Here is a 144,179-nt window from a genome sequence, read left to right on the forward strand (position 1 = left end):
AGTGATATCACCTCGGCACACCATTCCATGCTGTGGTTTTATAAAGTCCCATTCACAATAAATGGACAAAGAAATTCCCCACAGCTTATAAAATGTGTGATTAAGTGGGCAACTGATTTGTTTTCACCTGAACAAATTAATTATGAGAGATGTGTACTGTTTGTTCAGGAAGGAAACCCGAGTTGGAAACATTACTGCAAAGAGTTTATGATAGTTAAGCGTGAATTGTAGTGGAATATGTGTTACAGTGGGAATTTAATGCGTTCTCTGGGACGTTTCTTGTTGCGAAAAATATGTAAACCGAAACACGATTTCCCATAGGAATGTATTGAAAACCAATTAATCCGTTTTGGAGGTCAGAAAAAAAGTAAAAATGAGCTGGCATGGAAACCAACCTACAATGCAGAACACACAATAAAAGGCATGCAAACAGTGGCGTACACACAACCCATGGGGCCCCGGTGCGAAAACTGATCCGTGGGCCCCCCCCGCGCGCGCGCTTACTCTTTGCGGGCTGGGGCCGCAACACATGGCGGCGGGCACCTGGTCGCAGGGCTGCGACCCCTGCGACCACGGTATGTACACCAGTGCATGCATAAACACATACACTTAAAGGACCACTACATACACCCAGATCACATCAGCCAGGTCTCTCTAGTTTTAACCCTGCAGCTGAAAACATAGCAGTTTCAAAGAAACTGCTATGTTTCACTGAGGGTTAATCCAGCCTCTAGTGGCTGTCTCATTGACAGCCGCTAGAGGATTTTCTGCGATTCTCACTGTGAAAATCACAGTGAGAAGACGCTGAACGCCCATAGGAAAGCATTGAGTAATGCTTTCCTATGGGCGGTTTGAATGCGTGCGTGGCTCTTGCCACGCATGCGCATTCGGAGCTGAGAGGCGGATCGGGGCGGAGAGATCCCCAGCGCCAAGGGAGTCCGGCGCTGGAGAAAGGTAAGTGCTTAAGACACACACGCACACATTAACTGACAGACATACATACACACTCAGTGACAAACATACATACACACTCACTAACAGACGCACACAGACACACTCTAACACTAACATGCACACTCTAACACACACACTAACACTAACACACACACTCTAACACTAACACACACACACTCTAACACACGCTCACACACACACTCTAACACTAACACACACACACATACACTCTAACACTAACACACACTAGCACACACTCACTAACATACACTCATTCACACACACACACACACACACACACACACACACACACACTCACTAACTAACATACACTAACACACACTCACACTAAGATACACTCACACTAACACACACTCACTAACATACACACTAACATACACTCACACTAACACACACTCACTAACATACACTTACACACACACACACACTAACACACACTCACTAACATACACACACACACACACACACTCACACTAACATACACTCACACACACACACACACACACACTCACACTAACATACACTCACACACACACACACATGTATTTTTTTTTATTATTTAATCCCCCCAGCCTCCTTACCTGTGGGAGAGCTGAGGGGATTCCCTGGGGTCCAGTGGTGTCACCCGGCTGGCTGGTCCTGCGGGCGCGCGAGGGAGCACTGTCCCCTGCGTGCTCCCTCTTCAGCTCCCTCGCGCGCCGCGTACTGATACTGGAGCTGGAAGATGACGTCATCTTCCGGCTCCGGTATCAGTGCGGTGCGCGAGGGAGCTGAAGAGGGAGCACTCAGGGGACAGTGCTCCCTCGCGCGCCCGCAGGACCAGCCAGCCGGGTGACAGCAGGGCCAGCCTCGGGGGGGCCTGAGGTGGCCGGCTCTCGGGCCCCCCAGGAGAAGAGGCTGGCCCAGTGGCTACATACCGGGTCGCAGGGGCGGCCGGGCCCCCTGGTGGGCCGGGCCCGGTCGCAGCCGCGACCCCTGCGACCCTGGTATGTACGCCACTGCATGCAAACGATGAAGCTCAGCTCCCTACCTTTCCACAGCTTGAGAAATGCACCAACAAGTCCCAAAACAACTGCAAACAATTTCCAGAATGGCTCCAAAACTCCATGCAAAAGCCACTCCAACACCTCCACACTCTACGCCACGTACTACCCACAGGCTCCAGCATGCAGGAGGCAGTGCTATAAACCTTCCAGGTGCAATGCATCCTGGGGAAATTTGCTTTGTATTGCGAAAAAAAATTGTAAACCAAGGCATTATTTTCAATGGATTTTCATATGTAAACCGAAAATTATGTTAACCGAGTGGTTTGTAAACCGAGGTCACACTGTATATTTAAATATTCAGAAGCGCAAAAAGAAATGGTTTACATTTGTCATATTGGGAGTTCCCTAAGTGTACATCGATAGAGTATAAAACCCTTCCAGACGTAAAATATAAAACACAAAAAATGCTGCTACATTTATAAAACACACACACACAAAAGAGACATAAAGAAAATGCCTCAATGAATATGTAACGCTATAGTGATAGGCATACAGATATGTGCTGCTAATGCAATAGTCTTCTTTTCAATTTTTAGATGTTCAGCCTCCTTAAATAACATTTTTCAAAAAAGGGTTTTACTCACCTTGTTTCCAGCGCCGAGTCTCACTCTGTGCAGCCACTGCGCCGTGATATCATTCTGCAGTATTCTTCCTCTAAATCTTCTTGTCCAATCCAATGCTTCTCATAGAAGCATTGGGAATGAGAAGCACTTGTGAAGCAAGCACCATGCTCCTCCAATCAAATGCTTCTCATAGGGAATCACTGAATCCCTATGTTAAGCATTAGAGAAAGTTTAACGCCAAACATCACAAAACCGAGTCTGACCCAGTTGTGGTACCCTCTAGTGCAGTGGCTTCCAAACCAGTCCTCAAGGAACGCCTACCAGTCCACAATTTAGGAATTACCCAGTTGTGTCTAAGGTGTTTTCAGAAAACATCTAAACGCACCTTAGACACAACTGGGTAATCCCTAAATCCTGGACTAGTAGGCGTTCCTTGAGGATTGGTTTGGAAACCACTGATTTAGTGGCTGTTACGTGGACAACCACTAGAGCCGCGCTTTACCCTGCAACGAATCTTCATTGCCGTATCTCCAAAAAGGCAATACTTTACATTTCATGACTAAAATAACGAGGCCATGTACCCACACCACTTCATTAAGATGAAGTGATCTGGTGCCTATAGTGTTCCTTTAATAACAACAAAAACATTTGTTTTAGAATCGGTATATTCAATATTAAAATATTATTTATAAGATATTAATACAAACACAGAGATGGCTAATATACACTGCTCAAAAAATAAAGGGAACATTTGAGCAACACAATGTAACTCCAAGTCAATCACACTTCTGTGAAATCAAACTGTCCACTTAGGAAGCAACACTGAGTGACAATCAATTTCACATGCTGTTGTGCAAATGGGATAGACAACAGGTGGAAATTATAGGCAATTAGCAAGACACCCTCAATAAAGGAGTGGTTCTGCATGTGGTGACCACAGACCACTTCTCAGTTCCTATGCTTACTGGCTGATGTTTTGGTCACTTTTGAATGCTGGCGGTGCTTTCACTCTAGTGGTAGAATGAGACGGAGTCTACAACCCACACAAGTGGCTCAGGTAGTGCAGCTCATCCAGGATGGCACATCAATGCGAGCTGTGGCAAGAAGGTTTGCTGTGTCTGTCAGCGTAGTGTCCAGAGCATGGAGGCGCTACCAGGAGACAGGCCAGTACATCAGGAGACTTGGAGGAGGCCGTAGGAGGGCAACAACCCAGCAGCAGGACCGCTACCTCCGCCTTTGTGCAAGGAGGAACAGGAGGAGCACTGCCAGAGCCCTGCAAAATGACCTCCAGCAGGCCACAAATGTGCATGTGTCTGCTCAAACGGTCAGAAACAGACTCCATGAGGGTGGTATGAGGGACCGACGTCCACAGATGGGGGTTGTGCTTAAAGCCCAACACCATGCAGGACGTTTGGCATTTGCCAGAGAACACCGAGATTGGCAAATTTGCCACTGGCGCCCTGTGCTCTTCACAGATGAAAGCAGGTTCACACTGAGCACATGTGACAGACAAGACAGAGTCTGGAGATGCCGTGGAGAACGTTCTGCTGCCTGCAATATCCTCCAGCATGACCGGTTTGGCAGTGGGTCAGTAATGGTGTGGGGTGGCATTTCTTTGGGGGGCTGCACAGCCCTCCATGTGCTCGCCAGAGGTAGCCTGACTGCCATTAGGTACCGAGATGAGATCCTCAGACCCCTTGTGAGACCATATGCTGGTGCAGTTGGCCCTGGGTTCCTCCTAATGCAAGACAATGCTAGACCTCATGTGGCTGGAGTGTGTCAGCAGTTCCTGCAAGACGAAGGCATTGATGCTATGGACTGGCCGGCCCGTTCCCCAGACCTGAATCCAATTGAGCACATCTGGGACATCATGTCTCGCTCCATCCACCAACGTCACATTGCACCACAGACTGTCCATTAGTTGGCAGATGTTTTAGTCCAGGTCTGGGAGGAGATCCCTCAGGAGACCATCCGCCACTTCATCAGGAGAATGCACAGGCATTGTACGGAGGTCATACAGGCACGTGGAGGCAACACACACTACTGAGTCTCATTTTGACTTGTTTTAAGGACATTACATCAAAGTCGGATCAGCCTGTAGTGTGTTTTTCCACTTTAATTTAGAGTGTGACTCCAAACCCAGACCTCAATGGGTGGAAAAATTTGATTTCCATTTTTTTTGTGTGTGTGATTTTGTTGTCAGCACATTCAACTATGTAAAGAACAAAGTATTCCAGAAGAATATTTAATTCATTCAGATCTAGGATGTGTTATTTTTGTGTTCCCTTTATTTTTTTGAGCAGTGTATATATATATTATCTTTACTAAAGCCCGAGGTGTAATCTTTATATCAAATAATGTTAATACAAAACATGAAACAAGTTAGATTGATTGAAGGGCATTCCACATACCATAACAACCGATTCTCTTTACATTGTTTATGTTTCAAGTGTCCCTGTACTACAGCTATACTTACTTCCTCTCATTCACATATGCCATAGGGGGACGATGTATTCGTGCCATTGCCATAAATGCACTTTTATGGATTTCACCAACAGGCAGGGACGTTGTTAAATGGCAATTAAGAGTTTGGGGACTTTGGACAAATTGCTGATCACCTACAATGTGTTTGAAACTGATTGCACAAGTATTTTATTTACCTGTTGTTGGTTATTACTTATTACTTCTAGGGAGGGTCTGTGCTCTAGTAAATCTCTTTCTATCACTATACCTTTAAGCATAAAGGAGTATATATTATCTGCATATTTATGGAAACTGATTAAATAACACAAATGATGGGTACCTACAATAACAAATATAATATTTTGTATATTCTCACTATATTTTTAGGCTGCAATATGTAAGATAGATCACCCTATAGAACCAAATTAGAGAATGTCCTAAGCTGAAAGCATAATTTATTGGTTTACAGTGAATAATTTATTGTGATTTATTACAAATCCTAGCTAAAATATATTTGATTTTTTTTTTTTTTTAATCTAGATCGCCACAGGTATTAAACTCAGAATAGAATGTTAGTAATGATTTTTTTGACATCAGAATGTTTTTTTTTCTTACAGCAGTAATCATTCAGACATCATAAATAGACAAATTGTTAATGGAATAGAAGTATTTTTCATATTATTATTGTAGCGAGTTTGATCATTCATACACGTTACCTGTTGTTATGTAATCTTCAGTATGTTCTTAGCTGTGTATCGGTTTTTTTTCTCCAGTTCAGGCAATATGCTACCAATACACCAGTGTCTATCTATAATGCAACTACAATATGACGGGTTAGTACCGTAAGATCGAGCATTAACCTGGAAAAAACTGTGAAGAGTCAAGGAAACCAGAATGGAAAATAGTCAAAAATTTAACCAATAAGAAAACTATAAATCAGACAACTAACCATTCAAAGTAGAAGTGAAACAGCTAGTTAGTATAAACTATATAGGACATGGTAGATCTAAAGCAGGGGTTCCCAACCCAGTCCTCAAGTACCCCCTACTAGTACAGGATTTAGGGATTACCCTGTTGAGTCTAAAGTGTTTTTTTGCTTTTGTTTTCCAAAAACACCTTGGACACAATTGAGTAATCCTTAAATCCTGGACTGTTAGGGGGTACTTGAGGACTGGGTTGGGAACCACTGGTCTATAGTATAATTTCATAGATAAACATTTTGTCTCTTTTGTAAAAGTAGCTTTTAAGGGGCCTGGAGCAGCCAGATTGCTGATAATAAAGTATTTTGGTTTGATACCCAAAATCTGTCAGATGCAGCGTTAAAAAGGACTTGTCATTCACAAAACATGTACATATGCTGCTGCCTGTTCACAGAATACTCTTGCGACCTTTTTTTTGCTCTCCGTAAGTTTAAAGGGTAATCCTTAGGGCGCACCAGCCCTGGGGGGCGCAACATCAGGCTGACCGGAAGGAGGGAAGCGCACTGCGCTCCCCTCCAGCCGGTTACTATTTGTAGCGTGGCCGAGCGCAGCCCAGAGATTCCTGCCCGCGGAGCCCAGCCTCGGCCCGCCCACCTCCTACACTGGTGTCTGCCGACTGCCGCAGGCTGTGTGGAGGGGGCGGGGATATGAATGACATCATATCCCTGCTCCTTGTGTACCACACAGCGCAGCTGGCTCCCAGTAATGGGCCTGGGCTGCAGGACGGGACTCCAGAGAGCATGCACCCCAGGGATCAGATTGAACTGATGTAAGTATGTAATTATGCATGTATGTCTGTCTCTGTATGTATGTCTGTCTCTGTATGTATGTCTGTCTCTGTATATCTGTCTCTGTATGTATGTATGCCTGTATGTCTCTGTATGTACATATGTATGTGTATGTATGCCTGTATATATGTATGTGTCTGTATGGCGGTATGTCTCTGTATGCATATATGTATGTATGCCTGCATGTTTCTGTATGCCTGTATGTCTCTGTATGTATGTATGTATGTATGTGCCTGTATGTCTTTGTATGTATGTTTTTGTATGTCTTTGTATGTATGATTCTGTATGCCTGTATGTATGTATGTGTCAGTATGACGGTATGCCTCTGTATGTATGTATGTACCACTGCCCATAATGGGTGCTATGCATGACAGCCCCATCCAACCACCAATAGAATTTGTTCTAATCAAGTTTTTTTGATTGACAGGCAATTCAGCCAATGCAAGCTTTTTTACCACAGGTGATCAATATAAGAAATTTGAAAAAGAAAGCCCCATCCAACCACCAATAGAATTCGTTCTAATCAAGTTTTTTAATTGATTGACAGGCAATTCAGCCAATGTAAGCTTTTTTACTACAGGTGATCAGTATAAGAAATTTGAAAGAGACTCTGACCTTATGATTGGATAATCACACTTCCTGTGACCCCAAAGGGAGGATCCGAATTAACTTTAGAACACTTATAAAGTGGAAGATTCCTGAGGCTACTTCACAGCTACTGAGGAAGCTCATACAAGAGTGAAACGCGTTTAGCTGGAGTTTTGGACTTTTATACTTGGACTTTCTACCTTTTAGCTTATATGCTTTTGAGAAGTCTTAATATTGTTTTTATTATTTTTTATCTCTACAATAAATCGATATTTTTTTTATATCAGTCCATATAGTCCTTTCTAGCCTCCAGGAACATTATGTGGGGAATGCTATCCCAATAAATTAGCATATTGCCAACAAACCTCAGAGCCAGGAATTCAAGGCTCTGTCTAAGGTGAGCATAACATTTACTATCTCACTATTTTGTATACACTATCTGGACAATACCACCTATGAGGTTCTCTCTCTCTGCTTGTTCCATATCTTCGGGAGAACATCGTTTGGGATAAAGGGGTGTGTTGCTGCCTCAAGAGCAAAAAGGAGTCACTTACGGAGCCAATAGCTTATAGGCTCCAACCCACGTGAGTGGTTTCAACCAATTGCTACTATTATTCATTTTTGATTTTTGTAAACCATCTGCACTATATTCTCTCTTTTTGTTGTTTTACTTTGTATGTACATTTGGACACATTGTATCACTATGTTGGAGGGGTGAGTATACCCCCTCATTATTTATATTAATATTCATTATAGCGCTCCACTTGCTGGTATATTGTTTATACCTTTTTATTCTTATATTTTGCACTTTATTGTGGATTAAGGTATTCCACTTTTTGTGTTGAGCTGCTTTTATTCAGGCACTTTAGTATATCACTCACTATCTCAGTAAGGGATAGTTATTGTTTTCTCTGTGTGTTTCATACCGAATACCTTTGTGTGTACACTATTTTGCCTACCTGCACTATGTCACTTTTTGAACAAAGAAAAAAACACCACTGCAAAAACATAGATGAATTGTTTGGTGGGGAAGAGAATTTTTTCAACCAAATTGACCAAGTTGAGGAGAGATCCATCTCAGATTGCCAGAGAAATTTGGAGAGACTCTTGAGTAAGGAAATACGAATTAAATGGGAAATAGCTACCCTAGAAAAATACATCAGAGATAAAATAACTCCGAGAGGTCTGAGGCTCTCCAAGTTTCCCTCCTTTGATCAAGATGACAAAACATTTATGGATGAATGGGCAGTGATGTTAGATTCTTTTCCATTCACAATGATGAGAACTTTAATTAAGCGAAGAGAGTATAATTTGGAAAAACTTGATGCAGAAATTAATAAGGAACAACATTTTTTATTAAATCACACTAATTCTGAGAAATATAGGAAAATCACCGACAATCTACAACACACCCTAGAAAAAGTAGAAAAAGATACGATCCAAATTAAAAAGAAAAAATACACACGTGATAGGACTGATTACAATAAGAATGAAGCTTACACATATGGAAACAGAAAACAGCCCATATACAGACAAGGCGATAGAAATAAAGCACAACATTCAGTCAAACACTATCAAAATAACATCCGAAACAGGTACCATGAATCCAATTTCCAAAATGGGCCTAGAAATAGAACAAAACACAGGACAACCAATGACACTAATGAATGGAACCGTCCTAAGGTTTCAAGCACGAGAACAAGAGAACCACATGTGTCGAGGCCATATATCCAAGATATTATCAGAACCCCAATAAGAACAGAAAGAAGGGCAAGATCTGACGAGTTTTTAACGGCCCAAAGTAAAATCCGAAAAAGTACAAGAAGGTTGTCACATATACCTATCTCCAATAGATTCGAGACCTTAGCCAGAACCCCTCAGGAAGGGGATTTTTGGAACCTGAGGAACAGAGTCAAACACAAACCCCAATACCAACAGAGATCACCACAGAAGAGACGGAGAAGTATAGAGGAAGGGGAGTTAGAGGAGGAGCGAACCTTCAGAGGAGAAAAAAGAGACAGACGAAACCAGGAAATATGAAAGATAGAGAAAAACAAGCAGGGATTTTCAACCTAACGCCATATGTCTTGAATTCTCCTCAAATCAAATTGTTACAGAAGGGTTTGAAATTCGCACCAACTAAAAAGCTAAATAAATTCGAGACATATGTTGATTTAAATAAATTTAAGAGGACATTATGTCTAAAGAAATTTTTCCACAAGAACCCCATTTTAACTAATTCCGAAGATCCACAACATGATGTCTATAAACATACTAACTTGAAAGAAAAATCAAAGTTCTATCCCAAAAACTTAATATCAGGTGAAATGGTAACATTTGAAAAATTAGTGATGAGAGATATAAATAAAATTAAAGAACCCAATAAACATCAACAGAACCTCACCAGGAAAGAGTGTATGGCCCTGAAGAAATTCCAGAAAGATAATTCAATAATTATAAAACCAGCCGATAAGGGGGGAGGTGTAGTTTTAATGACATTAGATGACTATAATAAGGAATCATACAAATTACTGGAGGACACCAATACCTATATAAAACTAGGAGCAGACCCCACAAAGAATCTCAAGGACAAATTCCATAATTACCTAAATGAAGGACTTACAAATGGGATCTTGAACCAAAAAGAGTTTAATTACTTAAAAATTGATTTCCCAAGAATTCCAGTACTATACCACCTCCCCAAAATCCACAAGAATCCGACTCAACCCCCAGGGAGGCCTATAGTCTCAGGCATTGGTTCTGTGTCCTGTAGACTATCGGAGTATATAGACCAATGCTTGCAACCAATTGTTCAAGGAATACCCAGCTATCTGAAGGATACTGGGGATATATTAAGACACATAGAAGAATTGGTGTGGAACGAAAACTATTTTCTGACCACTGCTGATGTGAGCTCCCTTTACACCAATATTGCACATGATAGGGGCTGTATGGCCACCAGGTTCTTTTTAGAGCAATCAGGTAATTTCCCCCCTGACCATATAGATTTTATCATGCAAGGGATTCTTTTAATTTTAACCAGCAATTACTTCTGGTACGATGGACATTTTTATTTACAGGCCTGTGGAACGGCGATGGGAACGAGGTTCGCGCCCAGCTATGCCAATCTTTTTATGGCATATTGGGAGCTCCAGTTTATCCATCATGGGGCAGGCTGGGCGACGGGCCTCGTTACCTATCGCCGTTACATAGATGACCTGTTTTTTATCTGGGAAGGCACAGAAGAATCACTAACCAACTTCCTTAATACATTGAACAATAATGATTGGGGCATAGCCCTCACTACGGATTTTAACAAAACGAGAGTGAACTTTTTAGATCTTGACATTTTTATTGAAGATAATAAAATCAAAACTAGCACTCATTTTAAAAAAGTAGATGTAAATAGTTTTATTCACACCACGAGCTGTCATTTTACACCTTGGCTTATGGGAATCCCCAAATCCCAATTTATCCAGATAAAAAGAAACTGCACTGAGGAGACTAAATTTATTGAACAGTCGCATAAATTAGAAGGTAAAATGTTGGAAAAAGGATATAAACAAGATGATCTAACCAAAGATCTTAATCAAGTAATGGCAATTAAGAGAGAAACCCTATTAACAGGTAAAGGGATTAATGAGAATAAAGAAAGATTTAATGATAATGACAACATACCTATTTTCTGTAATTACAGTCATGGTAACCGTCATTTTAAAAAAATTATTAATAGACACTGGTCAATCCTAAAGGAAGACCCAGTCCTGTCCACCATTCTACCAGACAAACCCAAGGTGATCTTTAGAGGGGCACCTAACATGAAAAAATTACTAGTAAGGAACCACATTAGAAAACCATGCAGCATAAAGCCAATTGATACTAGGAAAGGTTTCTTTGGTTGTGGAATATGTTTGGCGTGCAGGAACACTGGAAGCAAAAAAAGACATGTAGGGAAATTCAAAAGTACTAAAGAAAATGAAGAGTTCAACATAAACAATCTCATCACTTGCCATTCAACCAATGTAGTGTACCTATTGGAATGTCCATGCGGCCTCAAGTATGTGGGCCGCACAAAACGTAATTTACATATTAGGATAGAAGAGCATATAAGGAACATTAAGAAGGGATATGAAGGACACAGTGTATCCAATCATTTCAAGATTACACACAACAGCAATCCTCAGGGGCTCATATTTATGGGCATACACAAAACTTTAGGGAATTGGAGAGGCGGTGATTTTAACAAAATTTTAGCTCAAAATGAAATGAGGTGGATTTTTAGCCTTGAGACTTTACAACCCAAAGGTCTAAATATAGATTTTGAACTCTGTCATTTCCTTTAATTATCTTTAACATACATTTAACACTATCATATTATATCTGCACTAACTGAAAATTTATACCATTTGGTTTTATGTCCTTTTAAAAAATGAAGTCTTGAATTCCAATGGGAGGAGTTTGTTTTGATTGCACTCTCTCATTCAGTAAGTTTTTAATCGACCCCCATTTTGGTAATCCCTTTTATTTTATGTTATATTTGAGGGATACCTCTCTGTTATTGTACCCATCTATTTATTTTACTTTGTTAATATTCATTCCGTTTTTTTTTTTGTTTTTTTTTTATTAACAATGACATTTGGGAAGATGTTGGAGGGCGGAAGTGATGTCACTTCCGCCAACCACTGCCCATGATGTTTTTTTTTTTTTTTTTTTTTTTTTTTTTTATTAACAATGACATTTGGGAAGATGTTGGAGGGCGGAAGTGATGTCACTTCCGCCAACCACTGCCCATAATGGGTGCTATGCATGACAGCCCCATCCAACCACCAATAGAATTTGTTCTAATCAAGTTTTTTTGATTGACAGGCAATTCAGCCAATGCAAGCTTTTTTACCACAGGTGATCAATATAAGAAATTTGAAAAAGAAAGCCCCATCCAACCACCAATAGAATTCGTTCTAATCAAGTTTTTTAATTGATTGACAGGCAATTCAGCCAATGTAAGCTTTTTTACTACAGGTGATCAGTATAAGAAATTTGAAAGAGACTCTGACCTTATGATTGGATAATCACACTTCCTGTGACCCCAAAGGGAGGATCCGAATTAACTTTAGAACACTTATAAAGTGGAAGATTCCTGAGGCTACTTCACAGCTACTGAGGAAGCTCATACAAGAGTGAAACGCGTTTAGCTGGAGTTTTGGACTTTTATACTTGGACTTTCTACCTTTTAGCTTATATGCTTTTGAGAAGTCTTAATATTGTTTTTATTATTTTTTATCTCTACAATAAATCGATATTTTTTTTATATCAGTCCATATAGTCCTTTCTAGCCTCCAGGAACATTATGTGGGGAATGCTATCCCAATAAATTAGCATATTGCCAACAAACCTCAGAGCCAGGAATTCAAGGCTCTGTCTAAGGTGAGCATAACAATTACTATCTCACTATTTTGTATACACTATCTGGACAATACCACCTATGAGGTTCTCTCTCTCTGCTTGTTCCATATCTTCGGGAGAACATCGTTTGGGATAAAGGGGTGTGTTGCTGCCTCAAGAGCAAAAAGGAGTCACTTACGGAGCCAATAGCTTATAGGCTCCAACCCACGTGAGTGGTTTCAACCAATTGCTACTATTATTCATTTTTGATTTTTGTAAACCATCTGCACTATATTCTCTCTTTTTGTTGTTTTACTTTGTATGTACATTTGGACACATTGTATCACTATGTTGGAGGGGTGAGTATACCCCCTCATTATTTATATTAATATTCATTATAGCGCTCCACTTGCTGGTATATTGTTTATACCTTTTTATTCTTATATTTTGCACTTTATTGTGGATTAAGGTATTCCACTTTTTGTGTTGAGCTGCTTTTATTCAGGCACTTTAGTATATCACTCACTATCTCAGTAAGGGATAGTTATTGTTTTCTCTGTGCCTCTGTATGTATGCCTGTCTTTATATGCCTTCAAGTCTCTGTATGCATGTATGTCTTTGCCTGTATGTCTGCATGTCTCTGACTGTATGTCTCTGTATGATGATTTCTGTGTTTGTATGACAGTGTACCTGTATGACTTTGACTGTGTGACTGAAAAATTATGGCTGTGGCTTGGGAGGAAATACACACAGGTGAAGATGCATTTTTTAAATTTATTTTTTAAAGGAAGGTAAGAGCGCCAAAATGCATCTTCGCCTGTGTAACTAAAAATCCTAGCACCGGTCCTGGCTATGCATCACTGATGATGCCAAACAAGGCTGAAACGATTGTCTGGGGTTGCTGTGTCTCTCTTGCAGAGGGAACTTGCTGGCATTTCAGATCTGGACTGCCCGTATGGGTGGGACCAGTCGGATATGTTTCAGAGATGTTCTCTCTGTAATGGCACAAGATGAGCAAAAACCAGCTTGAGATCTGAGCGGGGACCCACCGAAGGGCATGCTATTTCAGTTGCTGCCAGTTCTCAGTATTCTCTTGCAACCCATTTTTTTGCTCTCCATAATATATTAATCTAATTCCATTTTAAACCAAAAAGAAAACATTTTACTTAAAGTTCACTGTAATGTAATTAAGTCCCGCCATTATTATAAATTAAATCCCACTAAATGTGTTGATGTATATTTTAGGCAGTATGATTGTATGATATATGCATTAGGCAGTATGAGTGTGTGGATGTGTGTATTCGGCTGTGTGTGTGTCTGCTTTAACTTAATGTCTACCCAGTGCATCTCCTTCCCTAAATGTATCCTCATTGCAATTCCGAGTTTAGTGAAAAAAACTCTGAGGGAATGTAGCTCCATCCATGAGGGGGGGCAAAATGGATTGTTGCCTAGGGCGGCAAGAATCCTTGTACCGGCCCTGCGTCTAGCATCATTTCATGGACTCAAACTCCATAAAACTGCAGGAAGCGCCTCTAGTGGCTATCTGTTAGACAGCCACTAGAGGCAGTCTTAGCACTGCAATGTAAACATTTCTCTAAAACTGTAATATTTTACAGTGCAGGGCTGAGGGGGTCAGGGACACTGCACCCAGACCACTGCCATGAGATGAAGTGGTGTGGGTGCCTACAGTATCCCTTTAAGGCAAACTCCACTACCATAAAAATGAAGCAGACCTTGCCCTATACATTAAGCTCCACCCTTTGTAAAGATTGCCAGGTGTAAGAAAAATACGTAAGACAATGATAAATTAAGAAAAGAACAGATCCTGAAATAGGAAGAGAAGAGGAAACAAGTGGACCATTGGGGACATGGTGCGTACGCATGATGAGTGCAGCATCGACGTCCAATCAAATGCTTCTGATACGAGCTGAATTTGGTCACATGACCAACATGACCAACTTCCTTTGGCTGTTGCAGAAGAAGCGACTCTAGTGGCTGTCAAGAAGACAGCCACTAGAGGTGTGTTTAACCCTGCAATAATAAGACTGCCGTTTTAACAAGGCAGGATCACTGCACCCTGAACATTTCACTGTTGAGATTAAGTGGTCTGGGTGTATTTAGCGGTCAACTTTACAGAACGACAAATAAAGTAAATTTAACGAGTCATAAGACCTCCAGAAATAACAGAAATTAAAAGTATTGTATCCATCTCATTGACTATCTAAGTGGATCAAGTATCCGTTTAACAGTCATGAATGTTTTAGTTATATAGGCACCAATAAATAACAAAGAAAACTTAAAAAAAACAAACAAACAGTTTTTGCCAATTTTGTCAAAGATTGAATTGTAGTCACAGTTACTGTCTTCTTCTGAACAAAAAAAAAAAAAAATTCCGGTAAATATACTGCGGTATTGGTAACTAAGAAAGTATGATGGAAATGAGGAAGAAGAAATACAAAACCATATAAAGAAGCGTAACTGCATTCTACTGTATTCTAAAATTGGTATTTATTCTATGCTTATATAACGTGTCTTATTTCCTGAGGGAGATGTTAAAATACTTGATGTCACCCAATTTGACTATTTTATAACTACATATGACTTTATTAACCAGAGGCTGATAAGTATTTCTTATAATACATAATGCACATTCCAATATTTTACAGCCCCACTGGTCAATCGTAAATTTATCTCCGTGACCCATTCTTACATTGTAATATAAAAAATACTAAAATATATTATTCATTTTAGAACTTGCATTATATTCTTTCAATAGTTAAAGAAATCTCTGATCCATTGGAGAAAAGCCACAATGCCACAGAAAGGTGCCATCTTTTGGGTCGCTGCCAGGTACCAGGCCTTGACGATTAGAATATTTCATCCTCAACCAAAGGGGACAAACTAAAATAGCAGAAGGTCCTCATTTTCTGTCTCGACTCAAGAGTTGTGAACCACGGATGTAGACTTTTGATAATATCAATGATTTATTTTTATTTATTTATTTTTATTTTGGTGTGAAAATTAGTCTCTCATTTTTTTTTTTTTAATTAAAAGGAAAAATTGGGATTTTTATATTTTTGGCGTTCATAATACAGTTGTTTCGATTATTTCCTGATCACAGACAAAAATAATGACAATTTATATTCACCTTTGGAGTTGTATTGTTGACACTGTGTCTGTTTTTTGTGTTTATATATGTTATGTTATAATTCTGGTATTAATTTTGTATTTATCTCAGGGATTGTGAGCTGTGTACAGCCTGCAGTCATATATCAGGATCATTACAAACCATACTGGGAATATAATGCATTAAAGCCCTCACTGTCCCCATATTACTGTCTGTCTATTACAGTAAGCAGTACAGCAGGATAGATGAGTGCTGAGTGCTTCCCGTTACTGAGTGTGAGTGAGGCTGATCACTCAGAGCTTGCTATCCTACTAACTGCATATATAACACCCACTTTCTCATGGGTTCACACGTGAATCTTATGCAATGAGCGGGCCCCCGCCCTCCACCAATCAGCAGCCGCCTGGCTGAGACGGACAGGAGATTAAGCCAAACACATGGCGCACGAGGCTGCGGGGCGGAGCTAGGCGCGCAGCGAGCCAATCGGCGGGCCGCTGGAGAGGAGCTTTTCGCACGGCTTAGAATGGGAGCACGGAGTGGGCGGGGCCTGGGGTTTCTCTCACGTTGGAGTGTGGATGTAGGTGAGTCAGAGCGGAGGCTGCCTGGACATTCCTCGCCAATCACAGCCTGGAACTCGCCACGGCGACAGCGGGCGACTCGCAGCTACAGCAGGTACCGGCAGTGTCCTCTAATACTGTGTCTGTGCCCTATCATCGTCCCATGGTACCCACAGCCTCTATAGACAGTCACACTGAGCTGTGAATAGAGTAGGAACAACCTCAGCGCAGGAGTTATAAAGCTCAGCTGTTATCATATATAGCACCATACAGGGTAATATTAATAATAATGTTACTGGGGTTCCTATAGCTGTTATATAGCACAACAGAGGGTAATAAAATATAATAATAATATATGTTACTGGGGTTCATATAGCTGTTATATAGCACCACACAGGGTAATAAAATATAATAATAATAATAATAATAATAATAATATCTATTACTGGGGTTCATATAGCTGTTATATAGCACCACACAGGGTAATAAAATATAATAATAATAATATCTATTACTGGGGTTCATATAGCTGTTATATAGCACCACACAGGGTAATAAAATATAATAATAATAATATCTATTACTGGGGTTCATATAGCTGTTATATAGCACCACACAGGGTAATAAAATATAATAATAATAATATCTATTACTGGGGTTCATATAGCTGTTATATAGCACCACACAGGGTAATAAAATATAATAATAATAATATCTATTACTGGGGTTCATATAGCTGTTATATAGCACCACACAGGGTAATAAAATATAATAATAATAATATCTATTACTGGGGTTCATATAGCTGTTATATAGCACCACACAGGGTAATAAAATATAATAATAATAATAATATCTATTACTGGGGTTCATATAGCTGGTATATAGCACCACACAGGGTAATACAATATAATAATAATAATAATATCTGTTACTGGGGTTCATATAGCTGTTATATAGCACCACACAGGGTAATAAAATATAATACTAATAATAATATGTTACTGGAGTTTATATAGCACCACACAGGGTAATAAAATATAATACTAATCTATCTGTTACTGGGGTTCATATCCTGTCATATTGTACCCATATCACACATGGTAACAGTCTGTATCTATAGATGTAATTGAATTTCATTTAGCTCACACAGTGTATTAATATTACATGTTCTGCACGACTGTTTCAAACTGTTTGATATTACCAGTGTCAGTCATTATATTATTATTATTTTTATTATTATTATTTATTATATTTTACATTTGTTTGATACTGTTAGAATGGTAACTTGAGTGTCAGGAGTGTAATAATATTGAACCTGAAACTTGCATTTACTCCAAGTAGAATATTTCTCATTCTAATATTAATACTACTTTTCTAATAAAACATTTTATTCCTATCAAACCGTATCACAATTCATTATGCTGTTTGTTTCTAAACATGTTCTGTGCGGAAAAAAATGAAAGAAAGCCCCTATATAAAAGGGGGCTCTTGGTGTGTCCTGAGGATGTCTCACAGGGGGCAACCCTTAGAAAAGTTGAAGAACAGATATTGGTGTGAACAAGGGACAGGAGGTCCCAGGAGCACTTAGAAGAACCCTCAGAGTTTTGTTTGGTCTTGATTTAAAAACACATTTTATTATAATTTTATAGAATACAAAACCATAAACGAAAAAATACCTAATCACTCCACATCTTGATCCCAGAGGAGAGCTAACAAGCTCAGCAGACCTAATGGGCTCAATGACAGACATAAAAGGGTGAGTAGCAGTCAGAAAAAAAAACATGAGCCTATCTGTAAGGAGTATATACTCTGCATAATATGGGACACTTTCCAAAGTGTGGATACTGAATACTCTGAAAATACTCTGTGCAGACTGCTTGCAGCTCACTGCCAGGGATTTCACTGCTTAATATTGGGCTTGTATAGTGTCTGTAGCACCAAGTGCAAACTGGTTGCAGTCTCAATGTTACTCTTTCAGCCTGGCTCTTTACAGACAAACATATGGTGATATTGTAGCAATTTTTCAGAGTATTCAGTATCCACACTTTGGAAAGTGTCCCATATTATTCCGAGTATATACTCCTTACAGATAGGCTCATGTTTTTTTTTCTGACTGCTACTCACCCTTTTATGTCTGTCATTGAGCTAATCCCTTTAACCCATTGATTGCATATCCCCATTAGGTCTGCTGAGCTTGTTAGCTCTCCTCAGGGATCTATCTAGAGATGGAGTGATTAGGTATTTTTTCGTTTATTGTTTTGTATCCTATAAATCATAATAAAATGTGTTTTTAAATCAAGACCAAACAAAACTCTGAGGGCTCTTCTAAGTGCTCCTGGGACCTCCTGTCCCTGGTTTACACCAATATCTGTTCTTAAACATGTTCTGTGTCTAGAAATTCAATAATATTATATCAGGATGTTATTTACCTATGGTAGAATATTACTGTTTACTGCAGCAGCATATTATTATTATTATTCCTGTGCTTTATTTTCAAAGTTTTTCATATCATCTTCGTCAAGCAGTGTAATTGTATTAAAAGTGTATTTTATTCTTCAGTCTAAACATGTCAAGCAGTGTAATATTACTACAGTTGCACTCTTGGTAGCTAGGGCAGTTATTAAAGGAACACTATAGTCACCTAAATTACTTCAGCTAAATAAAGCAGTTTTAGTGTATAGATCAGGGATAGGCAACCTTTGGCACTCCAGATGTTGTGGACTACATCTCCCATGACGCTCTTACACCCATAATGCTGGAAAAGCATCCTGGGAGGTGTAGTACAAAACATCTGCAGTGCCGAAGGTTGCCTATGCCTGGTATAGATCATTCCCCACCATTTTTTCTGCTCAATTCACTGTCATTTAGGAGTTAAATCACTTTGTTTCTGTTTATGCAGCCCTAGCCACACCTCCCCTGGCCATGATTGACAGAACCTGCATGAAAAAAAACTGGTTTCACTTTCAAACAGATGTAATTTACCTTAAAAAATTGTATCTCGATCTCTAAATTGAACTTTAATCACATACAGGAGGCTCTTGCAGGGTCTAGCAAGCTATTAACATAGCAGGGGATAAGAACATCTTAATTAAACAGATCTTGCAATAAAGAAAGCCTAAATAGGGCTCTCTTTACAGGAAGTGTTTATGGAAGGCTGTGCAAGTCACATGCAGAGAGGTGTGACTAGGGTTCATAAACAAAGGGATTTAACCCTTTCAGGACCGCTGACGGTTCAGGACCGTCAGCGGTAAAACGTGCGTTTGGACCGCTGACGGTCCTGAACCGTCATAACGGTCTGGGGCTACTTACCTGATCGCCGTCGGTCCCACGGCGGCGATCAGTGCTCCACCCGGTCCAGGGGGGTTGCCTGTCTGCCCGGGCAGTCCCCCCTCGGCAGATCAGGACCCCACGGCCATGTGATCACTCGATCACATGACCGCAATAGGGGTCTTTGTATCTGCCTGCAGGGGGACTGTCTGTGCTGACAGGCAGTCTCCCTGCAAGTAAAAAATCATAAAATAAAGTAAAAAAAAAACAATCAGTGTAAAAAAAATTATAATATGTGTATATATATATATATATGATATATATACATGTATTATATCTATATATAATATATGTATATGTATCATATATATAATGTCATAAGTGTATTTTTATATTTATATATACGTATATTAATATAAAAATACACTTATATTTAAATTACACACGAATATATACAATATATATAATTGCTATATATATGGTATATATATATTATTATAAAATACAAATATGTTAATAAAAATAAATAACAAAAAAAAATAATTTTTAATAATTATAAAAAAATATTTATATATGCAATTTTATTCTAACAGTATTTTGATATATATATATATATATATATATATATATATATATATTTATATCAAAATATACTTAGAATGTAATGATATATATATCTATGTATAAATAAATAAATAAAAACAATACGAAATATACATATGTCCATATACATAATTACATAAATAATTTCATAAATATACACGTAGACGTCAAATATATAAATATGTATATATATTAAAATTCTACATGTGTATTTATGTAATATTTTTACCTAATTAAGTAATTTTAATGATTGCAATTTGAGGGACCTGCCTGCCATCCCAGGCCGAAAGTCCAGATAATTTAATTTGCTAGCACTGTGTTTAACCCTGTAACTTTCTATGACACCCTAAAACCTGTACATGGGGGTACTGTTTTTCTCGGGAGACTTCGCTGAACACAAATATTAGTGTTTCAAAACAGTAAAACATATCACAGCGATGATATTGTCAGTGAAAGTGAAGTTTTTTGCATTTTTCACACACAAACAGCACTTTCACTGAGGATATTATTGCTGTGATACATTTTACTGTTCTGATACACTAATATTTGTGTTCAGCGAAGTCTCCTGAGTATAACAGTACCCCACATGTAGAGGTTTTATAGTGTTTGTGAAAGTTACAGGGTCAAATATAAGGCTTGATTTTACTTTTTTTTTTATTGAAATTTGTCGGATTGGTTAGGTTGCCTTTGAGAGCGTATGGTAGCCAAGGAATGAGAATTAGCCCCATGATGGCATACCATTTGCAAAAGAAGACAACCCAAGGTATTGCAAATGGGGTATGTTCAGCCTTTTTTAGTAGCCACTTAGTCACAAACACCGGCCAAAGTTAGCGTTTCTTGCATTTTTAACACACAAACAAATATAAATGCTAACTTTGGCCAGTGTTTGTGACTAAGTGGCTACTAAAAAAAACTGGACATACCCAATTTTGAATACCCTGGGTTGTCTACTTTAAAAAAATATGTACATGTTAGGTGTGTTTCGGGGATTTATGACAGATAACGGTGTTACAAGGTTACTATTGATACATTTAAAATATATATATATTGAAACAGCAATTTCCTACTTGTATTTATAGGCCTATAACTTGCAAAAAAAAGCAATAAAGCATGTAAACACTGGGTGTTTTTAAACTCGGGACAAAATTTTGAATCTATTTAGCAGTTTTTTTCATTAGCTTTTGTAGATAAGTAAGAGATTTTTCAAGTAAAAGTCCAAAAACATGTTTTTTTTTTAATTTTTCACCATATTTTATTATTTTTTTTAAATACAATATTGGACATAATACAAATAATGGTATGTAAAGAATGCCCCTTTTGTCCTGAAAAAAACAATATATAACTTGTATGGGAACCGTAAATGAGAGAGCGGAAAATTACAGCTAAACACAAACACCACAAAAGTGTTAAAACTGCTCTGGTCCTTAACGTACAAACATCGCAAAAACAGGCCGGTCCTGAAGGGGTTAACTCCTAAATGGCAGAGGATTGAGCAGTGAGGCTGCAGGGGCATGTTCTATACACCAAAACTGCTTCATTAAGCCAAAGTTGTTCAGGTGACTATAGTGTCCCTTTAACTGTCCAAGTGATCTAGAAACATAGAATGTGACGGCAGATAAGAACCATTCGGCCCGTCTAGTCTGCCCAGTTTCCTAAATACTTTCCTTAGTCCCTGGCCTTATCTTATAGTTAGGATAGCCTTATGCACATCCCACGCATGCTTAAACTCCCTCACTGTGTTAACGTCTACCACTTCAGTCGGAAGGCTATTCCATGCATCCACTACCCTCTCAGTAAAGTAATACTTCCTGATATTATTTTTAAACCTTTGCCCCTCTAATTTAATACTGTCCTCTTGTTGTGGTAGTTTTTTCTTCTTTTAAATATAGTCTCCTCCTTTAATGTGTTGATTCCCTTTATGTATTTAAATGGATCTCTTATATCCCCCTGTCTCGTCTTTCCCCCAATCTATACATGTTAAGTACCATTAACCTTTCCTTGTAAGTCTTATCCTGCAATCCATGAACCAGTTTAGTAGCCCTTCTCTGAACTCTCTCTAAAGTATCAATATCCTTCTGAAGATACGGTCTCCAGTACTGCGTACAATACTCTAAGTGAGGTCTCACTAGTGTTCTGTACAATGGCATGAGCACTTCCCTCTTTCTACTGCTAATACCTCTCCCTATACAACTAAGCTTTCTGCTAGCATTTCCTGCTGCTCTATTACATTGTCTGCCTACCTTTAAGTCATCAGAAATAATCACCCCTAAATCCCTTTCCTCAGATGTTGAGATTAGGACTCTATCAAATATTCTGTACTCTGCCCTTGGGTTTTTACGTCCAAGATGCATTATCTTTCACTTATCCACAATAAATGTCAGTTGTCACAACTTTGACCATTTTTCTAGTTTACCTAAACTATTTGCCATTTAGCTTTTCCCTCCTGGAACATCAACCCTGTTACATATCTTAGTATCATCAGCAAAAAGACATACCTTACCATCGAGACCTTCTGCAATATAACTAATAAAAATATTAAAGAGAATGGGTACATATCCAAGAATATCCAGAATCCAAGTACATATCCCTGAGGTTCCCCACTGGTGACAAGCCCAAGTTTCGAATATACGTCATTGACTACAACCCTCTGTTCTGTCCCTCAGCCACTGCCTTACCGATTCAACAATATTGAAATCCAAACTTAAAGATTGCAGTTTATTGATAAGCCTTCTCTGTGCAACAGTGTCAAAAGCCTCACTGAAATCTAGGTAAGCAATGTCTACTGCACCACCCTGATCTCTAATTTTAGTTCCCCAATCAAAAAAATCAATAACATTAGTTTGGCATGATCTCCCTGAAGTAAACCCATGTTGTCTCTGATCTTGAAATCCATGTGTTTTTAGATGTTCAACAATCCTATCCTTTAACATGGTTACCATTACTTTCCCCACTACTGAAGTAAGGCTTACTGGCCTATAGTTGCCCGACTCCTCCCTGCTTTCTTGTGAATGGGCACAACATTTGCTAACTTCCAATCTTCTGGGACTACTCCTGTTAATGATTGGTTAAATAAATCTGTTAATGGTTTTGCTAGTACACCACTAAGCTCTTTTAATAACTTTGGGTGTATTCCATCAGGTCCCATTAACTTATTTGTCTTTACTTTTGACAGCAGAAATAGAACCTATTCCTCTGTAAACTCACATGTAACAAATTAATCATTTGTCCTTTTTCCTTACTGAGGTCCCTCTCCTTAATTTTCATCTGTAAATACTGAACAACTATATTAATTGAGGCAGTCAGCTGTTTTACTACTCTTTTCTTTATGTATCTAAAAAATGTGTTGTCCCCCCCCCCCCCCTTTTTTTTTTTTACTGATTGTGCTATTTTCTCCCTCTGTGTGTGATTTGGAAGCTCTTGTAACTGGCTTAGCCTCTTTCTGTCTAATCTTATTGATCTGTCTAGCTTCCTCACTCTGTTTTTTATTTTATTTTATTTTTTATTTTTTTTACTATTTTGGCCACATCTGCGGAGTACCACAGTGGTTTCTTGAATTTCTTGCTTTTACTGACAAGCCTAATGCAATTTTCTGTTGCCTTCAGCAGTGCAACTTTTAAATAATCCCATTTCTCTTGAACTTCATTTAAACTACTCCAGTCTGATAATGACTCCTTTACACGTATTCTAATTTTAGAAAAGTCTGTTTTTCTAAAGTCTAAAACTTTTGTTTTTGTGTGGTGTGACTCAGTCACTGTTCTTATATTAAACCAGACTGACTGATGATCACTGGATCCTAAACTTTCACCTGCAGTAATATCTGATACCAAATCTCCATTTGTTAACACTAAATCTAGTATGGCCTCTTTACGAGTTAGCTCCTCAACCACTTGTTTTAGAGACAATCCCGGGAGGGAGTTTAGAATATGTGTGCTCCTGGCACAAGCAGCTATTTTGGTTTTCCAGTTCACATAAGGAAGATTAAAGTCACCCATGATGATAACTTCATTGTCATTTTAGCGATTTCCTCAACTAGTAGATTATCTAACTCTTCTATGTGTCCTGGGGCCCTATAAATCACACCTACACGAGCCACTGTGTGATTACCAAATTATAAGGGTTAGATTTTATGCTATCCTTCACATACACGGCCACCCCTTCCCCTTTCTTGCCTTCCCTTTCTTTTCTATATAAAGAGTACCCTGGTATTGCTATGTCCCAGTCAATTGGATTGATGTTTAACCATTTTGCTCCCCCTTACCCCTCCTAGTTTAAAGGCATCCTAGCAAAATCTCTGAACTGCTCACTGAGAACATTTTGTTACCTTTTGAGAAAGATGCAAACCATCTTTTTTTTTTTTTTGTCAATCTTTCTTTTATTGAGGCAGGAGTTAAATGGGGTACAGAATAAAGAGGAGGGGATGCACAGCTTTGTACAGAGTGGGATTGCATTAACACAGTAGTACATCTCCTTCTAAAGACAGCCTCATTTTATATTTTATATTATGCAAACTTTTCAATAGGTTAGTAGCACGCATAGAGATACAGTTATCTTGTTAAACATAGCATATAACGGGGTAGGTTCTCGCTTGTATAGATAGGTAAACCTAATAGGTACATGTTAATATTAGGAGAGACAACATATAACGGTGTAGTTTCTCGCTTGTATAGATAGGTAAACATTGCATTATTCGTCTTGGCGTTTGCCAAATAGGCACTTGTTAATATTAGGAAAGACAATATATAACGGTGTAGGTTCTTGGTTGTATAGATAGTTAAACATAGCATTATTCGTCTTGGCGTTTGCCAAATAGGTACCTGTTAATATTAGAAAAGGCAATAAATGACGGTGTAGGTGCTCGCTAGTATAGATAGTTAAACCTAGCATTATTCGTCTTGGCGTTTGCTAAAGAGGTACATGTTAAAGACAATATATAACGGTGTAGGTTCTCGCTTGTATAGGTAGTTAAACATAGCGTTATTCGTCTTGGCGTTTGCTAAATAGGTGCATGTTAAACAAACTTACAGTGACATCCTGATATCAAAAAGTACAATGAGGTTGAAAGCAAGAACTGTCTATGTGGCTAATCTAGTACATATTGCTTTGGATGCTGGAGCAACAAACAATCATGTGTAGAGCAAAAGAAAATTAAAGAACACATTAACTGCAACTCGCAAGGAATTAAGGGACATAGTTACACTCGTCATAAATGGAGTCAGCGAGCAGAAAAATAATGGCATAAGAAAAAAGAAAAAAACATAAAAGCAGGACACATAAAAGATTTTAAATTAGGTTCGTTACGTTTTAAATTAGGTTCGCTGGAAACTGTCTGAAAGTGAAGAGGCCAAAACATTATACAGCGGGCCTGTCCCTGTCATAGTCACCAGTCAGCCGATTCCCAAGTTCGGAAAAAGCCAGCAGAGTGCTGTTGGGCTGTCGTAACCAGTTCCCTGCGAGGGGAGGCTGCATGAGCCGTCGTGCCAGAGTCCAGCAAAGGTGAGCCGGGAGCTCGTCACCCGTGGGGTGCATCTTTGGTCTGGGCCTTGTGATCTGCTCGCTGCATTCGGTGCTGGACGTGTACCAAAGGTGGCTGTTTGCCGGGGGTAGGGTGGGTCCTCCCTCCAGCCCCAGGCCGGTATGAAGGCCGACATCTTTGTGCCACGGGCCCGTTCTCTTCCAAGGACCGGGTCCTTCCCATAACGGGAGTGACGGAGGGATGCGAGGGTTTGTCGCCGTCTGTGGCGGCCGTCTCTCCGTCCGTGTGGGCGATGTCGTCGGGTCAAACCCTTGGTGGTCTTCGGCCCAGGTGGGCCGCTAGTGAGAGGTGCAGGCTTGTTTCGATGCTGTAGGCCCGAGGGGGTCCTCTGTTTCCTCCGGCTCTTGCCGTCCCGCTTCTGGACTCGAGGTTGGAGTGGCTTAGGAAAGAATAGGGTTTCCAGTTTTATCCAGAACCGTTTAATGCGCTTATTCAGCCGCTGTAGTGTACGGTCCACGGAGCAAAGGACTGGGGCACATAGCTCTCGTGCCTCCCCATCATGCCACGTGTCAGGCGCCATTTTCGCTTCGGCCCTCTCCATGTGGCTGTGCTCCGTTCTGGGACTATGTGCCGATATCTTGTTGCTTGAGTTAGGCTGTCGAGCGTAGACCGGGATGACCCCCACCGGTCCAAAGGGGGGGGGGGTAGGCGTGTGTCTATTCTCGTGGGGTACCTGGAAGCAGGGAGGTCGGCCGTCCCTCCCCAGCTCCGGTATAGTAGGCCGCAGTGGCGCTCTCACGGTTTCCCGTGCCCGATCCGCTTTGCAGAGTCTCAGGGTGTCTCGCTGGGTCCCCTCTGGGCTCTGTGTTGCCCGTCAGTGGGGTCAAAAGCTGATTTAGCCCGTTTAAAGGTGGTTTGTTGGCCTTTTCAGCGGGAGCTCACAGCATGCACGTCCACTCTCCTTGAGAGCCAGGCTCCGCCCCCCCCGCAAACCATCTTTTTTGTACAGTTTATTTCCATTCCAAACAGAGCTACCATGAGAAATCAAGCCTAATCCTTGCTCCTGACACCATTCACCGAGCTACAAGTTAAAGTCCCTAATACAGCTCCACCTCTTATGATAGAATCCTCCAACAACAACTGCTTTCTAATAGGCCTCATCATAGTCTCCAAGCCTGTCTCCACAACACCACTACACTCTGTGCCTGAGCCGGTCTCCATAACACCACTACACTCTCATGATTTACATAAATAAAATATATAATATGATTGTATCTGTACTTCATATAATTCTGATAAGATGGTCACTTCAATTATACAAAGATAATTATAAACCTGGGTTGACAATGGTAGGTCCCCACCTGTTGTTAAAGGCTATTATCCATGATCATTGTTTTTCATATGTTCCCTTTAACCCTTTTAATACAGGTGTAGGCAACAATGTGCCTGTTAATATTATAACATGTTTTATTAGTGCTGACAATAAGCTGCTATGGTGAGGGGAAAAAAGTATAATTTTAATGGTAGGTATGAGGTTTGCGCAGATAAATCGCAGAATCAATGAAGTTGTTGCCATTGATAGTGACATCATAGGTCCTAGGGAGATGTCAAGGTACCTGAATAGTACTATATCCTTATTGACACCTAGCCTTTCTTGGGTAGGGCGGAAGGCGGGCCTGTGAGGGTCAGTATTGTCGAGAGCCCCCTGGGATTGAAGGAGATACATAATTGTGGTGTGCATTACACAAGCATAATATTGTGTTGTGGTTAATTACAGGTGGTCATGCATCGTTAAGTATAAAACAAGTAGAAGGAGGAGCATTGGTGTGCCCTTGTTCATTCGTCTGTAGACCCGGGACTGGAGGAGGTGGCTCAGTGCAATCTATGCTTACGTAGTGTGGCCTCTGACTTTTGAAAGCGGGTTGTGAACCTCGTGGGGGGAAAACTGGGGGAAACGGAAACTCTCAGCCTGGTGTGTCGGTTGGTGGCATGTCCTATAGTGATTTTGTTACTGTGGGTTTACCCCTCTTACTGTCCTGGCTGGGTTGTGTGAGAAAGCGCATCCAAGGGCCCCATGTTTTTTCGTACTTGTCATATGTATGTGTAAGGGAGGAATGCACCTCTTCTAGGAGACGGACGGTCTCCACCTTATTGATCTATTCTCTGATCGTGGGGGCTTCTGTTTTTTTTTCCAGTTTAACGGAATGAGGGCATTTGCGGCAGAGAGCAGATGTGTGATCAGTGAGCATACAGGTCTGGGGACAGGGTATGGATGGTGGGAGAAAAGTACTGTTTCTGGTGTCAGAGGTATCTTGATTTTGTTCACTATGTGGATCATTTTTGTTATTTTAGACCAGTTTTCTTGAATTTTTGGACATGTCCACCATGTATGGCCTGTTGTCCCCATGGGGTGGGAGCATCTCCAGCACACTGCTGATGCATTGGGAAACATTTGTACCTTCTTGGGTGTGTGTGCTAATGCTGGATTTATGTATATTAACAAATATGCCTTTCCAGTCCTTTTGTGTGAGTTTAATGTTGTGCTCAGCTGCCATTCACCTTCAGTACTTCCTATGGAAAACCTTTTGCTGCTTAATTCGATTCTCAACCAGTTTCCATTCTGTCAAAACATCAATGGAAAAATCACTACTTCATGGAGATATATCAACTAAACTGTTAACAGCGTTTCCTCCACACACTTACCTTCTCAACTCTTCTTCTGGCAGCCTACTTTTCCCATATATGAAATACATTTTACCACACTCCCCTTAGAATGTAAGCTTGTTTAAGTAGGGCCCTCAACACCTTTTGTTCCTCTCTTGTTGTAACTTCTTGTTTGTTAGTGTACCTATTGTACAGCGCTGCACAATTTGCTGGCACTTTATAAAATAATAATATGAATAGTTCATAAAAATATGTTTATGAAATATAAGGAAGTGACAGATCCATGTTAATGTACCTCAAAGTGTCCTGTAGGATTCATGTTTGCTTTTTTTCCATCATTAGTTTTGGGGATTCACAGTCTGGCGACAGGGTTTACCACCTCTCCCAAGCTGGGTTCGGGATTGAACCTATGTGCATTCCTGTACACCCTTGTACCAAACGCAATATGGCTTATAGTATTTCAAAATGATGGCCATGACTGTCAATCAAACAGCCCAGGGTATTCAGACTGAAATAAATGTAAAACATGGTATCCATTGTATGTCCACTATCATCATGCTAAGTATTAAGATGAGCAGGAATTTCAGTTAGTGCCCTATCACCCCTCCATTTAAAATGGCATCATGCAAATAATATATATTTTTTAATTTTGTTTATTTCTACGTAACGAATATGGTCATTTGACCTCATCTAGGGCCATACCTGGTTTATGTCGCCTGTAAACATATCTATGGCAACTTTAAATTGCTACCAGACATGTCCACTACCTTACACTCCACTAATTTTCAAAAGTCTATGTAGAACGTATGTGCAACTGAACAGTAAAACAGAAACCCTAATTATTGTGCCACTACTCCTTGGAATCACTGTGCTACCAGGAATTGGTGCCCATACATTGGATCCCACTTGTATAAACTGCTGTAGAATTTAATATGCCATTCAGCTGATAAAACACCAAAACAGTAGCACCCTCTGTACCCATAAAACCTTAATCTGCAGGCTGATGTAATCTAGAAATCCAATTACAAATTATTCACCTTTTATAATTGAGTCTCTATGCTCTGAGAACTCCCTGGGGGGGTGGGGGGGGGGCAACTGAGTCTGTGTTCGGTAGGTGAACTGGACACACTCATTCACGTGTGGTGGGAATGCAAATCGCTTAAAATTGTTATGGGCTGATGTCTAAACAGTTATTTATCCATGTGTACTAGACTAGTGAAAACTGACAAAATGTTTTCCAATATGTTCTGAGTTTCTGTATTAGAATTATGGAGTATGTGGATGTGTGATGTCCGATACCGGCCCATCTCTGTGTATTCTTCTTAGGAATGAATGGGTGACCAGCGGTTGATTGAATGATTGAATCTCAACTATTTCCTAAGAGAAGGGATAACCGATAATGAAGATAAAATTCTGGTTGAAACCTGTAAAAAAGACAGAGACACCCATTTGGCTTGGCAACTACACCATAGCCTAGTGTGTCAATGTAACAATTCAAAAATATATTGATAAGATACATTGACTTCATCACTTCTTTTCCCCCCTCTTTGTACTTGTGTGCATTGCTGGGGGCTCAGAGATAGGTTTCCCCCAAAGTGTTATTTTATATAAAAATATTATCATTTTACTTAGAAAAGATCAGTTTATGACATTAGAGGGATTCATTATGTTTCTGGTCTTGAGGAAGTGCAAGAAAATGCTGCATAAAGAGTTAATGAGCCAATGTGTTCCTACGCATTGATCAAATGCGGTAGAACTCTTACAATCTTCTGAAGCATTTGATTAATTCTCTGCAAGGCTCCAGACCAAAGTGCAATGGAAACTGAAAAAAAAAAAAAAAAGTCAGTGCTACTAAGCAACGGACAGACTTCATTCAATGTCATTAGAATGACCAGCAATAAACTGTTATATTATTATTATTGTATGTTTGGTTTTTATAAATATTTACGTGTGTGTACACCACTCCACACACAAAGCACTGCCGAAGTCCTTTAAGTGTAAGGAGTATCCCATCCTGAGTGCATTTAGTAGTGTCTGTCTGTGTGAAATCGCCACTTTTATAAATCAATTATAAACGTCTCCCTTGTTTGACAGCTGGGGAGGTTATCTTCCTCTTCTGTTGGCTCCTCTCAATGAAATTTCAATGCAGTCAGCATGCGTATTTCATAAAGATTTTATCAAATTCTGAGAAGTAACAGACGCTTTAAAATCACTTCATTAAGGGGAGCCTCCAACTCTGTCTGAATTAAGTTATGCCAAGATATTCATGCCGATACCTCACTTTAAGGAGTAAACCGTTTAACCCCAAAAGTCTTGGCTCCAGCACCATTTAGTTCTCCCTCTGTCTTATATATATTATATAAAATAATCTTAAAAGAGGAAGTCTTGGACAGGGGTTCCTCTGAATGGCTAAGGACAGACCCTGTCCGAGTCTTCCTGTTTTAAGAAGAGAGAGAGAGAAGCAGAACGGGGCAGAATTAGAAGGCGCTTGAGGAAAAAGACTTTGGGCTTAAACCATCTGTAAATGGTTTAATCCCCTAAGGTAAGCCAGTGCCAGGGACCTCTTGGCACCATAACAACTTTATTCTGATGAAGTTGTTCCTGTAAGCCCTTAAGGACTGCGGGCCGGCTGAGCCTTCCTGAAAAGTGTAGGCTTTGGTGACTGTAATGTTCCTTTAACATGAAACATGATGTGTAATTTAACTCTGACATTTACCCCTCTCTAACCTTACACCCTCCCAACCCTTTTTCCATAACTACTTATAACGGTATCTTTAACCCTGCGTGCATTTACACAGCTGCCTACACTCACTATATTCACAGATTCACTCAATACATTACAAGCAGAGCAGAAATAGGCACAAACGTAAATACATGCATATAAACTACATACATACATATGCTGTTGTCTAATATGAATGTCTTATCAATGTTTTTTAGGCCTGCAATGTCCAGTGAATAATTTTTATTATGCTTTCTTTATCTGCCTTATTTTAGCGATTTGGGGAAGAGGGGACACCATAGAATGTTGTTCCTTCAGGGGTCTGACATGTAAATCCAGCCCACTTCCTACCTGTATGTGAGCCAGAAGCTCTCTGCATTGTGGTAAGGTAGGGCTTACCTGAGTGGCTGGGCAATCAGCTACAGCTCTCAGCCAGTTTAGCTCAGGAGACCTTGTAAAGAAGCACCTAGCAGGAGAGCATGATGGGAGATTTAATGCACCATAGATTGAGTGCTATATGCCAGTCTCAGCCCCAATCTCTCGATCCACATTAGATTAAAGCTTTCAGCCTGATATCCCAGTGCTAGATAACCTAGATTGAATTTTGTTTGTTTTTTCTTCTACACCTAAAAGGTGGGACACAAGTATCATAAATTCTAGACGGTCTCTGAATATGCGTAATGAGCATTATAGTCCACAAGTGCTTTAGTTTAATATTAGGGGGTTTTACTAGAACTCTCATAATTTAGAAAATTAAGTATTAATGCTTTTTGGCATATTCTCACAGAGAGCATTGTAAATACCCATTCAAGGCCCAACATTTCCACTTTCCACTAGCCATCGATTTTCCTGGCTTCTAGCTTGTAAGGTCTGACTAGTAGTGTAAAATGGGACATTTTAAGGCCTTATATTCTGAAGGATTCATGTTTTTAAAATGTATTGTTTTTTGGCATCCAAATCTTGTAACCAAAATGTAACACAGTAACCAAAATGTCACTACAAATCTCTGCTGCAGTTTACAAAAAATAGGGTTACACGAGAGACCTACCCATTTCCGTTCTGAAACAGACTTGTCACATTGATTTTGTGTACTGAGAAAGCTGGGGGTCTTTCATTGATGCCCAGTGACCGGCCTGCCAGGATAGCCAAGTGTTTTTCTTTTTGTCAGACTGTTACAATGCTTTGCTATTAATCAAAGAAACCACGTCGAAAAATTCTTGCAACCATAACCACCATAACCACCATAACCACTGTGACCAATAGAGGTTATGACGCGTAGAATGTCCTTTTAAGGTTTTACAAAGATCTACTACAATTATAACATTGATGTCTTTTGCAATTGTAGCAGTTCACAAACTTGACTATTTTTCTTTCTATCCTCTAGTTGTCTGCCATTATCTACTTGACTATTTGATTCCAAGGTTATAGTTTTTCATTTGATACAGTAATATATATAACCTTACTGTCATATATAGTACACTGTGTAATTGGCTTTGGGGCATTGAAAAAGAGAAAATTACTCTTAAAGAAAGAGCAGAGATAACAAAATAGCCATTGTCTAAGAGTTTCTATTACTAGTCCAATAACCTTGTAAATTTGACAATTACTATGTAGTCATAACGTGCCTTACTTGGCTATGAAGTGATTGGTTTTGTAGCTTATAAACATCTCCAATCATTCTAACGATGTCAAATCGCACGTCCAAGTCAGCTTCTAGGACTTTACATGCAGTGAAACAGTTAATAAGACTAACATGGCTGTGAATTTTGCCTGATTGGTTCCTGCAGAGAGAATTTGTCTGATTAGAAGGGATCTGTGGTTTGTGTGCCTCAGTCACATGGGTCCATAGCCTAGATATGAAATGGGTTTATATAACGTGTTTACGGGGGGGTTATAGACGTTCTGTGTTAAGCATGAGGGACAGCAGGATACAGATGTAGGTTGACCCTGTTCTGATTATACAACAGTAATACGTGGGGTCATCGCAACAAACGAGTTTGTAGAAATCTTTGTTTTGTTCAGATTTTATGGAATGTTACACAGACTTTTAGATGAATAATTCAGGGACACCAGTGAGAATGGTTAGACCTACGTTTAAAACATAATATAATATAATAAACAAAGATACAACCATGGTTGTATAACACTGCACTGTGCCTATTGTTCGTTTTTTACTTTTTTTTTTTTTTTTTTATAATAATAAAACTGATTTTTAGGTACCAGTGTTGGAATTGGGTGGATGCACTTGTTTGATTTCTTGTGAAAGATCAAATACTGGTGCTATGCCAAGGCATCGAGGAGTAACAGATGGCAGAATAACTTAATACTGCAGTATTTTGGGGGTGCATTAAAAGTATGCCAAACATACAATAAGGTGCATTGTGACCTCTGAGGCAATGTGGTTGGGTTTATAGAACCGGTTTAGCAGTGTTCAGTTTAGTCGACTAACATTTTTGAGATTTCGTCTACTAAAGCTAGATTAAAAAGAAGAAATTCAGATGACTAAAATGAAAATGGCATTTTAGTCAAAAGACTGATTAAAATTTGCTGCCAAAATTAAAGCGGCACTGTCATGGCCGAATCCCGTTTTTTTTTTTTTTTGCTTTTTTTTTTTAAACCCCCCTCCCGACTCCACTACATCTAACTGACCCCCTAGTCGCCCCCCATATTACCTATTTTTATTCTTTATTTTCTGCCCTGATCTATATTCAGGGCGCCACCATCTTTGTGTGGGTAGATGAAGTCCCTGTGGGACACATCATCGGCCCACACTAGATAGCGCTATGAAATTCCCACACATGCCCAGTTAAACACTTGGACATGCAAATGGAAATTTCATCCATTCGTCAGAAAGACGAATGAATGAATGAATAGCATTGTCAGACGAACAAACAAACACTGAATATCAGTGTTTGTTTGTTCGTGCAGTTTATTACAAGGAGGGAGCTACTGGCACGCAGCTCCCCGCCACTTCCTAAGCCCCCCCATGTCCCCCCTCACTCTATGGGGGGTCAATACGACCCCCATAATAGCAAAAGGGAGATTAAAATCTTCCCAATGCCCCTACTTGCTATACCGTGAGTAGGGGCATGTCCACTAAACAGTGAGCAGCCTGTGGCTGCTCACTGTAAAAAAACAAACAAAAAACTATCCGGCCCCCACCCCTGTGCGGCGGGTTGGGGCCCTAAATAACAATAAGGGGAGGACCTACTGTCCTCCCCCCGGCCCCCACCCCTGCACGGTGGTTGGGGGCCATAAATTACAAAGGGGGGGGGACCTACTGTCCCCCCCCGGCCCCCACCCTTGAGCGGTGGGTGGGGGCCATAAAGATAATGAGGGTGGGGGAAACCTACTGTCCTTCCCGGCCCCCTGGTCGGCGGGTGGGGGCCCTAAGACAAATTCCCCCCCCCCATCAAAGGTGACTAGGGGTCCCCAAGCCCCTAGTCACCCACCCCCCCACCAGAAAAAAAAAGTTATCGCCTATCTACCCCCCCTCACTCCTCATTATCTTTATGGCCCCCACCCACCGCTCAAGGTAGGGGGCCGGGGGGGGGGGAGGACTGTAGGTCCCCCCCATTGTAATTTATGGCCCCCACCCACCGCACAGGGGTGGGAGCCGGGGGGAGGACAGTAGGTGTCCCCCCCCCGATTGTCAATTATGGTCCCCACCCACCGCTCAGGGGTGGGCCAATAGTTGCTCACTGTTTACTAGACATGCCCCTACTCGCGATATAGCGAGTAGGGGCAGATCATTTACTAATACCAAGTAATCTTTACTTAGTATTAGTAAATGTGACTGAAAGACCAATTTAGGTCTTTCAGTCTTTTGGTAGATAACTCCCTAATACCGTGGAGTTTCATTCATTCTAATGAAATTCCAATACGAACAAAGTGCCGAATTGAGTTCTAAAAGAAACGAACATACTGTTCTCATTCAGTCAGAACATAATTAGGCAGTTTGTCTAAAATGACAGGAAGCATTGCGAGATCACAGAGGAAAGGTAAGAATTGTGGGAAAATTGCTCTGACCAGCGGAAATGAAGCACACTTTGCTCCTCCGCTGGTCAAAGCTGGTCTTATGATTTTAAAGAAAACTAAAGAAGACAGGAAGAAAAGAAGAACAGATCCTGAGAGAGGGGGAGATGAGGAAGAGATCGAGGAAAGGTAAGTTCGGCATGACAGTGCCGCTTTAACACTGCACAGACATGCTGTGGAAGGGGCAAAAGGGACAGACCAGAGCTTGAGAAAGAGACACCTAGAGTGGCTGGGAGGACACAGAAAAACCCAGTGGGGCTGGGGAAAGGGCAAAAGAGACACAGAGGCTTTGACTAAACATGTTGGATTTTAGTCGTCTCGACTAAAATCTAGTGGAAATGTAGTCGACTAAGACTAAAACTAAAATGGCTTTTTAGTAAAAAAAAAAAACTATGACTAAAACTAAATTGAAATTTGCTGCCAAAATGAACACTGCGTTTTAGTAGCAGAACTCTGGAAGACAGGTGACCATTCATACTTTGGCCCCTAAAATGTTATTAGTCCAGAGTTTCTGCAGTTTTCTACCAATATAGTCAAAATAATATAGCTCCGGGCCAAAATTGCATAACCCAGTTCTAGAACCGTTTCAGATTCTGGATACTTTAAATGAATTTTAGGAAACAAAAATTCTGCAGCCAGTATTTAATTTTCTTTTTTTTCTAAATGTTGGGATTTTTTGGGGTAACCTGCAGATAAGTTTTCTGGTTTGTTTCGGGAAGTTCAAGGTGATGCCAGTTATCTCATTTGCTTTGAATAAGTACAAATGTATGAAATAATTTATATATTAGATTAAACATGAGAATCCATTTTTGTAAACTAATAAAAACCTACAGTATGCTCTCAGCTAGTATTCCGTTTACAATTTCCTTTAGTCAGCCGGTTCAATATGTTTAACACCACATAGATGTCCTCTTCCTGTGGAGACTTATTCAATCTCTCCCTGTTCCGAAATCAAAAGACGGATAGTAGCTGCATGCGTTCAATGAAATCTAGGAGGGCAATTTAATGTAATAACTCCAATCTATATCCATTGCCTGGTATAATTCAACTGAACTGCAGACCATGAATCAAACATTTCATGTCTATTTCAACTAAAAAAAAAAAACATTTCTTCTTCAAAATATTATATTTTACAACTCGCCACTTGTAAATCAAATTTTTCTAAAGGCATAATAACCTCAGAATCCAGGCTTGAGCGAACTTCAGCTTTGCAGTGCATTAGAAGGATATTTCATAAATGAATGCTTAATGTGTGCGGTGCTCGCCAGGCATGCACATTAGTATCTATGCATCTAGGACGAAAGGTGACCAAATTGTCGGTTTTACCATAATCTCACCAACCTGATAGGACAGTACACAGTGCTTGCTGCTTACTTCTCAACCCTTAAAGTCAGTAGATTTTTGTCTGGATGGAATAGGAACCTAACAGCAGATCCAGAAAACTGCAAACATCAGCGGGTGCCCTTTGAGAAAAAAAAACCTTTTGAGTGCTGGGAAGGCAGGTGGCCTCAGCATCTTCCAGGGTCAGAATTGGAAGCATCACGCATAGTGGACACACATTGGGTCTGTTCTCCAGCATCAGCAAATATGAACTGTGTGTGGTTGTTCAGCAGTCTTCCTCTGGTGCTTGAAGACCTACCCTACCCGGCCATGCTTACGACACATGCAGTCAGTGGCAGTGAGTATTACCCTTCATTGAGTACATACGATTTTAATTCATTGTATGAGCAGTGTTTGAGTATTGGTGTCTTTGATGAAAGGAGCAGGCCGTGCAAAGCATTTAATACTGAGCGTGGTTACTTTTTTTCCCATTCCAGAGTTGTTCAGTTATACAGCACGGGGCTTGGAGACACAATTCTCTGCACCAGGTCCCATTTATGTTTTATCATGGCTACCTGGGAACTTGAATTTGTTGAATCTTTTGATAAAGGGTACCAAGGTGGCCACTTGGATGCTATCCAAGATCTGTGGTGATTTCACCCTTTTAATAGAAGCTTTCCATTTTTGAATATGTTCGATTTTACTGTCATACTAAGAATGGGAATTGAGTGTGAGATACAAGGTAGACCCGTATGAAGATTGTTGTTTTTCTTCTTGCACATACAAAAAATGGAGTAGTTGTAAATCTGAGTTCTAACAAATATGAAGGAAGCAAAGCTACTTTGCAGAGAATTACAAAAAGTCACCCAGTACAAGATGTTCTCTAAAGACTATGTAGCCGTCCTCGTTTTAATAACAAAAAACAAACAAAACAAAAATACCCTCAGCAGACCAGCATCTTTGATACTGTAGAACATGTTTAGCCTAAGGTCTGGTGTAATGTTTCTTTCTCAGGAGAGGTGAATGTAAAGTATGGGAAGATGCCTTGTATTTAAACCTGAATTTATCATAGAAACAGACTGAATTTAAACTGAATGTTAAAGTGAATGCTGTCATGTTTTCATTAACTAAATAGATTTGATGGAATTTAGGGCATGTTATGCTGCACTCTATATCAGCCTAGCAGTATTTAATCCTTTGGAACATGCAACATGTGAATTGAGCTACTGGGGCGCATATTATCATTACTATCATAAATATATAATAGCTTGATATCTGGTAATCGTAGACTCCTTCCTTCTGTACCATAGTCTGTAGGGGATAACAAAAAAGTCCTGGTTTTTTTCTACTTATGTTGCCAAAAAAATAATAATCTATTACTCACTATATGATGTGAAAGTCTTTAGTAGGATGCGTAGGGCTTGACGTAGAGAAGGTGGGGTAATAACTTCATTTTTATGCTTATATATATCATAGTCTTTCACTGGAGAAGGTCCTCATTCTTTCTAAACCAAAATTATATAATCAAGCAAAGCAACGAAATTTTAATCATAGTCCAATATTGAGATTGTCTTACCACCATGTTTCATTGCCAACCTAGAAGGACCGTGAAAGTATGCCAATCAGTTTACTCCCAAACATTAGGAGATATGTAATTAGGTAGGGAGGAGGAGGACCCAAAGCGATATGCTGGTGACTCCATTTGCATCACTGGTAACACCCAAAATGTGTGGTCAAGCCTAGAAAAGAGAAGGGGTATGCCAGTCTGTATCAATGCGTGCCAAGCTGACTGACCGCTTCTGTCCAGTGTCCTCTGCGTGGTACAACAGGGAATGAAATTGGGACAGCGTGGCAGCATGAATGGGCATTGTTTAGTTTAATAAACTGGAAGGCAGTGTGAGTGTCTAATGCGCGCACAGGCTTTTGTGTGCTTGAAATGTATACAGATTGTAGATTAATTTATTCTGCATGATATATTATGCTAGGTATATATGGACTCACTTGTGGCAGTCTATGCAGTTGCTGTAGGCCCAAGGCTGTAAAGACATGAGAGAGATCAACCAGCGGAGACAAGACATCTGTCATGCCATTCAGTACAGCAATACGTTTAAAAGAGAATTCCCAGATCTATCCATTTTGAGCTGGGATTAAGGTAAACCCAGGGCCAGTTTACAGAAAATTATGATTATCTTCCACTGCTTATTGTAGTTGCATACTTCTGGAAGCGTTCTCAAACTGATGTTTGAGAAGGCTTGTTATTGCATGCAGAGGCAGCTTGCTTAATTGACGTAGATCCATGACCGCTCAAGTGATCAAAGTATATGCAACGCATATTCTAAACTAGTGATCTCTCAACTTGCTAGATGTTTATGATCTACACTTCATATGGTATATAGCTAGCTAGCTGATCATCATGGAAAATAGACTTCAGATATATCTGGTTTGGAAAAGTTAACGATCACTGTTTTAAAACTATGTACTTTTTGTTTCTCACAGAAGCCCATGCAACATTTGGCCGTCTCATTTGCTTTATGCCTTGTACAATAATTCTGATTATCTCTATAAATAGATAATAGTTCTGTTTCTTAGTTCATTGTTAACTTTACACAAATCCATGTAATTTATGCTGTCTACCTTTTAAAACCTTAATCTACTGTGATGTACAATAATGCTATTTGTTCACATTCTCTTGTTCTAAAGGAAATTCTTGGAAGCTCTGTGTTTCCAAACTAAGAATACCTTTTTAGTGTTTGACATTTTGCATGACCATATTATGTCTCCTCCATTAAATGAAGAAGTCTCACGGCTTAGTCAAGTATTTTGACATGTACTTTCTAAGTATTCTGTTTGCCATTTGTGTCTAAAGTGCTCTCTATTTCCACTTTAGGTTTTTTCCATTCTCTCAAAGGCAAATTTTCCCCCATCTAATGTAATGCCCAATCAATGTAGTGACCAGCACGCTGGAGCGGTGATGCAGACAACATTCCATAAAGACCTGTGTTCCAGTCTTCACCTTAATCCAAAGGACATGTCACTGCAGGAACATCACAAAATAGTTGAAAAACTTCCTATGGCTATGCCACCTGGTTCTCCCCTTCATTCAAGAGGATCCATAGCTCAAAATTCCAATAGCATCCAGGATACGCAATCTGTAGAACTTGCCTTCAGCTCCCTGCACAGCCCAGGTGACCTTTCACAGCAAAGACATAATACTCTCATAAAGCCTCCATCCAGAAGTGGGTCACAGCCGCTTCCCCAACAGTTACAAACATGCAGTGCAACCATGGGAACAACTCCGACTGGTCACATCGCTGGTGATCTGAACACAGAAGGACCCTCAATACAATCATGTTATGAACCTCTGGGGAATCTTGTAATGGATCCTACCTCAGGGCTTCTTTACACTGAAGAACTGAACCATAAACTCCCTCCGAAAGACCTGGAACAACAAGCAATTAGTCTAGATGAAATGGAAACATGCAATGACTCGAGCAGTAATGAGCTCAATGAATCAGATGAGAACGGAAAGGATTCACTGGATAAAAGGTAGGAGCTTTCATTAAATGTTAAGTAGTAGAATAAATGCATAAAATCAAGAAATTATAAATTGAAACATCTTTTAGTAAGGAGATATTAAAGACACAAATCACTGCATGATGTGCATTGTAAATCATATTGACATGAAATAAATCTGTAGAGGGGTACCATCTGGTAAGCAGATATAAACTGTTATCTTCAAACCTAGATCATTTTATTAAAGGGACACTCCAGACCTCTAATCAACTGGCTTTCTTTAAAGCTTTATGTGTGAAGTGTGTCCTATTTATTTCATTTTGCAAAAAGTGCAGATTTCAATAGAAATTGACACTTTTATAAATGAACCTGGCTACACTCCCCTGACTTTCAAGCAGACAACTGGTCTTGTTAATTCCTGGTTAGCTCAGTGGAGCTAAACTCCAGAGGCAGCAATTGCTCAGAGCACCTTGCAAAGATTTCTCGTTGAGCTGCATTGGGAAGTCTGTGATTGGACAGTCGCAGAAAGCCTAGACAGAGTTTAAAGGGGAGGGTTTGCAAAGCAGCAGACAAGATAACATTTTGCAAGTTGTTTTTAGATCTACACCAATGAAAAAATGCATAATTAAACGCATTCAAGTTTTCTTTTGGGTATATCCACTAAATGTTTATTTTTTTTAATTCTTTTTATTTATTTATTTTGTATTTAGACCATGGAGTGTCCCTTTTCATATGAGAACAGTTTTTTTGTTTTTTTTCTGTACTATATATATATATATATATAATATAACATTTTTCTTTGTTGAGCACTTTAATAAGTTGTACAAAACAAGATGCAATTATGATCTTTGGATTTCAGTGATCACATAGCATCGTAACTCTGTTCAGTAGTAATGCTGTGGATCACTGTGGGGTTCAGATTAACTTTCTAAGAAGTCTGCAGAAATGGGGACTTTGCTCCACAGGACCATGTGCAACTCTCTGAAGATGAACTGTTTTTGTTGTATTTAATGCTTTCAGCCCTGTGCTTGGCTTTCCGAGGTTCCACTGCCTTACTTGCTAACTAAATATAATGGTACTTAGTCATACTGTTCATTATATTGCATACCCCAAGCCGGGTTATCTAACCCCTTAACCACCTAATTTTTGTTGGGTGTCAGTGTGTGTTTTTTTTCCTTTCTCATCATGAATAAAGCTTAATAAAATAAATTGACCAATCCATGACCTAAACCATGATTACAATTTTAGAATATATTCAGTACAATGCAGCTTTATGCTATATACAGTGATGCATTAGGTTTATGGCTGCCTTTCTGTTAAATGCTGCGAATACAGAGTTCAAGTCCCTTTCTGCCGGCCGTATAACTCCAATTCTGGCAGCATCATTGGGAGGTCATTATCCAGGCTGGCTTATGTCAGTTCTGTGCATATTGGACAACGGTTGTCCACACAACCAGCATGGTGGTGACATGCATCCCCCTCCACTGTTCTTTTGTTGTTGGAGTAACTCTTTAAGCCAGTTAAGGCCATACGACCCCATGCAATTTACTGTACTTGCACATACATATATCTCCAACAAGCCATTCACCTCGTAACACAATCATTAATACATTTATACATGGATACATTCATACAATTATGATATATTCATACAATTATTTTTATATATATATATATACACACACAATAACACAGTCTCATACATAAATACATGCACACTGTTACATACACAATTATCAAACCGTCTTCAACCCTCCTGCCCCAATTTTATCTTATGCCTGCCTGCACCTGGGCGCAGTATAGGCTGAATTTGGCAAAGTCCTTGAATTTAGTGATGAAAATGCTGCATAGCCGTGCCTTCCCTCACGCTCACTTCGTCCTGCTTCGTCTTTGGCAGCCGACATTGTAATAGTCCGTGGGAGTAGATAAATGACTCCTAACATGCTCACTGCAATTTCATTCTGACACATCACAACTGGCCAACTAGATGTAATGTGTCTGAATTTTTAGTAACTACTGAGTAGATTATAGCCCCATAGTTTCAGTATTTAGACAGGCTTTGGACATTAGAAGTATCGTCATTGGGAGAACACTAGTGGCCTTTTTTATGTGATCGATATTTTAGTTCCAGCAGTGACCATTTAAGTACCCCAAGGAACCGTCAAATAAAAATAATTTTATTTTCCATGTATTTTAGGACTCAAAAATAAAAACTTTTAAAATCATTTGTATTTTACAAATTTTATTGTTTAATTAAATATTTTACAGGTGTTAAAAAAAATACAAACAAATATACAAAAATATCTTCCAAAAAAAAAAAATTGTTCCGTCTTAAACAATACTTAAGCAATTGTAACTCGCTATTTGTGTTATGAGTTATGTTATTCTGTAACACGAAGCAATCTATTTAAATAGCACGTTGGATGATATAGAAGTACTAAGTACAATATAAGCTATAATGGTGATTGCTGTTTCCCAGAGCTGCCACATTGACCTACATACCATAATTCACTTATTAGTGCTTAGATACCAAGGTACCTCAATTAGGAACTCGTGTTTCTTAGTGATGTTGCCACTGGTTTTATTTAACCCCTCAAGGACCAAGCTTGATTTGCCTGACTTTCATTTAAGGACCAAAGCAATTTGTGCAAATTTGCAGTGTCTGTGTGCGTTCAACCGCAATTTCCATCTCTCATTTATTGCACAAATACATATTATATACCCTTTTTTTTTAAAGGACAAAAGGGCTTTAATTTCATGTGACATTCATATATAAATGCATAGAATACATATATATTTTTAAAAATACAAAAAAAGCCAAAACAACTTTTATAAAAAATAAAATAAAAAAATCTCTCCGTTTTGGCAATAATTAGTGCAGCTTATGAAAAGTAATTCAAAATAAATTTTTTATTTGTCCTGATTTAGAGTACATAATAAGTCTATTTTTGGAAGTTACAAGTCACAAAATATAAGGAGTAAAATAAAATTTCGATGTGAAGCGATTTTAGAATTTGGTAGGTTTGTCAAGTTTAATAGCATCACAGAAAACACAATTACCACACAAGTAAATATTTGTATAAAATGGTCATCTCAGATGATTTACCAAAGGGTGTTTTGACACGGTTTTCTTAGCCATTTAACTGCCAATCTCTGCTGAATAATATAGTAATATACAGTTTTTTTTCTGATTTCTAACATATACACCTACATCAAGGTGTTTTTTAATTGTGTATTTCATAAACCCGTTGTGTGCTACTCCTGTACAAAACTCAATATTATGTTCAGCTACATTTTCTGAGGACAGTGAAACCCCAACCAGCATTTCTCAACCTGTAGTAAGCATAACCCCAGAGGTACAAACCAATTCACCCCACCCCAGGGGTATGCAAAAACACAAAATTCCATAATGGCGGAACTACCACCGGTGCCCGCAGGTTAATGGGGCCCATCAGGTGGCTGATGCAATTAGGGCAACCTGACTGACAGAACCGCAGTGCATGACTTTAACAACACAGGCCCCTGTAATATTGCAGCGCTCCTCCCAGCTAAAACAGATCAAGTCGTGCAGGAGAGAGAGGAGGAAATGGGGGGGGGGGAGGGGGGAGGCGGACCGGCAGAGCAAGCCCCTAATTCCCAACAGCCCCATTCAGCAGAAGCCACCCTCCTGCACCGAAAACGTAGGAAACTGGAGGGTGGATAATATGTTGACATGTATGTGTGTCTTTGTCTGTGTGTCTGCATGTATGTCAGTGTTTGTATCTGTAGGCATGTTAGTGTGTGTGTTATTGTTTGTATATGTGTGTCTGCATCTATGTGTGTGGCAGCGTTTGGATCTGTGTCTGTGCATTCACATGTATGGCAGTGTTTGTGTCTGTGTGATTGTGCATCTGTGTGTGTGTGTGTGTGTGTGTATGTGTATATATATATATATATTTATATTATTTGTGTTCGGGGCATTCTCATATGATATGGCATACTCTGGTGGAGAGTAATACAATAAAAGGAAATAGTCGGTTGAGGTGTGCCGAAACCGATGTATGCTGTAGGCCGCTAAATAAAGTGGGCAAAAAGATAAAGCAAGATAACCATTTATTCGGTAAACATAAAACATCAAATACATACACATTAATTAGGAAGACATTTTAATGAAAGCCTTCCTAAGTTCTTGGATTGGGTGTGGGATGTAGGTGGCGTAAGCTGAGGACTTCCACCGACCCAGTGTTTTAATGACATGAACGGGAACGTTTTGGCTAGAGGCTGTGGAGGCTGCTCCGATTCTGAAGGAGTGCCCCGAGTAGCTACTAGGGTTCAGACCAAGCCGGGTGATAAGCATTCGAACGTAGAGCATGATCTTTGCCGTGGTGAGGATGATACCGTGCAACATTAGTAGAGGTTTTGCTGGTTGTGATGATTGCGTGGCTACGAAAACGTCTAGTGCTTTTACTGGGCACCAACTGTTACCCGTGGGGTAGTAGTTTATGTGAACTGGTTCCCCCCTCTGACTTGTCTTAGTCTTAGGTAGAGACAGGACGTAGTAGTCTGTGTGTTTCGTGAGATGTGACGTGAGGAGGCACCCTTGGCTATGTAGTTGGCCACTAACGGTGAATTCTCGTGGTCTGAGAAACCCATAAAAGGCCAGATACATGGCGGTTTTAATAACCGTATTTGTATTGGGTTCAAATGGTGCCTGATCGAGTAGGTTGGACAATGATTTGAACATCTCTATGTCAATAGCCAATCTTTTGAGTGTTGATGGACCGTCTGCCTTTGCTATACCCTTCAGTAATGTGCGGATGGGGTATGAGGTTAAGAACCCTTTGTGGTTAGGAAAGGAGTAGTACATGTGGTGTTGTATCCCCGTGAGGTAAAGCTTAATGGTGTTGTGTGAGAATTTTAACTTAAGGTGGCAAAAGGATGCAAAAGCCATTAGTGACGATACCTCGAACCAGTTGGTTAGGTGATGGTCAGACATGAAACGTTTATACAGGTGGAATGCTCTATGATATGAGTGTTGAGTGCTAGTGGACAAAGCTAATTTGTGAGGCTGTGCTGAAGTAGTACATCTACTCCATGACAAGGTCTTGGAAGATTGGAGCTGGGGTTGCCAAGCGAGCTGCTGAGGGTAGGGACCGTCTGAAAGCCTGAAATTGAAAGCGAGATAGCTGGTCAGCTGCCGTATTGTCTCTGCCAGGAACATGAGAGCATACAATTTGGAAGTGATGGGTAGCTGCCAGCCATGTCAGTTTCCTAATGAAGTTCATAATTATCAAAGAGGAAGAGCGGCCTTTGTTGATAATGTGGCATATTGCCATGTTATCAGAGAAACGGCGTACTGACTGACCTTCCCACAACCTACACCAAGTGACAGCAGCGGCAACTATTGGGTATACCTCAAAGAGGGCCGAGTTAGTGTGAAACCCCTCAATACCCTGTGTTTCTGTTGGCCACGTCCCCCAGAGCCAATTTGTGCCAAAAATGGCCGCATATCCTGCGGATGATGCTGCGTCTGTCCAAATGACAGGTGACTGAGAATCCAGCTGTGGAAGGAACATGCTCCTACCATTCCAGTCAGAGAGGAATTTGTACCACATCTGAAGGTCGGCAGTCGCAGGGCAGTCCAAGGATATGCGGGCATAGTCGTTGGCGAAGGTGGGGAACAGGGCGAGGAGCCTGGAAATGAAAGACCTGCCCTGGGGGATTATGCGCATGGCGAAATTCAGTGAGCCTAACAGTGATTGAAGTTCCTTACGGTTGCATGACCCTCTGTGCATGTAGTGGTTAATGTCATGTAGGATATTATCAATCTTTGTACTAGGGAGGCTGGCCATCATCGTTGCTGAATCCAGCAGAATACCTAGAAAATTGATGGCTGTGTCTGGACCTTCAGTTTTGGTGGGTGATACGGGGACCCCGAGTGCGGTGAATAGTTTGACAGCTTTGTCTAGGCTACACGGGGGGTTGGTATTGGCTTCGATGAACAGGAAATCATCCAGATAGTGTATCACATTTTGGCACCTACAGGTATTAAGGAGGAGCCAACACAAAGCTTCTGCGAATGTGTCAAAGATCCTTGGACTACTCTTGGCCCCAAACGTGAGTTTTGTGAAGAAGTAGTAGGCTTCTTGCCACTTAACTCCAGGCAGGTGCCATAATGAGGGGTGTATAGGTAACAGTTTAAAAGCATTGACTATATCAGTCTTGCTAAGCCAGGCCCCCACCCCTGCTGACCTGATAGCTGAAATAGCGTGGTCAATAGTGGAGTACTGTAATGAAAACTCCTCAGAAGGAATCAGTGAATTTAGGCTGGGGATGGCTGAAGAGTGAGGTGCAGATAGGTCAATGATGAGCCTTTGTTTATCTGAATTTTTACTTGAGACCAGCCCGATAGGGTTAGTTCTCCAGCTGGAGTAGGGGGGATTACCAAAAGGCCCAATGACAAATCCCTGGTCCACTTCCAATTGTAGCAAGTTAGTGACTGCCGTAGGGTTATTAGTGGCTGACTGTAAATTGTGACATTCTAACACCCCTGTTGGCATGTAAATAAGCCCTGTGTGAAACCCGTGGGTGAGACCTGTGCATAAAAATTCCACCAGGTGTTTAGAGGGGTGAGAGGACAGCATGTGTTCAAATACAGGAACGTTCACTGGAGACAAATAAGGTTTCTGATACATTTTATTTGTGCACATGGACTTCGCGTGTGCCCCAAAACAGTGTGAGCACACGTGTAATAAGCGGCAAGCGCTGTAACCACAGGAGCCTTCATTAAAGTTGTTGCAAATTTGTGACTTGCCTAAGTACACTACCGGACGACCCAATTTGCCTCTGGTCTGTTTCTCAGTTTTAAAGGGGTGCTGTACGGACGTGCTGGGAGCGCTGTCCGGGCAGAGAGGGCACAAATAGGCTGAGTGAGCGGGTGACGTGCATATGGCACAAGCTGGTGTCCTGAGCCCCGCAAAGTGCCTAAGGAACAGTTCATTGTCCAGTTGGCTCCAATCCATCTGGATGCCATACTGGGACAATGTGGCTGACACTTTAGACGAAAAAGACTTGTGGTAGTCGTAAAAAGTGTAACCACCATATTTGCTACCCAGGTCCACCAGCTTATGCATATATAAGTCCAGTTCCTCTCTCCTATGCGGATGGACTGTGCACAGGATATCCCTAAAGATACCAAAAGACAGGACAAAATCGGGAATGGTCAACTTCTTACTGAGTCTGGGGTCTCTGGCTTTTAGAACAACAGAGATGTCCCCGTAGTCGTAAGAGCGGTTTTCCACTACATCCTGGGAGGCAATGAGCAACGAGACCAAGTTAACGTCCTTGCCCTCCAGGATGTCTTTTTTTAAGATTAGCCGGAACCATGTGGGCAGGGTTAATAACGTGTGCTGCTGCTTTGTTAGGTATAGGATTACCCGCTATTTCTGTGGGTATGACCGGGGCTGCTACAACGAGAGGCACCGGTGGCTCTATGGTGGAGCTGCGTGCTTCCAGCCTTTCCAGTCTGTCGTTGACCTTCCCCATAGAAGAAATTAGGGAGGCAACCATAGCATGGAGGGTCGGGTCTTGGGAGCTACTAGTGCCTTCCCCCGCGTCCGTACTAAGGGTGTTTGTTCTAAGCAGTTTGAACAGTTCTGCTTTCCTGGCCGTGGCCGGGAAAGGGATACTGCGTTTGCGCAACTCCGCCGTGATGTGAGGGATAGTCCACGATCTGATGGACGAGGGACTTCCTATGTCGTCCTTACGTGTCGGGGTAAGTGACCTAGCCGGGGTGCTAGGGACTGACATATCATCACCATCATCTGGGAGCAGGGACATACTGAAAGTAATAACAGGTATTGTTGGTGGTTTGTTGAGGAATAGCCGGTAGCTAGCTAGTGCCAGATGGCGAAAAATTAAAACTAGGTTTCGTGGCAGGTGAGGCCCTGATAGTGCCAAGTGGCTAGAGAGGCTCTATCTATGAGTTGGCGCGAGGGGTATGGTAACCTGCCCAGTGAAACAGGATGTTGCCTCTCCAAGGGTAAGATAGGGATGGAAAAGTGGGGGGGGGGGGGTTGGTAGTGACAGGTGTCGCCCTCTCTATATAATTGCGAGGCGGCTAGCTATGATTTGGCCCGAGGGGCGTAACGTACCTCGAAGTGGAGGATGGGAGTTGGCCTCGCGGACCTCTATGAACTAAGGGGCAGGGAATTAACTACCGTGGCCTTGTAGGAAAAAAAAAAACGTGTGAACAACATACCTGCAGAAAATTGAGCAACCGGTTCTGTGTAAGAGAATTCGGGTGTCTCTTGAGTAGGGGGGGTTTAGCTTAGGTGGACCGTCCGAGGGTATGCGGATTCCTGGGGGTATGAGAATGTTAAGAGAATGTACTCTCATGTGGAAGAGATAGATATAGATATAGATATAGATATAGATATATAGATATATAGATATATAGATATATATATATAACATAGGCGTAGTAAGAGTTCTGGGGAGGATTGCAGCGAAATATCGTCCCCCCTCAAACGTACAAAATGCATGTTAAGACTTAGCGTTTGTTATATTTGCAGAATAACACTCAACATATCTTTAACCTGTAATAAGTAACCATATATGATGTGTATTATATATAACAAGCAGATCATACATTCACATTTAAGCAGTGTAAAGTTTAATTTTTAACCAGCATCCTATTTATTAGTATATGTGTAAAACAGATGGCTTATATAAATTACTTAATGTAAGTTAAATACTAATATTTCATCTATATATATATATATATATATATATACACACCAGTTTAAACATTCCCCCAGAAATGCATATTTCACATACATATACCAGTTTAATATACCAGTTTATACCAGTTTAACCCCTTAAGGACACATGACATGTGTGACATGTCATGATTCCCTTTTATTCCAGAAGTTTGGTCCTTAAGGGGCTAAACCTACTGAAATAGCTTATAAATGTCTAAACGAAATGGTGGTAGTTGGTTGAACTAAGGGTCAACCAGTAGCAGTACGTGCCCTTTAAGGGGGGCATACCCCCTTATGTGGTCGGGGGGGAACCGGGCCCCTTGTAGGGGTCTATGGAAATGAGAGTTCCTTCCCTCCCCCCTCCCTCCCCTGCTCCAAGACTCCCCCTGTGGCCGGAAAACAGAGACTCCTACGTGGTAATGGAGTCTCTGTTATGTGTGCCTGTGTGGGAGCTCTGCTTACCGCACCGGACCGGGTGGCGAGGAGGGCAAAAAACAGCCGTTCGAGCCGGAATGGGAGCCGGTGGAGCGGACGGAAGTCGGCGCGTGACGTCAGAAGAGGGCGACGCGTCTCGCCGGAAATGACGAAATTCACCAGGAAGTCGGAACAACGGAGGCCTGCGGGTAACAGGCTGTTCGTCTAGACCAACGAAGGTAAGTGAGGGAAGGGGGGAGTCCCTTATGAAGGTCTATAGCCCCTCCCACAAATACAGGCCCTGCCTTCCAACATATTGTATGTGTGCGTTAAAAAAAAAAAAAATGCTGTATTGTTTCCGATTTGTGTCTTTTCATTGTTTGGAAAAAATAGGGGTATAGCAGATAGGATCCTTTGTCAAATACAAGCAAATAGGCTTCTTTATGATTCCTGTTAACATTGTGATTCCCCAGAATTGTTTTAAATTTAGAGACATTAGTGGGCTATTATGCTGCTTTACTGGCAGAAAATGACGCAGGGTTCTGGACAAGATACTACTCAGCATAGTGATGGGTTTGTGTTCCAATCTTCCCTAAAATGAAACCAAGAGGGCTGCACTCACCTGAACATGCATACATTATAGGGTACTGCTGCAGCCAATTCATTCAACACTCACTCATTAACTAAACCGCAATTTCAAGTCTCAGAATGTAATGGACTTATAAAAACTCACCTAGGCAACAAAATAATGGGGGTTTGGTTCCAGTATATATTCATACTGCCTGTCACAACGTCAATGTTCCCCATTCTTGGCAGGTCCTACTCTAGCAATCTAATGCTTGCTCTTGAGCCCAATTCACTTACTTGGGAAATGCTTCCTCCTGGCATTCTTTGCATGGTTAAATAGAGCCCTGGACTGAGGCTCCTGTGACAGGGAGGGGTGCAACACTGGGTAGTTGGCCTGAACTCCCAAATATAAATATATAAAACTAAGAGGGCTATACTCACCGGAACATGCATTATTAGGGTGCAGCTCATAGAGAAGTGTTTGGCTGTTTTCACCGCTCAGTGTGAGGTGGCAACAGACGTAATTATTGCATAGCATTGAATTTAGGCAGCCAGGCTGCCTTAATCACATGTTCTGGCAATAAAACTAGCCCCCAGCACACAAGAGCAAATATCTCCAAATTTGCAGAGTTTCAAGCAGAAATATTGCACATACAGATCCCTACCACCACGACCACTTCTAAAATCAGAAGTGGTCATTGCGGTTGGAGTAACCCTTTAAACTGCTTTGACTATAAATATGAAATTGTCTTTGAATTATTTTTCAATTCCCAACAATCCTCACTTTGGTAAATAACCCTGTTAATATTGTTCCACGGTTTTATTCTCATGAATAGGTGACAGACACCTGACGTACGGCCCGTTGTCCATAAGATATTAAATAGACTGTTTATACATGACCTGGTGTTTAGAACCAAATCCTACAGATGTCCGTTCCTAATGTTCTTTTAATGTTTGAGGACCGCCTGATTTAAATATGTAGACTTTTAAGATAATTCTTTCTGGATGTTCCATCTGTTTTACAATTTGTTTTGTTCCGCTTAAATATGCTGTTAAAATATCATTATATCAATATATTTATATCAATATATTTTGCTTGGGTACAATTTTTTTTTTTGGGGGGGGGGGGTATATATTATTTTGTCTCTTTATTTTTCAGTCATGTGTCGCAACACGATCTAAATGGCATTGTTGCGTTGGTTTCCTAGGTTACACCCACATACAAATATTTCATTCACCTCATCTATTTCACTATTTTAAAAATGAGTATCTCTGTATAATTGAACATTCTAGACAGTAATAATGAGCTGGAAAATGTCTATTTCTGGCATAGTCATGACTTGCCTTTTTCTAGTGTACAATTGTAGAAACTTACTAATAACAATTAATGCAACTAAAATGTAATGTAACCTGTAACATGAACAATGTATCTTATGTACACAGACTGGTTTCTAAACACATATTTATTGTAGTTTAACACCTTAAGGACGGCGGGCTTTTTATGCCGTCCTTTGTGGGGTGGCTCTAAACGCCAGTGGGCGGCATAGAACGTCCCCGCCGTCCATTGTACTCACCGGGTCCATACCGTTCCCCCAACGGCGGTCGCAAACCTGGGGTCTGCCTGGGAGCTCAGACAGACACACTCTGGCCCACCTGGCCCTCACTTCCTTGTGATCACATGGCCGGAATAGCCGGCTTATGCAGTGCCTGCAGGGGGTCTGCCTGAGCTCTGAGGCTGTCCCCCTAAAGCCTGCAAAAAAGTACTTTTATATGCACATACACTTACATAAAATAATATTCTAAGTGTATTTTAATATTAATATATGTAATATTAAAATACATGTAGAATGACGTTGGATATATATAGAGATATATATATATATAGATATATATATATATATACACACACTGCTCAAAAAAATAAAACATCCTAGATCTGAATGAATTAAATATTCTTCTGAAATACTTTGTTCTTTACATAGTTGAATGTGCTGACAACAAAATCACACAAAAATTAAAAATCTAATTTTTCAACCCATGGAGGTCTGGATGAGCCGCACTACCTGAGCCACTTGTGTGGGTTGTAGACTCCGTCTCATGCTACCACTAGTGTGAAAGCACCGCCAGCATTCAAAAGTGACCAAAACATCAGCCAGGAAACATAGGAACTGAGAAGTGGTCTGTGGTTACCACCTGCAGAACCACTCCTTTATTGAGGGTGTCTTGCTAATTGCCTAGAATTTCCACCTGTTGTCTATCCCATTTGCACAACAGCATGTGAAATTGATTGCCACTCAGTGTTACTTCCTAAGTGGACAGTTTGATTTCACAGAAGTGTGATTGACTTGGAGTTACATTGTGTTGTTTAAGTGTTCCCTTTATTTTTAAAATTAGCGTTCAATTTAGTTTTTTGCATTTTTCACACAAAAACAAATATGAACGCTAACTTTGGCCAGTGTTTGTGACTACGTGGCTACTAAAAAAGTCTGGACATACCCCATTTGTATTACATTTGGTTGTCTTCTTTTGCAAATGGTATGCCATCATAGGGGGACATTTTCATTCCTGGGCTACCATATGGTCTCAAAGGCAAAATAACCAATCTTGCAAATTTCAATGTTTATATACTGAAACATTTCACCTGCTATATTTGACCCTGCAACTTTCCAAAACATCACAAAACCTGTACATTTGGGGTACTGTTTTACTTTTCAAACATTGCTGGATACAAATATGTGTACTTTATTGCAGTAACAGCTAACCGTATTATGACAGTCACAGTTAAAATGCCAAGCAGAACTAAAATAATATTTCTTAATTTCTCACATTTATTTATATTTTATTCATATTAAATTATGTTTAATATATATATATTGGATGGGACATGAAAGCCATATTTCTCTTGAACAAAATGATCTATACACTGAACAAAATTATAAATGCAATGTGTTTTATAATTTTCTTCAGTGTAATAAGTGTGGGTGCATTTAATATGAAAGAGTTGCATTATGGTTGAACAGACATATAGCACAAATTCCAGTTTTTTTTTTTGTTTTTTTTTTTGTTTTTTTTTACATTTTGATCACAACTTATACGTTGGCTCAGTCCTTAAGCGGTTAATATTGGAGCTCTGTTATACACTGAGACACACAAGCAGTATGAGACTCATAAAAAAAGACATTAGGGACAGAGGGATTTGGGCCCAAAATAGGGACTTTGTATCCTAAAGGGACATTAGTCTCCAGAACAGCTACAGCTTAATGTATTAGTTATGCTGTCTACAGCCTGTCTCTGCAGGCTTTTGAATGTAAACACAGCCTTTCAGAAAAAATGCAGCATTTAAATTTTTGCCTTGGAACACCTCCAGTGGCAGTCACTCAGATGGGCACTAGAGGTGCTACCTGGATCATTGCTGCACATCAGCATCTTTACGCTCTGAGTGGAGGTTATGAAAGTTCCTCATAGAGTTGCATTGGTTCAATGCATCTGAATGAGGAGATGCTGATTGGTGCAGCTTGACTTTTTGCCAAAGATGTGCAGTAGCCTCTTGGATTGGCTGAGTGTCAACTTTGATTTCAGCCAAGGAGGCTGAGCCTGCGCTTCGAAACATGTGCAGCACTGGACTAAAGATGAGTAAAATAACTTAAAATAATAGAATAGTACATTTAGTCATTTACTTATTCTAACAGGTGGCGGTCACCTAAAATGTGTTTTTACAGCTATCGTGTCAGAAATACACAATTGTATACCTGACACTATAGGCATGGGAGGCATGCTTATTTCTGTTTATCAAACAAACTCTGAAAAGATTAGATTAATCTGCTATAGTAGTGGTTCCCAAACTTTTTTGGTTTAAGGCACGAATATTTCAATATATTTTCCAAGGCACCGCAAGTCAAAACAATGATACAACTGTTTAGCCTGCATATTTTACCATACATATGGCTGGATATTCATTCAGAAGGTCACTGAAAACCATACCTTCACTGTCACTAATGCGTCATAAATATAACTTTCCATAATAATCCTGTTCAAGCCGTTACATTGACAGTATTTTAGTCACACGGTGGCTGCCCCGTTGGTTGCTTAGCAGCAATCCTTATGTGTAGTTTGGCATGTCAGGATTGTTGACGGAATTAGATAATTTAAAAACGTAAAAATAAAATACATAACACATAAACTGTCTCATTTGAGAAAATGATTTGTCACCCCCCACCTCTCTACTGGTGGGTGCACAGAAATACTTAACAACTGTGAAGATTCCATGAATCATCCATAAAGTGATCTTCTACTAGATATTAAAATTCCAGTAATGTAAGGGAGCTTAATGTAGTTGTTCTCGTGAGTATCATCAGTCCCTTCAGGCTTTTTGCAGTAAACACTGCATTTTCTGAGAAAATGCAGTGTTTACATTACTGCGTAGGGGCACCTCCACTGGCCACTCTTCAGATGTTTGCTAGAGGTGCTTCCTGGGGCAGTGTTACAGACTGTGTAGCACTGACCTTCAGTGTCTCCACACTCTGAATGCAGACACTCAACTTTCCTCATAGAGATGCATTGATTCAATGAGGAGATGCTGATTGGTCAGGACTGTGTTTGGCTTTTGCTGGCTCTGCCTCTTTGCCTCTTTGACACACTCAACCAATCCAATGCTTTCCTATAGGAAAGCATTGTGTTTGGCTCAGATCATCACTTCTGATGATGTCAGCGTAGGAGGCAGTTTAGGGACCAATCCAGCAGCAGCAGACTGGAAAAATGGTAAGATTTTACTATATTTAGAGGAGCCTTAGTATTCCTTTAAAGCAGATATACCAGATCTGACTTTCCATATGTTCCACCATTTGGGCTAACTGATTTCATACCTACTGTAGAATTACTTTCCAGATCTCCCAGTAAACTGACAGCACAGATGAAGGTTGATTTTAATTTATTGGTTTAAATATTTATTTGCTGCAATGAAGAGTGGGGGTGTGTACATTTTTTTTATAGTTATTGTACTGGTCTTTTTTTACAAACTTGCCATCTAACCAAACTCCAGCGTAGTCTTTTTAGATTTGCAATTGAAATGTAAAAAAAAAAAATTAAACGCGGAATAAATGGAGGAAAATCAGATTGGTGGTAGCAATCTATTTATTTTTGTAATGTTAAAATTAATAATTTAAAAGGTTTTAGTAACATTCCTATCATTGTGTTCTTCTTTGGTTTGGTACCAGTTGGTAAGCCATGTGTGGCACAGTGACCTACTTAATATGCCGCAAGTATAGAAACTGCAGTATAAAGTCTACACTTGGATGTCCTATGAAACTTTCAGTAGAAAAATACCAATAAACTATTTATACAAACACTCCTACACTATCACTCTAACCATCTGCTACACTAATGTTACTTGTTGCCCTTATTTTCAAAACAAACAACTAGCAAGGATGTTTTTTTATACTTTAAACCAAATATAAAAAAATAGATTTATATATATATCTCTATCTTAATTTGAAACCATTTGGAAAGCTTATCCCATGATATTAAATCAAGGCTGATGTTGGATACTGTAATCACACTGTCGGATATTGTAGAATTATCCTCCACAGTGTGGAGTACTACAAATGCATGCGCTACATCTCTGTATTCTGTGAGAGACATTAGTAACTCTGATACTATCCTCTAAATCCCACTGGATTTAAACAGGATTTCTTTTTGAACAAAGTATGTATTTTAGCCTAAAGTTTAGGCGATTATCAATATGAAGTGCAGGAGAAGTCAAGGCTTAGCCACAGAAATTCACATTCTATTTGAATGAAATTATACATTTTGATCGTTACTTGGTGGATGTTTGGTTAAGATACATTTTGTGAATTCTTCCAAACTGTATTCTAATCACTTATTTTCATCCCTCATTTTTGTTGCATCTGAAGAACACTCTCAAACTGTTAGTTTTCTTAAGTGTACGAGCTATGGGGCGATCATTAGTCATATGGTAAAGTAAAGAGAACGGGCTCAAGAATGAAACATTGGGACACTTCCCTTTTTTTTCATGCACAGGTAATTAAAATTAAAATCATTTAGAAATGATTAAATGTTACATTTTAGAAACAATTTTGTTATAATTTAAGTGGCTTCATTGTCCATATACTATAAACTGGGGGGGCATGGTATGACCGGGGAGCAAGCTGGACGTGTCCCAGTAGAGCTCCTTCGAAACCTCATAGTCAACCGCTAATATTAGTACTTATTTCAGTCAAACCAGTAATCTCACTGGCCCATCCAACTCCATGGATAAGAGAGCGGCTCCGAAGCTCTCCAAGAAGAGCCCGGACCACGGTCTGGACCGGTTTGCGGCCTCCCGCACCGCCCACCACTAGGTCCGACACGCTTATATCAACTTAATTAGTCGTTTGCAACGAAATCGCTCATGGCTGATTTAGAAAAGTGGACAGACAACCCCATTTCGTGGATTCGTTGAATTCACTTGATCAAAATGAATATCCTCCTCAGAATCTTATTTTTGTTCCAAGCAGTGCCTATCCTCGTTTCAAAACCGGACCTAGCCCCACTACAGACAGCCATAGACAAATTTGTCTGGCAAAATAGTATACACAGAGCTGCTTGCAACATTCTGTGTAGACCTGAAACAGCAGGTGGCCTGGGGCTTCCCCAACTAAATTTTTACTTGGCAACACAACCAACACATATAGCTCTATGGCATACCCCCCTGAGGAAAGGCGGTGGGTGGACCTAGAGTCCCGACGCGTGTTTCGCCTGTAAGGTACCTGAAGAGCCGCCTTACAGGCAAAACACGTCAGGGCTCTGCACTGCACTATACTCTATCATGATTACTTTAAGACATTTGTATTTTTTAATTAGATCTTAGACATTATGTCCTCTGCAAGAGAGATAGGCAGGGCATTTGCATGACTTTCTTATTCCCAAACTAGTGCTTACCTTAGACTAGCAGACAGGTTTTTTTTTTTTTTATATACAGATTAGGTTGATCAGGATGATCGGTGAACAGCACTATTTGGGAAAAGAGTCATGCATTGAACAATCCAATTTTGTATCTGACAAGTAACCTAGCACAGTTACACTGATGGTTCCCTTCAAGGGAAACTGATACAATAGTATACGAAACTATAGTTAGTGGTTATATTTTACTCTATTGATACTTTGTGTCTTTTAGAATTGCCAGCTTCATTTTCACTGGCATTTCTAAATTTACACTACGAATTACTTACTAATTACTTACACTTGGACTCATGCTGTAATCTCAGAAATAATTAATATTATTCTACATTAGTCCTTTTTTAAAATTTTCTTTATACATTTTTCATTTCGTCCTTTGCTCTACACTATTAATAGTTTTAGAATGTAATAATATTTTTTGGTTTATTTGCTGATTTTCAAGGCAAGCATTTAAACGAATTTATTAAATGTTATGTTTTAACTGACACCTGTAGGCAAGCACTTTCCTATTTAATCCTACAGAAATGGCTGCGCAGAGGTCCGTTATTGGGACAAGAGATGTTGACATCACTCTTAATATATTATTTCTCTTACACTATCCACTTCCTATGGCCTACTCGGTGAATAGAATGGTTTAAAAAACAAAACAAAAAAACCCTATACAATGATACAAAGTGAAATGGGGATCAGGGGGAGGGGACGACCGCAGTACACTTGGACGCAAATTAAGTTGCCTGCGAGCAACACAGAATTTTATCCAATTGAAGGTTAACTCTATGCACAATGTTGGATTGCTTTATACCTTACTCTGTTAAACCTTGTTTTGCTGCATGTTTTGCGCGAAGTCTGTCTCTCCACCTGTCCGCTTTATTCACAAATAAAGAATACATTTTTTTTTTTTTTTTTTTAAATACTATAAACTAGAAAGGGGCCATTACAGATATTGAAACTATGCCTCTGAATTCAGCTTATGAAAGATTGGAGGATCTGTGTATTTTTGGAGGTTTTCTGGTTTATGTGAGTGGATGAAGAGATTTGTACTTAAATACAGTTTATGAAATAGAGAGACATTTGTAGTAGGAGTGCCCTGACATGCCCACTCCCTACCGGTGTATATTGTCACACTGTTTGCGAACGGTTTGACTTCATACCTGGAGCCTCCCCCGTGCCATTCCGTGCCACTGAGAGTTGGAAGTTCTCTACCTGAGTGAAGTCTGGCTGTATAGGGCTGGGCTCGTTATCGGAGGGCAATCAAGTGATGCTCACACCCAATGAGATGTCCCTGCAGTATTTGTCAGGAAAACCAACTCCTAGGAGGAAGTTATCACTCTATGCGGGTGGAGGAGATGCAATGACCAGCCTTTGTGGACCCCAGGTAAGAAGGCAAGCCACTGACAAATGGTTTGACTGCTGACATTTTGGGTATGCCAGGGCATTGGCATTATAACTCATACCATGTTCTGTAGTGGTTATGGTGCCATAACCATAAAGGTTTTTTAGCACCACCGTCACTTTTAAAGTCTTTGCCATGTCTGTTTTGCATTATGTATTTCATCATGAGTATGTTAAACAACATGGACACTCAAGCTTCTAATTTATTTCATTTAGCTGCTCTGACTTCCAACCTCCAGAATGCAGTTCCAATGCGTTTTCTTTAATGATGGCAGATTCTGAACACAACCCTTCTACTAGTGGGTACAGGTAAGAGGCCAATTGTATGTGTTTTGTGACTCTTTCTATAACCTTGTTCCTTAACTCTCTTGCATTTTATATCCATGCCCATATTATTAAACCCCTTAAAGAAACATCCCTTGCACCATAAACACTACAGCCCTGGTGTCCCTCCTCCCCATTTTAAGGAGTTAAAACATTTTTGAGCAGTTTGACTCCTTACCTGGAGCCTGCCGATCACTGTTCACTGCCTCCACCACCAATGTCAGAAAGCAAGAAGTTCCATTACTTCTCCTGAGCGATCTGTAGTGGTTATGGTGCCATGAGTGTTTCTTTAATTTTTACACAGAAAGAGGGTTTCAGTGTGTATTGTTGTTATGGATTACCTTTTATTAATGTTTAAATAAACCTGCTCTCAGCTTTGATTAAACAGTTTACCTTGTCTTATTTTCTATGACAGGCTGCAGGCTGTTAATTATTAAAAACAAAAAAAAGTTTAATTCTTTGGACTTGAGAAAGTTCCACGACCAAGGCTAATACCATAAAATATGTAATAATATCTGATGTCTTTCTAGAGTGCTTTTATCTTTATTTTCTGTCACTGTTTGTGAGTTACTTTTTGCAAAATCTTTATTTTTATTTTTTCTATTCTCTACCATCGGGCTACTTTTTCCAATCTGTAGCAGTGAACAGCCCGCTAAAGCTAAAACCCAGAAGGATCTAATGAAACTCCTGAAAGAGCTGCGTTCGTATCTCCCACCAGACAAGCGATCCAGAGGCAAATCAAGTACAGTTGCATCACTTCGATATGCCCTGCATTGCATCCAGCAGGTCAAAGGTAGAATATATTATTTTAAACCATATTCTACGTACATGTACAGAATAGTTTGCAGGCTCTATAGACCATAGGTTACAAAGTACATGTATTCCATGCAGTTCTAGCATACATCTTTATTTTCTATGAAGATGTCTATTACAAACATAGCCAGGCGTGCCAACCAAATGTCCAGAATTTGTAAAGTCTTTGTTTCAAGATATTTGAAATTCTCATTTCAAGTTTTGCTTAGCGGACCCAAAAAGTGTGTTGCATCTGGCTGATTAGCTATACAGCTTCTTCTGTACTTAGAATGGGTGTGTTCCTCGTGGGTGGGGTTTTGTTAATGACATCAATGTTTTCCACAGCCAATGAGGAGTATTACCAGCTGCTGATGGTTAATGAGGAACTGCCATGTGGCCTTGATGTGTCATGCTACACTGTGGAAGAAATAGCAAACATCACCTCTGAGTACACCAAGAACAACATGGTGAGGTCTCATTGTGGCTGTCATTGTAGAAGTTATTAATTTGCCTTCTGTACTTATTTAACTTCAACTCTTTTTATTATTTACATAGCTTGAGGAAAGTACTGAGTGTGTGCTATCAGAAGCTGAGATTTTTTTGTTTGTGGTTTTTTTAGGGGGTGGGGGGGGGGATGGATGTTGGGACTTTGGATGTCTTAATGCTTCATGCTATTTAGACAAGTCCCCTGAGTAATAAAAGAACTCCCCTTGTCTGTTAGAGTGATGCGTTACAACAATTTTATGGGAACATCTACATCAGTCTTACTAATATCTTTTTTCCCTTCAGATTAGAGGCAGTGCTTATACCACAGGGATATCCAATCTGGAGGGAAAAAACAGGCAGGCAAATCTCCAAACATTTAAACCCTCCCCTAATTACCTCCTTTCCCATAAGTAGCAGCTCCTCCTGATCATACCCAGTTCTTTGCCTGCCTCCGGCAGGGGAGGTTAGACAGGAGGTTCTCCAGGAAGCAGGTGAGAAGGGCTGAGGCTCTGGGGGCACTGCTTCCTTCATGTCCGGGTAAGTAGCCTTTAACACGCCGGACGGCGTGGTCCCTCAAGTTTTATGTTGCCGTCTAATGCCGTGCCAGGTGCCGGTCTGACGAAGGACGCAGGCGTGCGTCGGCTGGGAAGTCCTGCGGTGGAACGCACACACAGGTTGCGTTGCGTTCCACTAGGGAGTCGCGGAGCGCTATGCGCATGCGCAATGCGAACCTTGATTCAGGCGCCAAATTTGAACTGGGCGTTCTCTTTGGTTTCAGGACTTATATGAGCATTTACCAGCAGCAACCTCTGTTTGCCAGGAGCTCTCAGATCGGTTGTAAAGAGTGTTATCTCACCTGCCCTCCAACACACTCTCAGGCCATTTAAGGTAAGACTGATTAAGTTTTAATTAAATGGGTCCTAGCCTGAATCGATAAGGAGAAAAATTTGATTGTTTTCCCTTTTTTGTTTTCTCTTTTCAGTATGTCTAATCCGGAAAATTTGGATAAAGTTGCTGAAAAGGGGAAATGTTCATCTAAAGCCAAGCATTTAATCTGCTCTGTGTGTAGCCAACCTATGTCAGATGGTTATAAAAAGAAACTTTGCTCAGTGTGTTCTAAAGAAGCTTCAGAGGAAGCAAAAAGAACAGAAATGTCTACTTTCCTCAGCTGGTTGCAACATAGTATGCAGCAAACATTTGTGGATATGCAGTCGGCTGCATTACAGTCAGTCCAGGCCTCGGTTGCCCAAGATTCGCAAGTTGTAAAACATGCTAAGAAAAGACTGAGATCTTGGGAAGCTTCTGATACTAGTTCAGTAACTAGTGGTTCTGAGTATGAGGAAATTTCAGGTGGTGATTCTTCAGATGAGGAGTTTGCCTTCCCAGATGAAGCAATTGGGAAATTGATTAAAGAAGTGCAGTGCATTTTTGGAATTGAGGAAACAGGGAAAAAGTCCAAAGTGTTTCCTTTTCTCCCACAGATTAAGGAATTGATTTTAAAAGAGTGGAAATTCCCTAGTCACAAGCCGTTTCTGTCTAGACATTTTAAAACTCTTTTTTCCTTAGCATCGGAACAAGACTGTAAGCTGGATACGGTCCCTGTAGTGGACGTTCCTATTGCTCAAATCTCTAAGAAAACTACTTTACCGATTGGAGACACAAGCGGGCTCAAGGATGTCATGGACAAACGCATTGACTCCTCCTTAAAAAAGTTGTTCATATCTTCTGCAGCCCAAGCTAAAGCTTTGATTACGGGGTCATCTGTTGCCAAGGCCCAAAGACTTTGGTTGGAAGAACTAGAAAAAGTTTATACGGGAGAAACTAAGGAAGACCCGGTAAAGCTATTAAAGCATATCAGGATGGCATCTGATTTTTTGGTAGATGCGTCTGCAGAAAGCCTAAAAATTTCGGCCAAGAGTATAGGTACTTCAACAGTCGCCAGAAGAGCGCTTTGGCTCAAAAATTGGTCAGCAGATACAGCATCTAAGAATTCACTGTGTGACCTATCCTTTGAACCAGGAAGACTTTTTGGTTCAAAACTGGATGAATTGTTAAAACAGATGAAGGAAGGAAGGAAAGCTTTACCAGAATCATTTAAGAAGCAGTTTAGAAGACGTAAAGCGGAGTCGCTTCCCTCATTTAGAAGTTCCTTTCGTAGAAACTATTTCAGGGGTCAGCATAAAAAAGCCTTTGATTATAGGAAGAAGGAAAGATTTTCTGACAGAAGAAATAAAAAGTTATGACGCCAGGCCTGTGGGTGGAAGGCTGAGTCACTTCCTAGAGCACTGGAAAGGAACAACATCAGATCGCTGGGTTCTCGCAGTGATAAAACACGGATACGCTCTAGAATTATCACAAGCCCCAATGGAAATGTTTCTATGTTCCGAGGTTCATTCTCTAGAGATGGAACTCTCTCTGATGCGAGAAGTATCGACTCTATTACTGAAAAGAGTGGTGGAAGAAGTTCCTCTCAAGGAAAGTTTTCGGGGCACCTATTCAAGACTTTTCTTGGTTCCAAAGCCAGATGGTTCGTTCAGACCCATTTTAGATCTAAAAGCCGTAAACAGGTGGATTATCAAAAAGAAGTTCCTCATGGAAACAATAAAGTCCGCTACTCTGCTTATTCATCCAAAAAGTTGGTTTGCGTCCCTGGATTTAAAAGATGCCTATCTTCATGTGCCCATAGCAGAATCCAGCAAAAGTCTAAGGTTCGCTGTGTGCTGCCGATCAGTAATCAAACATTACCAGTTCAGAGCATTACCTTTCGGCCTGTCATCAGCACCCAGGGTATTCACAAAGCTGCTAGTAGTCGTTTCAGCTTTTCTAAGAGGTATGGGCATCTCTGTCATTCCGTATTTGGACGACTGGCTGTTGATTGCAGAGTCCCAAGGTCAACTACAGCTAGACCTGGGGACAGCGATAGAATCGCTAGAAAAGCATGGCTGGCTAATAAATTTCAACAAATCGGAACTAGTGCCAGTTCAAAGGATCCAGTTCCTGGGTCTGATTTTGGATTCTATCGCAATGAAGATATTCCTGCCAGAAGAGAAGAAACTAAAAATCAAGCGATTAATTCGGAATCTCAGAAGAAAAATTGTGTTTTCAATCAGAGAAGCCATGGGCTTACTGGGTCTGTTTACAGCCTCAATCCCGGCAGTCGGTTGGGCAAAATCCAGCATGAGACCTCTACAAAGAAACATTCTGCAAGTCTGGAATCGACAGGAACTCGGCCTGGATGGGCTTATGAGGTTCAACAAGCTAACTTTGAGAAGTCTGCAGTGGTGGACATCTTCTCGATTCCTGCACGAGGGTCTGTCATTCCGGATGAAGTCCTTCACTATAATTACGACAGACGCCTCTGCCCTGGGCTGGGGGGCCCATCTGGGAGACATCAAGAAGCAGGGGTCCTGGCAAGAGAAGGATATGAAAAATTCCTCGAACTTCAGGGAATTAAAGGCCGTGTGGATGGCACTCTTGGCATTTCAGATGCTTATCAAAGATCGACATATTCAAATCCGCTCAGACAATCGAACGACAGTGGCATATTTGAACAGACAGGGAGGTACGAGATCAACAAAGTTAGAAAGCCTTTGTTCAATGATCATGCTGTGGTCAGAAGTGCACCTGATGTCAATTTCAGCAGTTCACATTTCAGGGAAATTCAATGTGGTGGCAGATGCCCTGAGCAGGCATCATTTGAAACAAGCAGATTGGTCCCTGTCATGCAGAACTTTCAAGTTCATCACAGACCGCTTCGGTGTTCCGGAGATAGATCTGATGGCTTCCAGAATGAACAGGAAGACAGGACGTTTTGCATCCCTAAATCCAACAGACAGGCCGGATATCATAGATGCCCTGTCAGTTCCATGGAAGTTCAACCTGGCTTATGCCTTTCCGCCAGTAGTGCTTATTCCCAGAATACTTCAAAAAGTAAGACTGGAAAGTGTACGTATTATCCTTATCCTTCCATGGTGGCCAAGAAGAAGTTGGTTCTCGGTTCTCCTGAATTTTCCAGGGGCCACATTTTGGAAGCTCCCACTTTCAAGAGAAATACTAGAGGACGCCATGGTGCCTCTGCCGACCCTTCGAAGATTCCATTTGACGGCCTGGTTTCTGAACGCCAGATTCTAGAGAGCAACGGTCTGGATACTGAAGTGATAAAGATCCTGTTGGCAACTAACAAGGAATCTACTTCAAAGATCTACGCTAGAATTTGGAAGATATTCTGTCAGTGGTGTTGTAGATTTAAAGTCAACCCTGTTTCCGCATCCATCCAGAAGATTCTAAGTTTCCTTCAGATGGGATTTGCTAAAGGTCTTAAACCTGCTTCATTGAAATTGCAGGTTTCTGCTATCAGTTTCTTCTCCCTCAGATGCTTGGCCTCTAATATTCTGATTTCGAGGTTCTTCAGAGCTCTAACTCGTTTGGTGCCTTATGTTAGGGAAACCTATCCTCCCTGGGATCTTAACTTGGTTCTTTCAGCGCTTTGTGAGCCGCCCTTTGAACCATTGGAGGAAGCTTCCCTGAAGATTATTTCGTTAAAAACTGTCTTTTTGGTGGCTATTACATCAGCTAAAAGAATTTGTGAGATTCAAGCTCTTCGGGCGAATTTTCCTTTTTTAGTTTTCCATCAGGACAAGGTGGTTCTAAAGCTCGATCCTTCTTTTATACCTAAAGTTTTTTCGGTTTCGAACGTCAACCAGGAAGTGGTCTTACCGACTTTTTGTCAGAATCCATCTAATGCCTTGGAAAGCAAATTTCACTGCCTAGACGTAAAGAGATGTCTTTTACAATACCTAAAATCTACGGAATCCTTCAGGAAGGATAATAGTCTTTTTGTCCTATTCAGAGGCACTAGGAAAGGCATGAAGGTTTCGAAGAGTTCTCTGGCTAGATGGCTGAAGGATTGTATTCTGTTGGCTTATTCCAAGAATGGCATGGAACATCCAGGCCCTATAAAGGCCCACTCTACTAGAGCGGTTTCGACGTCTTGGGCTCTCCGAGCAGCTGCATCTCCCTCTCAGATTTGTTCGGCTGCTACTTGGTCCTCTCTCCATACTTTCTCAAGACACTACAAGTTGGACATACTGGCCTCGGAGGATGCTGCTTTTGGGCGCAAGGTGCTTCAAGCTGTAGTGAAATGAACCCGCCCTCAGGATCTGCTTTATTATATCCCTGTGGTATAAGCACTGCCTCTAATCTGAAGGGAAAAACGTAAATTTTACTTACCGTAAATTTCTTTTTCCTGAAGATTAGAGGCAGTGCTACATTCCCGCCCCTTTTTTCTAATAAACTCAGTAATTTTGCAGCTATTTGGCTTATGTATTTTCTGGGTATGATCAGGAGGAGCTGCTACTTATGGGAAAGGAGGTAATTAGGGGAGGGTTTAAATGTTTGGAGATTTGCCTGCCTGTTTTTTCCCTCCAGATTGGATATCCCTGTGGTATAAGCACTGCCTCTAATCTTCAGGAAAAAGAAATTTACGGTAAGTAAAATTTATGTTTTTTTTTTTTTTTTTAATTCTTTATTTTTGAAGCGCAATGCCAGATACAGTGTGCAATTATGACAGTTAACAGTTTACAGGAGTTGATGCAATGACATAGTGGTAAAGAGGATTTGTTGCGCTTTTTTTTTTTTTTTTTTTAAACATAAGAAATAAACAGGTTTATCTGGGAACCCAACATGTCATCTAGACAAGGTTTAGTCTATGCAAGGTAGCGTTCCTATAATATGGTTAACTAGGGTTGCGTACAATTAGTTTACATACAAATGAAATAAAGGAACACAATCCAAGTTGGAAAACACGTTATGGCATTGGATAAACTAGCTGTGAGCCTAGAAATGAAACAGATTATGCATGTGTTAACTAGACTACTTGCTGGTAGCATCTATGAATCATAGCTTTTTTAGGGACTACGAGTAGATAGTGGGTCGATTAGTAGATTATGAGAAGGTAGTGTAAATCATCCAGCCTATATTGTTACAGGTGGGCATTATGCACAATTTTAATTTTTATGATACACTATGATAGATTATCTCACCCTGTAAATCTACGTAATAGGGTAAAGGATACGCTCAGTGCCTTAAAGCCAAGAAGTAATGCAGGTTGACCCTCGCTGGATACAAACTAATAACGAGTAACACATTCGTTTAACTTTGATAACAGGCAGAGTATCACATTTGCTGTGTTTTGTTAGGGATTAAACATACCGCTACAGAACCTGATGTGAGGCGGTCCTGTGTGTGTTTGACATGTAGCTAGCCCGTAACGTTCACTGGTAGATTAATAAAAAATAAGAACAATAATACACATAGATAAGTAATATAAAGTGAAGTCTAAATTGGACGTAGTGTGCATATTCGCTGATCTATTGACATCATAGATTATACATGTGTAAATATTCAAGTGAGTACCTCAGGCTAGTGCTAAAAACTGACTGCAACTTTAAACTACTGGTTATAGTAACTCACACGTTGATCGGTTCTAAGCTGAAGCATTAGGATCTATAAAACACATTAAATGCAGGCTGAGTGATAATATCTACAGAAATACAGCAGTGCTCTTGTGGTGTACAGGCTTTAGATGTGGAGCATACAGTGGGATAGGAACAGAAGGATATTGGGAAGAGGAGAAAGAAGAGAACAGAGGAATGCAAAAAGGAGACACCTGGTCAACTTATGGTAACAGGGCAAACTGGGTGTTCATGTTATAGTGTCTGGTCTTCTCCAGCGCTCGGGCAGAATTGTGGCTATAGTCCACTGTGTAGTCCTGAGTCAACCGACGCCAGCTCTGCACTTGGTATGCGTGTTGGCCTCTCGAGCCTCGCGGCTGGATCGGTGGTGCAATTTGTGTGGGTCCAGTAAGTCGCCAGGCACAGCCTTAACCCTGCAACACGGAGGGGCTGCCCCCGGTACCTTCGATGCTGTAAAAGTCCCACTGTTAGCCAGCCGTGGTGTCCTCCTGTGTGTCGTCCTGCGTGGTTTGGGCTGAGTGCCACTGGGCTGTGAGTGTTCCCTCTGGTTCTTTTCCCGCTGTCGCAGTGTCCCAGCCTCAGCCAAATGGCAGCGGGGGGATGTCGCTGCTTTGGTGCGTTTCTTAACCCCTTAAGGACCAAACTTCTGGAATAAAAGGGAATCATGACATGTCACACACGTCATGTGTCCTTAAGGGGTTAATGTGTAGTCTTGGGGCCTCTCCGCCTGTGAGCTTGGTGGCTGGATGTCCCGGTGCCGTCGTCTGGCCTCCCCTCCACTTGAGGACATGTGCACCCACCAGGGCTGTCCCATGATTCGCGGCCGGAGGATTTGCTTTGCGACGTTGCCGGCCTGAGGTCTCGCCTGTTGGCGGTAGTTGAGCGCTCGGTGGCCGCTGTCGTGGAGTGCCATATGTCGGCCTATGCGTGATGGGAGCCTGTAACACCTGGTTCAGCTTTGCCCAGAAGTCCGCAAAAGCCTTATCAATCCCGGTCGCTGGTGAGTTTTGGATTGCAGTTGTATTATGCATTGCACACGTGGCGCCCGCCATGTTGAATATGTCGTTGTGTTTCCCGCTTGTAGAGGCCACCTCGAGGCGAGGCTGATCACCGCTGGGTTGCCTCTGGGACCGGGATATCCCCCGCCGGTCCATAGGGGGGGGGTTACGGGGCCCTGGGTGGTGTCGTCCGCTGCTTTCTAGGAGATCCCCAATGCGATTTCGGCCGCTTCTCCTTGGTTCATCAGGCCGCAGGGCAGACATCTTACTCTCCGGGGTACCGGTCGCTTAGGATTCAGAATGTCTGCAGAAGCTAGGCCCCTTTACCGTTTGTGGGGTAAGCTGCCTTATTGCTTAGTTTTCCGTTCGATTTTGGGCTGAAATCTACAGTTTATTGCTTAAAATGCAGGAGCTCCTGCGAGACACGTCTGCCCGGCATGGCAGTCAGGCCCCGCCCCCCCAGTCTTACTAATATCTTAATGAGAATCTCATTGGCATAAAAAGCCTCCTTACAAATTACCTCTAATTTGACATCTAATAACTTTCAAAGGTAATGGGTTACAAAAAACAAACAAACAAACAAACATGAAAACTGAAGACATTTTGTATTATGCAAAGTAATGTTAGACCCACTTAGTTCTCTACACAATACTGTAATACGGGAACAATACTGTTTTGGGAGACAACAATTGAATGCAAAATAAGTTATAAACCATATGAAGGCATGCGTTCTTATCTGTGGACTGTCATTCCTGTGGTTTCTTTATTACATTTGTTGTCTAGTCATGATTAAGTTACCATGTGTCTTGCCCATAGGATGTTTTTGCTGTGGCGGTTTCCCTGGTAACTGGGCTGATCCTGTACATTTCACAGCAGGCCTCGACGGTCCTGCGCTGTGACACCAATGTGTTCTCTCAGGCCCGGTTTGTGGAGCTCCTGGCCCCACAGGATGTGAGCGTGTTTTACAGCTCAACCACACCATACAGACTTCCATCCTGGAGCATCTGCAATGGAGCTGGTGAGAAACAAGTCATGCTACACAACAGGGTGTTTGCCAACCTTTGATTTCACTTCACAGCTGTATGTCTTATAACTGGTAACTATAAGCAAGGGGTTGGTTGAGATGCCCATGCTATTGACATGGATTTGAGGAACTCATTGTGTAAAGAAGATCTATACATGCTAAAACAGAAAGTAAGAGTATGGAGCATGGCAAAAACTAAATCATTTTTTTTAATTATTTTGGCTCTCTCAAGTCTTATTTCAATAAAGCGAAAACTCTAATCATTTGCGTATTGAAATCCTGCTTACAATGACTGCCCCAGTACTAAAAAAAACTTTGCAGGCCCCAAAACCCGACAGAAGGACAAGCTATTTTTTTCCAGTTTTTATGCAATCTAATTTTTGTTTAGATAATTTAATTGACCACTCTCCTTTCCGTTTAGATTTAGGATCCCTCGACAGTTTGGAGGAGAAATCTTTTTATTGCCGCATCAGGTGAGCTTTTAACTTTATTTTTATTTTTAAAGTACTTGTTTGTATGCCTAATATACTCTAGACTTTTCCTGGGGAAATGGTCTCACACTCTTTGTGTTAAGCACTTCTCTATCTGCATTGATGCCACAAGTCGGCTAATCTCTGATCTTGCATTTAAATGAACAATTTCACATGTATTAATCAATGCTTATAAATACACAGTGCTGACGCAAGTAGATCAGACTTGTTTCTATGGAGAATTCTGTCATTTTGAGGGCACTTTTTGGTAAGGAACCTATTGATCTACATACTGTGACTGGCAGACTGCTTCATATCTTCATAATGCAGGGACATTTTCTGTAGAAACCAGGAGCGTGGTGGGATTCAATTTGTGCTCCATTTATGGCTGTCTATAAGGAGTTTCCTAAAGGGAAGGATCAAATTTATCTTTCCATATATTTCACATTGCTATTAAAGGAATTGTCAGTTTTTTCCCCTCTCTATTAATAATGGCCACGTTATTTAAGGTTTGATTTATCTATTGTATAATGAGAGGTAGCAGGACACGGCATACCTGTAACTGTCCCACCATCTGGTACCTTTTATTTAATTGTTGTTACAGCCTTGGGAACACCATGGAATAATAACCATAAATACATTGAGCTGCAGATATGGACAATGTGAACAGAAAGAAATTAATGCATAACTCAAAAGACCACTAAGGTACCCAGACCACTTTATCTCAATGAAGAGGTCTGGGTGCAACGGCCATTTAGTTTAACCCCTTCATTGCTTACATTGATGGCTTTAGAACACCTCTAGTGGCTCTATTTCTCACAGCTGCTAAAGGTGAGAACCAAGTCATAATCTCAATCTAATGCTGCTACTGGAAAGTATTTGATTGCGCAGAGTAGCCTCCCAATGCTTCCCTTTGGGGAATTATTAAAATAGGTGAGCATCGATTTTGTTGATGTCCGTGAGGGAGACAGGCAAGACCAGGGTGTTAAGGGAAGAAAGGCAAGTAAAACTCCTTTCAAACTCTCACGGGGGATAAACATAAATAGGCAGGGGAACACAAATGTCAGAAATACAAGTTTGTATTGCTAACGCTATAGTGTTACTTTAAATCATTGTTCCCATACTTATAATGTGTGCGTTCATGAGGCTCCTCTAATAGGTGCTCTGTGTAAATATAATGGATGCGCTCATATTTTGTGTGCTGGGGTCTATTCCTTCTGGGACGTGTCTGACCAGGAATTTAGTTTTATATAGCTGTAGGTTGTATTGGCCACCATATACTTGGCTTAACATTGTTTAATAAGGGCTGATGCATATATTGAAAGAAGGGACACATTTTATATGTTGTGTAATAGAGGGGGAAAGGGTACATTTATATTATTATTATTATTATTATTATTATTATTATTATTATTATTATTATTATTATTACATTCTTTTTCTAAAATGTTTGAAATACTATTTTGCTGATGCAGCCACTATAATATTTATGAAAATCATTGAATATGTGCTTTGCAGTTATATTAAATGCAATCCTAGAGTCACCAAAACAACTTTAGCTCAATTAAATTGTTTTTATGTATAGATCTGCCCTCTGACCTTTCACTGCTGAATTCTTTGCCATTTACGAGTTAATTCCCTTTTTTTTTTCTACTAGTTTTGTTGTTTTGTATTTTTTTGGAATATATTGTAAAAGCACACAGTTTGCAGTTTTTGGAAATAGCATGTTGGTTGCCTTAGCAGAGACGTAATAGTGAAAATAAGTAACTTGGTAAGAGCAATAATTCAGAACAGATACGTGTAGAACATGTTTAAACATACAGATTAAGCATAACATTATACGGTGTAACTGAGGAATTGGGTTTCCGGTGTAGGGACCTTCCAGGCTATCAGACGTCTGGAGCTTGGTGTATTGTAAACATCCAGCGTATTTGTGTCAATGTGCATCAGAGGTTATGTCGGCAATCATCAATTGTATATGGAGCTACATTTCAATCTGGGAGCAATACCGCGTATAGCAATAACGTAGACTGTACTGAAAATGGGCATCCAATTCTATCGGGTGTGGTATTGGACAGTTTATGGTTGCATTATATCTTGTATGTGTGGTGGTAGCGAAGTGTGTGCCGGGGTGGTATGTAGGGGAATTTGTCCAGGTCCCTTTGCCCCGAAGCGAGCTCTAATTGTTAGGCTTTGGGTGTATGCATTGCCATGTGTCAGTGCATGGGCCCAGCGACATGGGGAAGGTTTGCTTGTCTGGGTCTACAGTAGAGTTGTGGTTGGGTTTTTGGCAGCCGCGGGCCTGCGTAGCACGGTAGAAATAACAGTGGTAGTGGCCCTTGGGGGTGACTGGGATTAAATCACTTTTGTTTCTGTTTTGCAAACCTAACCACGCCTCCCCTGGCTGTGACTGACATAACCTGAATGAAAACAAAATTGTTTGAATTTCAATCAGATGTGACTTAAAACGTTTTTATCTCCTACTCTGTAAATTGAACTTTAATCACACACAGGAGGCTCCTGCAGGGAGGCTACTAACAGAGCAGGAGAAAAGAAATTCTAAATTAAACAGAATTTACAATAAAGGAAGTGTAAACATTAGATGACTCTTTACAAGAAGTGTTTAGGAAGGCTGTGTAAGTCACATGCAGGGAGGTGTGTCTGTGGCTGCATAAACAAAGTGATTTAACTCCTAAATGGCATAGAATTGAGCAGTGAGACTACAGAGGCAGGATCGAAGTTTAAAAAAAAAAAAAACCCTATGTAAAAGTGCAATAAGTGAACAAATGGTGCTAATCTTTTTTTTTTTTTTTTAACTAAAAATGTATATCTCCAAATAGCAGTAACTAAGAGCACACACAGTAAAACCAATGCAATAAGTAAGGTGTGCTGTGCCTTTGTTATCCAACTAAAAATACATATTTTTTTAGGTTTATTTTTATTGTTTTGGGGTAGATGGGCCGAATGGTTCTTATCTGCCGTCACATTCTATGTTTCTATGTTTCTGACTATGCACTTCTCCAGAGACGGAGATTTGTGTTCTAGCCTTGTTTGCAGCTTTGTTCTCACATTCACTGCATACATGTCTGACATGTTTATCTTAACTGCAGCTGTGGACGTGGGTTGCAGAGAGAGATATCTTACCAGCCCTTCCGTATGACGCCATATTTGATCCGGGCGCAGTTGGACGGTAGCACATCAGAGCAACTATGTTGTGTGCTGTTTGCTGAGAAGGTGCACTCTGGATATGAAGGTATGCCCATTTTCTATGAATTATTATTATTAGCATTTATTTGTATTAGTATAGAGCCAACTTATACCGCTGCACTTTACAATAATATAAAGGAGTGGATTTAACCACTGACTGTGTTCACAAGCTGGACCCTGATGTAAACGGAGACAAGGGAGAACTTAGCCTATACATATAGGCCAATTTCCCTGCACCATCTACTGCAAGCATGTCAAACTTGCGGTGAGCCCCGAGTACATGCGTAGTGTTATAGCAGAGAAGGCACCTGCTTTCCCCACATTACAGGTGCCTACTCTGCTAAAACTAGGATGGCCAGCGAGGGAGCTCAGTGTTCCTGCTCCTCACTGCTCCCTCGCGGCGTGCTGTCTGTAGTGAAGCTGGGCGCCGGAATATGATGTCATATTCCAGCACCCGACATCACTAAACCGCGCGAGGGAGCAGATAGAAGATCCCCACTTGACCCCAGGGAGAGGATCCACATTGGCTCCCAAAGGTAGGGATCAATGAAGAAAATTGTGTGTGTGTGTGTGTGTGTGTGTCTGTCAGTGTGTGTGTTTGTGTGTGTTGTATTGGCTGCGACTGGACAGTGGAGTACCTAGAGGTGCATGGAGGCACGCAACGCCACGTCTCATTACGACGTGACATTGACGTGCTCCACCTTCACAGGGTTTCAAGAAGTAGCGGGAGGATCAGATTTGGAACGGTGCGGATGGCGCCATTTGGGGTTTACCAGAGGCTGGACTCCGGAGTCGCATACTGGCAGCGGCAATGTGAGTGAAGTCTGCTTTTTGGCTAGAGGGGGGGTGCTGGGATTTAGTATATAGGGGGGTGCTGGGATTTAGTATATAGGGGGGTGCTGGGATTTAGTATATAGGGGGGGTGCTGGGATTTAGTATATAGGGGGGGTGCTGGGATTTAGTATATAGGGGGGTGCTGGGATTTAGTATATAGGGGGGGGTGCTGGGATTTAGTATATAGGGGGGGTGCTGGGATTTAGTATATAGGGGGGGTGCTGGGATTTAGTATATAGGGGGGGTGCTGGGATTTAGTATATAGGGGGGGTGCTGGGATTTAGTATATAGGGGGGGTGCTGGGATTTAGTATATAGGGGGGGTGCTGGGATTTAGTATATAGGGGGGTGCTGGGATTTAGTATATGGGGGTGGGGGGACTGGGATTTAGTATATGGGGGTGGGGGGACTGGGATTTAGTAGAGTGTGGTGCCTTGGTTTAGTAGAGCGGGATGCTGGAGTTTTTTTTTTTTTTCTTTTTTCAAAATAAAATTTAAGGCGTTTTAATTTTTAAAAACCTTTTTTTTTTTTTTTTTTTTTTGCGGCCCACATAAACTTAAACCTTGTTTATGTGGCCCGTGCTAGACTTTGACATGCTTGATCTACTGTATTAGAGTGTTGTTGCGGATTAATGTTCTGATGCATTTCCTGGCGCTGGCTGGAAGAAGCTGTCTGCACAAACTGGAAGTGCACACATGCTGCCTTTATGACTTATCACTCAGCTACTCACACAGCTGCACATACCACTCACAGCTAACCATATGCAACCACACACATCACTCACAGCTATACACGCATTATACGCAGCCAACCTTGTACTTCACACAGAAAGCCGCAACACACACCTCACAATGCTACAACACTTACAGCCACCCTACACAAGACACACATCCACACCAGACTATTTCAGACACCTAAAGAACGTTCGCTTGATGAAATGTTTTATGTGTGAAGAGTGTTTCCTTCAGACAAGAGAACTGCAGCTTTTACATATACCCCCAAACATAAAATGCATAAATAAATGCAAACCTGTTTTCATTGGGGGTATATGTACTAAATTGATGATTTGGTGATTTTTATATATATTTTTATTTTTTTTAATTATATTTTCCTTTTAACACTTTCATAAATATTCACATTACAAAACATTAAAAAAATAAGATAGGGGAAGAATTGGCTGCTCTCACCTATGTTGATGAGGACCTTTTGAATCGAGTTTACAATTTAGGAGGTGTGGTATAAGAACACCATCGGAAGGATAGCATAGGTGATGGAAAACAAGTGATGAGGTGTGACAGTGGCAGCTGAGAGATAGGTTTGTGATGGGATAGTTAAGCGGGTGGCCTATAGGCTATTCTGAAAAGATGGGATTTAAGGAACTCTTATTACACATTACCAAGATCATAACCATAGTGGCATTTGGGATCTGCATGCCACATTTGTCTGCACTCATATTAAACCAAGTCTATACCAGAGATGTCTCCACCTGTCCCATATTAAAGTATGATCATTAGCCAATGCCATACCAAATATGTATGTACCTGTCCCATGATAAACATTGTTCTTCAATAGCAAATCTCACACTGTTCTCATCCCTTCTTTCCAACCAGCTAATATTTTAGCTCATTAGCTGCAAAACGTGTTAACTACATTCAATTTAACATGCACAGCATAGCTGATTCCCTGTTTTTTTGGGGTTTTTTTTTTTTTTAATTCCCCTTAATTACTCGAGTTTGTTTTGAACAGTTCACATAATCAGTGTATTCTCTCTGTTTGTCTTGGGAATCATCCAAGCTTATAACCAGAGCAGGAAATATCTCAATTTATCACATTACTGGGCATGTTGTTGTTTTTCTGTTTTGATGCTGCTCGTTTCCCTTGTTTTGCTTTACTAATTCTTGAAGCAGCAGAAAGTCTGTGATAAGCTTTGTTTTTAGTGATCTGTAAGAAACATCACATGATATTAACCTCTTGGAGGAAGACTTTTTGCCTTGTGATATAACTGTGCATTTTGAGAAATGCTCGCCAAAAAATTTGTGTCCTGTTGTCCATCAATGGAAAGTTACCGAACACTAAGCTAATCCGTTACATAAGCTGTTTATTGTCAAAGCTCCATACACGATGTGAGTCGATGCATTGTCCTGGAAATTTCCAGAAAGATAAATTCCTATTTCTTTTTGTGCTCGGATTTAGCACCTCGGATTCCTGCAGATAAACGCATCTTCACCACTACGCACACTCCGAGCTGTTTGTTCCAGGACATTGATGAAAGGTGAGGGAAATTTAGTTTTGAAGTGCAAGAATCTTTCTTCTGTATACTACTAAAAATGTCACTACTGTAACTTGCTTTTTTATAAATATTTTCAACAGAGCTGTACCTCTGTTGGGGTACCTTCCTCAGGATTTGATTGGTAGTCCTATTATTCTGCACTTGCATCCCAGTGATCGACCCCTGATGCTTGCTGTGCACAAGAAGAGTAAGTGCGTAATCCCAGTTGTACCTTTACCTTTTCTTTATCGAATAAATTAACCTTTCGATCCGGCCACATGATGGGATCCGCGTATGCTTTAAATGTGATAGTAACAATGAGAAGGAGATCTGCAATTGGCAGTGGATGAAAGAAAACTTTTCAACGTCCTCACCTTACAGGAACTTTGCTTTTGGTTTTTCTCCTAGTTCTGCAATCTGGAGGACAACCTTTTGACTTTTCACCAATTCGATTCTGTGCACGCAATGGGGAGTATATCACCATAGACACCAGCTGGTCTAGTTTCATCAACCCTTGGAGTCGTAAAGTATCTTTCATCATCGGCAGACACAAAGTTAGGATGTGAGTATCTTTCCCTTGGTACAATTTAAATACCAGATCAATGGTGACATGGACTTACTTTGTTACATTTGCAAAGACTGTCCTGCTGCCAAACAAATGTCAGCAATTGTCTGAGGCATAATTAATATAAGGGGTTACAAACCATTGTACTAGATAGCTTATAATTGTTTGTCTGCACACTCACACAACATGCTTAAATAGTACATGATTGTAGAATTAAGAAAATATTTCACCCATTTGGGAGTTATAAATGGACTACATATAGATATCTCAGATGTCCTCAGAACAAATCATTCCACAATATTTTGTTCATCTGCGTTAAAGACCAATTTGTCATTTGGTAACTCTGTTTAGTACACATGTATGGTGCGGATCTTTGTTTTCTTATTAGGGGCCCCGTCAATGAGGACATTTTCACTGCACCTCCCAGCACAGAAGACCAGTCATTGCAACCTGGAGTTCAGGAAATCACAGAGCAGATACATCAACTCTTAATGCAGGTAAATTAATATGTATCTGTGAGAATACAATATTGCATGTGAGTGATTCTTAAACAAGATTCGTAAGCTGAGGGAATTTTCTATAATAGGATGTGACTTCAGGAGGAGTTATAATTAGACGTTGTATGGAGTAATAGGAGGAGTTATAGGGAGATGTTATATGGAGTAATAGGAGGCGTTATAGGGAGATGTTATATGGAGTAATAGGAGGAGTTATAGGGAGATGTTATATGGAGTAATAGGAGGAGTTATAGGAATAGGTTATATGGAGTAATAGGACGAGTTATAGGGAGAGATTATATGGAGTAATAGGATTAGTAATAGGGAGACAGTATATGGAGTAATAGGAGGAGTTATGGGAGAGGTTATATGGAGTAATAGGAGTTATATGGAGCAATAGGAGGAGTTATAGGGAGACGGTATATGGAGTTATAGGGAGACGGTATATGGAGTTATAGGGAGACGGTATATGGAGTTATAGGGAGATGGTATATGGAGTAATAGGAGGAGTTATAGAGAGGTTATATGGAGTAATAGGAGGAGTTATAGAGAGGTTATATGGAGTAATAGGAGGAGTTATAGAGAGGTTATATGGAGTAATAGGAGGAGTTATAGAGAGGTTATATGGAGTAATAGGAGGAGTTATAGAGAGGTTATATGGAGTAATAGGAGGAGTTATAGGGAGAGGTTATATGGAGTAATAGGAGGAGTTATAGAGAGGTTATATGGAGTAATAGGAGGAGTTATAGGGAGAGGTTATATGGAGTAATAGGAAGAGGTTATAGGGAATAATAGGAGGCGTTATAGGGTGACTTTATATGGAGCAATAGGAGGAGTTACAAGGAGAGTTTATATGGAGAAATAAATTATAAAGATTATATGAAGAATCTATGGTGCAGGGACGTTTAGAGATGTACAGTATATTTATTTTTTCATTTTTTTTTTAAAGCGGTGAAATTGTGATGTTCAATACCTTTTACACAGAGGGGTATATTTTGTTCAGCCTCAGAACGTTTCATTATCCCTGTATTTCCTCCCCAGCCTGTCCATAACAGCAGCTCCAGTGGATATGGCAGCTTGGGAAGCAATGGATCCCATGAGAATCCTATGAGCGCAGGATCTTCCAGTGATAGCAACGGGAATCTTAACGAAGATGTAAAGGACAAACATGTTAGTTTTGTTATACCAAGGGTTCTAAGTTATGAAATGTTCTGATCCTTTATACTCCGCATTATCTTGTATTCTTTCTGTATACTTTCTTTCTGTAGTCTATGCACACATTCTTTCTGTTCTCATACAGCCTCCTTTGTTTCCTTATCTGACCTCAGCCAATTCTCTGCTTTGTTTATTTCTTCTTGCCCAGTTGAGCCCCCATGTTATTTGTTGTCCTTTTTCAAATTGGGTTCTAATTGCTTTCACCCTCTTTCCAATAATTTGCTATTTCAAGATCAGAGACAACATGGGTTTACTTCAGGGAGATCATGCCAAACTAATTGATTTTTTTGATCGGGTAACTAAAACAATAGATCAGGTCAGTGCAGTACACATTGCTTACCTAGATTTCAGTAAGGCTTTTGACACTGTTGCACATAGAAGGCTTATCAATAAACTGAAATATTTAAGTTTGGATTCCAATATTGTTGAATGGGTAAGGCAGTGGCTGAGTGACAGGCAACAGAGGGTTGTAGTCATTGGAGTATATTCAAAGCTTGGGCTTGTCACCAGTGGGGTACCTCAGGGATCTGTACTTAGACCCATTGTCTCTTTAATATTTTTATTAGTGATATTGCAGAAGGACTTGATGGTAAGGTATGTCTTTTTGCTGATGGTACTAAAATTTGCAACAAGGTTGATCTTCCAGGAGGGATAAGCCAGATGGCAAATGATTTAGAAAAAATAGAAAAATGGTCAGAGTTGTGGCAACTGACATTTAATGTTGATAAGTGCAAGATAATGCATCTTGGACGTAAAAACCCAAGGGCAGAGTACAGAATATTTGATAGAGTCCTGACCTCAACATCTGAGGAAAGGGATTTAGGGGTGATTATTTCTGATGACTTAAAGGTAGGCAGACAATGTAATAGAGCAGCAGGAAATGCTAGCAGAATGCTTGGTTGTATAGGGAGAGGCATTAGCAGTAGAAAGAGGGAAGTGCTCATGCCATTGTACAGAACACTGGTGAGACCTCACTTGGAGTATTGTACGCAGTACTGGAGACCATATCTTCAGAAGGATATTGATACCTTAGAGAGAGTTCAGAGAAGGGCTACTAAACGGGTTCATGGATTGCAGGATTAAACTTACTAGGAAAGGTTAGAGGAACTTAACATGTATAGCTTGGAGGAAAGACGAGACAGGGGGGATATGATATAAACATTTAAATACATAAAGGGAATCAACACAGTAAAGGAGGAGACTATATTTAAAAGAAGAAAAACTACCACAACAAGAGGACATAGTCTTAAATTAGAGGGACAAAGGTTTAAAAATAATATCAGGAAGTATTACTTTACTGAGAGGGTAGTGGAAGCATGGAATAGCCTTCCAGCTGAAGTGGTAGAGGTTAACACAGTAAAGGAGTTTAAGTATGGGTAGGATAGGCATAAGGCTATCCTAGATATAAGATAAGGCCAGGGACTAATTAAAAGTATTTTGAAATATTGGGCAGACTAGATGGGCCGAACGGTTCTCATCTGCCGTCACATTCTATGTTTCTATAGTGCTATAATAAACATCATCTTGATTAGCTTTATATTTACAGTTTGCAGTAAATTGGGGGTTACTATCTGGTCATAGCTCCGTACTTCCTCCGTTTAAAAGACCTGCTCCCACTCATCTGATGTTGATTTCCTTCCTACGTGTAGGCAGAGAGCAGAATGTGGGATTTCAGCTGAATGACAATCTGCATTGTTCATGCGTGTGTGTGATTAAATGCCCACCCAAATACTCGTGCGTCACAGCCTGATGGCTGTCCTGGAAATGCACAGACTGTGTACGTCACCAGAAGATGTATGCTGTGCTTGTCTGAGTGGGAGTTTGTCAGTTAAATCAGCTGCTTTGCTTGACATATTGATTACGGTGTCCAAATGCATCAAATCATCCATTGTGTAGTGTGCACAGTGCTGTACATCATGCAGTGGCACACAGAGGTGTTTATTTTGCTATAGTGCCTTGATTTACAACAAAAGAATAGACGACACACACAGGATTGTTCCAAAATTGTCATTGCTATCGATAAAGTATATTCCCTTGATTTGAAAGTTTTTACCTCCATATTCACTGAATATTGTTGTAAAATCCTGGATATGGTGCAAACTCAAATAATCTTTATTTAACAAAGTAGGGTTAAAAATATCAGCTATTTTCTTATGGGCACTAAAGGCAGATCTGTTTCATGTCAAAGTACTTACTCCCTCTACATTTTTCATTCGGCTTCATTTGTTTTGGTTCAGGCCACGTCTTGCGCAGAGAAAGAGAAACATGGAGCCAGCAGCCTCAAGTCTAAAAATCAACAGAACCCAGAAAAACAAGCAGGTATAAGGATGCAGGCCTTGGGATATGGGAATGATATACAGAGGCAAAACAAACCTACCTTTATTAGTGTATATGTGTTAATAAGCCTGATATTAACGCAATTGTATAAGCAAACCGTAAAAAAAAAAGAAGCAATTTGTTAAGCCAGTAAATGTAAATTGTTATGAAGATTTTTTTATTTATTTTTTTACGTCAACAGATACATTGGTACAATGACACAGAAATCTTTCATTTTAGAAATAAGAGGTCTCATGTTTCCAAGTTTGCTATATGATCCAAAATCACAAGACCTCTCCACTGGCCAGATCATTTAAAATAATAAAAAAAAATCAGATAGGAGCGATCTCCCTCTGTATGTAACAGTGAAGGTGTGAAAAGTAGCCATATTGAACATGTGACAGTGGTATGTTGCAGAAGTTATATTCTTTGTTGTCCACATCTTAAATGTGTTTTATAAGTTCATTTATTATACCTCTCCCCCCTCCCTCCCTCATTAAATGAGCTGTGTCCTGATATATTTAGATTATTAAATGCCAATAAATGGTACAAAAATAATGTATATGTGTGCAAACACAATTGTTTTAATAGAAGGGTGGGGAAAAAAAGGCAGATCAGTAGAGAGTTTAAGGACCAGATTGTTATGACTGTGTGGATGGTCCTTGGTCCTTACGGGTTAATATAGATTTGGCTGGTGCTAGGATTTTTATTAAAAGGATGTAATAATGACCGGTTTGTATACTGAGTAAAATCATAGGTTCCTTTTTCCAATAACTCGTCCAGATCTGGACAATTAGGCATTGTTTAATGTAGAAGCCAATTTTTGTTGATGACCTGCATTGTAACTGTTTATATGTCATCACACAAGTCATTCACCGAACACTCTCGTCTTCTGCATCATAACTCTCAGCACTGTATCATTACAGCGGTCACTCCCGTTGCAGCTCCTTACAGTAACAACCTTATTACGGATGGGTCAGGAAGTTCTGTTCATCCTGCTCAGCTTGAAGAGCTGCCAGCAAAACCGCATCCATATTCATATCAGCAAGTCAACAGTCTGGATAGTATTATCAGGTGACTAAATAACTGTGCGTCTATTGGCTTGCCCAGTCAAGCCACCTTTTGCTGTATTAAGACAAACGTGTGACTATGTAATGCATTGCAATAATCTCTAAATCCAGCCTTTACTTTATTGACCAGCCATTTTTAAAGACCAACTCTAAAAATGCAGATCACACCCCTGAATTTTCAAGCAGTTCTTTCAGAATTAGCACTACTGATAAATGCACAAGGCACTGTTCTTGTAGCTGCTATAGAGAAACACAGAGCATTCAAGAGTCATGGAAAGTTTGCCTTTGGCTGCAATGTATGCCTCAGCAGGGTCTTTAAGAGCTGGGGGTAGCATCAAAAATAAATGATATGGTGCTCCAATATAACCTGTAAACGTGGTTTACATAGTTTACTACTGTATCATGTAGTTTTCCTTAAAATTAAAAGAACAAATTATGTAATATTTTGCATTATCGCAAAATAAGGACAGGGTCTACGGGTCAAAACAATTTCTTTAAGATTAAATAAATATCAAAAAGCATCGGATGAACTAAACTGAAAATTTATAGTAATTGACTAAGGTAGGGGTTTCCAACCCATTTCTCAAGTACCTCCTACAAGTCCAGGATTTAGGGATTATCATGTTGTGTCTAGAGTGTTGTCTAGAGTAGATTTATTTTTCTAAAAACACCTTGGACACAACTGGGTAATTCCTAAATCCTGGACTGTTATGGGGGTACTTGAGGACAGGGTTGGGAACCATTGTATTAAGGAACTGCAATTTATGGAGCAAAAGTAGCCAGGGGAATAAAAAAAACAAAAAAATCCTCCAAATGAGCTCAGATGTTGTTGGACATGTTCAATTCACTTCAGCAAATAACCATAACTTTTTACGGAGTCACTACAAGATGGTGTAGACATATTAACAAAAGCTTGTTCTAAACATCGGACTTCCTCAGGGAATTGTTTTACTGTGTTTCTCATAGTTAGAACATGTTTCCTTCTCCTACACCCAAGCCAGTAGGGAAGGAATATGGTAACAGAATAATAAGTCATGTAGGTCATTTATTATTGAAAGGAGGGGGAAAGTAGAAAATGATATGATATAGCGCGAAACTGCACAAATGTAAGTGTGTACACTTTAAAAACCTGTTCAAACATCAGTGGTACAGCCTCTAAACCTGCTACTGTACCACTAAGTTGGCTAATATTAATATCTATACCCACAAATTAAAATGTCTTGTCTGTCAAATACAAATTTATTAAATATTTTATAATTTTTACTTTTACGTGTTTTTTTGTTTTGTTTTTTTTCTTCATTGAAAGCAGCATAGAACTTCTAAGTGGAAGTACAGTTTTTAGAATCTTTTGACTAATTTGCCCTTTCAGAGTGTCCTATAGAGCTGCCTTACATATCTATTGCGTAAGTCTACTGCTGTACGTCAGCTTGAGATGCAGGTTACTGTTTAACATTTACTATTCTAAACCCGGACGTCTACCTCTATATGTTGACTTAAGTATCAGCTTCCTCTGTCTACTTACACATTTTATTACATGACATTTTATGGTTTTAACGTAGAAATGAAAAGCTTTAATCTGTATTTATGGATTAGGAGGCAGAATTCTTCTTCTGTTCATATGTATGTCTTGAATATTCCAGCCAATGTAATTCTCTATACACGTAATAAAGGATAATCACACAAAAGAGCAGTAGGTATTGTTTGGGGTTTCCATGTTCCTGTCTTATTTACAAATTCCATTTTCAGATACCTGGAAAGTTGCAGTGTTCTAGCCTCTGCAAAACGCAAGTGGGTTTCTTCCTGCAATACTCTGTCTTCTACCTCTGACGATGACCGCGTCCAAATGCAAGAGCAGAACGTAACGCTACAGGAAAAGGGTTCCACTATAGGGATGGGACTACAATTAGGTATATCAATTATTACATCAGTTACAAATAATGAGCCAAATTTAGAATTATTCATCCTTTTATTTGTGTAATGGTTGATTGCCCTAAAATGTTGCCACCATTGTATTTTTTTTGTGCCTGTGTAACAAAGGACAGTGGAAGAGGGGTGGGTGATCGGTTTGTTCACTATTCAATAGTTGTAAATGTTTTCTTTATTTATGCTTGCAGATGACCAGTCCCTTTCAGAAATAATACCCAAGCTGTCAGGCCCTACTTCTCATCAGTATCGCAATTCACTATCTTTGGAAGCTTGTAAACCTGGAGGAGCTCTCATGTCCTTGTCTGAAGAGGCAGGAGATAGCCATTGTCCGCTGCAACCTCCATTGTCTTCTATCACCTCCTTGCCTATAACAGCTTCCCGCCCATGCCTCAAACCATTGCATGTTCCTGGCCCCAGTGCCATCCCAGTCCTGGCTCCTCTACCACTGGGCACTAAGGCTGAGAGTGTTGTATCTCTTACTAGCCACTGTAGCTACAGCAGCACCATTGTACATGTTGGTGACAAGAAGCTTCAGCCAGAGATAGGTATGGGTTTTAATGACTATATATACCATACTCTGTATTTTACCATTAGCCATGACTTCAAGTTAGTACATTTTTTTTAAATTAAATAACAGGTTGCAAAGTATGATGTGTATGTCTAAGAGATCCTTAAGTACATTCATAATATACAGAGATATGCATATTTCCACTGATCAGGGTGGACCACAACCAACTCTACAACTCTTCTGGAATGATACACTTACATCAAGAGATGTAGTTGAACAGCTCGAGTGCTAACAATTGTTCTCTCCTTTTTCTTTTGTTCCCCTCATAATTACATACAATATATATCTATTCAAATCAGTATTATCTGTTCAAGTTCCTTATGCTGACAGTACCACTTTTCTATAGTCTTCATTTTTTGTTTTTATAAAGCATTAGGCAACACTGATTGGTCCCATTCCTGTACTACTTGCTAGACAGGATTAAACACATACATTATTCCACTAACTCTATTCAAAATGTACTTGGTTTGTGACGATACAGACTAATATTGTCTGTGGGTACTTCCACTAACTTGCACAGCTGATCACTATACGAAGTGCTATGACCTGGGTTTGGAGTCCCCTTATCCACCAGCATTCACATTAAAGCAGATCTTGGATAGTTACAGCAAGGAGAGAGACAACCAGCTTTTTTCTTGGTACAAACGGCAACTTTCTTTATTTTAAAACAGCAACTGCATTTTTTTCCCCCCAAACAGCATCAGGATATACAAACTACATTTCTCTTCATTTTGTGCCATGTGACACATTAAAGTCTCTTTTTGTCTCATAGACCAACATTCAACTACACATCACATACCTCTCTGGTCCCCAAAAACGAGACCTTCATCTAAAGAATGTAGAAGTACATGACATTCTGATGACCACCATAAAAATAAAGTGCCACACGTTGCACTTTTTAGGAGATTAAGAAATAGCCTATTATTGTCCAGAGAACGTTTGTTTGGACATGTGAGACTTTAGGCCGACTGCACACAGTTTGTTGGTTGGAGGTACTGGTGCTATTGATTTTGGTACTGATCTAAGATTTATTAATTCTTAAAAATGGAAAATGGTTGGAGATTATCTGGACATTCTACTTAAAGGGATGCTCCAAACACCTAAAGCACTTGAGCCTATTGAAGCATTTTTTTTTTTTTTTATATATAAATTGGCCTGGTTACACCCCCTGGATTAAAATCAGACAATGGATCCAGTTACTTCCTAGATGGGTTTTCTCAGTGGAGCTAAACTAAAGAGACCGCAATTGCTCGGAGCAACTGTCTTACAAAGACTTCACATTGGAATGTCTGTACTTGGACAGCAACAAAGTCTGGGTGGGGCTTGAGTGGGGATATGTAAACGTTACAGACAAGAGATCTGCAGCATTTACAAGCTGTTTTAGACATGTTTTTAAATGAAAAAAATTACATTTTAAATTCCACAAACAAATCTTGTGGAAAGCCTTCCCAGAAGAGTGTAAGCTGTTATAGCTGCAAAGGTATGACCGACTACACATTAATGTCTTTGTATTGAGAATGCAATATCATAAACTTCCCTGTTGGTGTAATGGTCCGGTGTCCTATATAGTGTATATATCACGTGAAAATGTATAACATATTGGTTTTAGCAGACAGTCAATTTAAGTAGGTTTATAAAAGGAAAAAATAATTGGTCTTAACATCTGCCTCCAAGTTATGTTTTATTTTTTGCTGGTTTCAGAGTTTGAGGATGGACCCTCAAGCATAAAGGCTGTACCCCACGTGTCAGGTGCTGCTGAGAAGGAACCTTGTAGACAACTGGGACTCACCAAGGAAGTCCTGCTGGCTCACACACAGAAGGAAGAGAATGACTTCCTCTCTGGCTTTATGGACACTAAAAAGCTCAGTGCCTTTCAGACGCGATGCAATAGCTACCTGCACGAGAGATCTGGGGGTGAGTAAGGAGGGCAATGCCTGAGTGATAATTGTGGATTAGTAAATAGGAGAAAGGTAATGGTTCAAGTACGGTTAAGCTATACCAAACTGTGATGCAACTGAGCTATTTCTAAATCTCAGGTCAAAGTAAACTGTTGAAAAAATGATTTAAATGCTTTTCTCAGCACTGACCACTGAACTTCTTGTCTACTCAGATTTATTATGGCAGATTTATTATTGGCATTTATATAGCGCCAACATATTCTGCAGTGCTTTACAATTATAAAATGGGGATATTTGACATCAAGTAATTGACATACAGAATATTAAAGGGAATCTATAGTGCAAGGAAAACAAAGTTTTCACCCCTCGTAAAAAAACAACAAAACCCCCTCACTGTCACTTACCTGATTCTAGTGCAGATGTCCCTCAGTGTTCGTTCAGGCTCCGCTTCTGCCATTTTGGGTGACGCTGGGTGTCCTCATGCAAAGTGTGAGGATGTCCAACGTCAGATGACCAAATTCGTCTAACCACCCGGAAGTCCCTATAGTGGCTGTCTGGCAGACGGCCACTATAGATGAAATTAACTCTGCAAGGTAATTATTGCAGTTTCTCAACAAATTTTAATAATTACCATTGCAGGTTTAAGGGGACTGAGACAGTGCACCCAGAACATGTCAATGAGCTGAAGTGGTCTGGGTGTCTATAGGGTCCCTTTAATAGAGACAAGTGGTGAAGAAGGCCCTGCTCAAATGAGCTTACAATTTATGCAGAGGGTGTAAAGAAACACAGTAAGAACATAGTGTCAGAGGGATTAATGCATGAGATGACTGTACCAGAATAAGCTGGTCTAAACAGTGTGTGTGTGTTCGTTCGATTTTGCAGGCGAGGAATTGAAGATGGCACTAGTAATAGGAGAAGCCTTACCGAGTACCCTGCACTCCGTGCTCAGAGCTGCTTAAAACTGCAGCAATCTGTTTTCTGTATCAGTTTCATCCAACATGTGTTTGAGCTGTGTGCTCTCCCTCTCTCCTCCCCAGGCCTCGAGCAGTGTAGTTTAGTGTATATCTCTCTGTGTATAACTTTACCTATTACTGCTTGCATTCCAGTCTTAGGTGCCCGTTGACTTGTATGAAATATTCAACCAATCAGCATTGTGTTATTTCATCTGGAAGTGGAAGGTTATATAAACTGCAGATGTAAAATGGTCCCTGCAGTGAAATAACAATACCTTTTCATATAAGCACATTTGCCTACATTCAAATAAAACATATATGACGCCAATAAACATGGAAGTTAACTAAGGTTCTGGGTAGCATGCAGAACACTTGGCATAAACATACAGAACCTTTTTTATTTATTTTCTTGCTTTATTATTTTATTATGCCAAAACATCAATAAATGTGAGCAAAAAAAAACTCTGCCCACTCGTACGACTCCTAGGGTGAAGGCAATCTCAGTGGGTAGGTGGCCCCCACACCACACAGCTATCCCCCTTACTCTTTGTACCAAAATGCTGTGTGTAACCTAGTGTTTCATGGACGGAAATGCACTCAGACAGCAGTCACAGTCTCCTCACTTGGAAAGACTTTTATACCAATTGTCCTCCTCTGATTGCCCATCGAGAGCACACATTTGTTATTGTGGTGTAAGTCACATGCTGAGGGTATCCCACCATTATTAAATTAGTTACAATACCTCCCAAGGGCCTTCTTCAAGGGGACAATCCCTTGTACTGACTCATCACTCTAGAATTCATAGAAAATAGTGAAAACAGGGTAAATAGAATTTCAGAACGAGGGCTTTGTATGACTGAAAGCACAGAGCAGCTGAGCTATGATTGGTAAAGGAAATACTCTAGAATATAGTTAGTATAAATGTAACACTTTGGCTGTTCTGATAAACTTATTCAGTTACACAATTGAACTGATCTGATCTATATCTTTAATAGTTTCTGTTCTGTATATATAATAAAAGATAATTAATAAAAAATAACAAATACTTTATTATTTGTTATTAGTACTTTTTGTTAATGGGATATAATTGACCGTCTACTGTTTGCCGCTAGTGTAATTGCTGCATGGCGTTACCAACCTGTACTTTTATGAGAATTTATACATCTCCCCTTCTTCGGTCTACTAAGCAACGTATGCACTGTGTGTACCATATATAGACTGTTTGTATTTACTTTACAAGACCTCATCTGTTACAATTTTCAAGTGACACAGTCAGCCCACTATGGTTATATGGTTCCATTAGAACCCTTTAATGACCGAACAGGGGACATTTGCATGCTCTCTCCCAAATGTACTATAGTCTATTATGCTTCTGTGTACATTTATTACACGGATTATATCGTCCGTTTTCCCTCAAATCCACAGATTGGTACGTGATGCGCTCCACATGTCCCCTTTTGGATGGGGCTCTTGGGGGGAATTTGCACAAGTATACCTGTGCTTTGCATGCCCTGTAGTTTCCCTACACAATACGAAAATTGACTATTTTTCCATTTTTACTTTCACCCCTAACGGGATACGAGCTCAAAGTATGTCATACGGAGTATGACCACTCCCCCTTCTCCCTCCGATTGGATGGCATTGAATGGGAGGAGTCCACAAGTACCACGCGGCTTTCTGGAACGGCCCCTGCATGCGGATTGGCGGTCTTCCCTCAATGGGAGGGCTTTCTTTCCTTTATAACCGGCAATCAGTCCAGCCACTGTTCAGCTCTTGAAAAAGGCGTATTGAAACGCCGAAACGCGCGTCGAGCGATTTTTGAGCCGATGCAATTTATTATTTCCACTTTTTCACTTTGATTTGGATTTAATTTTCCTATTTGGTTGGGTTTATATTTACTTTCTGTTCGTGTTTTGTTCGCTGTGTGGATGGGAGATGCTTCTATATAGCATTTTGGTCTGATGACTCTATGGGGAGATAGGGACATTTTGAGGCTGCCTTGAAGTAGCAGTTAGCTTTACTCTCACAGGTGTGAGTTAGACAGTTAGTCCAGGGCGACTTTAGGATATTGATGTGGTGCTTGTGTGAGGGGCTTATACCTGGCTGTACTTTTCAGCAGGAATACCCCCTTATTATCGGAGAAATACCCTCTAATCTGCGCATACTTCATGCAGTAACACTAGATAATACTAGAGGTATTTCTGTATATTCATATACTTTATACTACTCCAAGATATGTGCACCTCTATCCTGTATATACCAATTTGGTTATAGTTGCCATTTATAGTAACTAGCTTTCTGACTCTCTGTGTTATCACTTCTGCCAGGCATCCCTCTATACTTATATATTTAGTGCTCTATACCTTTGTGCCAACACTTTAGCTGTATGTGTCTACATTATATATATGAGCATTCCTCCCCCTCCCCCCCCCCCCCCCCCTTCCTGTCCTCCCATCCATTAGCTATTCAGGTATTTATATCCTGGACACACTCTTTACCCTATGAACAGTAATATTTTGATGATATTCTACTTACCCACCATTTAGGTCTAATCACCTATTGGTAATTTACTTACCACTTTTTATTATACCTATTTTTTTCTAAATAAAGGTTAACTAAACCCCCCCCCCCCCCCCCTCCTTTTTCTATGTGACGTTTACATTTAGAGGTATATATCTAAGAACGAGATTGGACTACACCCACTGTATGGGATTGGTTCTCCTTTTTCGTTCTCATCCTTTTTTTGCTTTTGACTTTATTTGGGGTTAAGCCCCTTATACCTCTCGTAACCTACCCGGAGTTTGTGGAGCTGGCTAGTCCAACTTCATTCATTCTCCTTCTTTATTCAGTTACACAATTGGCTAATAATTTGCCAAGAAGCCATCAACAATTTTGTAGATCATTTTTTGATCGTTGACTTCAATTACAGAGAACTCCTTAACACACCAGCATCCCTCTTTGGCCAGTTTAGATGTTGGATGGTATGATTTACCAAGATGGAGGTAGAGAGAGCACATTAAATTATCAGGACACATATGATGACTATAGGTTATCCTTACAGCGTAGAAATATAATTTTATAAACACTGCTATAAACAAGTCGTGTTCCCTGCCGTTTTTACATACTCTATTTTCATCTACAAATATACGATAGAATATGAATAGAGAAAGGGCAGTGAGTAGCAATTTCGGCTTTTTAGTGAAATGAAGCCACGTAGAACCTTTCTTTTAAAAAGAAAGCTCATTGATACTACTTAGAAATATGTTTCCTTTCTACAACATGGGTGTGTCCGATACATGCATTAAAAAAAAAAACATGATTCTTCAATTTCCCCCTCCTTAAAAAAAAAAAAAAAAGGTAAAGGTTAGAATGTTGTCTTATGTCAACTATTCTAGAAGCTTCTAATTCAGGTTACATAAAGCCGATTAATATTCAGAGGCACACAGCACCGCCATGTGGACGGTATGATTAGTAGCAGGCAAACAAATAGGCCATGCAAAAAAATATTGTTTTGTTTCAGATAACAAAGAACAACTGTGGGGTTTCAAGTGTCTTGCAAAATGTAAGTGTAGTGTTGGGAGGAAAATCTTTTTTAGTAGTCTGAACAATTAAAATGTGGACCTAGTTTTCTGTCACACTTAAACTCACAAGAGGATAATATACTGTTTCATAAATAAATATGTGCTTTACATGTCCGTAAAGGTTTTCTTTATGCATTCCATTGTAGAGTTGTGTTTGCGTGTTAACACAATTCCCCCCCCCCCCCCCCCCCCCCCACCCCAAGGGCCAAATAGTGATGGCTAGATGACTGGTCAGAGCATCTCCAAAGGCAAGTCTTTTGGGATGTTGCCGACATGCAGTGGTTAGTACCTTCCAAAAGTGGTAAAAGGAGGGACAACCTGTGAATTCGCATCAGGGTCATCAGGACCCAAGGCTCACTGATGCACATGGGGAGCAAAGGCTAGCTCTTATGGTTTGATCACACCGAAAAACTCATGTAGCTCAAACTGCTGATAAACGTAATTCTGGCAATGTTAGAAAGGTGTCAGAACTCGGTGCATCACAATTAGCTGTGTATGGGGCTGCTTAGTCACTGACTGGTCAGAGTGCTTATGATTGCTGCTGTCCATGTACACCCTTTCATGGCAATGGTGTTCCCTGATGGAAGTGGCCTCTTTCAGCAGGGTAATGCCCCCTCTACACTGCAAAACAAAATGTTCAGGAATGGTTTGATGAACATCACAAAGAGTTTAAGGTATTGCCTTGGCCTCTTAATTCCCCAGATCTATCTGACTGAGCATTGTGGGATGTGCAGGAACAACAAATCTGATCCATGGAGGCCCCACCTTGCTACTAGCAGGACTTAAAGGATTTGCTACTACTGTCTGGGTGACAAATACCACAGGATTGTCTAGTCCATGCTTTTAGTGAATCAGCGCTGTATCAGGGCCCTACACAATATTAGGCAGGTGCTTTTAATGTTGTAGCTGATCAGTGTAACTCCATTGTGGTTCTTCTGTCGCTAGAAAGTCCTGGCTCTGTTATTTTCCAAACCATTTATTTTTAAGTTGTTTGATAAAAATAGCAGATTTTCTTGGCACTCAAAGCTTACCTAATGCGCTTAAGACATCTTAATGAGGAAACTGCCCTTAGCTATTATCTATCCTCAGATTTTGTATGGCTGCATGCTTGAGTCAAGAAATTGTGACTGTTGAAACTGGGGTATACGAGTACTCAAATATATGATGAAAAGACCACGCTATAAAATAGAAGCCAGGAAAATTCACAACAATACGAATTGTAAAATTTAGCCAAGTATAATGACAATAGCCCATTTATGAGAATTCAGCATGGGTATGGTTGCCTGAGCAATGTTTTCTTGTTTTTGCTGTAGTGGTTATAGTGCTTGGAGTGTTCATTTCCTGTGTGATTCACATGTTCAGATGTTTACATTTTTAATCTGCAGATATCTTGTCCATTAAATTATCACTGGTGCATGCAGGATTTCTTTTTTAGATTAGTTCATTAATTTGCACATAATGTTTTAAGTGGTTGATTACAAATGTTTCCTCTTGGTATTTCTATGTAACTGCTTATGTTTTAATTTATAACTGCAAAAAAGAAATATTAAAACATATGTCTTAATTTCGGTTTAGTTTTTATAGTTTAATGAACAATTTAGACTTTAAAAGTTTTGCACGACGGTTGACTACCGTAATGATACACCATAGGAAAAATAGTCCACAACAGATGAAATGTTAAAAATCTTTATTTTATATTTAATTTATTTGCAGCCCCCCGATCCCGCTGCCCACAGGGTCCTGACACCCCATGGAAGAAAACTGGTAAAAATCGGAAGCCCAAGGCTAAGCGTGTGCGGCCAGAGTCCTGGGACAGTAGCAGCTCTGGCATTCCTCAACCACCTCGACAACCTCTCCCTGGCCTCAATACTACAGCATGGTCGCAGTCTGACACCTCCCATGTCAGCTTTCCTCCACTGCCATATCCCATGCTGCCTGCTTACACCATGCCGGTCTTTCCCCCACAACCAGTTCCGAATGAGACCCCTCATGGTCCCACTTTAAGTACATGCCCCATGCAACCTTTCACTGCACCTATGTTTCCTCATGTGATGGCCTTAGTGATGCCCAACTACATGTATCCACCCAATATGCCCCCAGTTATGTATCCAGTGCCTAGTCCACAGCTTCCATTCCCTGGTCAGCCTTCTTCATATGTTCCACAAACTCCCTACCCAGCAGCACAGCCAACTGCTCTGCCTAATTTTTCTATTCCACAACCCACTTTCCCAGTTCCACAACCTGTGCTCTCTGCTCCACAGCATGAGATCCATGTACCACAGCTATCCTATGCTCCACGAGCAGTGCAAAGTCCTTACCCTGGGCAAATTGCCCCACAACCTATTCTGCACAGTGCCCCAAAGACAAAAGATGGGATCTCCCAGTGCTCTACCCCACGGAATCCACAATCTCCCCTGTTATTCCAGTCTCGCTGCAGTTCCCCTTTACAACTCAACTTGCTGCAATTGGAAGAGTCACAGAAAGCAGAGCGCGTAGACGGAGTCCCAGGATTATCAAACTGCACTACAATCCCACCACAACCCAGCGAGGAGCCTCATTTGGTACGCCAAACACTTGCTTTTGTTTTTTTTTTTGTTTTTTGCACGCATTACATAGTTATCTAATAGGTGTTTCATACTTCTAATGGTTAGCACCATTCACGGGCAGAATCACCTGCAGATGGTCAAACCAGTGACGCCATGTCAGCCTGTAGTGACCTGATGGATCTGCTTCTGCATGAAGATGTATCTTGTGGAACATGCTCAGCCTCCTCTGCTGTCTCAGAATCTGTGACATCAGGATCCCGTGGCCATGAAACATCTCGAAGTCAAACAGGTAGGTTTATTGCAATAAGTAAAATCTACTGCAATAAAGAGCAGAGCTTGGCAATAGTAGGAGTGCCATATAGCATTTGGTAGTCTAATTAAACTCTCTTGCTTTCAGGGAGCAGTCTGACGAGCCACAGCAGTAAGTATTTTGGCAGTGTGGACTCCTCTGAGAACAATAAGCTGCAGAGGCAAACACAGGGAAAAGATGCTGTAATTGGGGAGTCTGCAATGAAGTACATCCTCCAGGACCCCATGTGGCTTCTGATGGCCAATGCCGATGAGAAAGTAATGATGACCTACCAGATCCCTTTGCGGTGTGTAAAATGAACAGTCGAATTACTCAAATATGACCCAACAACCAAGATGCAATATTGAAGACTACATTTTTTGAGTTTAAAAACAGATTTTATTTCTAATTCTGCCATTTAGGGGCTCTGTTGTTAACTCATCATCACTGTGCTAGTGAGTTATTCCTGCCACAAACAGATCCGGGTTGGCGTTTGTGGCTTAACAAAATGTGTGTAGTAACTTCAAGAATGAAAATCGTTCTGTACTGATGTAGAAGAAAGGGATATCAAACCTTATTTACAATTATGTTGACAAATTACTCTTAAAGGACCACTATAGTGCCAGGAAAACAAACTCTTTTTCCTGGCACTATAGGGTCATTAGGGCCCGCCTCCTGCTGGGCTGAAGGGATTAAAGCCACTTACCTTTCTCCAGCGCCGGGGATCTCTTCTCCCTCTGCCGAAGTCAGCTCAGAATGCGCATGCGCGGCAAGAGCCGCGTGCATGCATTCAAAACACCCATAGGAAAGCATTTTTTCTATTCATTAGTCAGGTTTCACTTTCTTTTGAAAACACAAATAGAACGATGGATAGAAGGGGTTAATGCATTTAACTCTTCATTGAACTGCATTAACTTACTATTCCATGGGCTTTATATTTAATCAGGGGTCACAACAGCCAATGTATTTTGCAATGTAATTATAATTAAGGGGTATCATTGCTGTTCAGCTCTTGTTGGGTATCACTTCAATAGTTCTATGCATTTAAAGGAAGCCAGAATTATATGGGAATAGTAGTTCGATGTGCTGTAAGTCAAAGTTGGATACCCCTGATCATCCTTGCTAGCTAGATTAGATTGTGTTTACTGTGTGGATAGTCAAACTTTAGACCATTATTGTGTTACAAGTTACAAGTCACAAGATCCCCAATAAAAAAAAAAACCTGCTGTGTTTTTGGTTGTAATTGGTCTATGGAAGTATAAAGTATGCATTCACCTGCATTTTCTCTCAAATGTCTGTTAAGCTGAGATCTATTAGAATTGAAGCCAAAGTGTTTTCATCACACCCCAAGTGATTGTATACATTTTGACATTGTGGAATGTGCTGTCTGTTTTCAGGGACGGGAATGCGGTTCTAAGAGAGGATAAGGAGAAGTTGAAGTGTCTGCAAAAGTTGCAGCCTCGTTTCTCAGATGAGCAAAAAAAGGAACTTGGGGAGATTCATCCATGGGTCAACAGAGGGGGCTTGCCGCAGGCTATGGAGGTCAAGGTGAGCATACTTATCATTTAGTTGGGCTAGTGGTTACTGCAATTACACTCGGGGCAACACTACAAGCTCACCCTGTAGTTTCTCCATAGCGCAGGGGTGAAAAATGTATTGTCATTTGGTTATCACACTGAAGTTTGCTGTATGTTCTATTATATTCTTAAATCTATGGTGGAATTATTTGAAGGCAGATAACTGAAAGGCTATTCCATATAACATTTACTTATTGAAATATAAAAAGTGGTTTTCATTTACAAGCTGTGCTCATGGACACGCACCACACAGATTGTGTTGTTTTTTTTTTTTTTTAGAATAGAATGTGAATATTTGAAACTAGGTCATAAATTAAATCTTCTAGAACATTATCTTAACATTACTAACTTAAAGAGCCTGCTGTAGTGGTTACGATGCTCAGGAATAATGTGGCCCGGTTCTTAGCAGTGATTTGCCCCCTTACCTGGATCCCCACTGGGCTCCGATGATCTCTGAGGGTTTGGTCACACTCTTCCTCAGAAGCGGTAAACTAAGGCTGTCATGACAGGCAAAGGTGGTAGCATGCCTAGCCTACTTCAGAAATCAAAAGAACAGCCATATTTTCTAAATATCGTTGACCCATTTTATCCCAGTTGAAATGTAGCAAATCAAAACCAACATGGTTTAGAATGTAGTCTATACTGTGCTCTCCCTTACATTGCACACAATGCTGGGTGTTCCGGATTGCCTATGGCACTGCACATTGCTTTACAGGGAGGACTCATTTGTCTTAATGTGCAGTGGTCCTAACCTAGTCCTATTCTGGAGACCATGCTATATATTAATACAATTTTCACTTTTGTATTGGAAAAATAATCCAATAGTTTGTTGTAATATATGTCGATGAATAATACATTACGAACAAAGGAAACATGTTTTTTTTAACGTGATACTGTGTGTTCCTAATGGTCTGGAAATGGTTACTGCAAATCTCAGTTTATTTTCACGTTCAATCTGCTTTTAAGACATTCTTGGTATGTGACAGATGCCCGAGAACACATGAAAGCAAATCTAGTGCAGCTCACTAATTCATTAATCAGCTTGGCCTGAGACAGGTTCTATAATTAGCTGGACAATAATCCTAGCCTTTTAATAGCCGGTGCTGTCTGGAGTTAGAGATTTTTAAGCCATGTTTGCTATGACCTGAGAGCACCTGCAGCTCAAGTGTGGTTTTCCATCTCGAATATTTTAACCCTTGTCTTGTAAATTTCAGTTTACCATTGTTCATTGTTCATTGGCTAAATACATTATAGTTTTTAAGTATAGTTCTACAGGATTTCTACATCCATTTTAATTACATTTTTATATTTAGAATGTCATGTTGGGCATTAGTAATTTGCCCCCCACCTTAAAATATTTAAGAAAACTTAAAAAAAAAATAATAATAAATAAAATCACCTTAGTGAAGCTCCCCTCACTGTTTTATATGCCCCATCGTAAGGTCCAAGCTTCCTTCGTGATGGCCAAGCAAATGTTTCTCAGGGGAGGGAGTGGGGGCAGGACCTGGAAGGAAGGGGATATGATAAAACAAAAACAAAGAATCTTGCGATTAATAAGCAAAGTGGGGAGCAATGTGTCCCCTATAGGTACCTTTCCAGTGCTTTAAGGTCAGAAGCTGATTACATCTGTTGCCAGCTCACAATGCTGGTGACACACACAATTAACATTAGATAATGACACAAACAAAAAGATGTAGACTAGTCCCATAAAATGAACAGGATAACTCTGCCTCACAATCAATAATACAAAGGCATCACTGTATGGCGCAATATAGGTTTATTGAGATCAGAAGTGGAAAATCAGTTATTTGACAGTGCCTGGAACCACACAATGCACACAACCACACAATGCACTTTTCACCGTAATATATATATATATATATATATATATATATATATATATATATATATATATATATATAAAAATAAAAATTGTACCTTGCACACAAGCTGACCTTGCTTAATGAGTCCAAACCGGGTGCATTACCAGGGCCAAGTATCCATAAATCCAATAACAGATGGCTGCACTCACGGAGTATTCAGTTTAAAATATAGCTTTTAGTCCATATCCATAAAATCGACGTTTCAGTCCCTCTTGTGGACTTTCATCAGGATTAGTCCTGATGAAAGTCCACAAGAGGGACTGAAACGTCGATTTTATGGATATGGAATAAAAGCTATATTTTAAACTGAATACTCCGTGAGTGCAGCCATCTGTTATTGGATTTATATATATATATATTTATTTTTTTTGTATCCTGTCCTAATCTAGTTTTTACAGGGAGAGATGCTGCTCATGTAGTCTGTCAGTGATTTTGTCCTCCTTATTGCTTATCTCTTTTCGGGACACTTTTTTTTCACTGACTATATACACTTTTTGAGGCTTCTCAATTGATTTACCTTAGGGGTAGGAGAGTAATGTCTAATATCACTGCTATATACGGACATGAGTGTAACATGCAGAGACTCTTTGTAGGACTGTGACACATTCAGCCATATCAATTAAAGTGAACCTGTAATGGGAAAAATTACTTGCCTTAAATGTCTTCCATATACACGACCTCTTCATCTCTCGTTCCCTAGATTTACTAGCCTTAGCAGAAACATGGCTCTCCCCCTCTGAAACTGCTACCCCTGCATCTTTGTCCTTTGGTGGTCTTCAACTTACCCACAACCCAACACACTCTGAATGTAAAGGCGGTGGTGTAGAGTTTCTCCTCTCACCTCACTGCTCCTTTAAACCTCTACCTCCCTTTCCCATCATTTGAAATTCATTCTATTTGCCTTTTCAAACCCTTCTCTGCTAACATAGCTGCTATTTACCGCCCCCCTGGTTTCCCTCTCCTCTTCCTTGACTACTTTGCTGCCTGGCTACCCTAATTCCCCTCTTTTTAATATTCAATCCCTAATTCTCAGAGACCTCAATATTCCCATTAACCCACCTTTGACCTCAGCAGCCTCTAAACTACTTTCAATTACTTCCTCCCTCGGGCTATCGCAGTGGGTTAATTCTCCCACCCATGTAGCTGGCAATACCCACAACCTAATTTTCTCCTATGCATGTACAGTATCTAATATCTGCAACACTCCATTTCCTCTTTTTGATCACCACCTCTTATCGTTTCTCTCAAGTACCCCCTCACCGAACAACCTCAGCCTAACCCCCTCAATTTAGGAGGAACCTTATTTCTATTGACCTCCAGCAGCTGTCAGCTGATATTGATTCACAAGTGCTATCCATCTCGTCCCTCTCCTGTTCCTCACTGGCCATCTCCACATATAACACTACCCTCATCTCTGCCTTGAATGCTGCAGCACTGCTCCAAACATGCACCTCGAGGAGGACACGCCCCCAACCGTGGCATACTAAATCAACACACTACCTGCAAAGATGCTCCCGTTGTGCTGAACGCTCCGGGAGGAAGTCTCACACCTAGGCAGACTATCTCCATTATAGATTCATATTGTGTTCATACAGCGCAGCCCTTGCCACACTATCATACTTTATCTCTCTTTAGTTCATGCTCCCGCAATCCCGGGCGTCTCTTTGTCATCTCTAACTCTCTTTTTTTTTTCCTGCTGTGGCAGCCCCCCAAACTAACCTTACAGCCGATAGCTTTGCAAACTTTACTGACAAGATTGAACAGCTAAGGAAAGAATTCTCCCCACCTTGCCATTCTCTTTCTCAACCACATGTAGATCATGCCTTTCCTACCCTTCAGACTTTCTCCTCTCCTGAACAAGAGGTGGCTGCGCTTCTCCTTTCCTCTCGCCCCACTGTTTGCCTGCTGTCCCATCTCACCTTATCAGATTTCTTTCCCTTTGTCTTGCGCCTTCCTTAACACACATCTTCAACTGCGCTCTCTCTTCTGGCATTGTCCCTTAAACATGACACTGTAGTACCTATCCTGAAAAAAAAAAAATCTCTTGACGCGTCCTCCCCCTCTAACTATCGTCCCATATCCCTGCTCCCTTTTTCCTCAAAGCTTCTGGAAACACTTGTCTCTACCCGTATGTCTCACTTCCTCAATTCCAACTCTCTCCTTGACCCTCTTCAATCTGGCTTCCGCCCTCTCCGCTCTACTGAGACTGCTCTTATCAAAGTTACCAACGACCCAATCGCAGCTAAATCCAAAGGCCACTACTCCATACTAATTCTTCTTGACCTCTCTGCTGCCTTTGACACCGTTGATTATGCTCTCCTTCTTCAAACTCTTCAATCATTCGGTCTCTGTGACTCTGTCCTCTTGTGGTTTTCCTCTTATCTCTCCCAATGCTCATTCAGTGTCTCCTTTCCTAATGATACCTCCTCCACTTGTCCTGTCTCGGTTGGAGTCCCCCAAAGCTCTGCCCTTGGTACCCTTCTATTTTCTCTTTATACTGCCTCTTTTGGCAAACTTATTACCTCTTTTGGATTCCACTACCACCTGAACGCTGATGAGACACCCAGATATATCTCTCCTCCCCGGACCTCTCCCCTGCCATCCTGCAACGTGTCACTGCTTGCCTTTCTTCCATCTCTGACTGGATGTCCTCCCGCTTTCTGAAACTCAATCTCTCTAAAACTGAGCTCCTTGTCTTTCCTCCTCCTAATACTAATCCTCCTCTTTGCCTCTACCTTCAAGTTACTGGTATCCACATAAATCCAACCTTGCATGCGTGCTGTCTTGGCGTCATACTTGATTCTGGCCTCACATCCAGTATGTTGCCAAATCCTGTAGATTCCATCTTAAAAACATAGCCCGCATCCGCCCCTTTCTTAAGCAAGATGCCAACAAGGAGCTTGTCCATGCTCTAGTAATTTCCTGCATGGATTATTGCAACCCTCTCCTAATCGGTCTTCCCAAAAACCGTATTGCCACGCTACAGTCTGTAATGAATGCTGCTGCCAAACTGATTTTCCTCTCTAGTTGGTCTCCTCACATTGACTTCCTGTATCCTATAGAAGTCAATTCAAAGTGCTAACCCATACCTATAAAGCATTGACCAATTCTAGCCCCTCTTATCTTTTCACAGATCCATAGGTATGCCCCTTCTCTGTCTTCCTGCTCGGCCCATGACCTTCTCCTGTCCGTTGCTCGCATCCATACAGCCAACTCACGCTTGCAGGATTTCTTGTGGGCGGCTCCCTTCCTATGGAATAGCCTGTCTACCACCATCAGACTCTCCCCTAGTCTTACATCTTTTAAGAAGTGCCTTAAAACCCATCTCTTTAGGAAAGCTCCCAGAGTAACCTCTACCTTTACAGACCTGTCTCTTGCTCTCTCCTAAAGGGCAGCACTCTCTTTTCTCCAGCTCTGCTTCACTCCCACCTTATTTGATTGCTATTTCCGGTCCTATTGTGTTTTATACCCCACATTGTATAGACTGTAAGCTTGTTTGAGCAGGGTCCTCTTCAACCTATTGTTCCTGTAAGTTTTCTTGTAATTGTCCTATTTATAGTTAAATCCCCCCTCTCATAATATTGTAAAGCACTACGGGATATCTTTGATATATGGTGTATTCAATGTAAAATATAAAAATGTACTAACTTTTTCCCTCCTCCAGCTACCACACTAAGTGTAACACCCAAGCAGGGCATATCTCGTAAGTAATGTTGACAGGCAGGCTTCGATGCCATCATGCTTGCGTTAGAACGGAGTGATGTCACATCACTCCATTCCTGTACTCCATAGCCGGTCCTAGAAGTGCCACCATGCATGAACTGCGGTTGCTTAACAGTTTGCCAAAGTAACAGTTGCCGAGGTGCAGATACCTCTGTATGCGCAGAGTTAGCAGCAGAAACACTGCACTAACAGCTTCCTACTACCATGACCCATTCTAAAAGCAGAAGTGGTCATGGTGGTTGGAGTAACCCGTTAAGAAAAGTGCATTGTTTAATCTGTATTTGTTTATGTTCCTTAGTTTCTTGTCTGCTCTCAGATGGCACAAGATGATATATGTTCTTAAATGAGCCCACTAACAGTGATTTGGATTGCTGGCTTCCCATAAAACCAGACAGGAACTACACAACCATGCTGGTGGAAAATTTGGATTTTAGCCACCACTGTAGAGCTCAGATGTTTCTTGTATTACATTGTCTGCTAGTCTCCTAAATGTAACAGTCATTTGTCGATTCCCGTTAAAATAGCGCTTATGTTTTTTTATTCTACCAAGACCGATTGTTTTAAATATTGATTTGTTTTTCAGGACTGTGTTTACTGTAGAGAAAGGGGCTCAGATGGTGCCGAGTACGGAGAAGCTATTCAAGTGCTGGAACTAAGTGGGATCTTAGAATCGTGTGATTAGAAAATTATGTGAAACTGGCAGACACCAAAATATATCCTCCACAAGCATCCATTTGACATGGAGCTAACAATTTTATGCCATCCCCCACTCTCCAACTGGGACTACATCTATTTCACTAGCATACGCCTGAGGACCAAAAACCAGGCTGAAAACTAAGCATTGAACCACTAGGATAAAGGATTATTGTGATTGCTGCAAAAAGGGGCCAAAAATGAGTACTTGACTTTATCACAGAAAAGCTTCTGCAGTTTGCTGGATTGCCTTTCTTCGATAAATCCTGTGCAATTTCTGTCAGTTGTCAGCTTATAAGATACTAGGTTTTACATTTCTATTTATTTCTCCAGCAGAAGCGATTCTTCACATCTTTCCTAGTGGAACCCTAAACCGAAGGATGTGTCTATGAACTGTTAATGAATCTGCTGGATTTTAATTGCACTGGCCCGCAGCCATTTTATGGCACAGGTTTTAAAATAATTATGACATAAATGTGTCATAGGTGCCACTTTATAGAGAGCTATTTTTTTAAATGTTTGTATATTTTTATTACTGTATGTTACCCCTATACACCGTCTGGTGCATTTTGTGGGGGGGGAGGGGAATCCTGAACTTGTTGTTTTAGAAGTATAGGGATCATAGTAGCTGGATTTTTTTGAATACTGATGAATGTGAACATCTACGCACTGTTTAAGAAAAGTTACTTTATAAACTTACTTTTATTCTCTGTGACACTGTATGTTTCATGAAGTTGAATATCAAATCTATATACCAAAGTCATCAGCGCAAAATGGAAGTCTGGAAAATGCGTGAATAGAATTTGTAATTTTGATACCAATGTGGCATTCCATACGTTTTACAGTTTCCTCTACTTGCATTTCTGGGCCTGGACAGCGTGTTCTCGGTCTGTGATTGTGGATTTATTACAGGAATGGACTTGAACGCACAGGCACGTTGGTTAAACTACCACAACGAATCTTCCCTGCTCCCTATTCCTAACTCACAGATCACACGTGGTTGTCAGTGGCAATAAGAATGTTATTTGATGTGTGCTACATGTTTATAGCTATAGTTATAAAATATTTTCACCATCAAACTTCTATGACTATTCACATACCGTATATCAACTCGGCATACTGCTAGTGTGTACTGTGTCATTACAAATGTACTTGGTAACTGGATAGTTATGTGTTTTGTGAGCATCCTATCCACCAATAGACCTGGGATTCGTACGGATTTGGGGTATTGCTGGGTCCTCTGCAATCTGTAACTCCGAAGTGCCATATGGATGTATCCCGATCAAACAAACCGGACAATAGACTATCGTGTTTGTTTGCTTTGTGATTTGGAGTGGTACTGATGGTAAAGGGACAGCTACTAAATGTTGATTTTATTCTCAGAGCAAGTGAGTAATGACCAATAGAAGCGGGAAGGAGGAGGGAGCGCCCGTAAAAAAAAATATAAATAAATCTTTATTTACAAACTAAAATAAATATTGATTTATTTTAAAAAAATATATATATTTATTTATTATTTAACTTTTTTTCCCACGTAATCTGTGAACCAAATGGTGCAAAAATACACCTGTCAGTGCACTGGAATATATATACATAATATTAATATTTTGCAGTACACTGATGGACCCATTTGTAGCACCCTTTTTAGTTTGTCCAAATATTTTTCCTGAACTGTTTGCACAGGCAAAAATTGTCTGCTGAAACGCCATATGGATGAATTTCGGATAACCTGAACAATTCTCCCCTCCCTCCTTCCCCCCGTACAAATTGACTTGGCCTAACAGACTTTTTTTGCCATGCACATATCTATAGACAAACACTTTTTTGGTCATGTATATTTAAAAGAGTGAACAGAGCACAGAAATGTTTGTGTAGAAGCTACTTATTCTCTTTTTTTGTAGGTTTAATTTCAGACTATCACTGATTTTCCTATATACATTGTGGGTGATATTTATCATTGCAAAACCTGTTACTGTGGGCTAAAGTGCTAAATGTTAAGACAAACTCCATGGTGATTGCATTTGGTTTGCCTGGATAATTGTCTATGTATGTGTTTGTCTTTAAACTGACACTCCAAGGTGGAATTAGAGATAGGTATATGTATATGTATATGTATGTGTATACATATATAATCTCATATACAAGCACTGTGAAGATAAATCATAAACCTACATTTCAGCAGCTTCCCTTAATGTATGTAATGTGTTTTTTTTTTTAATTTCAATTAATGAAATATTGCAATAAGTCCTACTTGTGCAACATTTCCACTTTTATTTAATGTTGTTGCAAGTTATTATTATTATTTTTATTTTTTTTAAACAAAACCAAAACAAACTTCCAAACAAAACACCATGCATTATGCAAAACACTGAAATACAATTTTGGATATTCGATTGGAGTGTCATTCTTAAATAAGCAAACATAGGAAAAAAAATTCCTACATCCCTACAATCCCCAACCACACTGGCAGTCATTGGAGACTCATCATTCAATGCAGGAGGGCAGTTTCCCCTCACTAGTTCTTTGTTGGAAAAAAAGTATTTTGTCATGGTAGCGTGAGAGGCTGAGGAACTTATGTCAAGATTTGTTATCGGAGAAAAAAAATTAAAATATTCTGTTAGGTTTAAGGAATGACCTCTCATTTATTCTGGAGTTGGGCAGAGTCAGGGGGCTGGTCAAATTCTGTTAGTCTAGCCCACCACAATCTTTAAAGAACCTGTCATACCCCATCTCACTAACCGTTATTAGCTCACTAACCTTTTATTAAGTTCTATTGATACCGGAGAAACTGACGGAAGCCAAGCACAGAGAGATGGACACAGGTTTCTTCAGGAAGGAAGAGATTCTTTATTCGATTCACCGACCGGGACTCAGAGGGACTAATGTCACCAAAAAACAGCAAAGTCTGAGCCCTGATCATACAGTGTAGGTCCCTTATATAGGCATGTAGGTCCTCCCATAATCAGTTCAGCCTACACATACTCTTATCCATCAACCGAATAGAGACTAAATTCCTGTTTGACCACATGGCTTGCCCAGCACAATGGAGGAGGGGAAATACTCGTATATCCTGTATTCCTACACTTGCTCAGTACACTGTTGATTGTATCTTAGCTACGTGTAACTGACTAACTGATACACCAACATACACATATGCCACGTGGAAATCTCGGCCTACTAAATTTTTTATTACCGAGATTCCACCACATTCCCCCCTTTGATGCTTCTGATATTTCACAATTCCAGATGCATCACTTAACCATAGTTTGCTTACACCTCAGGTTGCTATGAACCAGACCAGACTTTGCGACTCCCTAACGATATGAATCCCTCAACATTCCTCTTCCTGTACTAGTTCTCCCTGATTTAGAGCCTCATACCTATATATAGCCATTATCTGTGCAGCAGCCTTTCTCTCTGCTATATTCTCTATAATGCTCTGCACAGACCTAACTACCAAAGGAATCAGACATGGTAGGAGAAGGCACAGCATCAAAATTAGCATGACTCCACCTACCAATGCCTTAAGTCCTCCAAACTGCTCATACCAATTACCAAACCAACTACTTGGATTATACCCTTTCCATACCTGAGTAGGCACATGCGCTAGTTTAACCATATGGCTAGTAATCTCAGCTATTGCTTGCCCTTCATCATCTATTTGAAGACAACAATTGCTTAGGTTAAACTTCCCACATACACCTCCCTCTACTGCCAATAGGTAATCCAAGGCTAATCTATTTTGGTAAACGGCTGTCCTCATCCTAGTATTATGTTTCGCTAGGAGATTGAGCGCTTGCGATGTTTCATTGGTAATTATCTCAACCACTGCCTGTAACCTTATAATACGGTTGAGCATATATATTGGGGTTCTATATCCAAAAGTACCATCCTCTGCCCACGTAGCTGGCCCATAATAATCTATAATACGCTGGGGAGGCCACTCATTATCTTCCCAGGTACCTATCTCTAGGGGTCCCCTTTTCTTTCTATGATTCACATCATATACCTTAACTCCCAAAGTCTCTCCTGTTTCAATAGGCAACAAGAAGAAGGATGGTTTGAGCATACCTAACACATATGCCCCTTCCCAGTCCTGTGGTAACTCCGAATAGGCTTTCTTACCACAGATCCAGTACAAATTTGCTGGGGCTTTCCAACTCTATGTAGCAGATAGGTCAAACCACACATCCTTTAAATTGGTATAACTTGCAAACGGGTTAGGTGGTTCTGAGACATTTGAAGCTGACCACCAAGTTGTATTCTTTGTATCATCATCATAAGCTTTTTGCCCTAGACAAGTCAATTCTCCTACAGATGTATTAAACATTATTCCTTTCCCTGCTATGCAAACATAACCTATAATGGAGGTCTTTAATCGCCACTCAGATTTACCTCTAACACTCATTTGATAATCGGCTTGAGAAGATATTATCTGTTCAATTGTCTCAGAACCGGAATACATTACCTCTTTGCTTCCCAGGGCCACTGGTCTCCCATATTAGTACCTCCACACACATAGCAGTTGGTTACATTAAGACTACCGGCAATACTCTCGGCTAGATCAATAAACAAGTTCTTAGCATTATGGGGGATCTTAATCTTTACACTCATCTCCTCGTAGAAAGAATGGAAAACCTGATGAGTCTGGGCTGCCACAGTATCGGTCTGTATCCCTATAAATAATATTGTCCCAGGATCCAAACCTGTCCCATATATCTGGAACCCAAATAAGTTTCCAAACCTATCTATAAACTGTTCAGGATTATTAATAAGTATATGGACTGGGTTACACTCCATAGACTTACAATATGGTTTGGTAGGCAACTTAGTAACAATCATATCCTTATCTACTGTCTGTCCCCAAGTTGCCCACCCTACACAAGACCAATATGGACAATAATTATAATTCTTATTTGGGAATTTTGGATTTATATACTTGTTCTTACTACTGGTGCAAATAAACTTATCATTAGACCCATACGTTCTTTCCCATTTAAGATCCCCGCATACATTCCACGGTTTTCTACCACTTGATATCGCCTTACATGCATCAAATAGCAGAACACCCGAAGAATGTACGGTTTCTAGTATTGTCTTATTTATTAGGGTCCCCTGTGAATCTCCATTCCGAAGGGTCAACCAAATTGTACGGGGTTGATACTCTGGACTAAAACACTTGGGTATAGATTATAGTGTATGCCATTTAGGAGTAGGAGAACCTAAGTATCTACACTTAGATACATATCCTTTGCACTCATATTGTGAATGCCAAATAAGGGTCTGGGAAATATGATTACCTGTTTTTGTAGTCTTAATGCAAACCTCACAGCCAGGTGTGTCGGTACCTCTACCTTCCTGAATAATTAAAAACACAAATATATACATTATAAAACACATCACTCCTGACATCTTTGTCCTCATTCTTCGACCGTGCGATGGCACCTCAGCTTCCAGGTGTAAGGGCTGCAAGGAATGGAGTCCTTCAAGTCCTCTCTTCCCTTCACAGAGGTCCCTTCAAGACACTCTGGCTATGTAACGTGGGTAGGTGGTCAGGCTTTATTATGGCCGTCAAAACACCTACTTGCTGATCTCTTTGTTTACTCTTGAAGTCCCAATATCTCCTCGTCACTCTGCTGCTGCTGGTTTAACCCTGGAGTGATGAATCCACGGAGTCACTTCAGCCACCTTTATAGCTGTAGGGGTAGACAAAAGAACAACATAAGGACCCCTCCACTTTGGCCCCAACGGTACACTGTTCCACTCCTTTATCCAAACTTGATCTCCTGGATGATAACAATGGACAGGTGGATAAATATTCACAGGTAATCTATCTTGTACCCATTTCTGTACCTCCTCCATAGTTTTACCCAATTCTACAACCTGCTGCCGGGTAATTCCTTCTCCCAACTGACTTAAATCCCCCCTTAACCCCTTAAAGACCAAACTTCTGGAATAAAAGGGAATCATGACATGTCACACATGTCATGTGTCCTTAAGGGGTTAAGTTACCAAGTACAGGAGGTGGACGCCCATACATAATTTCAAAAGGTGAGAGACCCATCCTTCTGGTAGGTGTACTACGAATGCGTAACAGAGCTATTGGCAAAAGAACATTCCATTTAAGTTGAGTTTCTTGACACATCTTTGCCAATTGGTTCTTAATAGTTATGTTCATCCTTTCCACTTTCCCAGAACTCTGAGGCCTATATGCCATATGAAGCTTCCACTTAATACCAAGCATATGAGTCAGTTGTTGTAGGCACTGGTGAACAAAGGCTGGACCATTATCCGATCCTATAGAACATGGTAGTCAATATCGGGGTATTATTTCTCGCAACAGAAATCGCACAACTTCTCCTGCTTTCTCTGTACGAGTAGGACATGCTTCTACCCATCCTGAGTAGGTACACACAACTACTAGTAGGTAGCGATGTCCGCCGGATTTAGGCATTACCGTATAGTCTATTTGGAGATCGGACATAGGGAGTCCTCCCATATACTGGACTCCCGGTGGTTTCACTGGACCTTGCCTTGCGTTGTTCTTGGCACATATCACACATCTTCGTACAATGGCTTGAGTCAAGTTGGACAATCTTGGTATGTAGAAATGCTTCCTAAGAGATTTTTCCATGCTATCTCTTCCGAAATGTGTCCCGTTATGATAATTCTGGACAATTTCTACAGCTAGCGATGCTGGAATAACTATTCTTCCATCTTCTAACTGATACCAATTGTTCTCCAGGTACTTTCCAGCTTCAGTCTTTAACCACTCTTCTTCTTGAGCTGTATAAACTGGAGTCCATTGAGACAGAGGGGTTAGTATGAGAGCAGCTATACGTTCCACATACTCCTGTTTTCCTGATTCAGCGGCACGCTTGGCTGCATTATCTGCCATCCGATTTCCTATTGTTACATCACCATCACCTTTCAGATGCGCTCGACAATGTATGATACCAACTTCTTTCGGTTCCCACACGGCTTCCAGTAGTTGTAATATCTCAGCTGCATACTTGATTTCTTTACCCTCTGAGTTCAGTAGTCCTCTTTCTTTATACAAGGCTCCGTGGACATGAGTGGTTAAAAATGCATACTTGGAGTCCGTGTAGATGTTCACCCTTAAACCTTCAGCCAATTGTAACGCTCGTGTGAGTGCGATTAGTTCTGCCTTCTGTGCCGATGTTCCTTTTGACAATGGCCGAGCTTCTATCACCTTGTCTATGGTTGTCACTGCATATCCTGCATAGCGAATCCCTTCTTTCACATAACTACTGCCGTCCGTATAGTACTGGACATCAGGGTTCTGGATGGGAAAATCACGAAGGTCCGGTCTACTTGAAAACACTTCATCCATCACCTCCAGGCAATCATGTTGACTCTCAGTAGGTTGTGGCAAAATGGTAGCTGGATTCAAGGTATTAACAGTCTCTAGATGCACTCTCGGGTTTTCACATAACATAGCTTGATACTTAGTCATGCGGCTATTGCTAAACCAATGATTGCCTTTATAGTCTAGCAACGTCTGTACTGCGTGTGGGACTCTCACATAGAGTTCCTGACCCAGAGTAAGCTTATCAGCTTCGGCTACCAGCAGGGCAGCAGCAGCTACGGCTCTTAGACAAGGTGGAAGACCACTGGCCACTGCATCCAATTGTTTGGACATATATGCAACAGGTCGTTGCCATGATCCCAAGTACTGTGTCAATACTCCCACAGCCAAGCCATTCTTCTTTGCTCGTGTACATATAAGTAGAATGGGCGTGTATGATCAGGTAGACCTAATGCTGGGGCGCTCATCAATGCCTTCTTCACATCTTCAAATGCCTTTTGCTGTTCGGGGGTCCACAGGAAGGGATCGTATTCTGTACCTTTTATAGCCACATAAAGAGGTTTCGCCAATATCGCATAACTGGGAATCCATATCCTACAGAAGCCTGCTGCCCCCAAGAACTCTCGCACTTGTCTTCTATTCTTGGGTATTGGTATTTGGCATACAGCTTCTTTTCTCTCTGGCCCCATTATCCTTTGACCTTCAGAGATATGGAATCCCAGATACTTGACAGTTGGCTGACACAACTGGGCTTTCTTCCTGGACACCTTGTATCCTGCCTTCCAAAGAATGTTCAGTAGATCATGTGTTACTTGCTGACATATCTCTCTTGTAACTGCCGCTATCACCAAATCATCTACGTATTGTAATAGTACACATTCTCCTGGGATGGACTTGAAATCCAGGAAGTCTTGACTTAAAGCTGATCCAAATAGGGTAGGTGAATTCTTAAACCCTTGGGGCAATCTTGTCCAAGTCATCTGGCGTTTCGAGTCCGTTACTGTCAGGATCGGGACAGGGATCCAACACGCAGAGTACAAACAGTAGCCAGATACGTATACCGGACCTTAGAATGGCCGGACTAACGTAAGTAGTACAGTAGAGAATGGTCAAAGACAAGCCGAGGTCGAGGGTAACAGAAGACAGGTAAGCGATAGACGAGCCGAATCAAGGGTAACAGAGATAAGCAGAGTAGAGCAAACAAGCCGGGTCAAAACCAAAAGGGATCACTAGAAAACACGAGCACTGAGTGACTAGAACAAGCTAGAACCACGACAGGGCAATGAGCTAATGAAAGAAGCACTGTTAAATGCCCTGTTCAGATAAGTAGACACACCTCCGACGAGTCCTGATTGGTCCTGAACCAATTGAGTGACAGGTCGTTCCGGGTTGACGTCCTGACGTCGACTTCCGGACGTCATGCTATAAAAGGGAGTCACTCCCTCGCGGCCGGCTTTGCATGACCGGATGGACCGCGAGGAAGAGGGAAATCAGGCCTTCCGGATGGATGAACGACTAAGTCTCTACCTCTCTCGGAGGTAGAGACCTCAGGTACCCTGACAGTACCCCCCCTCTCAGATACGCCCACCGGGCGGAAGGAACCAGGACGAGAAGGGAAGCGAGAGTGAAATGCCCTGCGGAGGCGGGGAGCATGAACATCCTCCTGAGGTACCCAACTTCTCTCCTCAGGACCATATCTTTTCCAATCGACCAGATATTGTACTTTCCCCCGGGAGATTCGAGAATCGACGATGGAATTGACCTCATACTCCTCCTGACCCTCCACCTGAACAGAGCGAGGAGGGGCGATCGTGGAGGAGAATCTGTTACAAACTAGTGGTTTCAGCAACGAAACATGGAACGAGTTAGGAATGCGTAAGGTAGTAGGCAAAGCTAGACGATACGCAACTGGGTTAATTTGAGCCAACACCCTGTAAGGTCCAATATACCGAGGAGCGAACTTCATGGAAGGCACTTTTAACCGAATGTTTCTAGTACTTAACCATACTCTATCGCCTGGAACAAACACCGGTGCTGCCCTTCTACGTTTGTCAGCGTGTTTTTTCACCAGCATAGAATTGTGCAGAAGAATTTGTCGAGTCTGGTCCCACAACTTCCTTAAATTGGCAACATGGACATCAACCGACGGTACCCCTTGGGAAGAAGACTCTGAAGGAAGAATGGAAGGATGAAAGCCATAATTCATGAAGAAGGGGCTAGAATGCGTAGAATCACAAACAAGATTGTTGTGTGCAAACTCCGCCCAAGGAATCAAACCGACCCAATCGTCCTGGTGTTCAGAAACGAAACAACGTAGATATTGTTCAACCTTTTGGTTGGTGCGTTCAGCAGCTCCATTGGACTGAGGATGGTAGGCAGAAGAAAAATTCAATTTGATGCCTAGTTGAGAGCAGAAGGACTTCCAAAAACGGGAAACAAATTGGGAACCTCTGTCAGATACAATTTGGGCAGGTATCCCATGTAAACGGAAGATCTCCCTAGCGAATATCTCTGCTAATTCGGGCGAAGATGGGAGTTTAGGTAAGGGAATGAAGTGAGCCATCTTAGTAAATCTGTCCACCACAGTGAGGATAACAGTCTGCTTTTTAGAAATAGGTAAATCAACAATGAAGTCCATAGCCAAACAGGACCATGGCTTTTCAGGAACCTCTAAAGGGTGCAGAAATCCGCATGGGAGCGAATGAGGTAGCTTATTCTTGGTACAAACTTCACACGCCCCGATGAATTCTTTAATATCTTTACGTAAATCAGGCCACCAAAAATCTTTAGAGATCAATGCATACGTCTTGCGAATGCCAGGATGCCCAGCCACCTTGCTGTTATGGAAACAGCGTAACACTTCTAGTTGGAGAGTGGCGGGAACGAAGTGTCGATCCCCAGGAGTCTGTTTGGGCGCAAGATGCTGTAATTTCATGATCTCAGTAAGCAACGGAGAGTGAATCCTGAGATTCGTGTTAGCGATGATGTTACCCTTGGGAACTATCGAGGAAAGGACTGGCTCAGTTATAGTGAACGGTTCATATTGACGAGACAAAGCATCCGCTTTAGAGTTCTTAGAACCAGGTCTATAAGTAAGTACATAATTAAAGTGAGTGAGGAACAAGGACCAACGAGCTTGCCTGGCGGACAGGCGCTTAGCCTCCCCAATATAAGACAAGTTCTTATGATCCGTTAAAATAGTAACAGGGTGTAATGTCCCTTCTAGTAAATGTCTCCACTCCTTTAAAGCCTTAATGACCGCTAACAGTTCCCTATCACCGATGTCATATCTGCTTTCAGGCCCAGATAATTTCTTAGAGAAGAACCCACAAGGGTGTAACGGTTTGTCCACCCCTAACCTTTGAGACAGAACAGCACCAACTCCCGTCTCAGAGGCATCGACCTCGAGTCAGAACGGCAGAGTCGTATCAGGGTGGACTAGAATGGGAGCAGAAGCAAAAAGCTCTTTGAGAGTCTTGAAAGCAACAAGAGCCTCCGTAGACCAAGTCTTGGTATCAGCCCCTTGTTTGGTCATATTGGTAATAGGCGAGATGATAGAAGAGTATCCCTTAATGAAGCGCCTATAATAGTTGGAAAAACCGATAAACCTCTGAATAGCCTTGAGTCCTTTAGGCAACAGCCAATCTAAAATAGATTGGAGTTTGTCAGGGTCCATTTTAAAGCCTTCCCCAGAAATCACGTAACCAAGGAAGTCTATCTGCGACTGGTCAAAGCTGCATTTCTCCAATTTACAGTATAGACCATGTTGCAGAAGTTTGTGTAGTACCTTTCTGACTTGTCTATGGTGAGTCTCAATCTCCCTAGAGTGTATCAGTATGTCGTCCAGGTAGACAATAACACAATCATGTTGAAACTCCCTAAGTACCTCATTAATCAAATCCTGAAATACTGCAGGAGCATTGCAAAGTCCAAATGGCATAACTGTGTATTCATAATGACCATACCGAGTATTGAACGCCGTCATCCACTCGTGTCCATGCTGAATTCTCACCAAATTATATGCCCCTCTGAGATCTAATTTGGTGAAGATTTTGGAGCCCTTAAGACGATCAAACAACTCGGTAATCAATGGGATTGGATAGGCATTTCTGATAGTTATTTTATTCAAACCTCGGTAATCAATACAAGGCCTCAGCGTGCCATCCTTCTTTTTAACGAAAAAAAACCCAGCCCCGGCAGGAGAAGAAGACCTCCTAATGAATCCTTTCTCTAAATTCTCACGAATATATTCCTCTAGAACAGAGTTCTCCTGAACAGATAAAGGATATACATTACTCCTCGGGGGCATAGTACCAGGTAGAAGCTTAATTTTACAATCAAATGACCTGTGTGGAGGTAATGAATCGGCATTCTTCTTGTCGAATACTGCCTTTAAGTCTTGGTACAGGGACAGTATCTGTCTCTCTGTGGACTGAGTAGGACTACCTGGTGTATTAATATTAGCCAATGGAGAAACCTTGCGTAAACACCTCTCCTGGCAGCTCTGACCCCACGAGAGTATCTCCCCTAATTCCCAATCGATAATAGGGTTCAACCATGGATACCCCAGAACTATGGGAACAGAAGGGGACGAAATGAGCATAAGAGATAAATTCTCCACGTGTAGGATACCAACATTTAAGTTAATGGGTATGGTCTCACGAAAGATAACGGGGTCCAGTAATGGTCTACCATCTATGGCCTCAACGGCCAAGGGTGTCTCCCTTAACTGGGATGGGATATTGTGTCTAGTAGCAAAGGCTTGGTCGATAAAATTCTCAGCAGCTCCGGAATCTATCAAGGCCATAGCCTTTACCACTTCCTTCTCCCAGGTTAAGGAAACTGGTAGCAGAAGCCTGTGATCTTTATAATTAGGAGTAGAGGACAAAATAGAAACACCCAAGGCCTGTCCTCTAGAGAAACTTAGGTGCGAGCGTTTCCCGGGCGGTTAGGACAGTTCGAGAGTAAATGACCTCTGGCTCCACAGTACATACATAACCCCTCCCTTCTCCTGTACTGTCTCTCCTCCTCAGAGAGGCGGGTATAGCCTATCTGCATAGGTTCAGGGAGCAATGAGACCGTGGAGTCAGGACTTAGAAATGCGGGAGCTAACCTAAAGGAAGGTCTCCGGTTCCTCTCTCGAGTGTTCTGTCTCTCTCTTAAACGTTCATCGATACGAGAAATGAACGAAATTAAATCCTCTAAATTCTCAGGAAGTTCTCTAGTAGCAACCTCGTCAAGGATTACATCTGATAGCTCATTCAAAAATACGTCCATATACGCCTGCTCATTCCACTTGACCTCTGACGCCAGAGACCTGAACTCTAGTGCATAATCCACAAGTGTTCGGTTCTCCTGTCTCAGGCGTAACAGTAATCTGGCTGCATTAACCTTTCTACCTGGAGGGTCAAAAGTTCTTCTAAAAGCAGCTACAAATGCGTTATAGTTATATACTAACGGGTTATCGTTCTCCCATAGTGGATTGGCCCATCTCAGAGCCTTCTCAATGAGTAAGGTGATAATAAATCCCACCTTTGCCCTATCCGTAGGATAGGAGCGAGGTTGCAATTCAAAGTGGATACTAATTTGGTTTAAAAAACCACGACACTTCTTAGGAGCACCACCATAACGTACTGGTGGGGTAATGCGAGAGGAAGCACCTACAGTGGCTACCTCTAGGCCTGAACCTACAGGAGAGATAGGAGTAGTACGTAACTCTTCTGGTGGATTATTGGCACGAGATAATAACGCCTGTAGCGCTAGCGCCATCTGATCCATTCTGTGATCCATGGCTTCAAACCTAGGATCAGGAGAACCAAGCTGACTGTTTGTACTTGCAGGATCCATTGGCCCTGTCGTAATGTCAGGATCGGGACAGGGATCCAACACGCAGAGTACAAACAGTAGCCAGATACGTATACCGGACCTTAGAATGGCCGGACTAACGTAAGTAGTACAGTAGAGAATGGTCAAAGACAAGCCGAGGTCGAGGGTAACAGAAGACAGGTAAGCGATAGACGAGCCGAATCAAGGGTAACAGAGATAAGCAGAGTAGAGCAAACAAGCCGGGTCAAAATCAAAAGGGATCACTAGAAAACACGAGCACTGAGTGACTAGAACAAGCTAGAACCACGACAGGGCAATGAGCTAATGAAAGAAGCACTGTTAAATGCCCTGTTCAGATAAGTAGACACACCTCCGACGAGTCCTGATTGGTCCTGAACCAATTGAGTGACAGGTCGTTCCGGGTTGACGTCCTGACGTCGACTTCCGGACGTCATGCTATAAAAGGTAGAGACCTCAGGTACCCTGACAGTTACAGCATTTTCCCATTGGAATGCAAAGATACACTGGCTTTCCGCAGCAATTCGTAGGCAAAAGAAGGCATCTTTGAGATCCAAAACTGTGAAGTAGGTAGCCCCGCCCGGAATTAAAGCAAGCAGGTTATATGGATTGGGCACAACTGGATGTATACTTACTACCGCATCATTGACTGCTCTCAAGTCCTGCACAGGGCGATACTCATCTGTAACGGGCTTTTGAACAGGCAACAATGGGGTGTTCCAGGGGGAAGTACAGAATTTTAGGATACCATACCTTATGAACTTATCCAAATAAGATTGTATGTTATTCTTGGCCTTTTGTGGAATGTGATATTGTCTCAGTCTTACTGGATAAACCCCAAGCTTTAGTTCGATACGAATTGGTGGGATATTACGAGCAAGTCCTGGTGGGTTATTCTCTGCCCACACTCCTGGTATATTGAACAAGGATTCATCACTCTTAGGGTTTTGGATAGTCAACACTGTATAAAGGCTAGTAAACTCTTCTTCCTTTGATACAGATATTGTCATTATACCTGAGGGTCCATTGAACTTCAAAGATGTTGTTCCGTTAGGTAGAAATGTTATCTGTGCTTGTAATTTCAACAACAAATCACGTCCTAGCAGTTGGACTGGACATTCAGGCATATAAAGGAACTGGTGTTTCACTATGTGGCCTCCCAATGTACAGAGTCGACTTTTAAGAACCGGTTTAGCGGCACTCCTTCCAATTGCTCCTATTACGGTGATAGTTCTTCCTGAAGGAGGAGCGACTAGGTCAGTCACCACTGAATGTTCAGCACCAGTGTCAATCATGAAAGAACTCATTTTTCCCCCTATTTCTACATCGACCATAGGCTCCGCTCGGCCAAGGGGGATGGAGCCCGGTCGGTATCAATAGTCTTCCATGACTGTGTCAGCCAAACCCACAAAGTCCCTATCCTCTCTCTCGCGGGGTCTCTGCGCTGCTGGGTAATATCTATCTCCACTAACACTTCCTCTATTATTCCCACTATTTCCTCCAGGACCTCCTCTACCTCTCGCTCTACCTCTATAATTACTGCTATATCCTGCCGTAGGTCTGTCTCTCTCATACTGTTCCCTTCGTGGACACTCACTTCTCCAATGCCCTTCTTCCCTACAGTACGCGCATTGGTTCCTACTCAAAGGTTCCCCATTCCACTTATTCTCACCTTTATCCGTTCCCCTATATACTTCCTTTTCCCTTCTATCTACGCCTGCGATAGCTACTGCTAGCATATCTGCTTTCCTACGCATCTTTCGCTCTTCCTCCTTCTTCGTCTCTGTCTCCCTATTCATATAGACCTTATTTGCTATTTCCATTAGTTGGGTTATGGACATCCCTACAAACCCTTCTAACTTCTGTAGCTTGCGCTTTATATCTCCGTAGGCTTGGCTGACAAAGGCAGAGTTAACCATTCGGGAATTCTCAGGAGCCTCTGGATTAATAATCGGTCATAAAAGGCACTGGGCGATTCATCACATTTCTGCAATACCTCAGCCGTCTTAGACATATTAATCTCCTTTTTTCCTCCGGCTTTCATGCCAACAATAATAGCGTCCCGTTATGCTTTTAAATGGGCCATATCTGCGCCATTGACATTCCACTCCGGATTAGTATTTGGATAATGTGCTGCGGCCCATGCTGCTGGGTTGGCCTGATTTTGTGTACGGGCCACTTCTTCCATCGCTTTAATTGCCGCTTGGTTTATCCGTGTCCTTTCCTCGTTGTTAAACAATGTCATAAGCAGTTGCTGGCAATCAGCCCAAGTGGGATTATGTGTCTGGACTATGGAGGTAAACAAATCCGTCATGGCTTGAGGTTTATCGGTGTATGAGGAGTTATGGGTCTTCCAGTTAAATAGATCAGTAGTAGTGAAGGGAACATAGACGAATACAGGATCAGCGTGTTGTAACTGGCCGTCACCGTTAATGTGTGTCTGGCCTGGTGTCAGTCGGAGAGGCATTTGATAATGTCGGGGTTGGAGGGTACCGGTCAGTTGTCGGGTTAGTATGGGGCTTCATTTAGAAACATCAGTTAGGGGTTCCGGTCGAGGGGTAGTAAGACGAGGGGAAGGGGACGCTTTACTGAGGGGGAGATCAGTGAGTAAAATATTCCGGGCCGGGCTAGGAGGAGCCTGATCAGGAACTAGATATGACGTAAAATCTGGATAGGTGGGGTTAACGGAGGTAGGTACCGGAAGGGGAGGGTTTAAAACAAGAGGGCTGGGCTCTGAACTAGAGGAGGGGGTAGGTGGGGACAACAGGGCAAGGGGAGTAGTGTTACCAACAGCACTTCCTCTTCCTGTGGAGGAGTAAGGGGGCGGCATGGGGATCTCGGATTCAGGAGGCGTGTCCAAAATGGGCGTAATTACGGCCTTAGTGGACAAGCGAGTTCTGGCCACCATGAGGCGACATTGTTCCTCGTGGCATACCCGGATCCATTTTGGCAAGTCATTTACGGCCTGCTTCCAACAGTCAATATCTAATCTATATCTAATATCTAATAACTGGCCGTAAAGTTCAGGCCTGTCCTATCAGGAGTTCTAGGGGGACTTCAGATATTTGTTAGTGCAAACCGAGCTGTGATGGCAGTTGATGAGTGACAATACTCAATTTATGCATGGCAGCACTTAGAGGATGTGATCTCAGAAAACTTCCTCCCAGAACTTGTTAATTGGAATCCTCACTGGAGCAGAGCAGCACACAGCAGCTCCTGTCCTTGACCTGTACCTTGCCAGCCTGTTCCATGCAGGATCCCAGGGAAATCACCCACACTGCTAGATATGCATAGAGCTGCAGAAGAAGCCTCCCCCTCATACAAATAATACAAACACAGTCCCCAGAAACGCAACACCACTGGCAATCCACAAACACAGCCAGCCCCACACATACATACACACACCACCAATGTGACATACACAAACACTCAATGTGACATATCATCCACACACACAATTCCACCTGCAGCCCTTATACAAAGCCAACATTTATAGGTATCATACAGCATACCACAAGTCTCTCATTTACACGTAACAGCCCAGAAACTGCAGTACCCATAAATAACACAAGCACAATAGGGCAATCTACACATCTCAATTTAAAGAAAATAGGACCGGTACACCAGGGGACTTTCAGGATCTTGCTTTGGCACAGTACTACTAAAAGATTGTCTACCCTTGTACTAGGGGAAGAACCAGCTGGACTGGGCATCCCTTTAATGCTCTACTTGCAGGGCACATTTTTGTGAAAGAACGGCGTTTGAGGGCTAGAGAGAAAGTGTGTTTTGTTTCACACATGCATGCAAGTTTAACACATTGAAAAAGGCTCTGTGTTTGGTTTGTGCAGTGCAATCAAATTTAATGACATGCTTGCATTTGCTGGTGAATTGTCTGTTTTTTGGAGGCAGGGCAATCTTTAATACTGATTAACCCCAGACAAGCATTTGCATGGGCCCCCTGGACCTAACCCTCCCACACCCTAGCATGCAATCATTATAACCACCCCAACACACAACCCCCTCTCCCCCCAAAAAAACATACACATACAGTGAGGGAAAAGTATTTGATCCCCTGTTGATTTAAAACGTTTGCCCACTGACCAAGAAATTATCAATCTATAATTTTAATGGTAGGTGTATTTTAACAGTGAGAGACAGAATAACCCCCCCAAAAAAAATCCAGAAAACCGCATGTCAAAAAAATTATAAAATTGACAATAAGTAAAATAAGTATTTGATCCCTTCGACTTCGTACTTGGTGGCAAAACCCTTGTCGGCAATCACAGAGGTCAGACGTTTCTTGTAGTTGGCCACCAGGTTTGCACACATCTCAGGAGGGATTTTGTCTCACTCCTCTATGCAGATCCTCTCCAAGTTATTAGGGTTTCAAGGATGACGTTTTGCAACTCGAATCTTCAGCTCCCTCCACAGATTTTCTATGGGATTAAGGTCTGGAGACTGGCTAGGCCACTCCAGGACCTTAATATGCTTCTTCTTGAGCCAATCCTTTGTTGCCTCGGCATGTGTGTTTTGGGTTATTGTCATGCTGGAATACCCATCCCCGACCCATTTTCAATTCCCTGGCTGAGGGAAGGAGGTTCTCACCCACGATTTGATGGTAGATGGCCCCGTCCATCGTCCCTTTGATGTGGTGCAGTTGTCCCGCCCCCTTAGCAGAAAAACACCCCCAAAGCATAATGTTTCCACCTCCATGTTTGGGGATGGTGTTCTTGGGGTCATATGCAGCATTCCTCCTCCTCCAAACACGGCGAGTTGAGTTGATGCCAAAGAGCTTGATTTTGTTCTCCTCTCACCACAACACCTTCACCCAGATCTCCTCTAAATCATTCAGATGTTCGTTGGCAAACTTCAGACAGGCCTGTACATGTGCTTTTTGAGCAGGGAGACCTTGCGAGTGCTGCAGGATTTCAGTCCTTCAGGGCGTAGTGTGTTACCAATTGTTTTCTTGCTGACTAGGGTCCCAACTGGCTTGAGATCATTAACAAGATCCTCTTGTGTAGTTCTGGGCTGATTCCTCATGTTGTTCATTGAACGTTGATCATTGAAACTCCACAAGGTGAAATCTAGCATGGAGCAACAGATCGAGGGAGACTGACCGTTCTTTTGTGTTTCCTCCGCTTGTGAATAATCGCCCCAACTGTTGTCACCCTCTGACCAAGCTGCTTGGCGATGGTCTTGTAGCCAATCTAGCCTTGTGTAGGTCTACAATTATGTCCCTGACATGCTTGGGCAGCTCTTTGTTTTTGGCCATGGTGGAGAGTTTGGAATCTGATTGATTGCTTCTGTGGACAGGTGTACTTTATACAGGTAACAAGCTGAGATTAGGAGCACTAAGAGAGTGTTCCTAATCTCAGCTTGTTACCTGTATAAAAGATACCAGGGAGCCAGAAATCTTGCTGATTGATAGGGGATCAAATACTTATTTCACTCATTGACATGCAAATTTATAACATGCGTTTTTTTGTTATTCTGTCTCACACTGTTAAAATACATCTACCATTAAAATTATAGACTGATCCTTTCTCTGTCAGTTGTCAAACGTTCAAAATCAACAGGGGATCAAATACTTCCCCCCCCCCCCCTCACTTATACCAGTGCTCCTCAACCTTTCTCACCCAAGGCACACACAAACTCTTCCCAGAATTCTAAGGCACACCACAAGCAAAACTATATGGCTACAGAGTCACCATGCACCAGCACTCTTGCAAGAGGTCACACCGCCCCCACAGCACTTGTATGTGTCACATTAATTCATGTCAATTTCCACATTGCTCCACAGCACTTGACACAGTGGCACTTTGACAACACACAAAGAGTGTCTGTTGGCAGTGTCACTTAGCCCCAGAAAACATGCCAAGTCAGTTTACCCATTTAAATATACCACAGTAAGTGGGTCTATTAAACATATGCCAATCCATGTGGCCATTAATAAATAACACGGTCAGTGTGGCTATAAATAAATAGCACAGTACACTTGCCTATTAATAAATACTACAGTTAGTGTGCCCATTAATAAATATTAGTCAGTGTGCCCATTAATAAGTATTACAGTCAGTGTGCCCATTAATAAATATCACAATGATGTGCAATGACACACACATTAACAATTACAGACATGCAGTCATAATTTGTATTGGGCTGTGTGTATTTCTGAGTATGTCCAGCATTGTCTACCTGAGTAGGTGCCTGAGAGTGTGTGTCTGACAGTGTCTCTGTGACCATGTGTATGTTTGTGTCTGGTGGCGTATGTGTACAGGGTAACTGCTTGCAGCGTGTTGTGGGTATGGGGATCTGTCTGTGGCCTTGTGTTTTATGGCAAAGCTATGTTTCATGACTGTGTGTATACTTTCTTCAGTGGTGGATAAAGGGGTAACTGTGGCACAGTGATTGTTGCAGGGCCAGAGGGGTTAATGAGACAGGGTTGGGCGATAAGTGTGACAGGGTTTGGGGGTGACTGTGACATGTTTGGAGGAGGTAGTGTAACAGAGTGGGGGGCGGTAAGTGTGACAGGGTTATGGGGGTTAATGTTACAGTGTTGTGTGGCTCGGTTGGAGAAGACAGTGTGACAGGGTAAGAGGAGGTGAGTGTGACAAGATTAGGAGGGGTTATGTGACAGGGTAAGTGTGGCATGGTTAGGGGGTGAGTATGACAGAATTGGAAGGGTTAATGTAATAGGGTGTGTGAGACAGGATTTAGGGGGTTAATGTTATAGGGTGAGTGTGGCAGAGGAATGGAAAGAAGGTGAGTGTGGCATGGGTGGGTGTGACAGGATTGGGTGAGTTAATGTGAGTATGGCAGGGTGAAAGAGGTTGATAGTATGTAAGGGAGGGGCATACACTGAGACACATGCAGATATACAATGACACACATACATATACTCTCACTGACATACATATAAACAGACAAACACACACTGACATACATGTAGATAAACACAATAAAATATACATACAGATACATACACGGACAGACATGCTGATACACAGACACACACTAACAAACATACAGAGAAACAGACACACATTCAGATACACAGAATGGCACTCATACATATACAACCACTGACACACACACAGACAGATACACATGGGGACATACTGACACACGTGCAGCTAAACAGATACACACACACACACACACACAGATACACATACAAACAGATAAATTCACAGACAGATACACATACATATGGACACATGCAAAATGAAAACATTTTCGCCACCTTATTTATTTATAAAATATTTTACCAGGAAAGATACATTGAGATTTCTCTCGTTTTCAAGTATGTCCTTATGGTTTCCTATCTTTTAAATGGAGCAGGGTGACTTCTCTGGGGTCCAGTCGGCTGGCTGAGGCTGTTGGGAGTCACAGGCTTTCACACTCTGTACCCTCTGCTCCTGCTTCCTTCTCCTCCCAAGTGGCCCGTGTTTGCTGGGAGGAAGTGGACGACTGTCTCTTCCTCCCAGTGATGAAAGGTGCCCGGTCATGCTGTGAAAGGGCCGGTGCGCTGACCGGGCCCTTGAATACAGATTAACTGTTGCCTTGGACTTCCTCAGGGGCTACATATATTTAAAATATATGAAAAATAAATATAACAAACAATTTTCTCCCCCACAGTGCCATATATAAATAATCCCATAATGCATCTTCATCGGTCCATGCTTTTTGAGCCTCCTTCCCGGGTTAATCGTGGAGCTCACTTGCACCTGAGTTCTTTAACCTATTCATTGATAATGTGAAAATTGTTACCTATGTAAAACAGTGTAGTCTGTAATATGCTCTCCAGTAAAAGGCTGCCCTCTTCAGGTTTATTCCTACGAGGACTGATGGAACTGGCTTTTTTTGACTGCTAATAAACTTGTCTGAAGAGGATGATAGGGTAGAAAAAAGTGTAGTTCGCATTATTTGTTCACCATACAAAGTGTTAATTTTTTATTTATTTTTTGCATAAATGGGTTTTATTATTTTTAGTATTATAAGCTTTGTTATAGTGCCAGCATATTCAACAGCGCTTTACGATTATACAGTGGGACATAGAACAACAAGTAACTGACACACAAATACAAGAGGCTGTTCTCAAAGGAGCTTATAATCTAGTCTCTATCACTCATCTACAAAGATTAAAGTACTTGATTTGTCTCTGTTCAGTTTCAACAGGACTATGTCCTCGCTTTACTATTGCTGGATAAGCTTTCCAAATGATTTAATACTTTTGGATAAACTTTTCAACTTACCTTTTCAACATATTAAAATATAAAAAACATTTTTTGACAATCTTTATTTTCTGTTTTATGAGGTACATATGAGTTAGAAAAATAGATAAGATACCAACGTCAAACTAGTTATACCAGTCACATAGAATGACATTTTTTTTAGTATGCAATTTTTCCTGATTTAAAGAGACGTCAGGTCTACCATTTGTAGTATCTAGTATCTACTAAACTCTAGCCATACACTGGTGGAGCGTCGGCGCACCATAGCAATAGGATTTAAAGGTTAGAGAGCTGCCGGTGGAGATTGATTCAGGGGGATAGTGATAGTGAATAATTTTAAAATAGTGAAACCTGTCTATCCCTGTCAGAGCACTTTAATTTTTCATTTCCGATAGGGGTCATAATTGAGAATCCCCAGGCATGCGTAGCATGTGTACCAGAGGGTCTTTAAAGCGGGGTTTGGATGGGTACCTTTGAAATAATCTGAGTTGTATGACAAAGGGAGCATGGAATGGAAGAAAAGTTGTGCTTAAAGTCGGCATTTAGGACAGACTTTGAGAATGGAGCCGATGAATGGGTGCTCAGGAAAGAGGCTGTGGACCCTTTATCCTGTCAAGCCATGCTGTTTCTGGCAATGAGTTGCCAGATTCTTCTAAATCCAGGCGGCTTGTGATGGATGGACATGCCAGTTCACTACCCTCGAAAGAAGGGCTACCTTATAATATTTAAAGGAACACTATAGGAACACAAACATGTATTCCTGACGCTAGAGTGTTAAAAACCACCTACTAGCCCCCTAAATATAGTAAAATCTTACCTTTATTCCAGTCTGCTGCTGGCTCTGCCCCAATCTGCCTGCTTGGCTGACAGAAGTGGTGTTCTGAGCCAATCACAATGCTTTAACATAGGAAAGCTTTGGATTGGCTCGGCTTGTCAAGGAGGCAGATCGGGGCAGAGCCAGCACAAGACCATAGTTCATAGATGGGTGTGTTTTTCAGGTATGCTAAGGTGCTTAAAATTATAAGACAATATATGTAGCTGGGTATGTGCATAAGGAAAGCTCCTCAAAGAAACAATCTTGGGAAAGAAAGTTTTAAAAAAAATAAAACGAAGGTTAAAGGGGGACCCATGTTACAAACAAGAGAAAGTAGGCAAGGCCTGGAGGGTGTTTTTAAAATACCTACAATCACTGTGTCCAGGTTGGGGAGTAAGGGCTCAGTGCAAACTGGCTCTTGATGACAAGGAGAACCTGGTAAAGGCCCTGCTCCCCACACCCGCTGAGCCAGGCATCTGCCAGATCATTATAGCAGACAGCAGGCGTTTCAGCAACAAACACTGGTCACTACTCTGTTGGGACGCCAGCGCTGGAACCTCCATCGGGGGTCACTATCGCCTCTGTCTGTAGGCCTGTGAGACCCTGGGGACTGTTCGTGTAGATTGTGGAAACTGAATCCAGTTCCGCACCTTCCCAGCAGAGGGTACGTCATCTGGATCCCTGGTGAGCTTGGAGAATGCATGGAAAGTCTCATCCATAGGGAAAGGGCCTCTCTTGTAGGGTAACATTGATGTGTGTGAAGGCCTGCTGGTCATCCAGCGTGAGTGTTGATAGATCCTGCAAGATAGAGATTTCAGCATTGCGAAAGGCCATGTGCATTGTATTCTTGCTGCAGCCATAATACGGTCCTTAATTGGGAAGGCATTCAGCCAGCACAGGACATCCCTCGGGGAATCCTCCAGGGCACAGTTATGTAAGGCCCTGTGGGCTTGTTCAATTTCAATCTGGATGGGCCCCTCACTGCCCAAGAGCTGCGTAAAGGATTTGCATGTACTTACCTGTGTGCCTTCGGTTATATCCTCTCCCTGCTGTTTAAATGCTTGTAATTGGTTCGTTTTTTCTATGTATTTGAACAAAGTATTCGTCTACCGAACAGAGACCACCCTGGGTAGCAATCAGAATTGGAACGTTGAGAAACCGCAACTTAATTGCTCCTAGGTGGCTGCCATTCGGCATACGAACACATGGCGAGAACAAAGGATGGCGGCCAGCTTACATCTCACGAATGCGGTCAGCGGGACTTACGCATGAATTGCCTGGAACTGTTTTCGGCATGGCAACCACGCAAACGTCCGGTCATCATGGAAGTCCCGGCTGTCTACTTTCCATTCCACGAATCAAACCGGCATTCGGGAGGTGGAATCTACCGAACAAGGGGAGCATTTCCATATAACAAACTGCAACATTCGTGTGGTAGCTTTCGTGTAATTAGGCGCGAACGGAGACCGGCTCTTGCATCTGATTTCATGGAACTCTAAATCGGATAGCAGCACATGGCGAGCCGGTAAAACTTCCACACGATGCGACACGTAAACTACAGAACTGAATTGCCTGAGATTTGGATATGTGACTCCCAGCATCCTCAGCTACCCAGGGATGTAAATGTTATAGTTGTATATGGTGCAGAAAGTACTTTTCCAAAAATGTTAAAATTTTTAATGTTTCTGGCCAGCAGGTAATTGATTTTAGTATGTTGCTGAAACTCAATTATCTAGCCTGGCCCAGAGGAGGAGTCTGTTACTGTATAAATTGAATTCCAGTAAATCAGTCTTGTTCCAGCATTAAGCTTTGGCTCATGTGATTATTTGGCGATACCAGCGATATTTATTCCTGTGGATTATTGGGAATGTGCTACTATTGGGAAAAATGGATTATTGGACGGTGATACAGATTACTACTGTCACAAGCTGGTTGAAGAAGCCTGTTTGAAGAGAGTGTCTTGCTGCAGCTCAAAGCTAGGAGTTTTCATGCAGACTGTGGATCTTAATGTCATATTATTACTGTAGCTTGGCCATTTATATAGCGCCAAACAGATTCCATAGCACTTTACAATATTACAAGATTAATTGGACACTTACAAGAAAACTTACAGAAACGATGGGTTGAAGAAGACCATGCCTTGCTCAAACGAGCTTACAGTCTATAGGAGGTGGGGTATAAAACATGTTAGGACAGGAGATAGCAATCAAATAAGGTGGGAGTGAAGCAGAGCTGGAGGAGGGAGTAGAGTGCTGCCCTTTAGGGGAGAGCAAGAGACAGGTATGTGAGGTAGAGGTTACTCTGGGAGGCCATAAGCTTTCCTAAAGAGATGAGTTTTATGGCACTTTTTGAAGAAGGAGAGGGAGAGTCTTATGGTGGTAGGCAGGCTATTCCATAGGAAGGGAGCCACCCGCGAGTCATGCAAGTGTGAGTTGGCCGTACGGGTGTGAACAGCGGACAGGAGAAGGACATATGTTTGCTCTCTGTTGTCAATATCTTCTACCTGGTGTCACAGTTCCAACATGAGTGTTCCTTGCCTCCTAGCAGCCAGCTCAGTATTAAAGCTATGTGGACACCTATGCTCATTCAGAGTGGAGGGAGGCCAATTCAGAACAAAATCGTAGATTTCAAGTCCGCCACAAAACTAGCCAGATCTGCTTTTGTAAGGGTGTTGCATTGCCACTCGGGGGTATCAGAGATCCCACTGCAAAGGTTGCGCTTAAAGACTTGTCCAAGGGGGGCAGGGGCTGACTGTCATGGAGGAGAGACATGTCTTGGTGGAGCTCCTCTCAAACAATGGTGATAAACACTTTTTTCAGCCTCACTCAATAGAGTGTTATCCGGAGTCTTATCAGAACCTCGACCAGGCTACATCCTAGTACAGCGGTCTGCGACTCGACGGGAGAGGCGGCCGATCTCCTTTCCCAAAGCTGCCCAGCTACCGAATGCATCAAGCAGGCACCCCACAAGCCCCCCCCCACCATTGGACCGGTGGGGGTGATCCCGGTCCACTCAATGGAGGCCTTCCTTGACAGACTAAAACGACAAGATGTAACCATCAATACTGCCAGACAAACCAGGGACTCACCTTAATGGCGGATGCCGCGTGGATCTCCAGCTTTGTCGGTGCCCAACATACCATCATGTCCAAGCTGAACACCATTTTCCATAACTTCTGGCACAAGCTTGAGAGCAGAATATATATCGCTGCCCCGCAACAGCCGAAGGCATACTCTTCTGGTAATCCAAAACCTACCCCATATAAGACACTGGTGGCTCCGACTACGATAAAAGCCCCAAGAAGTCGGCGGCAAGTGAAGCAGCGCAGATGGCGGAGAAAGCAGGGTCGGCAGCTCATGAGAGGAGCAATGCGCGAGCCAGCATTGAAGCGGGACGCTCAAAAGACCTGTGAACTGGGTTCCAAACAGGTCTCAGCAAGGAAGCAGAAGAAGTCAAGAGGGTAGCCCTCTTATCTGGGCACTACTCCAGCACCATCACAGCTACTAAGCCTGTTACTCCGCACCTTTGATTGGGACTGCACCCTACCCATGATGGGCATAGGCTGAAGTAATAGTCGCTCATCCTCCTATCGCACCCAGTCGGGGTGAATCTTGGTAGAGTTTGGGGGTTCCTGTGTGGTGGAATCTCGGTAAAAATAAATTTAGTAGGCCGAGATTACCACGTGGCATGTGTACGTGCATATGCTGACGTATCGATCAGTTGGTTGCACGAGGCAAGATACGATCAGTAGTGTACGGAGCATGTGCAAGAATACAGGATATAGTATTCCCCTCCTCCATTGTGCTGGACAGGCCATGCGGTCAAGCAGGAAGTTAATTCTTATTTGTATTGATTGGTCAAGAGAATGTGCGGGTGGAGCTTAATATGGGAGGAGTTATGTGCCTATATAAGGAGCCTGCACTATTGTCCGGGGCTCAGAACTTGCTGTATTTTGGTGACATTAGTCCCTCTGAGTCCCGATCGGTGATCCAATAAAGAATCTCTTCCTTCCTGAAGAAACCTGTGTCCATCTCTCTGTGCTTGGCTTCCGTCAGTTTCTCCGGTATCATTTGGTGCATTGGCCGGGAAGCTCATCGTTCAACGGTAGCTGAGAGGCAGAGGCGTGAGACGGTCTATCTTTGCCCACGTTCTCTACGGCTGCACCCCTGAACTTCTGCGTGGACCTCCCTTCGTCTCGGCGCCACTGGTCTGTTGTCCAGGAGATCATCGGCCTCTACGTAAGAAGTGCTGGGGTGTCCCCGTCGATGAGTGTGAACTCAGGTTCAGGAACGAGGAGGTAAGACAACTGCTGTTTTAGACGGCAGACCCACTAGGGGTATACCGATTGTGCGGTAGGCCCAAAAGGGGTTTAAATCTGTGTATGGTATCTGCCCCCTCTGTCGGAGGGAAGGAGCGAAGGCGCACCGCTCAATCGAACGCTCTTTAGTAAGACCGTTTGATTTGGTTTGGAGTCAGGCGGGGTCCTGTGTAAATAGCCCTAGCCGGACACCGGTGTCTTGTCTAGACTAGCGTTCTAGGGTGTATATTTTGTTCACTAGGTCGGAGGGACCGGGAGACTAGGCGGCATCTGTGTAAATTCGGTTCGCTAGATCTCAACCTATCTTGGCTAAGTGGGAAGGCGTGTAAATTTGGAACCCACTAGATTCCTCCTATCGCACCCAGTCGGGGTGAATCTTGGTAGAGTTTGGGGGTTCCTGTGTGGTGGAATCTCGGTAAAAATAAATTTAGTAGGCCGAGATTACCACGTGGCATGTGTACGTGCATATGCTGACGTATCGATCAGTTGGTTGCACGAGGCAAGATACGATCAGTAGTGTACGGAGCATGTGCAAGAATACAGGATATAGTATTCCCCTCCTCCATTGTGCTGGACAGGCCATGCGGTCAAGCAGGAAGTTAATTCTTATTTGTATTGATTGGTCAAGAGAATGTGCGGGTGGAGCTTAATATGGGAGGAGTTATGTGCCTATATAAGGAGCCTGCACTATTGTCCGGGGCTCAGAACTTGCTGTATTTTGGTGACATTAGTCCCTCTGAGTCCCGATCGGTGATCCAATAAAGAATTTCTTCCTTCCTGAAGAAACCTGTGTCCATCTCTCTGTGCTTGGCTTCCGTCAGTTTCTCCGGTATCATTTGGTGCATTGGCCGGGAAGCTCATCGTTCAACGGTAGCTGAGAGGCAGAGGCGTGAGACGGTCTATCTTTGCCCACGTTCTCTACGGCTGCACCCCTGAACTTCTGCGTGAACCTCCCTTCGTCTCGGCGCCACTGGTGTGTTGTCCAGGAGATCATCGGCCTCTACGTAAGAAGTGCTGGGGTGTCCCCGTCGATGAGTGTGAACTCAGGTTCAGGAACGAGGAGGTAAGACAACTGCTGTTTTAGACGGCAGACCCACTAGGGGTATACCGATTGTGCGGTAGGCCCAAAAGGGGTTTAAATCTGTGTATGGAATCTGCCCCCTCTGTCGGAGGGAAGGAGCGAAGGCGCACCGCTCAATCGAACGCTCTTTAGTAAGACCGTTTGATTTGGTTTGGAGTCAGGCGGGGTCCTGTGTAAATAGCCCTAGCCGGACACCGGTGTCTTGTCTAGACTAGCGTTCTAGGGTGTATATTTTGTTCGCTAGGTCGGAGGGACCGGGAGACTAAGCGGCGTCTGTGTAAATTCGGTTCGCTAGATCTCAACCTATCTTGGCTAAGTGGGAAGGCGTGTAAATTTGGAACCCACTAGATTTTTGATAGAGTAAATAGACTAAGAGGGTTCTGTTGTAAATTCCGCCCTCTAGTTCGCTATATGTGGTGCTTGGGCAGTGTGGCTAACCAAAACGGGTGTACATAGTTTTAGGTAGTCCATTCAAGGTACTGGCCAATAGTTTAGTTGGGATTGTATATGTGTTAAAGATTGTTAGTAAAGTGTATATCTTGTTAGATAGCGCGAGCTCAGCCGTCTAGCGAGAGTGTTAATAGTGTGTTGCTGTATCATAGTGCACGGTACCATAACCCTGTATATTTACTGACACTGTATATAAGTACTAATCATTGTCGTCTATTGCATGTTTAACACCATAACCACTAATAATTGTATTGTGACCTTAAATTGTGCTTTGACCTATGCTAACCGTACTGTAACCGCTATTTGTAAAAGATGATGTTACTGGGGTGTGTTATAGACGGGTAATTCGTATATAGAGAATTATAGCGTGGGTGACTGTATAGTTTCGCCAAAGGGCATAATATTGATTATTTAGTGACTGGTGTAACAGCTGTGTGTGTACGGGAATTCCCTGAGTGTTTATTGTGTTATTGTGTACGTTTCACTTGGTAACCATACGACGTGGTGCTGTTGCCAGAGGAAACGGGTGTGACTGTTGAATAGAACGCGTGCATAGTATTCGTTGTCAACGACGTTCCATTGATAAGTATGGGCGCGTCGGAGTCAACGATTTTGGATCCCTTAGGTTGTATGGTAAAGCATTTTAAAAAGGGATTTAAAACATGTGATTTTGGGGTTAAAATGTCTCCTGTACGTTTGAAAAAGACCTTTGTTGGTCGAAACGTTGCTTGGCGTTGCATTTTTTCCTAATAAATCTGCATACGGTTTCAATTTGGAGTGCCTGTGGTCCTTTCTTCTTTCCTGTACGTTTGGTCACTTTGTGCACTAGGGAGTGGCCTATTTTGGTTGCGGCATGGCCGCCACGTGGTAGTTTGGATCCAACCCTGATACAGCGTGTACACGTGGCTGTGTCAGGTAGGCCTGAACTTTACGGACAGTTTCCATATATTGATTGTTGGAGACAGGCCGTAAACGACTCGCAAAATAGATTCAGATATGCCAAGAGGAGCAATGTCGCCTCATGGTGGCCAGGACTTGTTTGTCCACTAGGACTGTGGTTAGGCCCATTTTGGACACGCCCCCTGAGTCCGAGATCCCTTTGCCGCCCCCTTACTTCCCTATAGGAAGAGGTGACGCGAGTGCAGGAAGTTCTATACCCCTCCCCTCATTGCCTTCATCCACTTCCGCTTCCTCCTCCAGTACAGAATCCACCCCCCCTCGTATTAAACCTCCCCTTCCGGAACCAGAACCAACCCCCGTTAGATCTGAATATCCTGATTTGGCGCCACTTCAAACTTCCGGTCAAGCTTCTTCTAGCTCGGCTGGGAGTATTATATTTACTAGCTTTTCCCAAAATCAAGCTCCCACATCCTCATGCCTTATTTCCCCCCGACTGGAACCCATAACTGACGCCCCTTCACGTAGCCCTATACTAATCAGACAACTGACCGGTACCCAACAACTTAAACATTATCAGATGCCTCTTCGTCTGAATCCTGGGTCAGCCTATCTCGATGCCGCAGGTCAAATGGCACATGCTGACCCAGTCTTCGTATATGTCCCGTTCACGACTACCGATCTCTTGAATTGGAAGACCCACAATTCCTCGTACACTGAGAAACCACAAGCTATGACCGATCTGTTCACCTCGATAGTTCAGACACATAATCCGACATGGGCTGATTGCCAGCAGTTATTAATGACATTGTTTAATAATGAGGAAAGGACAAGGATTAACCAAGCGGCCATTAAAGCGCTAGAGGATAGAGCCCGTGCTTTAAATCAAGCCAATCCGGCAGCATGGGCCGCAACACATTACCCTAATACCGATCCCGATTGGAATGTTAATGGCGCAGATATGGTTCAACTCAAAGCCTATAGAGACGCTATAATTGCTGGCATGAAAGCCGGAGGGAAGAAAGATATTAATATGTCGAAGACAGTTGAGGTGATTCAGAAAAGTGATGAAGCGCCCAGTGTCTTTTATGACCGATTATTGGAGGCATACCGCTTGTATACCCCCTTTAATCCGGAAGACGCTGATAATTCCCAAATGGTAAACTCCGCTTTTGTCAGCCAAGCTTACGGAGATATTAAGCGCAAGATACAAAAGTTAGAAGGGTTTGCAGGAATGTCTATCACCCAACTAATGGAGGTAGCAAATAAAGTATACATGAACAGGGAAACAGAGACAAAGAAAGAGGAAGAGCGCAAGATGCGTAAAAAGGCTGATATGCTAGCGGTAGCGATCGCAGGCGTAGATAGACGGGGCCCAGATAGAGGCGATAGTAGATGGAATAGGGAGCCTTTGAGTAGGAATCAGTGCGCGTATTGCAAGGAAGAAGGGCATTGGAGAAACGAGTGTCCGCAAAGAGAGCAGTACGAGAGAGACCCACCCAGGGCAGGTTACGGAAACTTTAGAGGCAGAGCGAGAGGTAGAGGAGGCCCCGGAGGGAGCAATGGTAATAGAGGAAGTAATGGGAACAGAGGAAGTGTAAGGGAAGATAGGTACTATCCAGCAGCGCAAAGGTCCCGCGATAGAGAAGGTAGGGACTTTGTAGGATTGGCTGACACGGTCATGGAGGACTATTGATACCGACCGGGCTCCATCCCCCTTGGTCGAGCGGAGCCTATGGTCGATGTATCAATAGGGGGAAAAAGGAGTGCGTTCATGATCGACACTGGTGCTGAACATTCGGTGGTGACTGACCTAGTTGCTCCTCCATCTGGAAGAACTATTACTGTAATAGGAGCAACTGGAAGAAGTGCTGCAAAACCGGTTCTTAAAAGTCGACTCTGTACATTGGGAGGCCACGTAGTAAAACATCAATTCCTTTATATGCCTGAATGTCCAGTCCAATTGCTGGGACGTGATATGCTATCTAAGTTACAAGCGCAGATTACGTTCCTACCAAATGGAACAACATCCTTAAAGTTTAATGGACCTTCAGGTATTATGACATTATCCGTACCAAAGGAAGAAGAGTGGCGACTTTATACAGCGTTGACTAGCCAAAACCCTAGGAGTGATGAATCCTTATTCAATATACCAGGAGTTTGGGCAGAGAACAACCCACCAGGACTGGCCCGCAATATTCCACCTATTAAAATCGAACTAAAACTTGGGTTTTATCCAGTGAGCCTAAGACAATATCACATCCCGCAGAAGGCTAAGAAGAACATCCAATCTTATCTGGATAAGTTCATACGGTATGGTATCCTAAAATTCTGTACTTCCCCCTGGAACACCCCATTGCTGCCTGTTCAAAAGCCCGGTACAGATGAGTATCGACCTGTACAGGACTTGAGAGCAGTCAATGCTGCGGTTGTTAGTATACATCCAGTTGTGCCCAATCCATATAACCTGCTTGCTTTAATTCCGGGCGGGGCTACTTACTTTACAGTCCTAGACCTCAAAGATGCCTTCTTTTGCCTCCGAATTGCCGCAGAAAGCCAATGTATCTTTGCTTTCCAATGGGAAAACGCTGTGACGGGCTCAAAACGCCAAATGACCTGGACAAGACTGCCCCAAGGGTTTAAAAATTCACCTACCCTATTTGGTTCAGCTCTAAGTCAAGATTTATTGGATTTCGAGTCCATCCCAGGAGAGTGTGTATTGTTACAATATGTAGATGACTTGTTGATAGCAGCAGTTACAAAGGAAATATGTCAGCAAGCAACGCACGATCTACTACACATTCTCTGGAAGGCAGGATACAAGGTGTCTAGAAAGAAGGCTCAGTTGTGTTTGCCAACTGTCAAATATCTGGGATTCCATATCTCTGATGGTCAAAGAATTATGGGGCCAGAGAGAAAAGAAGCTGTGTGCCAAATACCGATACCCAAGAATAGAAGACAAGTGCGAGAATTCTTGGGGGCAGCAGGCTTCTGTAGGATATGGATTCCCAGCTACGCGATACTGGCAAAACCTCTGTATGCAGCTATCAAAGGTACAGAGCACGACCCCTTCTTATGGACTCAAGAACAGCAAATGGCATTTGAAGATGTGAAGAAGGCTTTGATGAGTGCCCCAGCATTAGGTCTACCTGATCACACACGACCATTCTACCTGTATGTACATGAGCAAAGAAGAATGGCTGTGGGAGTATTGACACAGTACTTGGGATCATGGCAAAGACCTGTTGCCTACATGTCTAAACAACTGGATGCAGTGGCCAGCGGACTTCCACCTTGTCTAAGAGCCGTAGCTGCAGCCGCCCTGCTAGTAGCTGAAGCCGACAAAATCACTCTGGGTCAAGAACTTTATGTACGAGTCCCACATGCAGTACAGACGTTGCTGGATTACAAAGGAAATCATTGGTTTAGTAACAGCCGTATGACCAAGTATCAAGCAATGTTGTGTGAAAACCCAAGAGTGCATTTAGAGACTGTAAATACCTTAAATCCAGCTACCCTTTTGCCACAACCTACTGAAAGTCAACATGATTGTTTGGAAGTAATGGATGAAGTATTTTCAAGTAGACCAGATCTTCGTGATTTTCCCATCCAGAACCCCGATGTTCAATATTACACCGACGGCAGTAGTTATGTGAAAGAAGGGATCCGCTATGCAGGATATGCAGTAACAACGATAGACAAGGTGATAGAAGCTCGGCCACTGGGAAAAGGAACATCAGCACAAAAGGCAGAATTGATAGCACTGACACAAGCGTTACAATTGGCTGAAGGTTTAAGAGTGAACATCTACACGGACTCCAAGTATGCGTTTTTAACCACTCATGCCCACGGAGCTTTGTATAAAGAAAGAGGACTATTGAATTCAGAAGGCAAAGAAATCAAGTACGCAGCTGAAATCCTACAACTATTGGAAGCAGTGTGGGAGCCGAAAGAAGTCGGTATTATACATTGTCGAGCGCATCTGAGAGGAGATGGTGATGTAACCAAAGGAAATCGGATGGCAGATAGTGCAGCTAAGCGTGCCGCTGAATCGGGAAGACAAGAGTATGTGGGGCATATAGCTGCTCTTATACCAACTCCACTGTCTCAATGGACTCCAGTTTATACAGCTCAAGAAGAGGAGTGGTTAAAGACTGAACCTGGAAAGTATTTGGAGAACAAATGGTATCAGTTAGAAGATGGAAGAATAGTCATTCCAGCATCACTAGCGGTAGAAATTGTCCAAAACTATCACAACGGGACACATTCTGGGAGAGACAGCACAGAAGAATTTCTCAGAAAACATTTCTACATACCAAGATTGTCTAACTTGACTCAGGCCATTGTACGAAGATGTGTAACGTGTGCTAAGAATAATGCAAGGCAAGGACCAGTAAAGCCACCAGGAGTCCAGTTTATGGGGGGACTCCCCATGTCCGATTTACAAATTGACTATACAGTGATGCCTAAATCTGGTGGACATCGCTACCTACCTACCTCAACATCTGAGGAAAGGGATTTAGGGGTGATTATTTCTGAGGACTTAAAGGTAGGCAGACAATGTAATAGAGCAGCAGGAAATGCTAGCAGAATGCTTGGTTGTATAGGGAGAGGTATTAGCAGTAGAAAGAGGGAAGTGCTCATGCCATTGTACAGAACACTGGTGAGACCTCACTTGGAGTACTGTACACAGTACTGGAGACCATATCTTCAGAAGGATATTGATACCTTAGAGAGAGTTCAAAGAAGGGCTACTAAACTTGTCCATGGATTACAGGATAAAACTTACCAGGAAAGGTTAAAGGATCTTAACATGTATAGCTTGGAGGAAAGACGAGACAGGGGGGATATGATAGAAACATTTAAATACATAAAGGGAATCAACACAGTAAAGGAGGAGACTATATTTAAAAGAAGAAAAACTACCACAACCAGAGGACATAGTCTAAAATTAGAAGGACAAAGGTTTAAAAATAATATCAGGAAGTATTACTTTACTGAGAGGGTAGTGGATGCATGGAATAGCCTTCCAGCTGAAGTGGTAGAGGTTAACACAGTAAAGGAGTTTAAGCATGCGTGGGATAGGCATAAGGCTATCCTAACTATAAGATAATGCCAGGGACTAATGAAAGTATTTAGAAAACTGGGCAGACTAGATGGGCCGAATGGTTCTTATCTGCCGTCACATTCTATGTTTCTATGTTTCTATGGTAGTTGTGTGTACCTATTCAGGCTGGGTAGAAGCATGTCCTACTCGTACAGAGAAAGCAGGGGAAGTTGTGAGATTCCTGCTACGAGAAATAATACCCCGATATGGACTACCCTGCTCTATAGGATCGGACAATGGTCCAGCTTTTGTTCATCAGTGCCTACAACAACTGACTCATATGCTTGGTATAAAGTGGAGGCTTCATACGGCATATAGACCCCAGAGTTCTGGTAAGGTAGAGAGAATGAATAGAACTTTTAGTTGGCTAAAATGTGTCAGGAAACCCAACTTAAGTGAAACGTTCTCTTGCCCATAGCTCTATTGCGAATCCGCAGTACACCTACCAGAAGGATGGGCCTCTCTCCTTTTGAAATCATGTATGGGCGACCACCTCCCGTACTTGGTAACTTAAGGGGAGATTTGAGTCAGTTGGGAGAAGGATTTACCCGGCAGCAGGTTGTAGAGTTGGGTAAGACTATGGAGGAGGTACAGAAATGGGTACAAGAAAGATTACCTGTGAATATTTATCCCCCAGTTCATAGTTACCACCCAGGAGACCAAGTGTGGATTAAAGAGTGGAATAATGTACCGTTAGGGCCCAAGTGGAGAGGTCCTTATGTTGTTCTTTTGTCTACCCCTACAGCGATAAAAGTAGCCGAAGTGACTCCGTGGATACATCACTCCAGGGTTAAACCAGCAGCAGTCGATTCTTGGCAAGCTACAGCAGATCCAGAGAATCCCTGCAAGATCCGGTTAAAGCGCACGACTCAGTCGGAGTGACGAGGAACCTTGTGGATTACAAATTTTATTATTTCAGAGATTTGGTAAGTGAGTGTTTAGACGGCCATAATAAAGCCTGTCCGCTCACCAACGAGTGTATAAGTCAGGAAAAGTCTCGAAGGGACCCCTGTGAAGACGAGCAGAACTCCATTCCCTGCAGCCCTTACATCCTGGAAGCTGAGGTGCCTTCGCACGGACGAAGACTGAGGATGACGACGAAAGATGTATTCTTAATAATGTTTTTATATGTGTATTTTTATATTCAGGAAGGTAGAGGTACCGACACTCCTAGCTGTGAGGTATGCATTAAGACTACAAGAACAGGTAACCATATTTCCCAAACCCTAATTTGGCATTCGCAATACGAGTGTAAAGGAGATGTATCAAGATGTAGATACTTAAATATAGAATATAGTGTGTGCCATTTAGGAGTAGGAGAACCTAAGTGCTTCAGTCCAGAGTATCAACCTCGTACAATTTGGTTGACTCTCAGGAATGGAGATCCTCAGGGGACCCTAATTAATAAGACGGTATTAGAATCCGTACATTCTTCGGGTGTTCTGCTATTTGATGCGTGTAAGGCGATATCAAGTGGTAGAAAGCCATGGAATGTATGTGGGGATCTTAGATGGGAGAGGACGTATGGGTCTAACGATAAATATATTTGTCCCAGTAGTAAAAATAAGTATGTGAGTCCTAGATGCCCAAATAGAGATTATAACTTTTGCCCATATTGGTCTTGTGTGGGGTGGGCAACTTGGGGACAGACAGTAGACAAGGACATGATTGTGACTAAGTTGCCTACCAGTCCATATTGTAAGTCTATGGAATGCAATCCAGTTCATATACTTATAAATAACCCCGACAAGTTCTTAGATAAATATGGTAATTTATTTGGGTTTCAAATATATGGGACGGGTTTAGATCCTGGGACAGTATTGTTTATAGGGATAGAGACTGATACGGTATCCTCCCAGACTCATCAAGTATACCATTTCTTTTATGAAGAGATGAGCATAGATAATAAGATCCCCCATAATGCTAAAAACCTGTTTATTGATTTAGCTGAAAGTATTGCCGGTAGTCTTAATGTTACCAACTGCTATGTGTGTGGAGGTACTAACATGGGAGACCAATGGCCTTGGGAAGCAAAGGAGGTAATGTCCGGTTCTGAGGCAGTTGACCAATTAATATCTACACAAGCCGATTATCATATGAGTGTTAGAGGTAAATCTGAGTGGAGATTAAAGACCTCCATCATAGGTTATGTTTGCATAGCGAGGAAAGGAATGATGTATAATACTTCTGTAGGAGAATTAACTTGTCTAGGGCAAAAAGCTTATGATGATGATACAAAGAATACAACTTGGTGGTCGGCTTCAAATGTCTCAGAACCATCTAACCCGTTTGCTAGATACGCCAATTTAAAGGATGTATGGTTTGATTTATCCATCACATCTAACTGGAGAGCCCCAGCAAATTTGTACTGGATCTGTGGTAAGAAAGCCTATTCGGAGTTGCCACAGGACTGGGAAGAGGCATGTGTGTTGGGTATGCTCAAACCATCCTTCTTCTTGTTACCTATCGAAACAGGTGAGACTTTAGGTGTTAAAGTGTATGATGTGAATCATAGGAAGAAAAGAGGACCCATAGAGATAGGCACCTGGGAAGATAATGAATGGCCTCCCCAGCGTATTATAGATTACTATGGGCCAGCCACGTGGGCAGAGGATGGTACCTTTGGTTATAGAACCCCAATTTACATGCTCAACCGTATTATAAGATTACAGGCAGTGGTTGAGATCATTACTAACGAGACATCACAAGCGCTCAATCTTCTAGCGAAGCACAATACCAGGATGAGGACAGCAGTATACCAAAATAGATTAGCCTTGGATTACCTTTTGGCAGTAGAGGGAGGTGTATGTGGGAAGTTTAACCTGAGCAATTGCTGTCTTCAAATAGATGACGAAGGGCAAGCAATAGCTGAGCTTACTAGCCATATGGTTAAACTAGCGCATGTGCCTACACAGGTATGGAAAGGGTATAATCCAAGTAGTTGGTTTGGTAGCTGGTATGAGTGGTTTGGAGGGCTTAAGGCAGTGGTAGGTGGAGTCCTACTAATTTTAATGTTGTGTCTACTCCTGCCGTGTCTTATACCCTTAGTAGTTAGGTCTGTGCAAAGCCTGATAGAAAATATAGCAGAGAGGAAGGCTGCTGCACAGATAATGGCAATTTATAAATATAAGGCTCTAGATCAGGGAGAACCAATGCAGGAAGATGAGTGTTGAAGATTCACATCATAAGATAAGTCTGGTCTGTTCAAGGTAACTTGCGGTGTATGCAAACTAAGGTTAAGTGATGCCTCAAGTAATTGTGAAATATCAAGAGGCATCAAAGGGGGGAATGTGGTGGAATCTCAGTAAAAATAAATTTAGTAGGCCGAGATTACCACGTGGCATGTGTACGTGCATATGCTGACGTATCGATCAGTTGGTTGCACGAGGCAAGATACGATCAGTAGTGTACGGAGCATGTGCAAGAATACAGGATATAGTATTCCCCTCCTCCATTGTGCTGGACAGGCCATGCGGTCAAGCAGGAAGTTAATTCTTATTTGTATTGATTGGTCAAGAGAATGTGCGGGTGGAGCTTAATATGGGAGGAGTTATGTGCCTATATAAGGAGCCTGCACTATTGTCCGGGGCTCAGAACTTGCTGTATTTTGGTGACATTAGTCCCTCTGAGTCCCGATCGGTGATCCAATAAAGAATCTCTTCCTTCCTGAAGAAACCTGTGTCCATCTCTCTGTGCTTGGCTTCCGTCAGTTTCTCCGGTATCACCTGCTCCTGGGCTTCTTCGGAAGAATTCATACACAACACGTTGGGCAATTTTACCCTTAACCCATTTTGTCTTACCTTTAGGTCTTTATTCATTTTTATCAATATACCATCCTGGGGGCCTCCTCTTGGACTTATCTTGCTAATATAATTTAATCAAAGTTTCTACTTAGAGTTTAGCATGTTTTATCCCTCAGCATACCAACCTGCCCTACTTTACGGTAGTCAACTCATGTATGTTTAGCTTGTTTCATTAGAGTGTTAGACTGTTACTTAAAAAGAGGTTGCATTTCTTATGAGTTAATATTCATTTATTTACTTATAGTATCGTATTCATGTTTTTATGTACTTATCTTAAAACAAAAAATGTGCAGAACATCAAAACTCCATGCAGCTCATATTTCTGCATTTTATGTTTGCATTGTCGCTGTTGTGGCATTAATGGATTGTAAATTCTTGCACAACAAAAATAAAGAATTAAAAAAAAATTAAAAAAAATACTTGTCCAAGCCATAGAAGAGAAATAAGAGGAAAGGGCCATCATGGGTCCGCGCCAAACCCCTTGTAGGTCCAATGGCATTGGCAGGAATTCTTCCATGGAACCGACATGACAGCTAGGTGGTGAGACAGGACGATAAGAGCATTTTGGGCAACCCATCACTGGTAAACAGCGGCTGATGAGATGATAAATGGACCGGCCATGTATTAGATTAGAGTGTTGGCAGCTATATGAAAAAATATATATATATATATATATATATATATATATATATCAATTTATTGAACAAAAAAATAATAATATTTTTTTTAAAACAAAATAGTTTTACAATATTAAATCATTTAAAAAGTTTATCCAAAAATGTTAAATAATTTGGAATGCTTATCCAACAATATTTAATCGAGTCCTATGTTCTTAAAGCAGCAGGGTTACATTTTATCATGCTGGCTAGGAATATAGCTGTTGTGCTTAGCATGAAGCCATTGATCTATTTATTTTGGGAAGTTCAGAATCCTGTTTGTGCTTACAGATACTGCCACCACAACACATTCTTAGCGAATTACATCAAAATGTATCTACTAGACCACTAACACCCAGCACTGCTCCCCTTCCTTTATGTGAGCATGCCTTTATCTCTTGTTTATGTCTTGTATCACAGACAGGACATCTGCTTTTTCTCCATTCAGGCTCCATCCTTTTTGCAGCAGCAGATGTAGTCTGTTGTTTGCAACAGCAGGAGTGTGAAATACTGACAGTTCGGTAGACACACAATTGCTACTTCTACCTTGATCCTTACAAGAGACTAACCCTTGAGCTGCCCTGTTAACTGTCCATACAGATTGACTGACAGATTATGAATTCTACAAAACTGGATTATCCCTGCATGTTATGTTATATATAGCTCATGTTATAGGTTACGCTACTTGGACACACAAAGCTTTGTTTATTCATTATGATGTTGATGTACAGATGTTGGTATTGCATTAAGGCACATGTAGCACACCTGTAGAATTTTTAGGATGTTCTGCTATTCATGGGGATTGCACTGCAGCACCTGTCCGGGGGCTATATAGCACATGCCTTCAAAGAATCACAGGAGATGTAATCCAGCATTAGATTTTGTCATGACTTTCTTAAAATGTGTTATGTGATGCGTTCCTAACCCAGTACTCAAATCAAACCAATGGTCCATGTTTCCACTGTATTCCTATGAGAATATATTTTGGACATGCTTAAATTGTGGACTGTTGGTGTTCCTTGAGCACTGGGTTGGGAAAACTGTGTAAGTTATGGAAAAAAAGATTTTACACTGTTTATAATGCCCATACCTCCTAACATTTCAAATGAACGAGGGACAGTTTACTGTTAGGGATGTGCTTGAAGGCGTGGCTGTTCTTAGAAATCTTACGTAATTTACTAATAACTTATGCAACTAAAACAGCGGTTCCCAACCCGTGTACGTGTACCCAGTGGTGTATTTTGGATTTGTGCTGCCCTAGGCACGACTAAATTTGTCCCCCCCCCCCAATTCGTGTCAAGGCCATTTTTTTAACTGACATACACATGCTCTCATTGATACATGCACTGATATACACTCACTGACAGATACACAGTCATTGGCACACACTGTTTAACCAAGACACACTTTCCCTGACAGACACACACTGACAGGCACACACTCTCAGATACACATAAAATGACATACACACATGACACACGCTCACAGGCACACCCATTCTCACTGAAAAACACACACTTTCACTCACTCAGAAACGCAGGGCCGCCATCATGGGGTGACAACCATAACAGTCAGCGCTGTGGCCGTGGTATAGCGTGACCGGGCCCCTTTAAAAAAAATTAAAAAAAATAAAAGCAGCCGCAAGTGCTGCTGGGAGGAAGTGGTCACTTCCACCCAGCTCATTCCGCACGGGAGGAGCGTGCACCCAGTCGTGAAGCGGGAGAGTCAGGCAGTGAAGAGGGAGCCGTGTCGACTCCCACCATCCCCAGCCACCCTCCTGCAAAGAAAAGGTAAGAGACAGGAGGGTGGCTGGAAAATGAGCTGTATGTGTGTATGTGTGTCTGTATGAATGTATGTATGTATGTATGTCTGTCTGTATGTCTATGTATGTCTGTCTGTCTGCATGTATGTCTATGTATGTCTGTCTGTATGTCTATGTATGTGTATGTCTGTATGCATGTCTGTATGTATGTATGCCTGTATGTCTGTCTGTCTGTATGTCTATGTATGTATGTCTGTCTATGTATGTATGTCTGTATGTCTATGTATGTATGCATGCCTGTATGCATGTATGTCTATGTATGTATGTCTGTATGTATGTCTATGTATGTCTGTATGCATGTATGTATGTCTGTATGCATGTCTGTATGCATGCATTTCTGTCTGTCTGTATGCATGTATGTCTATGTCTGTATGCATGCATGTCTATGTATGTATGTCTCTATGTCTATGTATGTCTGTCTGTATGTATGTGTATGTCTGTATGTCTGTATTTATGTCTGTATGCATGTATGTCTATGCATGTCTGTATGCATGTATGTATGTATGTCTGTCTGGATGCATGCATGTATGTATGTCTGTGTGTGTCTGTATGTCTGTCTGACTGCATGTATGTATGTCTGTGTGTGTATGTCTGTATGCATGCATGTCTATGGATGTATGTATGTATGTATGCATGCATGTATGTATGTCTTTGTATGTATATATGTATGTCTGTATGTCATTATTTATGTATATATGTCTGTATGTCAGTATGAATGTATGTCTGCATATCATTATGAACGTATGTCTGTGTGTATGTGTGTATGGATGTCTGTATGCATGCATGTCTGTCAGTATATCTGTATATATGCATGTATGTCTGTATGCCATTGGAATGTATGTCTGTGTATGTCTGTATGTATGCCATTATGAATGTATGTGTGTATGGATGTCCGTGTCTGTATGTCTGTCAGTATGTCTGTATGTATGTGTGTGTGTATGTATGTATGTATGTATGTTGGTGTCTGTATGTATGCATGTGTCTTTATGTCCTCATGCATGTGTGTCTGTATGTATGTTAGTATGTGTCTGTCTGTCACTATGTATGCCTGTGCGTATGTCTCAGTATGTGTGTCAGTATGTATGCCTGTATGCGTGTATGTCTGTTTCAGTATGTGTGTCTGTTAGTATGTATCTGTGTCCTTTTGTATCAGTGTGTGTGTTTGTGTCTGTGTGTGTATTCCTGTGGGAGGTATTTGGAGGCGGACCCAGTGGGTGGTATTTAGAGGGGGCCCAGACCCTGAGCTGAGTTAGGAGCCCCAACATTTCTGGTGGCGGCCCTGCAGACACGCACTGACCTCTAACTTGCCCGGAGTGCTGGGAGGAAGTGAGAGCTAGACGCACTTTTCCTTCCTCTCAACTGTAATATATCAAGCCGCGCGGGAGAAGGCCGCAAAGGGGGCGGAGCTGAGAGAGGGGATAGCCCTCAACTCCCTACAGTCCCAGCCAGCAGCAGCCACCCTAAAGGTGCAGCCACAGTGTGTAGCCACTTCCAGGTTCCATTTCCATTACGTCTGACGTAATTACTAAAACTAAAACAAAAAATTAATTGGAGTCTGGAGAGGGAGACTGGTCTGGGGCTGGAATAATTGCATCAGACGTAATAAAAACGGAACCCGGAAGTGGCTGCACATTGTGTAAAACGGTGCCAAAATCCACCCCCAATTGAACAGAACACTATAAAAACAAATAGGTGGGGGGGATTGATTATGCACCTTAGGAAGACCAATATTGTTGAAACGCGTTGTGCTTTTATTTTTGGACATTTTATTGACTACTGAGCTGCTGCTATTCCTGTATTTTACACTTTTGTTGAAGTAAATTCACTTTGAAATTCTTCAAGTCTCCCTGCTTGCTATCTGTGGAGGAATAAAAGCTACAGGATACATACTTCATTGCAGCAACATTATCTACAGACAAGCCAACAGAGCCAGAGCCTGCTATACGTGGCTCTGGTAAGTGTGAATGACCCATTACCTCTGTGTTTTATGCATTTTGTATGTATACAGTATTATGCTATGTAAGCTATTTGTATTTCACAGATTAACCAGAGGTACATCAACAGGTTTTCCCTGACATAAGTATATTTCACTGTGTGCTGGTGTTCACTATTGCACACCCTGTACTTTGTACTACTTTGTTATATTTTATATAGTGTCTTGTGAGTGATTGTAGACACTATGGTTGATGCAGCCTCACGTTTACAACTAGTGCCAATCCACATAAATCCCATTGTGTTTACCTTTGTTTTTTTTACACTCACAGACACACTACATCCTCAGCACGCACACACACAATACATCCCCAGCACACTGACACTACATCCCCAGCATGCATAAGCACACTACATCTCCAGCACACACCACATATCCAGCACACACACAGACCCACTATATCACCAGCATATACACTACATCCCAAGCACACACACCAACACATTACATACCTAGCACACACACTACATCCCCAACACGCACACTATATCTCCTGCACACACACAGACACATTACATCACCAGCATACACACACAGACACACTAAATCCCTAGCACACACACACACGCTACATCCTGGGCATACAAACACATAATATATACCCAGCACACACACACACACACACACAGACACGCTACATCCTCAGCATATACATACACAGACACGCTACATCTAAAGCATACACACACACACACACTACATTCCTAGCATACACATTACACCTCCAGCCCACACACAGACACACTACCTCCCCAGCACACACATATTACATCTCCAGCCCACACACAGACACACTACATCTCCAGCACACACATAGAAACATTACATCACCAGCATTCACACACACATACACTACATTCCCAGCACAAACACAGACACGCTACATCCCCAGCATAAACACAGACACGCTACATCCCCAGCAAACACAACAGAGACACACTACATTCCTAGCACACACACATAGACACACTACATTCCTAGCACACACACAAAGACACACTACATCTCCAGCACACACACACTATACCCCCAGACTAATGGCATACATCCCACATGACAAATGAACTTACTAATTAAGTGGTCTTGCACAGCAAGACCACTTAATATTATCTCACATATATATTATTCTTATTATAGCCAAATTTAATGTTTTTTTATGGTTAGTTATGGTATGTTTTGGGCTGGCCCTGGTATCTGTGTGTGTCATTGTATCTGTATGCGTGTGTCATTGTATCTGCTTGCGTGTGAATGTGTGTATGTGTTTGTGTCTATATGTCTGTGTGTTTCTGTATGTCTGTTTATCTGTATATCCGTGTATTTGTGTGTGTGTCAGTATGGTGTCTGTTTGTATCAATTTGTGTCCGTATGTGTGTCTGTGTATCTGCATGTGTATCAGTGATTGTATCTGTGTGTCTGTCATGGAGTAACACTTCCGGGTTCGGCACTCAGCGGTGAGGAGCCGGACCCCGCCCCCCTCTGACACAGCTCTGACGGTATTTAGGGAGACTGGGCCAGAG

General features: G+C 41.5%; 1 protein-coding gene across 3 annotated transcripts; it reads left to right on the forward strand.

Annotated features, from left to right (window-relative positions):
• Positions 1–16,466: 16,466 nt before the first annotated feature.
• On the forward strand, positions 16,467–101,410 carry LOC134586648 (period circadian protein homolog 2-like). 3 transcript variants are annotated; one of them, XM_063442336.1, is made up of 23 exons: positions 16,467–16,584; positions 39,444–40,102; positions 58,354–58,446; positions 59,100–59,254; positions 59,599–59,720; positions 68,027–68,228; positions 68,656–68,707; positions 71,815–71,957; positions 74,938–75,016; positions 75,115–75,221; positions 75,422–75,575; positions 75,967–76,075; positions 77,117–77,245; positions 79,528–79,609; positions 80,533–80,680; positions 82,423–82,583; positions 82,791–83,147; positions 84,872–85,084; positions 91,316–92,163; positions 92,254–92,437; positions 92,546–92,744; positions 93,835–93,985; positions 100,204–101,410. In XM_063442336.1, the coding sequence occupies exons 2-23, from the start codon at positions 39,489–39,491 to the stop codon at positions 100,300–100,302; spliced, it is 4,401 nt and encodes a 1,466-aa protein (XP_063298406.1). In that variant the 5' UTR covers positions 16,467–16,584; positions 39,444–39,488; the 3' UTR covers positions 100,303–101,410. The 3 variants fall into 3 exon arrangements, with proteins under 3 accessions (XP_063298406.1, XP_063298408.1, XP_063298407.1); XM_063442338.1 differs by lacking the exon at positions 16,467–16,584 and adding an exon at positions 23,053–23,110; XM_063442337.1 differs by lacking the exon at positions 16,467–16,584 and adding an exon at positions 38,574–38,708.
• The last annotated feature ends 42,769 nt before the right edge of the window (positions 101,411–144,179 follow it).

The sequence above is a fragment of the Pelobates fuscus genome, chromosome 2 (assembly GCF_036172605.1).
Source record: "Pelobates fuscus isolate aPelFus1 chromosome 2, aPelFus1.pri, whole genome shotgun sequence".
NCBI lineage: Eukaryota > Metazoa > Chordata > Amphibia > Anura > Pelobatidae > Pelobates > Pelobates fuscus.

Excerpts from the sequence above, each read along its gene's own strand:
- LOC134586648 (XM_063442336.1), top strand. The coding sequence starts at position 39,489 with ATGCCCAATCAATGTAGTGACCAGCACGCTGGAGCGGTGATGCAGACA. Across the intron at positions 68,708-71,814 it reads TCTTTTTATTGCCGCATCAG|CTGTGGACGTGGGTTGCAGA; the intron begins GTGAGCTTTTAA and ends TCTTAACTGCAG. Across the intron at positions 92,438-92,545 it reads AACATCTCGAAGTCAAACAG|GGAGCAGTCTGACGAGCCAC; the intron begins GTAGGTTTATTG and ends TCTTGCTTTCAG.